The sequence below is a fragment of the Rosa chinensis genome, chromosome 2, assembly GCF_002994745.2.
Source record: "Rosa chinensis cultivar Old Blush chromosome 2, RchiOBHm-V2, whole genome shotgun sequence".
In the NCBI taxonomy this organism is placed as follows: domain Eukaryota; kingdom Viridiplantae; phylum Streptophyta; class Magnoliopsida; order Rosales; family Rosaceae; genus Rosa; species Rosa chinensis.
Window position 1 is genome coordinate 81,695,960 of NC_037089.1, and position 129,550 is coordinate 81,825,509.

The 129,550-nt window shown below is 38.6% G+C and overlaps 11 protein-coding genes, 1 long non-coding RNA gene and 1 pseudogene across 21 annotated transcripts; 8 read left to right on the top strand and 5 right to left on the bottom strand.

Moving 5' to 3' along the window:
• Positions 1-4,964: 4,964 nt before the first annotated feature.
• On the bottom strand, positions 4,965-9,742 carry LOC112186898. 2 transcript variants are annotated; one of them, XM_040514528.1, is made up of 10 exons: positions 9,265-9,742; positions 8,180-8,469; positions 7,987-8,070; positions 7,044-7,469; positions 6,699-6,834; positions 6,426-6,588; positions 6,213-6,341; positions 5,789-5,983; positions 5,548-5,670; positions 4,965-5,430 (listed from the first exon to the last, which is right to left on the bottom strand). In XM_040514528.1, exons 2-10 carry the CDS (start codon positions 8,442-8,444, stop codon positions 5,320-5,322), a joined length of 1,632 nt encoding a protein of 543 aa, XP_040370462.1. In that variant the 5' UTR covers positions 8,445-8,469; positions 9,265-9,742; the 3' UTR covers positions 4,965-5,319. The 2 variants fall into 2 exon arrangements, with proteins under 2 accessions (XP_040370462.1, XP_024181227.1); XM_024325459.2 differs by having other exon boundaries at positions 8,180-8,511; positions 9,265-9,741.
• Positions 9,743-15,714: 5,972 nt separating this feature from the next.
• On the top strand, positions 15,715-17,828 carry LOC112186906 (transmembrane protein 230). Of its 3 annotated transcripts, none has more exons than XM_040514530.1 (3): positions 15,715-15,965; positions 16,738-17,058; positions 17,480-17,828. In XM_040514530.1, exons 2-3 carry the CDS (start codon positions 16,791-16,793, stop codon positions 17,557-17,559), a joined length of 348 nt encoding a protein of 115 aa, XP_040370464.1. In that variant the 5' UTR covers positions 15,715-15,965; positions 16,738-16,790; the 3' UTR covers positions 17,560-17,828. The 3 variants fall into 3 exon arrangements, with proteins under 3 accessions (XP_040370464.1, XP_024181238.1, XP_024181237.1); XM_024325470.2 differs by having other exon boundaries at positions 15,717-15,965; positions 16,769-17,058; XM_024325469.2 differs by having other exon boundaries at positions 15,717-15,945; positions 16,769-17,058.
• A 798-nt stretch (positions 17,829-18,626) lies between these two features.
• Positions 18,627-23,626, top strand: LOC112186901 (SNF1-related protein kinase catalytic subunit alpha KIN10). The gene is made up of 11 exons (XM_040514529.1): positions 18,627-18,802; positions 19,755-19,948; positions 20,039-20,223; positions 20,310-20,492; positions 20,589-20,720; positions 20,890-21,075; positions 21,508-21,597; positions 21,676-21,759; positions 22,135-22,284; positions 22,570-22,812; positions 23,207-23,626. The coding sequence occupies exons 2-11, from the start codon at positions 19,759-19,761 to the stop codon at positions 23,318-23,320; spliced, it is 1,557 nt and encodes a 518-aa protein (XP_040370463.1). The 5' UTR covers positions 18,627-18,802; positions 19,755-19,758; the 3' UTR covers positions 23,321-23,626.
• Positions 23,627-25,052: 1,426 nt separating this feature from the next.
• Positions 25,053-27,380, top strand: LOC112186896 (probable endo-1,3(4)-beta-glucanase ARB_01444). The gene has a single exon (XM_024325456.2). The coding sequence runs from the start codon at positions 25,256-25,258 to the stop codon at positions 27,320-27,322; it is 2,067 nt and encodes a 688-aa protein (XP_024181224.1). The 5' UTR covers positions 25,053-25,255; the 3' UTR covers positions 27,323-27,380.
• A 1,950-nt stretch (positions 27,381-29,330) lies between these two features.
• LOC112186895 (putative endo-1,3(4)-beta-glucanase 2) lies at positions 29,331-31,703 on the top strand. Its single transcript, XM_024325454.2, has one exon. The coding sequence runs from the start codon at positions 29,396-29,398 to the stop codon at positions 31,481-31,483; it is 2,088 nt and encodes a 695-aa protein (XP_024181222.1). The 5' UTR covers positions 29,331-29,395; the 3' UTR covers positions 31,484-31,703.
• A 12,932-nt stretch (positions 31,704-44,635) lies between these two features.
• On the bottom strand, positions 44,636-46,379 carry LOC112186903 (ethylene-responsive transcription factor ERN1). The gene has a single exon (XM_024325466.2). It carries the CDS (start codon positions 46,059-46,061, stop codon positions 44,802-44,804), a length of 1,260 nt encoding a protein of 419 aa, XP_024181234.1. The 5' UTR covers positions 46,062-46,379; the 3' UTR covers positions 44,636-44,801.
• Positions 46,380-48,485: 2,106 nt separating this feature from the next.
• Positions 48,486-54,523, bottom strand: LOC112186892 (CSC1-like protein HYP1). 3 transcript variants are annotated; one of them, XM_024325451.2, is made up of 11 exons: positions 54,048-54,523; positions 53,809-53,961; positions 53,351-53,414; positions 53,039-53,248; positions 52,653-52,832; positions 51,920-52,218; positions 51,560-51,836; positions 50,828-51,103; positions 50,087-50,320; positions 49,501-49,660; positions 48,486-48,992 (listed from the first exon to the last, which is right to left on the bottom strand). In XM_024325451.2, exons 1-10 carry the CDS (start codon positions 54,329-54,331, stop codon positions 49,502-49,504), a joined length of 2,136 nt encoding a protein of 711 aa, XP_024181219.1. In that variant the 5' UTR covers positions 54,332-54,523; the 3' UTR covers positions 48,486-48,992; position 49,501. The 3 variants fall into 3 exon arrangements, with proteins under 3 accessions (XP_024181219.1, XP_024181218.1, XP_024181217.1); XM_024325450.2 differs by having other exon boundaries at positions 48,486-49,243; positions 54,048-54,522; XM_024325449.2 differs by lacking the exon at positions 48,486-48,992 and having other exon boundaries at positions 49,281-49,660; positions 54,048-54,522.
• LOC112186893 (CSC1-like protein HYP1) lies at positions 53,195-59,869 on the bottom strand. 2 transcript variants are annotated; one of them, XR_002930933.2, is made up of 12 exons: positions 59,514-59,869; positions 59,269-59,421; positions 58,672-58,735; positions 58,353-58,562; positions 57,974-58,153; positions 57,251-57,549; positions 56,891-57,167; positions 56,174-56,452; positions 55,459-55,692; positions 55,135-55,295; positions 53,351-53,414; positions 53,195-53,248 (listed from the first exon to the last, which is right to left on the bottom strand). XR_002930933.2 is itself a non-coding variant. In XM_024325452.2 (10 exons), the coding sequence occupies exons 1-10, from the start codon at positions 59,795-59,797 to the stop codon at positions 55,143-55,145; spliced, it is 2,133 nt and encodes a 710-aa protein (XP_024181220.1). In that variant the 5' UTR covers positions 59,798-59,868; the 3' UTR covers positions 54,876-55,142. The 2 variants fall into 2 exon arrangements, 1 of the variants encoding a protein (XP_024181220.1); XM_024325452.2 differs by lacking the exons at positions 53,195-53,248; positions 53,351-53,414 and having other exon boundaries at positions 54,876-55,295; positions 59,514-59,868.
• A 1,677-nt stretch (positions 59,870-61,546) lies between these two features.
• LOC112186905 (vesicle transport v-SNARE 13) lies at positions 61,547-64,246 on the top strand. Its single transcript, XM_024325468.2, has 6 exons — positions 61,547-61,707; positions 61,847-61,958; positions 62,773-62,831; positions 62,917-63,105; positions 63,487-63,657; positions 63,929-64,246. The coding sequence occupies exons 2-6, from the start codon at positions 61,865-61,867 to the stop codon at positions 64,076-64,078; spliced, it is 663 nt and encodes a 220-aa protein (XP_024181236.1). The 5' UTR covers positions 61,547-61,707; positions 61,847-61,864; the 3' UTR covers positions 64,079-64,246.
• A 114-nt stretch (positions 64,247-64,360) lies between these two features.
• Positions 64,361-66,736, top strand: LOC112186897 (pentatricopeptide repeat-containing protein At5g15340, mitochondrial). The gene has a single exon (XM_024325457.2). The coding sequence runs from the start codon at positions 64,542-64,544 to the stop codon at positions 66,444-66,446; it is 1,905 nt and encodes a 634-aa protein (XP_024181225.1). The 5' UTR covers positions 64,361-64,541; the 3' UTR covers positions 66,447-66,736.
• Positions 66,737-67,060: 324 nt separating this feature from the next.
• LOC112186902 (F-box/kelch-repeat protein At3g06240) lies at positions 67,061-70,615 on the top strand. Its single transcript, XM_024325465.2, has 2 exons — positions 67,061-68,684; positions 70,425-70,615. The coding sequence occupies exon 1, from the start codon at positions 67,226-67,228 to the stop codon at positions 68,672-68,674; it is 1,449 nt and encodes a 482-aa protein (XP_024181233.1). The 5' UTR covers positions 67,061-67,225; the 3' UTR covers positions 68,675-68,684; positions 70,425-70,615.
• Positions 70,616-80,622: 10,007 nt separating this feature from the next.
• LOC112185184 lies at positions 80,623-82,133 on the top strand (annotated as a pseudogene).
• A 728-nt stretch (positions 82,134-82,861) lies between these two features.
• On the bottom strand, positions 82,862-86,745 carry LOC112186907. Of its 4 annotated transcripts, XR_005806431.1 has the most exons (7): positions 85,838-86,745; positions 84,998-85,057; positions 84,916-84,917; positions 84,279-84,516; positions 83,962-84,025; positions 83,752-83,851; positions 82,862-83,455 (listed from the first exon to the last, which is right to left on the bottom strand). It is a non-coding gene; the product is annotated as an uncharacterized LOC112186907 (long non-coding RNA). The 4 variants fall into 4 exon arrangements; XR_002930937.2 differs by lacking the exon at positions 84,916-84,917 and having other exon boundaries at positions 82,865-83,455; positions 85,838-86,743; XR_002930936.2 differs by lacking the exons at positions 84,916-84,917; positions 84,998-85,057 and having other exon boundaries at positions 82,874-83,455; positions 85,838-86,738.
• Between the last annotated feature and the right edge of the window lie 42,805 nt (positions 86,746-129,550).

Below are 129,550 nucleotides of genomic sequence, written 5' to 3' on the forward strand. Positions count from 1 at the left end.
ATTTGTCACTGAGGTGTGAGGTGATCTATCTGATACATTAAGTGAGGTAGGAGAAAAAGACTTAGCTCCCAAGCCACTTCTGGTTGCATTTCGATGGCTAGCTTCTTTTTCTTCATAAATTTTTGCAAGTTCACAAGCTTCATATAATGTTCGAGGTTTCTGAGCCTTCACATCCGCTCTAATCTCACTCTTCAGTCCACCCAAGAAATAGGACAACAGTACCTGTTGAGAAAATCCTAGTGCTCTCCTTGAAAGTTTAGTGAATTCCTCCTTGTATTGTTTCACACTCCCAGTCTGAGACATTCGAGCTAAAGAAGCTTGATAATCTACCACATTGTGCCCACTGAATTCCCTCATTAACAGGTCATCTAAACCTTGCCAAGTAGGAGGAAATTCATGTTTGAACATGTACCATCTATCAGAAGCTTTATCTTTTAAGTGCATGGTTGCAATTGCTAGCTTTTTATCCTCAGGGATCTGGTAGAACTCAAAAAATTGCTCAGCCTTATTCAGCCATTCCATAAGATCACCAACTCCAAAAACAGTGAAGTCAAGTCTCATTCGCTTCATAGTCGGAAGCTAAGGATCTAAAGTGGGTGGAGGGTGAGCATTATAAGGCTGTGGCTGAAACAGTGAATGGGTAAGGGGTCTGGTGTGCATTAGGGTCGATTGAGGCATGTGAGGTTGAGGATATGGGATGGAACTATCAAATAGGGGCTTGAAAAAATATTGAAGAGGTTGTGATGTGTGCTGCTGGCTCATATACATTGGAACAGCAAAAGGTAGTATGGGTTGCGGCAGGGAATGAGGTGACCTACTGCAATAAGTATGTTCATAGGGGCCTGAGTACCGCAAAGCAAAGGGATTGGCATCACTATAGTGTGTGGTAGGTGCATAACCAAAAGAGGGTTGGCTTTATGTAGGGTAAAAAAATTGGAGTTGGTTCGGCCATATAATTGAAAGGTAAGGACCCAAAATTTGAGTGCTGATAATAGTGAGTTTGCATGTGAGGTGCAGAGGTTCCTGTTGCTTGACATAGACCCCATCAGTATTAACACCACTGCTAAGCACAGAAGAGACATTAGATTTGGCACTAGTGATTTGGGCTACCTCCTCAACATTGATCATCTGGGAATAGACCTCACTAGCAAAGCCTAAAATAACATCTTCATCACCCAAATTTAATGGAAATCCAGAGTGAGGTGATTTTGAAGTACTACCCAATCGTCCTTGTAAGCTATTTGATGGCGCCGTCGTGGGAGCTACCGACGCCGGAACTGAACCTACTTGAGGACTGCCTGTTGATGCAGGTAGAGAACCAAATCTAAGCTGAAGTGACCCATTTTGTGGTTAAGGTTTTGTGGCCTCCGGCCTCATTAGCTTCATTTCTACCAGAAGTTCAGCTCGCAGAGTCGCGACCGAGTCCTGCAAGCCTGCTACTGAAGCTTGCATAACCCCAATTTTAGTTGTTGTTTCATCCTTGTGGACTTAAAGATCGCATTCCACATGAGACAGCTCCCCGGAAATGTGTGCCGGCCCTCCAGCACCGCCACCGCCTTTGAGTTTCAGCATCCCCTCAGACTCGAGGGCTCCGATACCAGATTGTTAGGGTTTTGGCCCTAACTAGTAACTACTGGGATTTGAGATAAGGTTGAAATGTAAGGAAGGAAAAGAAGCAAAGGAAATTCTATTATCTTCGATGGGCCAAAAAAAGTACAAAGATAAACCAGCATATATAGGCTGGGTCGTCCACATGGGTACCACGTGTCAGCTCGACACTGGGCAATAGACATTCAGTAATAGCTAGAGAGATTCCTCAGCGAAGCTAAATCAAACAGTGCGCAACACCAAAGTAAAACGATAAGAAAAGTTTAAGTCAACCGAAGAATACGCTGGCTAAGTTGACCCTCCTAACACCTTGTTTCTTTGGGGATTCGATGGCCACTCTTTTCAAGAATACAAGGGAAATGGTGAAGCAACTATTTGTGCCGTTGGACTTTGCTAACCGAAAGCTGGAGTTTTCAACGAAGCTATTCGGTATGTTTTGGTATTAGCAATGCCTGATGAGTTGATTCTGGTAGGAGTGAGTTGTTATGATGATCCATGTATGGAAATTTCGCTACACACATTGGCACATTGTCGGGGTATACAGTATCGTCCGATGGGGTCAGCATGACTTGTGTTACATGTAGTGACAATGGTCGGATATTCATGGCGGGGAGGGATGGACACATTTATGAGCTGAAGTATACAAAGTGGCAGCGGCGGTGTTGGAAGGTTTGTGTGAGTAATGCTGGTTTGGGAGGTGTTATTTCAAGATGGGTAGTGCCGGCACATGTTTTTAAGTTTGGGGTTGTTGACCCAGGGCAGTGTTACAAGACTTCTTCAATCACTACGGAGCTGGTGAGGCGGCTGCGATGTGTTTAATGCCAGCAGCTGGGATAGTCCATCCAGAAGTTCATATCAGCAAAGTTGTTGCTCAGAATGCAGCTGAAGCTTTTGAGGACCAAAGACTGGTTCAAAAGGCGGAGATTGTTGAGGAGGCTGAGCCTGATTTTTCAGCTGCACATGAAGGGCTATGTTTGTGCTCGGCAAGGCTGCTTTTACCTCTATGGGAACTTCCTTTCGTGGTGGAAGAAGGCGGTTCAGTCATGTGCATACTATCTCTTGAGGCAATGCAGGTGCTACAAAAAAAGATTAGTTCTTTGGAGAATTTTCTGTGGTTGAGGAGGAAGCAAAGGAGGGGTCTTTATGGCCGTGTTTCTGGACTTGGGTACTTGACTGGTTATAGAGACGAATCAAAATATGATGGCAGCTGGTCTAATAACAGGAAGAGATTATTTAGTGATGCAGAGCTTACAGCCATGGAGGTTAGGGCAATGGAATGTATGAGACAGTTGCTAATTAGATTGAGTGAAGCTCAAGTCCTACTCCAACTTCTTTCGCAGCAAGGTCTAATCACTTGCTTGGCTAAGGACTTGGATGCTAATCTGCAGCAGGTATTAGTCCAATTGACTTTTCATCAGTTAGTTTGTTCCAAGGAGGGTAACCACCTTGCTACAAGGCTCATATCTGGTCTGACAAAGTATTATACTGATCAAGGCAAGGGGACAGTACATAAAATTAGTGCAGTACTGCAGGAAGGCTGTCCAAGCTATTACAAGGAGTCTGGTGGCAAGTATTATCTAGCTATGGATTGTCTTCAGAGAGCTGTTTTAAATAAAGATGCTGAGGAGATGGAGAAACTTGCCAGAGAAACCTACAGTTGTAAAGTTCCAAAATCTGCTAATTTACAGGTGGTTTGCAAATGGTTTGAGGGTTTGAGGTTTTATGAAGCAGTGGTCCACTTACCTTTGCAGAAGGCACAAGCTCTTGACCCCAAAGGTGATGCTTTTAATAACCAAATTGATGCAGCAGTTCGAGAAGATACAGTTGCTAAACGTGTTCAGTGTCATGACATTATCATCAGTGCACTGCGTTCTCTAAAAGGTGTACATATTGGTTCCTCTTCTCGGAACAGACATGTGTGCCAAATTGTTCAGCTTGGCATCCGATTTCCAGACAGGTTATTTCATGAGTACTTGTGCCGTGCTATGATTGATTTCGGCCTTGAAAATGAGCTGTTTGAGTTTGGAGGTCCTAATTTGGTGCCTTTACTACAAAGTGTAGCCGGTGAACCTATACAAGAGGTTCAAGCTATTTCTCCCATTGGTCATTCAGGAACACTTTTTCCAACTAAAAAAGCCAAATATTGTGACGTTTTGGCAAGTTACTATGCCTTGAAAGATCGGCTTGCAGCTCATGCATTGCAAAGACTGGCATAGAGGAGGTCAACTGATTCAGAGGATGTTCCTACTCTAGATCAAAGGCGTCAATACTTAACTAGGGCACTCCTACAAGCAAAATTTGCAAGTAACAGTACAGACTTAGTACAGCTGTTGGAAGGAACGCTTGGTGTTCTCCATTTTCAGATAAAGATCAAAGCGGAACTTGAGGCTTTACCTAGTGCATCTGAGTCTGTCAGTGTGGAAGTGACACCAACATTGCACGAGAAAGGCCAAAGAGGTATCACTAGACTTAAAGAGTCTAAGTGAGCTATACAATGACTATGCTGTTCCATTTCAACTTTGGGAGATATCTCTAGAAATGCTATACTATGCAAGCAATTCCGGTCCTAATGTTGCATATAGTAGCAGTATAAGAGAAGCTTGGACTAAAGTAGTTGATGAAGCACTTTCAAAAGGTGGCGTCGCTGAAGCTTGTTGGGTATTGAAGAGATTTAGTTCTTACGTTCATCATGGAGATATTGAAGCGGGTTTACCCTAACAGCCACTGTGCCTCCACCTTGACAAAGCTGCATTGGAAAGACTGGAATCAGGGGCTGAATCCATCGGAGATGAAGATGTGGCAAGGGCTCTTCTTGCTGCTTCTTCCAAGGGTGCAACTGAGCCTGCATTGTTAAACGCATATGATCACTTATTATCAAAGAATGGTGCTGTTTCGCAATCGCCAAAGCTCAGGCTACACCTTCTGCGATCAGTACTAGTGATACTTCATCAGTGGGCAATGTCTCTGTTTGCACACAGAATGAGTACTAGTGCTTATAGACCTTCGATTATTTTGGATGCAGCAAAAAGGTACATGTCTGAGGTGAGTGAGGTCCAAAGATTAGACCTTCCACAGATGCACCAGCAAACTGAAGCTGTTTACAGTGGCTTTCAAGAAATTGAAGAATCACTGAGACACAAGTCACCTTTAAGAGTCACTGATCAGGTACTCATATCCTGTTTTTGATTGTCAGTTGTACCAGAATCATGTAATCTTGTGCAAGACACCACTGTTCAGAAAAAATTGAATAAAATAAATTATGATTTTTTAGTCTTTGTTCCTCTTCTCAGATATATTTCATTTACTGAAATGAAAGGTAGAAGCCGGTAAGGGAGTAAAACAAATGACTCAGGAACTTAAGATTAAGCGTAATCATTAGTTAACTTTTAATAATTAACACAAGGAACTAGCGTAGAGCATGCTTGCAAAGACCTTGTTGCAATTACATACATGTGAAATTGTGAACCAATGCCAAACCCTAGTCCTAACTCCTAACTCCTAAGCAGCTTATGAAGGGTATACATACAAAGCTGCAGGAGGGTAGTAGAGTCACATCGACTCAAACTAGTGATTATTGCAATGATACAAAGGAAGACTTTCCTGGGTATAAATATTATCTTCTCTTCTTCTTGAATTTACAGAACGCTTGATCACGAATTTCATGATTATCTGCATTCTCTAAACTCCATTCCCTGCATCTAATCATCTATGTCATTCATCATTAGTGACCAGACTTGGCATTTGACCATGATCAACAAAATCAATCTTGTTCAGTCTCATACAGCACAGCACTTGCTCTGGCAACTCTTCCTGTTTCTGTGCCTAGAAAATGAGAGAGAAAATAGGGTTAGTGAAGATGTTAACAAGAGTTTGGTTATTTTCAGACAATGCAGAAAATTTCTAGTCAAAATGAATGAAAGCTACAAACAATCGGGCTACCTGGATAGTTAAACCCATATCTAGGATTCCATTTTGCAGACGTTCTCTAAAAGATTCAAGTCCCTTCCGAGGAAGGTAGCTGAACCGATGAATGTCCAGATCAATCTCAAAATAATTAGGACCCTGCATGTGAGAGAGAATGATGAAGTCAAAAAAAATTTATCCTAAAACAACATGGTAACTTTCATCATCTGTAACTCACAATATCAAAGTACAATTAATAAAATAAAATAGTCTTTACCCTATAAAATTCGTGCTGGGGGCGTGAAAGTACTGGTTTATCATTATATGCATGTAAAAGCTTCTTTTCGGCAGAACTCAGATTGAGTTCATCAGGATTAACCACCCCAGCCAAGATCTTTAGCCTTTCTCTAAAAGGTACAGTCGAATCCTTTGCAAATCCTTTGACCTTTTCTGTTTCATCTTCAACCATTTTCTGAAGCATTATTGAAATACATCATCAGAGTAAGTACACAATTATTGATGAATATTATATTCAGCAAGTGAAAGCTCATTGCGTCAGTAAAGGACCAAGTCACATCTAAGAAGAAATGTGAATACTACAACTTAATATCAGAATCAAACAGCAGTAAAATTGCTCATTGAACAATTAGATTCTTTCAATGTCCCGAGCAGTAAGTGTCTCAAGAGATCAGTAAAGTTACCTTGATGCTTTCCTGGAATTGGGGAGAGATGTCTCTATCAAAATTCTCAGAAACTTTAAAATACAGTACAAGACTCATTCCCTCTCCATCACTATCACCAAGGAACATGGCAGCTGGATAAGTAGGCAACTACAACAAGGCACAGAGCAACATCATGATAAACTGTTCAGGAATAAAAGCACATACCTACATGATCAGGTTCTGCAAAAATACCTGTATATTTACAATGAGGAGTGGAGGCACTTTTACATCTGCATTTACTTTTGGAAGCTCAAGATATTGAGCAATGTGATGTATCTTTTTGGGGCAGACAAATAGATCAACACCAATTGGAGTATATGGACTGTAGTTCGCAGCAGGTGCCTTCTTTTTATCTCTACATGGTAAAGCCATCAGAAATTTATAATGTGATCTGAGTAGTGCACTAGCTGCAAATCTCTAAATTCAGTGTAGTTGGTTTAAAGAAAGAAATTGCCAAAACTGTACTTGAAATAGTTTTCGCCACGGAGTTTGAAATTGGAGGGTGGAATCTCAGACCAACATCCTGGAGTCATCTTCTCTCCTTTACAACAGGGAATGACAAGTCCTGCTCTAGGCCGACTCAGAAACCTTTTTGATTGATCTGCAGATGTATCGTTTGTCAGCTGTGTAATAAAAGTAATGCAACCAAGACAACATATATTCTACAACCAAGAGTACCAAGTAATGTATAAAAATACATAAATTGGTCATGAAGATACTGAGTATAAAATGAGTGACCGTGTGACATTCCAAAAGAGCAGAAATGTAATTTCTTTCTACTCAGAAAAATTGAATTATGTGAACACTTACATTGTTCATTGTTTTCTTCTGCATCACAGGACCGCCTCTTAAAAGAAAGCCTGAAAACTGTTGATGGCTTTCTTTGAGAGTGTGTTTGTGCATGTAGATTCTTATCATTGAAACTTAGAGAATGTATTAATCGAGCTAAGCCAGATTTCTCATTAGAATCACGTCGATCCTCCCTCAGTCCTTTAAAGCTTCCACGAGCTTGGTCTAGCATCTTCTTCCTGTCTAAGCCCTGGATACTAGTACGGGGAAACCGATTTGAATCCCTGTGTTCATCTTTACCCATGAGTTTACCTCCATCTATTTTTGTATAGCTCTGGTATTCTTCATACTTGCACCCATTATCAACAAAGCATGAAGACCTTTCATACTGAAGTACTTGACCACCAGGGATATTCCCAATTGCATTGCCCGATAATGGAAAACTATCTGTAAAACAAGGGAAGATTGTTATAAAAAATAAACCCTTTTCCAATAAGTAGCTCAGAAAGAGAGAATTTGCTTCAAATTTCTAAAACAAATGTACAATATATACATTTCATAATCAAACAATAAAAGATATATGCAGAATACTGAATTTGTAGAGACTTCAATCCATTAAAACCATTAGGAACACTATGCAAAACACACGTGTGTGTGTGTGTTGTCATGAACTCATGCTCACAGATATGCTATATAAGCAGCATACTGAAATGTGTGGGCACCTCAATCAATTTAAAACCACTAAAAACACTCTACATATAGTATGTAGATGAAACTTGACATGATTACAGGTATGCTGCTCATGACCAAGGTATTCAGTAGACGCGGTAATTGTGAGCCATGGAAATCTTAGTGCATCTTGAGGTTAACCAACTTAAGTTTATCCACATTGTGCCATAAGCCATGTTAATACTCATTCTCTACATGAAAGAAAGATACCATTTAGTCAGTTAGAGGCCACTACCTCCATGTAAACTAACATATTCGTCATCTGATTCAGATTCCAGTACACTGACGGAGTCAAACCAAGATTCATCTTGGCAAATGGCTGCAAATGAATAAATTCCAAAATGTTAGATTCAACAGCAAACTAACTTTTCAGGCAGTATTTTTGGCCAAAATACAGTTCAATTTCAAAAGGAAAAGAGAGCACAAACCATTCGCATTAGATGGAGTGTGGTGCCATTGCAGCTCCGTGAGATGGAATTTTGAATTAGAAACCTTGGACCTTTTGCAAGTAGCTGTTGCACCATTCTCAAACCCCATATGGACAAACTCGCTGACAGAATAATCTGCTACTCGAGCTCCTCCATCACTATTCTTCTTCTTAGTACCATTTATCTTTCCATGGAATTTGCTGCCCCTACGGCTTTTTTTCTGTGATTTAATCGTTTTAGATGGGGTTGACACACAACCACCCATTGCAGCTTCTAAATCAGGCAATTCCCTACGACACAAATGTGTTCATAAAGTACTCCAACTTTTGTGCCTAACAAAATGAAACAACTGAGACAAATTACATCAATGAAGAACGAAAGATTGCTAAGAAAGCACAAGGATCATACATAGACATCTCTAATACTAATGAAAACAATGACTTTATCAAAGAATACTTGGTCAAAAGCTGACTTGTAAGTTGAAATACCACACTAGTGATTCAACCAGAGATTTATTTATGGATTGATAGTTCTGCAATGAACATGAAAATCAAGTGTCTGATCCAATATACCTTCTAAAACAAATCTCTGACTCTTTCCTAACCCCAAATCCTTAAGACCCTCACTAGTTTCAGAACTTGTGACTCCTCTTTCACACACTAAAAGTACACAATTCCACACCCACAAAAGCTCCTGACATCTTCCAAACTTCAAAAACAGATACATAAAGAGAGAAAGAGAGTGGTGGAGAGTCACCCACCCTCTGAGTTTCAAGGAAGCTCAAGCTTCTGTTTTTTACTATTAAAAATGGCGAAAGAAAGGTCATAGAAATTGCACAGGGCCCACATCCAACGAGAACCCAGAACTCCAGAAGACAAACAAATAAAGACTGGAGAAACAACCATGCATAAACCATTACTTTAATAAACAGCAAGACCAATGATTCATCATCATCACAACGACAATAGAAGAGTGAAGAATTCCACAGACATCAAAAACAGAAAAGCATCAAAATATAACCAAAACAGAGAACTTTGACAGAAACCCAGAAATCTAAAGCAACCACAGATGATTTAAAACCGTACCTGTATCTATAATAGATTATAGATTAGACTCCCTCTCTCTGAAACAACAAACAGAGCCAAAGCCAGAGAGAGAGAGAGAGCATGCAGCGGACGGGTCCGACAATGTCGGATCCGAGTCCGAATGCTAGCTAGTTGCTCTGTTTTATTTCCTTCTGAAGCTTTGGATTGGATGGAAAGGGATGGAAAGGAAAAGGAGGGGGATAGAGGAAGGTGATTTATATAAATGGTTGGTGGGTGTTGTTGTTGTTCTTCTTCATCTTAGGTCGCTCTGTTTGGTATTGGTTCAATCTGTGAACGTCACCTTGAGTTTAGCAATGCTGTCCGAGATTTCGCTGGCCATATCAGAGAGAGGGTTGAGCTTGTCAAACACTAGGCATTTGCTTTTGGTTCCACGTCTGTCTTTCTTCACAAAATTTCGGAAATATCAGATTTTTTGGCTTTGTTTTTCCCACTCTGTTTGTTCAATTCGCCAACCAACACTCGCTCTGTTTTAAATGTCAGGTTGTCCACTACTCTCTGTTCACTCTTTGCATGATTGAGGCGGTTTCTAAAGAAAAAAGTCTTGCTTCTTTTTTGGTTTGAGAGGAAGAATGTTAATTGTTGGTAACTTTTGCAATCTTATTCATTGGATAAAACTCAAATGAAAATAAATTTCTGTTTTTGTGAAAATTAATCTGAAAGCTGATAATAGTAACTTTAAGATTTTGTTGACAAGAATAAATTTTTTGGTTTGGAAAGATTATTTTCGACCGTCTATTTAGTTATGGTTTGCAAATCGAGGTCTCTTTAATTATTGAATTTTTAACTAGAGGTGTGTTTTCGTACAATTTCAATTTTTCCTATATGATTTGATTGTTTTCATTAGATTTTTTGAATGCCTTTAACATTAGTCAAATTAGTTCCAAATCATGTTAGATTCCGAGGCTCATGTGCGATTTTTGATGACAAATAACAAATTTCGAATTGGTGACAAAAATTGAGAAGTAATTAAAATGTAGGACCAAAGAAATTCAGATCAATAAATGCGTAGACTAAATCACTAAAATTAAAACTGTGGTGCAACTAAAAATTTGTTGACCAAATAATTACACGAAATTTTTGCAAGTAAAACCCAAACGTTAAGTCTATATGAGCGCAATTTTTAACTTTACTATCTATTTATTGTGAAACAAATGGTGTTGCCCATATATTGACACACATTCCTAATGTTTCTTATTTAGATGATTATTGGATATATGAGACTTATGTGATTATTCAGAATACACTATTTAAGGATTCTTGTACTAGTACTTGAGGTTTAGGTACTATCACTACTATATCTCCCTCGATGTACAATTATCTTTAAGCTATAATTACAAATAACGGGTGTGGGCCTAAACTTTTCATTTAGGTTAAATTCCAAACCTCTTTTCAAAATATGAAAAAAAAAAAAAAGTTAAGAAGGTAAAGTGATAAATGAGGGTCACAACCAACTCGACAACCCATTCCCACCGAGACCTAAAGACTCCCACGCCCAAGAGACACGAGACAACCTAGATGATCTAATGATCTATGCCTACATTTTGCCGTTGCCACCCAAAATGCAAGATAAGGCGGCCAAACTCTCCAATTAGAATACCAAAACATGAATTTGGGTCTATTCTGCTCGTAATGACTAAATTACCAATGAGCACACTAACATTTCAATAACTCTCAAGGGCAAAATTACACCCAAAAAAATGTTGCTCTTCATTATAAGAAAACGACGCAAAAGTTAGACTGAACGATAAGGTGCTATTTTGGAAGAACCTTGACGATGACCTGCCGCTAGGGTTTTCAAAAGAAAAGTTTTAAGGATCTCATTGTCTTCAATTAATTTAATTAGTATGTGACTGTGATCCAATGATGTTGACTTTGCAAGTTATTGAGTCAACTTTTCCATGTAATTTGATCATCTCAACCCCTGATCCTGCCCTAAGATTCCTTGAAAACTACAACATCACGTGTGTTAACATTAATTCATCATAAATTTCTCACTATATAAGTTTCATTTGCGACTTATCAAGGGATTTATAGTTTAGTTTAGACTTGTATAATTCCTTATTGCAACTAAGAATTGGCATTGAGCCACATGGTCACACATATAACTCATGCTATATTAATATGACAATTGGATTATGACCCCAACCAATGAAAGAGATTGTCTTCCTGTTCTAACATGACTTTATATGGTTTTGGTTTGATATGATTATATGGTTTACAGCTTCATACAGCTGCTTTTGTTTCTCTGCCTCCTAATGTCCCAATCCCAGCTATAATTTTGGTATAATTACTTTCTTTGGATGCAACTCTATAAACAAAAAGAAAAATTCTGAAAATGAGTGATGATGACAACCGAAAACCAAAAGCAGACCTATGATATTTATATGCGTAGGGATTATGAGGCTTTGTTCTCGATCTTTCTTGAGCACTAGGAGGCATCGAATTCAAACTTTAATTTATTCGTAGAACAACAATATTAATTAAGCTTAATGTTTTTGCTAACGTATGCAGAATGGGTACCTTTGTTATTTGAATATGGGAACGTAGATTAGTAGATGAATAAATACCTCGCTAAGGCTTTTTCGACGAGCACCAGAAATTATTTGTATTATGTGGGAGTTTTATTGAAAATTTTAAATTAAGAACTTTGTGGTAAATAAGTGTTTCAAATTTTAATTAAAATATTGTTCTTCACCATACAAAGCACTGAACTCTTAATAATTTGGAAATTTATACTACTGCATCCTTATTTTCAAAATTCTCATTAGAGAAAACTCATGTATTGAGACAAGAGCCGTGAGCTAGCTTGGAACCGCACTGAAAGATGCATATTGATGGAGAGAGGGATAGACGGAGATGGTTGTGGTCACTTTTTACTATGAGAGTAGTACCAAACGTGCAAAAAGACTATATATGTAGCTAGCTAACGAGATATTAAAGTAGTTTTGGGTAACAAGCAAAAGCAATTTTATGAAAATGATATAAAGCCTATGGTGATGAGTGTGATGCAAGATTCCAAAGTGGCGTAGAACTCAACTAACATAATAACATAACATTACGGTGCCCTCATGATCGATTTGCCCAAGAGTTTACTTTCCTCTTTGTATTGGCCTCTCGAAAGTGGAACATGCACTATGATATGTGTTTAGCTTTGGAGCTTTAATTTGGACCTAATAAAAGTTATCTTTTAGACGATTATGAACAATAAAGCACGTACTTTGGCTCAAGGGAGATAGTTTCATTTGTCTAACTATGGACCACAAAGACAAGAAGCTGTCGATGGTTTTGCATGGTTCTTCCCATCTTTGTTTGGATTGGCTTGTATGCATGTACAATTAAATTAATTGAGCATTTGTTTATCATCTCTGGTTAGAGAATTGTATGGTTTAGGAGGTAAGGTTATATGTCCCCCTCCTTCTTTGTACTATCTTTTCAATAAAAATAGTGGGCTGTTTTGCCCTCTCTTCAAAAAAAAAAAAAAAAAAGAAGAAGAAAGTTTCATTTGTCTAATCAGTAATATTAAGTAAGTTATTCGGTGAGAATAATGGGTGAATTGATGTTAAGGAAAGATATATGGTGTGTATGCGTGTGTGTTTATAGCGAGGTGTTCTGAAGTCCATGTTGCAACCGCATTAAGGCCGCGACGGGACGGCGAGGCTTGCGGGACGGAGGTCAGGCGTGGAGCCGGACCAGTCTGCAATTAGGTGGAGTTGTCGGTGACCGGTTTGCAACGCTGCCCAGAACCTTGCAGTTGCAGGTAAGGTCACTGCCCAGAACCTTCAACCTCGATCTCCTCTGACCTCGATCGCTGTCCAAAAACGGTTTGGGATGCCTCCAGTCTCCGTTCGACACGATTTGCTCAGCCGTCCCTGAAAAGTTGTAGAAGCATCGACGTCTGCACTTTAGAGCTAGAGTGCGGACGTCCGCTCCAGAAACCAGCCTCTATATATATATATTATATTGCTTGCAAGGAATGAAACAATGATGGCATAATATCTATTGTTTTGGTTTCGAATTGAAAAAGATTAGTTGCAATCTATGGCACACATATTTACTCTATTTCTGGAGATTAAAAAAAAAGATAAAAAAAAGATTAAAAAAAAAGAAAAAAAAAAAGGAAGAAGAAGTAGAAGACAACCTAGGGCATACATTAATTAAGTATATTAATACTTAATTATCTCAACGGGTCCAGGGCTTGACCTCTTTAATCACCGGAGAAGATTGCAAGTGACATAGTGCAAACCTATTAACATAACATTATGGTGCCCTATGATTGAACTATTAACTTTCGTCTTGGTCGGCCTCTCTAAAGTAGAACATGCATTATGATGTGTTTGAGATTGAGTTTTAGCACCAACAGTTAGCTTAGTAATAAAGCACTTTGGCTTCAGGAATATATGTACATCGTGTCTTTTTTTTTAATTTTTTATAAAAGATCATTGCTTTTTTCTTTTTCAAAGTGAAATGATTTTTGTTAACCAAAAACTGTTCAAATAATATATTACAAACAACAAAGCAAACCTAACAAATAAAAACTAAACAGTTACAAAATACAACCAAAGCCCAAGCAAGTCAAGGTTGTGCAAACCCTCCAAGGGAGGAAACAACAATAGCAGGACGCAGGACCACCGCTGCTACAGAGTACAAACCGAACCGCATCAAGACGCAGAGACATCATCGATTCGGCAAACCAATGCATGGCAAACCAATGCATAAAAGATCATTGCTCGAAAAGTTGAAATAAACGTTGGCTTACATACATTCAGAATCCTACGTATCAATACGATATAATAAATTAACACGCTACAAATAGGACCGTAAATCCTGATTTAAAGATATGATCATACATATATGAAGATTCCTTGCAGTGCAGTAGAAATTACTTTTGAGTAACGAGTGTTTAGTGTTCCATCGGCTCAATCGAGCTATTTTGGATCACTGATGAAAAATGTGGCTCCAAGCAGCAATTAAAAAAATGAAGTGGTGGCGATCTGTCCATGAAAAAGAGCAAAGATCACATGCCATGCACGCAAATGCAGGAGCATAATAGCAGAGAAAAGAAAGTGGCCAGATACACACATCGTAGGTTTAAAAAGCCTGCTGTTCTTCTGGATCGAAGTTCATATACAACTTTATATGCGTATTTATATATATCTGGGAACTACTTCGTGCAATATTAAAGTGTTGATCTTACTGATTATTGATCACCTGCACATGCATGTGTCCTGCATTATAATAAGAAGACAATATATTCAGTGGGTTGATTAGTTAAGATGTGCATGATCACTAGCTCTGAAATTAACAAGAACAATCCATATACCCAAAACCATAACAATAGATTATATCTATAACTAAGAAGATTTATATATTTCATATATGCTGGAGCTAGCAGAGCTTTTCTTTATTATCCAGGTTCAATGTGTTAGCAGTTCTAGCTTCTTGGAGCAGTGTCAGAATGCAAAGCAAGAGTCATACCGACCAGCACATGGGATTAGGAATTAGATTAGGGTTTTGAGGGAGCAGCAGCAGCAGCAAGCTTTTTCAGTTCCAAGTGATTAATATTTGCATGCGGACCAACTAGATTTCTCGACCCCGTTGCTGGAAGCTTCGAAAATACCGAGTGCGTACGCATAATTCAAATAGACGTACAGTTCATACTCCAGAGACCCATTATCAACAACTCATGCATGTAATTAAGTTAATTTGAAAACAAGAAAAAGGTACGTGTATTGTATATCATAAATCGGTCAAAATGGTATAAGAAATAGCTTTGCATTGTTACTATAGTATTTGTCCATCGACCTAATAGTATCTATATATGTCCATATTTTTGTTAACAGAACACATGCATGATGTGCACATAACTCTCCTTTTTTAGGCCATTTTAGAGAAAAGAAATTCTTTAGGTATTTTGGCAATTTCGTGATACCATAAGAATCATGTTAAGCTTTGGCCACATTAATTAACAAAGAAGATATATTCTGGAGTCTGAATCAGTAATTAGTGAAACTGAAACAAGAAAGAAATTAAGAAATTTTATGTAACTATCAACCGATTTATTAAACCATAATTGATCATACAATTACGATGAGCTTGCTGTCGATTTGCTCATTATAAATTTCAACAAAAATATGAGAACCCAAAATATGAACAAATGTACCATTTTAGTTTATTCATCACGATAGTACTAGCCCTCTAACTTTTTCACTAATGCAAAGTTAACGGAGACTTAAAGGGGGGCCAAGATGTTCATAAGCATTAAGTTTTTTTTTCTTCTTCTTCTTCTTTTCATTTGAAAGAAAAATCTGTGTGACAGTTCATGGCCTTTAATTTTATTTTTCATAATGCAAGTTGTAATAAAGGTTTTAAGTTGTAATCGTTTTTTCTCATCGAAAAATAAGAAAACCCTTTTAAGTGAAGATAACAAGGCCCATATCAGGGAAATCCAATAGAACCCAATTACCCGGCCCCCCTCTTCCTTCCCAGCACTCCATCTTCGAATCTTCAATCTTCTTCGATTCGCTCAACCCAATTTACCCAGTTGATCCCTTTCTCATTTCTATTAACTACCTGGAGACACTCATTGACTTGGGTTAATCTCCAAATTAGGGTTTACGCCATTTGCAGAGAAGAGTTTTGAGGCTTGCGATCGCTGTTCAGGTTGGAACCACTGGTCTCCTGTAAGTAGATTTCGTTAATTCTTCTCATTTAGTTTATGGGTTCGGTAATTTGGATTGGATTCTATACTAAAGTTTCAGTCTTGATTTCATTTGGGTACTATTGTTCTTTGATTTCTGCTAATTTTATTCAATTGGGTTATCTAGCATGAGAAGTTTAGGCATATTTGATTTAGTGAGCGATTGTGTATCAGTGGTTTCCTATTATAGTTTGCATAATCGTGACTTGGGTTTAGCTTCCCAAGCTTGCTAGTTTTTACAATGTTGGAGATAGGGTTGGCGTTTCAATTGAAGTATAAGAAATCTGACCCTTCACCTCCAAAAATGTAGTCGGAAATATGGAATTGAAGAGATAGGGTAAGAACATATATTCATTGTTCTCAAAATTTTTCTTAGTTGAACGTAACTCCAAATTCTACTGAATCTCTGTGCCGAGCTGCGCTTGTGTTAGAGTTCTGTATCCCTGTTCGATAAACTTTGTTTCATCTTTGATAGGTTGTCCTTAATTCATAGAAATGCAACATGCGTGTCCGTTATGGTGCGTTAGGGGTTTCGTATGTCAAGTATTTCTACTTGCCAATGCAATTTGGGTGTTTCTTTGTGTTGCGTTTCTATTTCTGGATGCTCTGCAGTTTAGCTTAAATGCAGTGGTTAGAGGAAGTCAGTGTTAATTTGTTTGTCTTTATTTAACCTTGTCACTGTCCTATCCAACTTGCATGCATGGCTGCATTTTTGATTGTTTGTTGAAACAAATTTAACTGTATTTATGTTTCAGGCAACTTAGTTAGCTTCATCATTGTTCTCAGGTCTTGTTGAACATCCTTTGCTATGGCATCTAGGCGCAATGTCCAGTATAGCCGTCTTGCTACTGATGAAGATGATGATTATAATGGGAGAGGCGATGACCGTCGGTTTGACTATACGCCAAAGTCCTTTGATAAAGTTCCGTGGAAATCCATAGGCCTTGCTCTTTTCCTGCTTTCTCTTGGATCATTGCTTCTCTTCCTTTCCTATTTCATTTTCACTGGTCACATGGGAGGGGATATGTCCCAAGCCTATGGCCTTCTAGCTCTAGGAATTCTCACCTTCCTCCCAGGTATGTCAAGATATAAAAGTATTTCATACTTATCGGTACCTGTTTTTCTGTCAACTTATAGTTCTACAACTCATTGGCTCTATAATGTATGATATCCTAAATGAGTTTAGAGTTTATGTCAATGGCTTTATTCCAAGCTTTGGAAAACTTTTTCTTGTAGATTACCTCACCACACATATATAGACTGCAGTTCCCCCAATTCCTATGTTGAATTCTCTGTTGATGTAACTAGATGAGCGTCGGAGTAAAGCATAAACCATATTTCTGATCATGACTACCATCTAGCTGGATGGATTTTCTTGTATTCTACATAAATATGCGCCTGACTGCTTTCAGATGATTCTTGAGCATTAACTTGTGGAACTTCTTGATACATGTTCAGAAGGTTGATTGACTTTACTAAATGATTTTATGACTGCAGGCTTTTATGAGACGCGGATTGCTTATTATGCATGGAGAGGTGCAAAAGGGTACCGTTTTGCATCCATTCCGGACTACTAGGCTTTTGTTGTCTTCAAACTTTTGCGAATAATGCTGTAATGGTGACACTTTCAGTTGACACGATCATGTACAATCCACATTGTAAAAAGCCACATGAATGGTATTTGTAGCCTGTTTGTTTCTTTATTGTCAAATGACTTGTTTGCAAAGGCCTAGAGGTTGTAAACTGCAATGAACGCCCCCTTAGTTCATACTATGATAAAGAGGTTGTACTACTGTTCCGTTTTTGTAGCCCGTTCTGAATCAAGCCTGTCTGAATTTCGGTTTCATATTCGTGCCGCTATATTATGTGCATTTAACGTATTCAGTGACGAAGCTTAAGGTAGCTAATCCAAGAAGTTCTAATGGTGAGATTAGTCAAATCTCAACAATGTGATTGGTATAATTTTATTCATATGTGTTTCATAGAATCCATCGTTTCCGAGTATGAGGTTCTTTGAAATCATCAAGCCGGTAAAGTTTGAAAGCAATATGCGAAGAAAATGAAAGAAAGATTTGCAGAATATCTTGTCATAAATGTCACATCTTTCTCTTAGTTGTAATTGACTCGGCAAAATAATTTTGAGCAAACTTATTCCGTCTTATCTCCACAAACAAATTGGTCACCTTCTTGAGGCTCAATTAATTTTCCAAAGAGAAGGAATCGATGTACTAAACGTCAATCCAAGCATCCTACCATATTATACCAAATCCAATTCCATTCTACACATCAATAAACGGTCTCTAAATTTTCACTAGTGAATGTGATGCATATTGTGTTACCTTTTACAAGTAAAGTAAACGGTGTAAAATTAAATTTTTACCATGTCAATAGAGTTTGACTGTAAAAAATAGAAGTGTAAAAGAAGCGAAACGGCAGCTATTTTGGCCACAGCCCCACAAACTGCCTTGAACTACTTGATTCCCATAATAACTCCCACGAAGTACCAATTCTACCCTCAAGCCAAAGCTAACGGAGCGGAACTCCCCCCCGTCATTACCTCCAAACCCGATGGGCGAATCAGTAACTTCACCAGTTTAATAATTAAGAAAGCGTAAATATAACAAGGTTGATGATGGTGATGATGACGGAGTCTCTCTGTAAGTCGGGGGGAAGTGAGAGAGAAAAAGTAAAATTTGCTGTGTGCTTCTTCGTCGTCTTCTTCTCCAAATTCGAGTTTGGGGTCTCTGCAACCTAATTTTCGCAATTAAATTACACAGAGACCCTTTGCATCCCCTACTTCGGTCTCGGATTCTAATTTCTGTAATTACTTTTCTCCCTCTCTCTCTCGTTTGATTCTGTTTTCTATGTGTTTTCATGCATGAATGCCTTGGTTGGTTGCTGCAGTGTTTTGGTTTGCTTTTTATGAGATCCCTTTTGCGGGTTGGGTTCTGGGTCTAATTGGAATTGTGTTTTCTTTTTTGGGTTTGGGAGAATTTTTGGGATTTGTTTCAAATTGGGTAGAGTGATTTGTGTTTCTGATTTGGAAGTTGGGTTTTTGTAATTGGTTGGGTATTTAGCTCAAAGGTGTTGGCTTTTTGTGATTTTGGTTTGTGATTTATGCTGGTTGAAGATGTGTGTGAATTGGGGATAGCAGAAGCATTCCCATGTGAGCTTAGATGAAATCAGATTTTTATCGTCCTGAACCATCAGAGAATAACTCGAATTGAAGTTTTGAGTATTCAAGCATAATGTAAACTTCATATCCACTTACACACTCTTGCAAACTTAAAGGAGATGGTTCCTTATGACTGATGTAGAAGTCATGAAGTCTGTAGCTCGTTGCTCGTTCCAAGCCTGGTGGGTTTTAAGTTACATATGCTTACATTAGAAGGGTAACAGGATGGGGGTTAGAGGGTTGAAGTAGAAAGACAGCAAATTAGTAACAAAAATTATGATACTGTTCCTGTTCCTCAAGTTTCATGAGGAAACATGTGGGGGATTTTCTATTTGTCCAAGTGAGTCCTTTTAATGATAGCATATTTATGAAAACACAATGGTTGGTTATCTTGACTATCAATTATATGCTGGCATATGCTTCATTGCATAAAGTGAGTGTGCCTCCAACATTGTTGATAACTTTAGCTTAAAGATGCAGTGTTGGTATTAACCTAATAATAACATCCCTGTATATAGCTATACAAGAGTTACAATTGTGTCTTTGTTTTCAGTTCTTGCATGTTTCATTGAAATTTTTATCTTGCCCCGTGATTAGGAAAATGGATGGACCGGTTGGCCGTGGAGGCAGCAGTGCAGATGCATATTTACCGAATTACAAGCTTGGAAAAACTCTTGGTATTGGTTCTTTTGGCAAGGTCAAAATTGCAGAGCATGCATTAACTGGCCACAAAGTTGCTATCAAGATCCTTAACCGGCGCAAGATAAAGAACATGGAAATGGAAGAGAAAGGTATGTCTTGCTCAGTTGATACTTTCCTCTAACTTTGTCAATCCGGTTAAAGTTTATTGTTTGAATTTGATCATTTTCCTTTTGATGCAGTGAGAAGAGAAATCAAAATATTAAGACTGTTTATGCACCCTCACATTATACGACTCTATGAGGTCATTGAAACACCATCGGACATTTATGTTGTGATGGAGTATGTAAAGTCTGGGGAGCTTTTTGATTATATAGTAGAGAAGGGTAGGCTACAGGAGGATGAAGCTCGTAACTTTTTTCAGCAGGTGTGAGACAATCTTTTTATCTTTACTGCAATTAGTTTTGCATCTTACATCAGTTAAGTAAGGTATCTGTGTTTCCTTTGCGGCAGATAATATCTGGCGTGGAGTACTGTCACAGGAATATGGTTGTTCATAGAGACCTGAAGCCAGAAAATTTGCTTTTGGATTCCAAATGCAATGTGAAGATTGCTGATTTTGGCCTAAGCAATATTATGCGTGATGGCCATTTTCTTAAGACAAGTTGTGGCAGCCCAAATTATGCTGCTCCAGAGGTATGGAGGCTGTGTACTGTGTTAGATGACTTATGGATTTGTTAAGTAGGGAACTTGAGTTTTCTTTTAACCTGTCTTTATTTGATCTTTTTGTAGGTTATTTCTGGTAAACTATATGCTGGACCCGAAGTAGATGTATGGAGTTGTGGAGTGATATTATATGCTCTTCTTTGTGGTACTCTTCCTTTTGACGATGAGAACATTCCCAACTTGTTCAAGAAAATTAAGGTAGTGTAAATTAACTTAATCCATTTATTTATTCAGGATCATATCTCATATACATACATATATATATATATATATATATATGTATATTATTTAGACCAAGCCCGTTTTTGGAAACATTCAAGTTGTTGATGGTTATATTTTTCGTTAAACGACATCATTTTGGCTGCAGGGCGGGATATACACTCTTCCAAGCCATTTATCACCTGGTGCAAGGGACTTAATCCCAAGAATGCTCGTGGTGGATCCAATGAAGCGAATGACCATCCCTGAGATTCGTCAGCATCCATGGTTCCAGGCTCATCTTCCTCGTTACTTAGCTGTGCCCCCACCAGATACAATGCAGCAAGCGAAGAAGGTTGGTTATTTTCTTCTGTTTGTTTGAGTTATATTGTCTGCTCTGCTTTGATTTTGTTTCAAATTATGGCTGTGAGCTTGGTTTGTTGAGAACTGTTTGTTTGTTTTTGTTTCTTTTTTTTTTTTGGGTCTGTACTTTTCGTAACAAGAAGTTACTATATCACCATACCATTTTTTTCCAATAGAATTTCCTACTGACATATCTATATCATACTTGCATTCCTTATTTTAATTTATGCTTCATAACGTCAGTCTGCAAGATTGCTGCCCGTATAGACTGTTTATCTTGACCTATGGTCCATACTTGGGCCTTTTTCTCTGTGATTATGAAAGAATTACTTTGTGACTCTTTGGACCTTTTCATTTGTGATTTTTTCTATTACATAAGTTGCGGGGACGTAAGTTGCTCAACTGTTTCCTTGCTTTTTTGCAGATTGATGAAGAAATCTTACAGGAAGTAGTGAAGATGGGATTTGACAGGAACCATCTGGTTGAATCTCTGCGTGGTAGATTACAAAATGAGGTGTGAACTTCAAAAACTCATTATCTCTATGCTTTATAGCTGGTGTCTTGATACTTACTATGTTGCAACACGCTTCAGGGAACCGTTGCATACTATTTATTATTGGACAACCGGTTTCGTGTATCCAGTGGCTATCTTGGGGCCGAGTTTCAGGAGACTGTGGTATGTGCTCTTTCGCTCTCTCTTCTTGATGTAGTAGCAACCACGTGGTTGGAAAATAAAATATTATCTCTTCCTGTCCAAGGCATTTAGCCACTAACTGACTATGGAGACATTCTGCTTAAAGTTGTTGAGGAAAATGATGATTTCTGAATATAAACAAAATTTGTATCAAGAGATACTCATGTTGTGGTAAACATCGAAGATTCTCCTCACATGATTGGGGTAAAATTCTTCGATGCTTGATTTGCTTGTTTCATCTTCGTTATGGTTTTTTCATTGCTGTGCAAGTTTGCATTCTCCTTCAATAGTTGGCCCTATTTGGATATAAATTTCAGTTTCCATTTTCTTTTCTAAATTATGTTTTATTTGGTCTAGGAATCTGGTTTCAACCGTATGCATCAAAGTGAGCCTGCTTCTTCACCTGTTGGGCACCGCCTTCCAGGATATATGGAGTATCAAGGAATGGGCTCTTCACCTTTTAGACAACAGTTTCCTGTTGAAAGGAAATGGGCTCTTGGACTTCAGGTTAATATTTCTTTGGCTTCATAACTGTTATGTGGGAATTGGACCAGCGTTGATAATTTATTCTGCTGTGTTATAAATTGATAGCGTGAACACTTTTAATTGATAAGTATGTTAGAACAGTCAATTCTATATGCTGTGTTGCTTGATTAGCAGATGTCTGGTATTATATTGAGCATGTATCTTGGTCATTCTGAGCATGTCGAATAGTGGCAGGTTGAGTTGTGTCAACTTTTGAAGCAATAATTTCTAGATTTTTGATCACATTTTTTGCCTGTGTACTTGCAGTCTCGGGCTCATCCTCGTGAAATAATGACCGAAGTCCTTAAAGCTTTACAAGAATTGCGGGTGTGTTGGAAGAAGATAGGACACTACAACATGAAGTGTAGGTGGGTTCCTGGCACTCCTGGTCAACATGAAGGCATGGTTGACAATCCTGTAAACAATAACCATTATTTTGGGGACGAATCCAGCATCATAGAAAATGATGGCGTTATGAAGACGCCCAATGTTGTCAAGTTTGAAGTGCAGGTAAAATTTTAAGATTGATGGCTCCTTAATGTCATATGTTATCCTCATAGGTTGGTCTGTACCCTGTTGACTTTGGCTTTAAGAAATACACTGCTCTTGATTCCTGCAAGAATGGTAAACCGATAAGCAATTTTTTAATGTATGGGAATATATATTTATTCCATCTTTTTTTTTTTTTTTTAAACGATCTATCAAAATAACTCAACCGTGATTTATTGGTTAAAAAGAACCTGATTTGATAGTGTGTCATCTGTACTGGAGTAATTACTATTTGTCCTATTGAAAAGAGTTGCCTTTCAATGATGTTTAAGTAGCACAGTGTGTATTGTTCAATTGTATATTTTTCCAACATACTGTGCTGATATATATTGATGCTCTTTTGGGACTCAAACAGCTTTTCAAAACTCGGGAGGAGAAGTATCTGCTTGATCTGCAGAGGGTCCAGGGTCCGCAGTTTCTCTTCCTGGATCTCTGTGCCGCTTTCCTTGCACAGCTTCGTGTTCTTTAATGCGAACAACTCCTTTGTGAATCTGTCTCGATGCTTGTGAAAAAGTAAACTCGCAGTTTGTACATAAACTCTCCCTTCAGTTTGGGTCGCTTGACTTTTTTCCTTGTTGATCCCAGTTTTATATGGGCAATAGTTCTGTTTGTGCCAATCTTAAACACTGGTATTGGCCAAGTCATTTCTATTTTGGGTTTTTGAAGTGGTCTGTCCTTATGGGGTTTCCTCCTATACAAACACAAATTAGTACGAAAGAACTAGCCTCTCTTCGGAGGATGCGTTAATGCAAATTATCTTTCCTGTTCTGTGTAATTAAAGCTTCTATGCACTAGTCTTCTCTCTGTAGTGCTATCCTCTATGCTCTGTTGAATCCAGGATGTTGTCTCGACTCATTTACGTTCATGGATGCCTTGGGATTGGTGATGGGCAGTGCTCATAGGACACATTTGCATTGTAATGTATTAACTCTTCTCCAAGAGCTTTACTTTCAGTTTTTACTCTATCCGAAAAAGGAAAAGAATTTTCGAGTGCCAAAATTTTAGACAATATGCAGGGAATTTGGCCATAACATAATCTTGGAGAAGGATAATACTGCCACCTATTTGAAGAAGAAAAAGGGAGGGTTTCGTTTTAGGATATTATCATATATTTGATTCAGTGTAACACTAATTATTTCACCAAGTCAATTTAGTTAACCACTAATTTAGTTTCTTCATTGTATAGCATAAAAAGGAAAATGATTTGTGGCCTCAATTTTAGGTGTCATGCCATGTTATTCACACACATCACCTATTTGTCAAATCATGCTATGTAATTCTTGAGAAAAAGACAATCTTATCATTCCAAAATCTAATGACTCTAAATTATTTTAGATTTTTTCTAAAGAAAAAAAAATTTGGCTTTCTTTCATTTTTTTTTTTGTTTCATTGCACTCATGCTTAGATTTAAACAACATCAATCGAGAGTACAAAAAAATTCATGAAATTCAGTTAATAGATTTGCACGTACGTTCGATTAATAGATTTGCATAACACATGTATATGAATTCAACCTTTGTTGGGTTCCTGCAAATTTTAGAAATATAATGTGAAAAATACATATTCATATGATTGTACATATTCTTTTGTTCATTGTTTTCTCTTTATGTAGGTAGAGTTTAATTTGAATTCATTATTTTTTGTTTGTTTTTCCATTATATCTAGATTGTAGATATTAATTCATGGCCGCTAATGTGGGAATTTTTTTTCTTACCTCTTAATTTAGACATAAGTATTTTTCAAATTCAATTTATTAATGCTATTTTTTTTGGATGAAATTAATCAATATTTGGAAAGAAAAGTTAAACATCTATTTCTTGGCACATAATTCAATATATTAATACCATTTGGAAAGAAAAATTAAATTTAACTAAATGAAGAAAAATATTGGTCAAAGAATCTAGACATATCTCTTAAATTACTACGTAATTAATAGCTGATATTTTTTTCGTCACCTAATTAAATTCATTAATATAATTGATTCACCCCCTAACATCTAAAAGGAAATGTAAAAGGGTAAAGTTGGTGTTGCAATAGTATGATGTGGCAAGATATATTATGTGGAATTGAAAATAAAATATGTATTTACTTACATGACATGACACCTAGGATTTGAGACCACAAATCTTAGGCCTTATTGAGGCCCCATATCATTGCCCAACATAAAAAAGGTAGTATATCACCAAAATAAAGGTCTTAAGTTTATCTACAGAGTAGATTCAGGAGAACGTAGACTGATACAGAGTCCTCAACGTTCCTTTTATCTCGTTTCCTTTTAGCTCTATGTACACTTGCCCAGTCTGTCTTTTACTTTCTATTCTCAGTCACTCTTCCAAATTCCTCTCTATAACAACAATGCTATATATAAACACAACCAATTCAGCATCACACCATCACGGCTCCAATGGCGTCGTCTAAGATGACTTTGTTCATGGTCATTTTGGCCCTCAGTTTCTCCTTCCTTCAAACCCAAGCTAGAGTATTACTATCCAAACCAGCTCCGGCTGGCTTTCCCTTCCCTCAAACCCAATCCACAGTTGTCCCTGACCCTTCACCTTTCTTTGCCTCAAACCTCCTCCAAACTCCACTCCCCACAAACTCTTTCTTCCAAAACTTTGTACTCAACAATGGCGACGTAGCCGAATATTTCCACCCCTACAGCTTCAGATTCTCCAACTCATCCCTCACTCTATCTTATCCAACCCGTATCGCAACCTCCGCTTCCGTACTCCAGAACTTCACAGCTGACCTTAGCATCTCCGCCACACAAAACAACCAGCAACAACATCAGGTAGTCTCCTCCTTCAGTGACCTCGGCGTCACTCTTGACATCCCCTCCTCCAATCTCCGCTTCTTCCTTGTCAAGGGAAGCCCCTATCTGACATGCAATGTGTCCAATCCCACCGCGCTTTCCATCTCCACCACTCATGCAATCACCACACTATCTCCAAATACAGACCGCAACAAGTACACAATCAGTCTCAACAACAACCAGACATGGCTTCTGTACTCGTCCTCCCCGATTGGTCTCACCAACAGCAACCCTTCACTGATCACATCTGATTCATTTTCCGGCGTTATAAGGGTTTCATTGTTGCCAGGTTCTGATTTTGAGGAGGTTCTAGACCAGCACAGTTCTTCTTACCCGGTTTCCGGTGAAGCCCTCTTCACAGAGGCGTTTACTTTGGAGTATACATGGGAGAAAGCAGGGAATGAGGACTTGCTTATGCTAGCTCATCCTCTTCATCTTCAGCTTCTTTCTGTTGAGGACAGAAATGTCACTGTTCTTGACCAATTCAAGTACAGAAGCATTGATGGTGACCTTGTTGGTATTATAGGCGACTCTTGGGTGTTGAAAACACAGCCTATTCCAGTCACTTGGCATTCCATTAATGGTATCAAAGACAATGCATCAATACCAGAGATCATTGCCGCTCTTTCGAAAGATGTTCAGGCTATAACTTCGACGCCAATATCAATAACGGCTTCATATTTCTATGGCAAGTTGATTGCCAAGGCGGCGAGGCTTGCTTTGATTGCTGAAGAGGTGGGTTCTAATGATGTGATTCCAACCATTAAAAAGTTCTTGGAGGATGCAGTTGAGCCATGGTTGAGTGGGACTTTCGCTGGGAATGGTTTCTTGTATGAAGGTAAATGGGGTGGACTTGTAACGAAAAATGGAGCAGTGGATAAAAATGCTGACTTTGGGTTTGGAATATATAATGATCACCATTACCACATTGGCTACTTTCTTTATGCAATCTCAGTGGTTGCAAAGCTTGACCAGGCTTGGGGCTTAAAATACAAGGAGCAAGCTTATTCTCTTGCAGGAGATTTCATGAACTTAAACAGGCAGCCAGATTCAAGTTATCCGCTGTTGAGGAACTTTGATCTCTACAATTTGCATTCATGGGCTGGAGGGTTAACTGAATTTGCAGATGGACGGGATCAAGAGAGCACAAGTGAGGCAGTGAATGCTTACTACTCGGCTGCATTGATGGGGTTAGCCTATGGAGACACTAATCTCACCGCCACCGCATCATTGCTTGCAGCACTTGAAATCCAAGCAGCTCAAAAGTGGTGGCATGTGCACCAAGGAGATAACATGTATGAGGACGTTTTCTCAAATGCAAATGCGATCACAGGAGTAGTGTGGTCTAATAAGAGAGACACTGGACTTTGGTTTGCTCCTCCAGAGTCTAAAGAAATCAGGCTTGGAATTCAGGTTCTTCCGATTTCGCCTATCACTGAGGTCTTGTTCTCTAATGTCAGCTATGTCAAGGAACTGGTAGAATGGACAGCACCGGCTTTGACTAGGGAGGGAGTTACAGATGCATGGAGAGGGTTTGATTATTCCTTGGAAGGGATATACAACAAAGAAGATGCTTTGCCGAAGATTGAAAATTTGGGTGGTTTTGATGATGGGAACTCACTTACCAATCTTCTGTGGTGGATCCACAGCAGAGGTTAGTAAGTAGAGGAATTTGGAGTTTGAAGTTAAATGCTTAGATGGCTGGTATTACTTTGCTAGAAATGTTATTTAGGGGTGTTACTAGCTTTTCTTCTTCTTCTTCTTCTTCTTCTTCTTCTTCAATTTGATGATTTGATCACAAGGGTAACACAGAAACAAGGTGTTATCTGTGTGTGCCTTAAATTTGGAGTTTCACATGATTCATGACTAATATTTCGAGTAAAAATGATGAGTCTTTAATACTGGAAAGATCAAAACATCATTTAAAAACTACTATTTCTGTGTTGATGGCATCTTAAAGTCTCCTGGATGTTTGTGAATCCAAGTAAAAGTGTTTGTATGAATTTAGGCTCACAACAATTCCTTCGTGATCTGGGTGAAAAGCTCATGGTATTAGGCTCTCTCTCTCGCTCTCACTTTGTTTTTTTTTTTTGGTGGAGTAAGTTCGTGTGCAGGTGTTTATTGTCCTTGACAATTAAAGTCAATTTATATTTTGGGGGTTTCTTCGATACAAAATTTTCTTTCCCAGTTCCGTGTAATTGAAGTTATATGCAATAGTCTTCTTGAGGAGATCAGTATTATAGGTGGTGTACCAGTACTACCAGATTGGAACCAATATTTTGCCTGAAGACAATAAGGTGGTCTACCATCCTACCATATTGCTAATAAAGCACTGTGAGTTTCTTCGATGATTATTTTCCCAAACAATGAGTAATCACCAAAGTTTGCTATTGCTGTTGTCACTAATCATCTACTTATGTTTACAAGTTCGATAGTTCCATATACTAAAAGATAAAGAATTTTATTGTTATTGAAACCAAGCTTAATAGATTAATCGAAGAAGCAACTTAAAGAAAATTCAAGTTTTTATGAGTATCATATAAGATGTACATGTAAGAGCATCTCTAGCCGAATCTAGATGTACGTACTCAATAGTAATGTTGGAGATATCCATTAGCTCTAATTGATTAAAAGTTGCTATGGAAAAAAAATGAAGGATTTTATTTATTTTTTTATATGTTAAATGTATGCATACTAGTCTGAAAATTTTCAATGTCGATTGTTATTTAGATAACTACTAACTAGCATCTATTTGATACGTGAAATGATTTGTGAGTAGTTTGGAAAAATTATTTGTCACACAACATCAAAATTTGGCATGACTTTGACACATTAAATGTTGTGGTCTGCCCCAAAATAATGTTTTGATCAAAAAAGGGGAAACATTTCATTTCATAATGGGCAACAAACCCAATAGGAGGCCTCTGCCCCAAAATGTGAGCACTAAATCCCATAATAGCTAGTTTGAGCATCTCCAATAAATGTGCAAGTCGGTATATATGTACCAAGTAATCATATGTCTATTGTAACAAAAAAAAAAGTAATCATATGTCTATGACAGTTGTACTACGCTGTGTACATTCATTGGAGATGCTCAAATTAGCTATTGATCTTATGGCACACCAATTTATATTTATGTTATTCACTTGTACGTACTGCATAACATACCTATTTACTGATGTTTATGGAAGTTTGGTAAAAAGATATCGCAAATCTTTATTCTAATGTAATTAAGGATCAACCATACTGATCTTTAGTCATTAACGTACCTTCAGATTTAATCAGGTAGGTACAATTCTTATGGAAGTTTAGTAAAAAGATATGGCAGCTAGAGATCTTTTGTTTCGAAGGTTTAACCTTTCTGATCTCTAATCATTATAACTCCAGAATTAATTAAGTATGTAATCACCTATAATTAACTTGTTTAATATAGAAAAAAAGAGGTTGTCGAACTACATTCCAAACTCAGAGCAGTGATCGGAACCTAGTCGAGATTTCAGACGAGCAACCCACCAAAACATTTCTACTTACCAAAAAAAGGTCACCGTTACCTCAAACGAGGTTTTACCGCCATTTTCTCCTATAAGCTCTCGGAATCCTAATTGATTTGCCCTAGCCTTCCTTCCTTTCTCTCCACAATCACCATAAGAGGCTAGCAAGCACCAACAACCTTGCTATATTATTTAAACGGCATTGGAGAACCATCATTCACAAACCACAAGCACATTATCAATGGCTTCCAATAATATGACCTTGATGACATGCTTCCTCATCATCTCCCTCGCTTTTTTCATCCTCCCTCAAACCCAAGCCAGAGTACTACTGTCCGAAACGCAAGCAACTCCGGCCACCGGCTTCCTCTATCCGAAAGCCGAGTCCACAGTTCTCCCTGACCCTTCACCGTTCTTTGCCCCAAGCCTCCTCCAAACCCCACTCCCCACAAACTCTTTCTTCCAAAACTTTGTACTCAACAATGGCGACCAGCCCGAATATTTCCACCCCTACCATTTCAGATCCTCCAACTCCTCCCTCTCTCTCTCCTACCCGACTCGCCTTGCCACCTCCGCTTCCATATCCCAGAACTTCACCCCTGAACTCACCATCTCCGCCACCCAAAACAACCAAGAACGCCATGTAGTCTCTTCCTTCAGTGACCTCGGCGTCACTCTAGACTTCCCCTCCTCCAATCTCCGCTTCTTCCTCGTCAAGGGAAGCCCCTACTTGACATGCAATGTGTCTAATCCCACCGCGCTTTCCATTTCCACCGCTAGTTCAATCACTTCTTTGTTTCCAAACGCTCAACGCAACAAGTACACATTAAAGCTCGACAACAGTCAGACAATGCTGGTGTACTCGTCCTCTCCGATTGGTCTCACCATCAGCAACCCATCACTGATCACTTCCGACGCATTCACCGGGGTTATGAGGGTTGCATTGTTGCCGCCAGGCTCTCAAGATCTCGAGGCAGTTCTAGACCAGTTCAGTTCTTCTTACCCGGTTTCGGGCGAGGCAGTGTTCACAGGGCCTTTTACATTGGAGTATAGATGGGTGAAAGAAGGAAATGGAGATTTGCTTATGCTAGCTCATCCTCTCCATCAACAACTTCTGTCTGTTCAGGACAGTAATGCCACTGTTCTTGACTATCTCAAGTACAGAAGCATTGATGGTGATCTCCTAGGCGTTGTGGGAAACTCTTGGGTGTTGAAAACACAGCCTATTCCAGTCTCTTGGCATTCGATTACAGGTGTCAAGGACCTAGTACAGGCATTACCTGAAATAAAAGCCGCTCTTTCTGGTGACGTTCAGGCTCTAATTTCGACACCAGTATCAACAACAGCTTCATATGAATATGGAAAATTGATTGCCAAGGCGGCAAGGCTGGCTTTGATTGGTGAAGAGGTGGGTGTTAAAGATATTCCAGCCATTACAAAGTTTATGAAGGATGCAATTGAGCCATGGTTGAGTGGGACTTTCAGTGGGAATGGTTTCTTGTATGAAGGTAAATGGGGTGGACTTGTAACGAAAAATGGAGCAGTTGATAAAGGTGCAGATTACGGGTTTGGAGTGTATAATGATCACCATTTCCATCTTGGCTATTTTCTCTATGCGATTTCAGTAGTTGCAAAGCTTGACGTGGATTGGGGGATGAAGTTTAAGGATCAAGCTTATGCTCTTGCTGGGGATTTCATGAACTTAAACAGGCAGCCAGATTCAAGTTACCCGCGGTTGAGGAACTTCGATCTCTACAATTTGCATTCGTGGGCCGGAGGGTTAACTGAATTTGCAGATGGACGAAATCAAGAGAGTACAAGTGAGGCAGTGAATGCTTACTACTCGGCTGCATTGATGGGGTTAGCCTATAGAGACACTAATCTCACTGACACAGCATCATTGCTTGCAGCACTGGAGATTCAGGCAGCTCAAAAGTGGTGGCATGTGCACCAAGGAGATAACATCTATGAGGATGTCTTCGCGAGTCAGAATAAGATCACTGGAATTGTGTGGTCTAATAAGAGGGATACCGGTCTTTGGTTTGCTTCAGCAGAGTCGAAAGAAATCAGGCTTGGAATTCAGGTGCTGCCGATTTCCCCTATCACTGAGGTCTTGTTCTCCAATGCCAGCTATGTTAGGGAGGTTGTAGATTGGACAATACCAGCTCTGAATAGGGAGGGAGTTACGGATGCATGGAGAGGGTTTGCTTATGCCTTGGAAGGGATATACAACAAGGAAGAGGCTTTGCAGAATGTTAAAAACTTGAAAGGTTTTGATGATGGGAACTCACTTTCGAATCTCTTATGGTGGATCCACAGCAGAGGCTAGGAAGTAGAAGATTGGAGTTAGAACTAGTTCTTAGATGGCTAGAAAGTAGTTTCTCAGGGCTTATGAACTTGTTTTAGGATTTGGCTAACTTAATGAAAAAGAGGTGGTAAGTTGATGACAACATAATAACCAGGGTGTTATCTGTATGTTTGTGCCGTAATATTGTAGCTTATCATGTCAAATAAATTATAAATTCAAGTGAAGCTTTTGTATGATTCATGCATGGAAATCATATGAATATTCCAAACATGACCCGGAAATAATTGATAAAAAGAAGCATAGTAAAAATGGAATTGCAGAGAGAATTATGTATTATTATTAATAATAGGAGCCCTTTATATACGGATTTACAGAGTACATGAAAGGTAATAGAATCCGAACATAACTAGGAAATCTAGAACCTTCTCCTATTACAACTCTAGGACTAAACCCTAGTTTGAAGAGGCACACATGATGTCGACTTCCTTCAACATTCCCCCTTGTGCCGCTCAAACTTGGTGATAACGCTTTGATCGTTGCCTCATTAAAAACCTTGCCAGGTAACAAAAATCATGTGGAACAAAAATAACAATGGTCGAACGACAAAAAGAGCACAACACGTCCTTCACTCTTCGAGATCAAACATGTAGACATCATACCTCCCTTTGATGTTAATATCTCCCCCTAATTGCTACAATCATGGGAGTTCGGATAACTTTCTCAACCCGATGCGCTTCACATGTTTCTCGAAGGTGGATTTAGGTAATGACTTAGTAAGTAAGTCCGCTACATTATCCTCATATCAGATTTGATTCACTTCAATATTTAGAAGTGCTTGTTGTTACTGATTGTAAAAGAACTTAGGCGATATATGATTGGTGTTATCGCCCTTTATAAAACCTAATTTCATTTGCTCAATACAAGCTGCATTATCTTCATAAATGCATGTAGGTTCATCTGTGGTAGACTTCAAACCACAAGTTCCTCGAATGTGTCTAATTACATACCTTAGCGGTTAGCCATGTGCATTCTCGCACAACTTCATGTAGAGTGATAATCTCTGCATGATTTGAGGAAGTAGCAATAAGGGTTTGCTTTGTAGACCTCCAAGATATTGCGGTGCTTCCCATGGTAAAGACATAACCCGTTTGAGAGAGACCTTTATGAGGGTCAGAGAGATACCCTGCGTCAGAAAACCCATCAAGACATCATTGTCATTTTGATGGAGGGGAGGAGGAGAACGTCGGCCACCACGGATGGCGACGTCGGCGTCTACATCATGGAAGCTGGCATTTTGCCTTATGGGGTCCAATCCCATACTTCCGTCATTTCTTTTCTCTCCGTAGGGATAAAACAAGCCCATATCAATCGTACCTCTCAAGTATTGAAAGATTGTTTTTACACCAATCCAATGACGGCGTGTTGGCTCAGAGCTATGTCGAGCTAACAAGTTCACTGCGAGCGAGATGTCTGATCTTATGCATTGAGCTAAGTACAATAATGAGCCTATTACACTTAGATAGGACACTTCAGCCTCTAATAAGTCTTCGTCCTCATCCCTTGGATGAAATGGATCGTTTTCGGGCTCAAGACTACGGCCGATCATGAGAGTACTCACAGGCTTCGCTTTACCTTCATTAAAGCGCCTCAGTAAGTTTTGAGTATATGCTGACTGATGGATCATAATCCCATCACTACGGTACTCGAGTTCTAGTCCAAGACAAAATCGTGTTTTCCCAAGATCTTTCATCTCAAATTTGGATTTCAAGTATTTAGCAGTTTCCTTTAACTCATCTAGAGTTCCAATTAGGTTCATGTCATCGACATAAACTGCTACAATTGCAAATCTGGAACTTGTCCTTTTTATAAACACGCATGGGCATATTTCATTGTTGACATATCCCTTCCCAATCAAGTAGTCACTTAGACGGTTATACCACATCCGTCCGGATTGTTTCAATCCATATAGTGAGCGTCTTAATCTTATTGAAAACGCGCTCTGTGGTTTAGAGCCACTTGATTTGGGTAATTGAAGTCCATCTGGAACCTTCATATATTTCTCTGAATCTAGATCCCCATAGAGATATGCTGTGACCATATCCACAAGCTGCATGTCAAGTTTTTCGGAAACTACCAAACTGACAAGGTAGCGGAATGTTATAACGTCCATTATAGGAGAATATGTCTCCTCGTAGTTGATTCTAGGGTGTACCCGTTGTGAGAAACCTTGAGTCACGAGGCGGGCTTTGTATCTAACAACCTCATTTTTCTCATTACGTTTTCTAACAAAGACTCATTTATGGCCAACAGTCTTTATACTTGGGGGTGTCAGTGTTATAGGCCCAAATACCTGTCTCTTTGTTAGTGAATCCAATTTAACCTGGTTCTCATCTTTCCAGTTTGGCCAATTAGCTCTTCGTTGACATTCTTCAACGGAGCGAGGTTCGATATCATCGTGTTCTATAATTCCTTGAGCGATAGAATATGCAAACACATCATCAAGGATAATAGAGTCTTGATTCAACGTTTCATGTACACTAGTGTAATACATGGAGATCTCTCTATTCTCTGAAATTGGTTATAACATTGGAGTGTCCCCCAATGATGTCTCTTGGATATAACCATAATTCAGAATATCTTCATGAGACGGGTTATTTATGTCGATGATTAATGGATCTTTTTGTGCCAAACTCGCTTTATTTCTTGGGTGAAAATCCATCGAACTTTTGGGCCTCCCACGTTTCCTTTTTGGAAGCCTGGCCTGAGCCACATTGCCATCATTAGTGGTGGTTGAACTGTGCCTAAGACCCCTAGGGGCGGCGCCGTGTACATGATTTTTAGGGACATCAATCCTTGCAGGGACGTTTGCAGCAGGTATATGTGATCTTGTCACTTTAACGATATCAGAAAATGCATCAGGCATAGAGTTTGCTACGTTTTGAAGATCGAGAATTCTCCAAACTTCAATTTCAGATTGTACAATTCGGGGATCAAGATGAGACAAAGTGGGGACAAACCACAATAATTCCTGTCATTCCTGTGGAATATTATTGTTCTTATCTCCCCCTAACGACAGGAAGTCTATCTCATCAAAGTGACAAATTTCAAATCCAGCGGTAAATAGATCGCCTGTCAAGGGTTCTAAGTAGCAGATAATGGTTGGAGAGTCATATCCAACATAAATGCCTAATTGTCTTTGAGGTCCCATTTTGGTGCGCTGTGGCGCGCGCAATTGACACATAAACTGCCACCCAAATATGCGTAAGTGTGAGACGTCAGGTTCATATCTAGTAACCATCTGGGACGCAGAAAAAGGTTGAGTGGCAGTAGGCCTCAGACGAATAAGCATAGATGCATACAATATTGCATAGCCCTAAGTAGAAACAGGGAGAATGGTGCGCATAACCAATGCTGTAGCAACCACTTGAAGTCTTTTAATGGCAGCTTCTGCGAGACCATTTTGGGTGTGAATATGAGGAACAGGGTGTTCAACCTCAATCCTAATGAACATGCAATAGTCGTCAAAAGTTTTTGATGTAAACTCTCTAGCATTGTCAAGACGAATTGACTTAATGGGATGATCAGGGTGGTGAGCCTTTAACTTAATGACTTGTGCTAGGAGTTTAGCAAATGCAGCATTTCTTGTGGACAAAAGCATGACATGTGACCAGCGTGTCGATGCATCAACCAACACCATAAAATATCTAAATGGTCCGCAAGTTGGTTGGATAGGTCCACAAATATCACCTTGGATCCTTTGTAAGAATGGGATGTTTTCTTTAGTGTCTTTTGCATAAGATGGTTTAGATCTTAACTTTGCTAAAGAGCATGCTTTGCAAAACTAAGAATAAGCTTTAGAAGTAGAAAATTGGGTCAAGGAAGCAGTGTTGGCGTCAAAACCAACGTGGGGCCGCATGGGGTAGGCGTTCCAGCCAATAATGGCCGGTTTTTCATAGAGACAGAGCCATGTGGCATCCGTGCTCTTCCTTGGACGGAATTTTGGGTTTAACTTCTTTTCGTTTTGAAAAATGGATGTCTGTGTGAAGTCTTTAGTATACGGATTATCATATCACGACCTGGGTATCCCAGACGGTCAGGCCAAAGCCTATATGTGTTAGAATCCCATAAGCTATCTCTCATGACATGGTTGGATTCAACGACTCGAATAGTGGTTGCATACAACCCACTCGAGAGACACATAAGTTTCTCTAATACTCGTTTATGTGCGTAGTCAATAGAGGTGATGCAAAGGAACTCTTGTCCATTCTCACAATGTGTTTCCACATGAAAACCATTGGCTCTTATATCTGTAAAACTCAATAGGGTTCTTCCAGCCCTAGGAGCATATAGAGCTTCGGTGACATTAATACTTGTGCCATTTGGCAACTTAAATTGATCTGGTCCTTAACCATGAATCAATTGTGATGGTCCAGCCATCGTAGTCACTAAAGATCGACTAGGCGTCATCCATAGAAATAGTTGCCTATGTCGCAATATAGTATGTGTGGTGCCACTATCAACAAGGCATTCCAACTCTCCAAGAAACATATTGATGATTTGGGGCTTGAGTCACGCGCGTGTTGATGCAGGCGTGATGGGGCAGAGCTTACAGCGATGTCGGATACTCGAGCCAGTAAGGACTGCAGTGGCAGCGTGTATGCAAGACAACAGTATTGCGGAGCTGCGAGGCTGCTGGGATGCAGTGCTGCGAGGATGTGGGGCTGCAGGTGAGTTGCGGGAGCGCTACTGCAGAGTGTTGCACAAGGGCGTGCGAGGTGTGCAGCAGGAGCACATGGGTGCTTAGCAAAAGTGCCACAGAAGGTGCGGGGTGCGAGCAGGCGGGCTGGCAGACGCTAGCTGTGTGCATTGGCTGCAGGGGCAGTGGGGGCTGGGTGTGCACCCGGGGTAGCAGGCAGCAGTGGGGAGGCTAGCTCGTGCTAGGGCTTGCGACAGTTTTGGTGAGGAGGGTTTTTAGGGTTTTCTTTTTCTTTTTCTTTTAGGCTAGGGTTAGGGCTCGTGCTGATAACGTGTTTTAGTAAAAATGGAATTGTAGAGTATTGAAGGATGTTGTATTCTAGTGTGCCTCTTCAAACTAGGGTTTAGTTCTAAAGTTATAATTGGAGAAAGTTCTAGATTTCCTAATTGTATTTAGATTCTATTACCTTATATGTACTCTGTAAATCTCTATATAAAGGGCTCCTATTATCAAGAATAGAACACACAATTTCTCTCACAATTCTCTCGAATCATATTTTCCTACAACACGTTATCAGCACGAGCCCTAACCCTGAAACAAATAACCAAAACCCTAAAACAAGTCGAAACCCTCAAACCCTAATTGCCTTCGCCTCCCAACTAGTATCTCCCGACCCAAGGAGTCCGGAACTGGCAGCAGCACAACCAAAACAGGCTAGAAACTTACCGAACCGGCCACCGGAGGCCCCAAACCATCCGCTGCTATCTCTTCACTGGTTCACCACCTTCCAAACACCCAATTGACACCAAATTTTGTCAGCAGTTGTCTCTATCTTAGGATTCAGGAACCAGAAGTGATACTCCAAGAACAGGTCCATATGCCCTTGAACTGGCTGTCACACCAACTGATCCTCCTATAGAAAAACGCGTAGAAACGATTTTTGCCCTGTTTTTCCTGTTTCAGCCAATACCAACTGCCGCAAGCTCCTAGCCCTAGCTAGCCATATTGTGCACTTCCCCTGTAGTCCCTACACACCCATGTACCCCCTACTACCCCTACAGCACCACCGCATGCCCATTGCATCCTCCTCCTCTCACCTTTCCTCTCATTCCTGTGCATATCAGTCTGCTTGCATGCCATGAAATGTCTAGTTCGGGATCTCTGATCAAAATTATTTCTTCATCAAAGTTGTTCGTCTCTGTCTCTTCTATCTAAAAATTTTAGCCCTATTGGAATTTTTTTTAGACTTGTACACCAATCCAAGTGGGAGCTATTCAGAAGTGAATCTGCTCCGATTTTCAACAAGTAAGTCTTTATGATTAAAGTTCCTGCGTTCTTGTCTTTTAAATTTCATTATTTTCTACAAGATTTACAATATACGAACGTGAGTTCGATTATTTAAATAAGTGAAATTGTGGGGATTCATGCTATATACGAACTAAGAGTGTTCATACGTGATTGTAGGACTAGGAGCGTCCTCAAACAACGATCTTTGACCATATTAAACATCATTGTTTAAGTCTAATCCAAATAAACTTGGAAATCAATTTCTTGGTAGCATAGCTCGGAAATCTTATTAATATTAGTTTTCGTGGAAGCATTCACTCCGAAACTAATTCATTCTTGTTTCACTTTTCAGGATGTCGAACTCGAACAGACTCAATTTTGTTCGATTTGATTATGCAGGCAAAGGATACCTATTGTGGGCTCAGGACGTTGAGCTCCATCTTATTTCCCGTGATCTATTGCACACAATCCAAGATCTTTGTTATGAAGGAACTACTCCAGACCCTCAAACTGAGATTGACAATTCCAGGGCACTTGCCCTAATGATGCGTCATATGGATAGAGACCTCCAGTTTGAGTTTATGAATGAGGATAGCACTATAAAGCTATGGCAAGCACTTCAGGAACGTTATGGTAAAGTTCCTCACTCCATCCTTCCAAATTTAGAAGCAGAATGGAATGATCTTCGCTTATCTGACTTTGTTACAATCACGCAATTTTATTCGAAAGCTTGCCGCATCAAAACAATGATGCGCATCTGTGGCAAGACGATCACAGAAGACCAATTGATTGAGAAAACCCTCAATACCTTCCCTGTCTATGCTATGAGGTCCTCTAATTTATTCCAGACTCATGTAAACGCAAGACGGATCACAAGTTTTCAACAGCTTATTGAAGCTATGGCCGCTGCTGAAAGACATGGCAACGAGCTTGTGAGAAGAGAAATTGATAGGCTTCGAGATGGCCACCAAGAGCATCGTTCCATGGCTAGAGAAAGTCGCCATAGACGTCCTGATCCATATGATCGAAATGCTCATGAAGGTAATCGCCAAAGGCGGCGATCATGCGACCGTAGGAGCTGTAACTTTGAGGGACGAAGGGTTGGAAACCATGAAGCCAACGTTGGCCATGGTTATAATTTTCCAACGCCTCAGGTCCTAGGAACCATGAACATTGTGCCAATGCGCCTCAATAAAGGGAGAATCCTCTTCATGGTGTCTATTTCAGATATGGAACAACTGATCAATAGACCTGAGTTTGCAATGTACCTAAAAAGGTAGCCACCTCATGGTGATCAAGACATTGAGTCAAAGAAGACTTCAAATCTGGCGATGAAGATAAAATGCCACAAATTTTTATAGTCTTTTATGTTCCAAGAATTATGTAAATTTTGGCTTAGATTTTTGGTTATGAAATGATGTAATCATTGGCTATTAATAAAGTGTCGATTCTTTTATTTCATGTCTTGGACATACTTTAATTCAAACTTTATTATTTCAAAGATATAAGAGCCAATGATTTTCATGTGGAAACACGTTGTGAGAATGGACAAGAGTTCCTTTGCATCACCTCTAAGTACTACGGACATAAACGAGTATTAGAAAAACTTATGTGTCGCTCTAGTGGGTTGTATACAACCACTATTCGCATCACTGAACCCAACCATGTCATGAGAGATGGCTTATGGGATTCTAACACATATAAGCTTTGGCATTACCGTTGGGGACACCCAGGTCATGATATGTGATCCGTATACTAAAGACTTCACACGAACATCCATTTTTCAAAACGAAAAGAAGTAAAAACTGAAATTCGGTCCAAGGAAGGGCACATGAGCCACACGGCGCCGTCCCTATGCACAACTGGCCATCAATGGCCGGTGCCGCCTACGCTCTGTGGCCCAAAGATGGCTTTGACGCCACCAATGCCTCCTTGGCCCATTTTTCTACTTCTAAAGTCCATTAAGACTTCGTGGTTCAACCAAATTCTTCCTTGGTTGCTTCTAAGGCCCATCGTTCGTTTTACAAAGCCTGCTCTTTAACAAAATAAGGATCGAGACCATCCTATGCAAAGGACCCAACGGAAATATTTCCATTCTTATAAAGAATCCAAAGGGATTCAGTGGACCGATTCAACCAACGTGCGGACTGTTTAGATGTTGGTTGATGTGCGGACACGCTGGTCACGTGTCGCTCTATTGCCCTGCTGCTTATGATAAACTCCTGGCCCAGATCATATGGCTACGGGCTCACTACCCGAATCATCTCATTCAGTCAATTCGACTTGATAATGCTAGAGAGTTTACATCAAAACAATTTTTGATGACTATTACTATCATTGGGGATTGATATTAGGCATCATATTCCCATGAACACACCCCTATGGTCTCACGGAAAAGCCACCATTAAACGACTACGATGGTAGCCCAGACATTGGTAATGCGCACTAATATTTTCACTTGGGGTTATGCAATATCGCATGCAGCTATGCTAATTCGTCTACAACTTATAGCCACTCAACTTTTATTTGCGTTACAGCTAGTGACTGGGTGAGAGTCTAAATATCTCATACTTATGCATATTTGAGTGTGCAGTTTATGTGCCAATTGCGCCACCACATCGCATCAAAATGGGTCATTGCAACGAATGCATATATATATATATATATATATATATGTATATATTTATGTTGGATATAAATCTCAAACTATCAGTCCGCTATGTAGAACCCTTGACAAGCGATCTCTTTACTGCTAGATTTGCAGATTGTCATTTTGATGAGACAGTCTTCCCGTCATTAGGGGGAGATTTGAAAGTCAACGTTCAACAGGAACGACAGGAATTGTCATGGTCTGTCCCCACTATGTCTCATCTCGATCCCCTAAAAGTGACGAGATCATATATACCTACTACAAACATGCCTACAAGGATAGACGTCCCCTTAAGAAGACATGGTGCCACCCAGAAGAGATGGGCACGGCACCACCACCATGGATGGTGGTATAGTGACCCCATAATGTGGCATAATGGCGTCATAGGCCATGAGTTCCTCTAGAGAGCGTAGGAGACCCATATGTTCGATGGATTCTCGCCCTAGGAAGAGAGCGAGTTTTGGCACAACTTGATCCATTGATCATTGATACTCAAAATCTGTCTCATGAGAATATTCTGGATTGTGGTTATGTCCAAGAGACATCGTTGGGGGACGCCTCAACGTTAGAACCAACTCCTGAGAATATAGAGATCTCTACAAATTACACTAGCGTACATGAGGACGTGAGATTATTGAGACCAATGACATCGAATCTTGCTCCGTTGAAAAATGCCAACGTAGAGAAAATTGGCCTAAATGGAAAGATGTGATCCATGTTGAAGTGGATTCACTAATGAAGATGAAGGATTTCGGGCCTGAGATGTCAACATCTCCTAACATAAAACCTGTTGACATTAATAGGTCTTCGTTAGATAGTGTGATGAGAAAAAGATATGGTAATCTCGCCTTATGGCGTAAGGCTTCTCACAAAAAGCCCTGGAATCGACTATGAGAAGACATATTCTCTCATAATGGATGTCATTGCACTCCACTACCTTGTCAGTTTGGTAGTTTCTGAATAACTGAACATGCAGCTTACGAATGTGGTCACTACATATCTTTATGGGAATCTAGATGCGGAACATAATGAAGGTTCTTGTGAACTTCATTTATCCAAGTCAAGTGGCTCTAGACCACGGAGTGCGTTTGCAACGAGGTTAAAACGCTCACTAAAGTGACAACTTAATTGGGAAGAGATATGATGAACTATGCCCACACATTTTCATGATAAGTTCCAGATTTACAATTGGAACCCATGAGAGTTAAGAGAAACTGCTGAACACCTGAAATCCGAGTTTGAGACGAAGGACCTTGGGAGAACTCGGTTTTGTCTAGATTCAGAACTTGTATGCCGTGTCAATGGATGCTTAGGCATTTTTATAAAGTCAAAGATGCACTCCTATGGTCGTTCGTAGTCTTGGCTCTAAGAGGGATCAGTTTCGTCCTAGGGATGATGATGAAACGTGTTAATGGCAAAAGTGCTTACCTGAGTACAATAGGCGCAATATTGTACTTATTACAATACAAGACCGGACACCTCAATTGTTACGAACTTGTTGGCTATATATAACCCCGCGCCAACGCAACATCATTGGACAGGTATAAAGACAATCTTTCATTACTTAAAATGTAAGATAGATATGGGCTTGTTCTATCCCTGCGAAGAGAAAAAAATTACTGAAGAATGAGAAATGATCTCATTACCCCTAGGCGCAGTCCAAATACTGTGACTGGCAATACCGCAGCCGCCAAGGGTGGCCGGCGTCATCCTCCTCCCCTCCATCAAAATGATAGTGAATGTTTTGATGAGATTTGCTGATACATGGTATCTCTTTGACCCTCACAAAGGTCGCTCCCAAACAGGTTATGTCTTTACCATGGGAAACACTACGATATCTTGGAAGTCTACAAAACTGACCCTTGTTGCTACTTCCCTGAATCATGCGGAGATTATTGCTCTACATGAAGCTGTGCATGAATGCATATGGTTAAGGTCTGTAATTAGACACATCCGAGGAACTTGTGGTTTGAAGTCTACCACAGATGAACCTACATGAATTTATGAGGATAATGCAGCTTGTATTGAGCAAATGAAATTAGGTTTCATCAAGGGCGACAACACCAAGCATATATTGCCTAAGTTTTTTTACAATCAGCAACAACAATCACTTCCAAATGTTGAAGTAAATCAAATCTGATAAGAGGATAATGTAGCAGACTTATTTATTAAGTCGTTACCTAAATCCACCTTCGAGAAATATGTGAAGAGCATTGGATTGAGAAAGTTATCCAAACTCCCATGATTGTTGCAATCAGGGGGAGATGTCGACATCAAGGGGAGGATGATGTCTACATGTTCGATCTAAAAGAGTGAAGGACGTGTTGTGCTATTTTTTTCCTTCGACTAGGGTTATTTTTGTCCCACTGAGTTTTTGTTACCTACCAAGATTTTTAGTGAGGAAACGATCAAAGCGTCATCACCAAGTTTGAACGGCACAAGGGGGAGTATTGAAGGATGTTGTATTCTAGTGTGCCTCTTCAAACTAGGGTTTAGTTCTAGAGTTATAATAGGACAAGGTTCTAGATTTCCTAATTATATTCAGATTCTATTACTTTGTATATACTCTGTAAATCCCTATATAAAGGGTTCCTATTATCAATAATAGAACACACAATTTCTCTCACAATTCTCTCGAATCATATTTTCCTACAACACAAAGAGAATTGTGTATTATTATTGATAATAGGAGCCCTTTATATATGGATTTACAGAGTACATGAAAGGTAATAAAGATGCTCGGCTCTATTAGTTGCGTCTTTGCCTTCTCCATAATAGAAGTCCTCCAAAAAAACTCTAATGCGACTCTAAAGCCGCTCCCAAACCCTAGTCCTTCTCCTTAGGGCGGTACACTTTGCGGCCCTGTTTACTGCAAAATGACGTCCATTAACGACGTTACAGAGAGTTTGGCTACATCCCTCGCCTTAGCAGGCTCTGATGTCGTTGACATCTCCCACTTGAATGTATCAGAGAGGTGCTCAAACTCTCAGGCTTTTCTCTTGGCCAAACCGCTGACAAAGAAACTATTTGGCACTCAAGATCTACTTCACCATTTCAGACACATCTGGGTCACTGATGGAGCCTTCAAGGTTTAGAATTGTACCCAAGATTGTTTTGCCTTCTCCTTTGATCTGAAACGTGACTGAAATAAGATTTTAAAGGGAGGGCCGTGGTATTTCAACAAAGCTCCGGTTCTGCTACAACAATATGATGGTCTGCAAGATCCACTCAGCATTCCCATGAATCTGCTCTTCTTCTGGGTCAAAATCATAGGTATCCCGCCAGCCCTAGAAGATAAGAAAACTATCATGAATGTTGCGTCTGTGGCGGGTAAGTATCTGGACTTCGACCAAAGACTATTTGACAATAAAGGTCAAATTAGGGTTCACGTTGCTCATGCCATATCTCATCCATTTTTTCTGAAGAGGACTCTCAAAATCATTCCTGAAGTAGTGAAAGAAATTACTTTTTTCTTCGAGAACTTACGAGGAAAATGCAGGGACTGCCATCTTTTGTTTCATGACCAGGGAGTATGCCCTAATGCTGATGCACAAATTGTGCATGAAATTGCTGCCAGTTCGAAGACATCGGGGAAATCTCTGACATCCCAATTTCCAGGTTTTTCTGATCTTCGTTTCCAGAGTGGAACGTTTCGGTTTTAGGGAATACAAACCCCTCTACTGCCCCCAGTTGCGCGCAACCTGTTTGGCACTCCTGTCATGAATAAGCTCCGCAAGCCTATTGTGGTGCGTAGTGAAGACTTGAGGCATAATGATGATGCTAATGCTTTAGCCTTGGTCCCTATTGAAGTGGAGTCCTCCAAGGCGAAAAGAGGCCGGCCTACATCGCCATATACATCCCCAAAAAAACTGAAACTTCTATTTAATGAAGGTGAGACTGTTGCTAGCTCATCTATGGTGCCCAAGAAATTGAAAGTACCAGAATTCCACACCAAATTTTCTGCTAAATCCCTGGGTCTCATTGAAGCTCGGGGAGGTGTCTTAATTCCTAAGGAAGGCTCACTCCTTAAGGAATCTATGCAGCTGATCAAGGTGGAACAAAAAAAGAAAAAAGGTCGGCCTCTGGGGCGAAAAACAAAAACCCTTCAAAGAAGAAAGTTGCAGCTGAAGAGGTGCTTAGCGTGCTCTGCCCTGGAAAACCTCCTAGCCCTAGTGTTAAGGGCAAGGAGACAAGTTAGTTTTAATTTTCTGTGCATTATACCTATTTACTTGTCATTGGTAACATAGTTTATAGGCTTTCTTTGAATAAGTGAGCATGGGTACCGTCAAATGATCGGACCTAATCTATGCATCGCTGTGGTTTCACCACAAACTCTTTATCTGCCCAGAGATGGTAGAGGGAGGATATGTAATGGTCCATTCTGGCCTGAGTAATATTAATATATCGACATGATATTCTTAAAAAAAAAAATGAAAGGTAATAGAATCCGAACATAACTAGGAAATCTAAAACATTCTCTTATTACAACTCTAGAACTAAACCTTAGTTTGAATAGGCACACATGATATCGACTTCCTTCAACACACAATTACTTCATTGCGTTGAATCAAAAGCTTAAATTACACTTCATTATTTCTTTGACATTCATTACAATTGCAAAGAATCAATAATGGTGAATTCCAGATGATGTGGAACATATTAATTAGAGCATGAATTTGTTAAAAACTAAAGGTAAAGGTTCTTAATCAATTAGTAGACAAAAAGCAGATAGGCTGAAGATCAAGTGAGCTCCAAAGTGACAACTCACCATCACCATTCACAGCACTCAGAGAAGAAAAAGAAGAAGAGGAAGAAGAAGACCCCATATCAGTTGATCTCTGCTGGTTCTCCTCTTCTTTCTTTCCTTCATATTCTTGTTTGGCTGGAGCTTCCTCTTTGTTCTTATTACTGCAGGCCCTCTGCAGGTCAGATATTCCCCTCATTCTCGTGTTTCCTGTTGTCGAAGATCCAATCTTTAACTTTAAGCATTCGGGTATGCCATTGAAGGCATAGAGAGAAGCAGAGAATTTCCTCTCATATTTCATTCTCTTCATGGCTGCTCTTAGCATAGAAGGCTCATCTGCATAGGTCTCCGGCTCCACTGCCTCTTCTATCTCTTCAGCAATCTCGAAAGGAGAAGGAGAGTAGTAGTCTGATGATCCAATATCATCCACAAATTGGAAGTCTATGGCACCCACTTGACCATTCACTTCTTCTTCTTCCGCATCTTCCTCTGATCCACCAACAAAATTTGCATCCCCGCCGCTATAAGTAATCTCTGCCACTTCACTCAAATTCCCATAGTCCATTTGTTGTTCAGCTTCTCTTGCAGTGGTGTACTCTTCCTTTTCAGTCAAGCAGGACTCAAAACTCGATGTCATGTAGTCGATGCTACTTGCACTAATCTCAGGGATGTTGTCATTGTTGCTTGTGATGTAATCTTCTGGATCATTAAGGAAATCAGTGTATTGGTTTTCCGAGAACTCTGCTGCAGCTTCTTCCTGATACTGCTTTTGTTGGTGGTTAACAGGCAAAGGAGCAGCAGATGGAGCAGAACAAGAGGTGTTGTTGTTCCTTGCTTTGAGCCTCTGGAGAAGAAGGTTTGTGATCTTTGAGGGAAGTGCTGGAGTTGAAGATGGTGATGGGGAGCAAGGCCAGAAATTTGTTCTAGTATTGGCACCGCGGAGCAAGCAAGCAGCCTCATCATAGGCCCTGGCTGCTTCCTCAGCTGTGTCAAATGTCCCCAACCACACCCTTATCTTCTGAATTGTGTCCTTAATCTCTGCCACCCATCTTCCGGAGGGTCTTTGGCGAACACCAACAAAACGCTTTCGAGCTCTTCTTGCTGCTCCTCCGAGTGCTGCAGCAGCTGAGGCTTCCTTCACCATCTCATCCCAAGCCATGGTTCCCTCAATGCAACTTTTGGTCTCTTCCACTCCTTCATTAACTTTTCTCTTCCTTGCCATATAGTCTACTGTTTTTTGTGATGTTATGTTTAGTTTCTAGGCTTTTGTGTACTTGCAAGTAATTTACTTGAAGCTGAAGGTTTGAGATGCTTTTGTGAGATCTGGCTTCTGTTGGCATGTGAATTTATATGTAGGGAATGGAAGATCTTGTCAAATGATTGGGGAGGTTGAACTGGTCTTACTTGTTCTTATGTCTTTGTTTCTGGTAGCTCCAGCCTCAATCTAAACCAGATGGAGGTTTCTTTCAGTTTTGGAAAAGAAAAGCATACTTAATGGCACATTTGACGTAGGCAAAGATGCCTTTATCTCTCTATTTTCTTCTATTACATTATTTAAACCTCATGTCACTTCATTATTGGGAATTGTAGGCTTGAATGGGTCATATCTCATTTTTCTGAATATATATCACTGAAATATCTTTAAGCAGTTAAGCACCAAGAAGATAGAAGCAGAGATGCAATCTTTGTAGAGAAAGGGACTAATTGTACCGTTCTACTGAAGCAAACATAATTGATTAGCAAAGCAACCAAAATGATCTCCAAGAAGAACAAGTGGAGGCTAATTAGCCAATACATGCTATATAATCATTTTCCATACCAGTACATAGTTTCTAATAAATGGGATATCTCAGAAATTTACTCATCACAATTCAACTGAGACAATTTACCAAGTTGGACACTTTTTCACTACATTGAAATAGCCCTAATCCAACTTTTTCAAATTGATTAGGATTAATATTTTTTACTGCTATTAGGCCTATTCTAATACTCAAAGACAATCATTCTTTACAATGAGACAAGTCACTCTCAGAAAAGGTACATTTGAACTTATGCTGATAATATATTCTCTAAAACAAAGGGATTCCATCAAATACCAACAGCACTACTTTTCTGAGTACTTGTTTTGGCGATAGTTTCAATTTTCTGTTCTATCTTAATCAAAACAAAACCAGAGGATCTATATTTTTCATCTGAGTTATAAGACAAATTATGCCAGTAGTTTCCACTTACAAAGACAAACACAGTAACACAGTCACAAGAATTATGGAATTTATGGAGCAAAATATTTTTCACCTGTGATGTGACTCGTGAAATACCGCGTGGTATGTCACTCTGATAGCCAAAATGATAACTAATAAGGTCAATTTGGTTGCTTTGGATTGTTAACCATACAATAATTAACTTAACTCCCCTAATAGCCTTATTAATTATTATCATTTTGATGACCAAAGTTAAAAAGACGGTTTCTCCAAAGCCTCCTCAACAATGAGCATGTCAAACATCATAGAAAATATTTAATTATATGATTTAGTTATGTATTATCATCTTATTTTATGGTGTGTAATAATTTATTTATTTCATTATCTTTAATACGGTTTAGGTCACTCATCATGCTTGTAACATGACATTGTTGGACTTTCCTCAACTAGTATCTATAAGATGGTAAATAGTGGAGATATCTTCTAATGAGGACAGCTAAAATGAGGATTTCGATCATGAGAACTTTATCTACTGTTAAATGTTTAAATATGCGTGTGTAGATCATTTATGTAAATTTTCAACCAAATTGAAAATCCCTACGGCGTTCATAATTGTGATTTATCATTTATAAACATGAACGATTCAGGTTTAGCAGGTTTGGTTCATCCATTAATTTCATTCAGTTAGGTACCTCACTGATTAGCAATTTGGAAGAAAATTTTTATAAGTGATCTACTCATACATGCATACAAAAACATCTAAAGGTTGATTTGTGATAATGTAATTGAAAAGTGATCGAGTCCTCTAAATCGTTGATTAGAAAGTTCTCATTAGAAGCTCTCTTGTAAAAAGTGATTTGTTATGTGATGGGATTTGTTGGTTGGTAATTACTTATATCTTAAACTTAGAGATGCAATGAGGGGATTTCTTTGCAGAATGAAGACTTCTAATTAGCCAATTTACTTTGATGCATTTACTTCGAGCCTTTTTGAGAAATTTATTCGAACATCTTTCTGTAATTTTATTTTATCAGTCTTTTTCAACATCGTAGCACACATTTTGCGCCTACACTTGCATAAAAGAAAACCAACTAAAGATTTTCTTGACTACATAACAAATTTAAAGGAAGAAGGTCGCGATCACCTCTACTGGAACACTGCCCCCAATGTTACATTAGGATGATTGATGTTTTCTATTTGATATCAAGATGAATACTATTGATTGATTATCAGATTTTTCTTACATTAAGATGATGATCACTTTGGATCAAACCAATTATTAACTATGTTAGGAAACGTCTGATAGTGACATCTTTTGAAGGACAACTTAGGTAGATCCGTAGAACACACCATTGATTGGACTTAAAAACGAAGTTAGATTGAACACACCATTGAAGAAGATTACAAAATCCACACAGAAAAAAACAAGAAGAAAAACCAAGATAAACGGGGTAGCAAATCTGGGGCTGCACGGTGCCATAAACAATAAAAGTCCTAGAACCGAATCTTTATCAGTTCACACGAGTTTAATCAATCTTTTGCCACTTTGGAGCTCACCATTAAACATTGATATGTAAATTATAAACTTTTAACCACAAAACTTATAATATGTACAACGGTCTGCCCAAGAAATAACAACGCTTCATCAATATGAACATTTTCTTCATTGCTCTGCATTTTTTTATGGAGAAGAAAAACAAAGACTAGACTTATGCACTTTTAGCTGATGCTGAAATCTGAGTGTGATGTTTGCATGGAAAGGGATCTCTGATTGCGTCAGGGTCAACCAGAATTTGATGATCCTAAGAGAAAATGTCAGAAGCCCTTTGTTGTTGCTCCACGTGGAGATCGAAAACTAAGCCAAAGTCTCTTTCTCTTACGAATTCCAATCAAACAACCGAGCCACATCGTGTCAGCATGAATCACACATTTGCTCAATTATTATATGTTGGCTGCTAGTCCCCAGGGAACGACACCCAGAAAAGAAGGAAATAATTGTGATATAAAAATAGGTATGGTTGACAAATATGTCAAGGTTTATTATTCTTGAAAACGAAAATAAAAAAGAAAGAAAGGGTCTAATTCAATTGAGATTCCTGTCGCCATAAGATAGAGATGGAATGGTTCCAAGAATTTTTGCAGAAGAGGTGTGCTATCAAAGACAGGTGTAGCTTCAGTATCAACATCTTTTTTAAAGTTTCGGCTGTTTGGAAACCAAAAGTTAGTTAGTTAGTTGCCTATGTGATTATAAGAGTATTTTATACGTTGTTAATAAAATTCATGTCTATAATACAGCAGTAAGAAACTAAGAATGAACAGATCAAAGACAAATGGTCACTGGAAAACAAGCCTAACACACAGATTACAGATCATATACTGATTTTACAAGAACACAGAGACACGGAGAGTTATTTATTGGTTTTTTGTTGTCAGTATGGTGAAAGAAGACAGATTGCTTACTTCAGACTACAGCAGGAAGAAGTGGAGAGTTGTGATCATCTGTGCTTCTTCGATGTCGGATTGGCATCAAAACTGGATCCTCATACGCAGTGCTTAATTTATCATAAAATGCATCCATTGAAGGATCACTCTGGTCTTCTTTATCTTTCCTTACCAAACACTGCATAAATACAGTAAAGAAACCCTTAGCCAATGAGATAGAACAGAAGATGAAGGGTCCATATGACGGTGCTTTTAGGAAGTGTTCTTTACTCGCTACCACATTGGTGGGAAGCACTTCACAAAGATGTGTCACGTTTTTGTGAAAAAAAAAAAGAAAAAAAGAAAAACAGAAAAAGTGCTTCTTAGAAATGCACTTGAAAGCATTTAGGTGCTTTTCAAAGAAGTGCTCCACTTATAACCATTTCTGACAAACGCGATAAAACCACTTTCAGAAAGTTTTCAAGCTTTAGAAGCGATTAGCACTGTCAAATGGGCCCCACATCTTCTTAGTGTAAGATATAACCTAAGCAGAGTTGTAATGTTAGCTAATTTAAATCTTTTGGAATCTAAAAGAATAAGTTGATTAGCAGTGGTTCAGACATACCTCAACAGGATATGATTTGAATATCGGTAGAAATCGTTTGCGGCAGTACTCATTGAAAAGAAGAGTGAGAATTGGAAGAGGAATCATCAAACTAGAAGCTAAGGGAAGCTTTTTAATCCCAAATAGTCCAATCGCAATGATGTGCATAAGTACCAGGGAAAATATTGTTGAATTGTGCACTATAGGCCAAAATTTTCCACCAGTTTCATACTTGGGTGCATATACATTCAATAGCTGTTCAAATTTGTTTACCAAAAAGTATCAGTAAATTTAATAACCAAAAATAGATGATAAAAATGAATTATACAAAAAAAAAAAAATCCACAAAACTATACAATTTAGATGGTATAGAGCATGAAATAAGGTGGTTGAACTCAAACCAGGTTAATGTTTAAGTCAAGCAGATCAATCAATATGAAAAGGTGGATATTAAATTTAAAATGAGATGATGCAAATTTGTGAAATAAGTTCAGACAATATAGGTGTGAGCATGGACTTGCTTCTTGTTAACCTTTAAAGAAGCAGTAATTCACCAAGGGAGATGATATTCACACAACCTTTTGTGTTAGAAACTACAAATCACATACCATTTTGTGAATTAATTAGAACACAAAAGGGTGTCAAATAGGTGATCTAATCTACAAAACTACGATTCTATAAACAGGCCATTTTATCCAATATGTTTTTAGATATGATACAATATATCAAGTAAAAGAGATAAGAGAAAAGTTTTCAACGGACCTGGTTGCGGTAGATTAGGTATCCCATACAACAGTAAACCAGAAGGAAAGGTAGAATTAATGGAGCCAGAAAGAAGTATGTTATTCCAAGGACTCCAAAAAATAGAATTCTAGGAATTTCACTGTGGTATGAAATTGAAGGAACCTCAAATTCATCACTATCTTTTCCTGAAAATAGTCTTTTTATCATACTGAAAATCAGGGGGGTCATGCGGAAGAGTTCTGATGATACACTGGTCCATCCAGATGTCACAACATATGCAATGAAGAATGATGCCTGCATCAAAAATAAAGAATCTATATGAAACCTTGGATCAAGGTTTATGATATAAACAAATGGTTTCAAAAGTTTGAATTCTAACATTTAAGCCAAATATCAGGTCCCTAAGATATGGACACAAGCAAACACAGTTAAACAGATGTTTTATTGACAACAAATGTCTTATGAGTTATGACATACATACACTCTTAAGAACATAAGTATTATCCAAAATCAGTATCGGAACAAGGTTTAGGTAGGAAGAAAATTTTACCAGAAGAATTTACCAACAAAATCACATCCTATTGACTGGGACCTTTAAAAAAATTGAATTGTCTTTATAGGGAATTAAATTTAAGAACAGGCAAAACAATGGTATACAGTGAGTTATGAAGTTTCAAAAGGCTTCTCAAACCTCCATATGATTATTTCAAAAAGATAAAGTACAAACTAATATTGTGTATGTATTTTCACCTGTGCTGGAACAGCATCAGCAAGTAGCCCAGGAATCTTTTTGGGCTCAAGAAGGATATCGACTCGATAGAGAGCTGTTCCTGATAATACATTTGCAAAGAAAATGTTCCATATAGTAAACCACAACATCTTCGTGCATGCACCTTTTTGTATCTGGCTGAAAGAGACGTATCCTTCCATGGATGACAACACTATCATGATGGGTGGCACAAAAGAAAGGAACAACTGAAGAATAAGACTTGGAAGATATCCAGTTATGACTTGACTGACAACTGTTCTGCAAATAAAGAAATTGTAAGATTCGGCATCATGGAATAAATCAGAGAGTCAATTTTTAAAAGTTGAAGATTCCGCACTTACAAACTCAGTATGCTTTTGAGAAAAGGAAACCAGGTTTCTAACTGTGCAAGATTAGCGAGGCCTTGCACGATTGCAACTGGAATGAGGAATAGAATCGTAAGAGCAGCACATGCAACCACCACCACCAGCTTGAAGACCCATCTTTTTATAAAAGATGAAGAAAAGAAGGGCCAATGAACGTCCTGAGGCTCAGGAGCACTCTCTGTGACCCACTCTGTGGGATTTGTTCCTTGTTGAATGTGTACAGCTATTGCAGCAGCAAGCCGGGACTTGAACGACACAAAGGCAGCTGAAACTTCCTGTTATTGTTTGTTTTCGCATCATGGAACAATTGACTACATCAATCCAAGGTCAGATCAATCAAACAACTAGACTTATCAATTGGAAGTAAACTTCTCTCTTCCTAAACTTGCTGATATAGTGATATGTCTCTTAGAAATCAGAAAATATCACATGTTTGCTCATACATTCATCTACTAAGAAGTATTAAACAACAAATATGAGGACGAGTGTGTCTGTGTGTGTTACTCATCTCTAATGATCTTTCCTAAATAATTTTATTTTACATCTATATGTCAATTTTGAAAAGTAAAAGAAAAGAAAACAAAACAAAAAACATCTACATCTAAGTTGATGCTAAAGAAATTATTAGGTGGAGGAAAATTTTATTTATACCATTTACTAATGATTATTGTCAAAATCTCCTTAATTAAGATCAAGAATAGCACCCAACCTTTCCTGCCAACGATGATTGCTCTAATCTAACAGTATCGTCTAAATCATCCAATTTCTTTCCATAGTGATCCAACACATCGACTTTGCGTCCAAAAAGCCCATCACGCTTGAATCTTTGCTGTGGATCCTTTTCTGACTTTAGACGGGCAAGCGTTCTGTATACCTTGTCTGCATCACTCTAGAAAGAAGGAAAAAGTTATGAGTCTTTGCCGAAGATGTTATATAACAGAAAGTCTTAACTGGAACAACTTTATTATAAATTACAAATTTACAAATTTGTTTGATGCCTTCCTTCTGATGGTAAGAAACTAACAACAAACACAGAAATTACAAAAATCCCCAAGCCTTCAAAAATAACTATGAAATTATCATGCTGAGGCTTACAGTGAGACGTTGGAGTTTGCTAGTTCGACGAACCAACAAGTGTGAAAGATAAGTAGAAGAGTAATATTCTGTAAAGAATTTTTCAACGGTTTCACTGCAGCTGCTTCCAGATAGGACAGGAATACCACGAACCAATACTGTGAACTGATTAGGCTGAGGTTTGGATGAATAGAAGTGAGCAATTCTTCTTGATGAGATATAACTGTACTCCTGCATAGTAATTAAGTTGAATACTGTTGATTCTATTGTTCTAAATGAACCACCAAAATCTGATGAAACAAAGCCATAGAAAAGAAACAAAATCTGACTTACATAGTAAAGAAGATAGCAGACGACTGCACTGAAAATATATGCTGCACAAAAATGAACCCATAACCTTGGGAAACCAAAATTAACAGTCAGGGTCTCCTCATAATAGGTTTACCATATGCCTACTATAAATATGATAAACATAAATGAACTTGGAAATATCTGGCCACAACTCCATTAAGAGGAACAGGCTGAAGTAAAGATTAAACTAATCAACCAACTCTAACTTAACCGAAGGACACACCGCGACTTATATGGCTTATAAATGCCATAAATTTGATAGAATTGAAAGCAATAGAATGGAAATTTAACACAATGGGAAACAACGCGTGGAAATATGATAGGTGTTATAAATGACCCTCAACCCAGTGTAGCTAATGCAACTATAAAAAACTATTACAACTTCATCTCAGTATTTCCCACAATTTTCAACCACCATCCCATAAGAACCACATACATACCAGTTCGAGCCATCATCCACATTCGAAATACTAAACGAGTCCAAAGACTTGTTGGGAAAATCCGAAAAATCCACGTCCAGCTGGGTGCCCAGAAAATTTATTGGCAGAAGAACAAAAACCCCAATAATCCCACCAAACCCAAACACCTTCAAACTGCACAAACAAAAAAAACCCAACTTCAAAAATCAAACTCAAATCCAATATACCCTTTTAACACTACTAGTCCGTCCATCCCTAACCTGAAGATGAAAATGCGCATAAACACCACGGCATCCAAACTGGTGGCAGCCAAGAGCTGATCTTCAGAGGGCTGCCATGCCCGCTTCACCCAACCCGCAGTGGGCAACAATCTATCGAAATCGAAGCCATTTGTTTCAGTTGGTGCTCCTTTTGCAGCAACAGAGCGCGGTGCATAAACCTTGGCGTTACTGGGTTGCTTCCTCAGAATAGAGTAGAGAGTGAAGAATAGCAAACATAGACCCAGATTAATTCCTACTGAGGTTAACAGCGCAGAGAGGATCATAGCTAAAACCCCCCCAAAAAAACCTTAAACCCCAAATGAAAAAGGCTGCAAATTTCTAGTGCAGAAATGGGATTATAATCCAAAGTCGGAAACTTTTGAGAGAGAGCATTATGATTTTGGCGAAGGTTCTCACTTACCTTTGGGCAGGGGCAACAAAGGGAATATTATGTTTTGGGGAGCAGGAAAGGGAAAGGCATTTGCTACCTTTGGGGATTTCTGAAAGTAACCGACTTTCTTTGCGCGAATGACGATAATGCCCTTCCAGCCGTTGCCTCCCGCCATGTGGCCTGTCATTGCGGATCGGGATACGGTTTAAGTTCCCTTCCTTTTCAAGTAACCCACTTGGCCCATGGCCCAAAATTTCTTCACCATTCATCTAGTGTGAAAATAGGGCTGGCCATCTGAGCCGTATGGGCCCGGCCGATTTTGGACCGAGCCAAACCGAGTTGGGCCAAAATAGCCGATAAGCCGAAGTTTCGGCTCGGCTACGGTACAAGAATGGTATATACCAAACCTCAGTATCAGCATGTTTGGCAACCAAAAGTTAGTTTCAGTTAGTTGCCTATGAGAATATAGAGTGTTGTATACATTGTTTATGAAAATCATGTCTATAATACAGCAGGAAGAATGAACAAAATACAGCAGTAAGAATGAACAAATCAAAGACAAATGGTAACTGGAAAACAAGCCTAACACACTGCAGATTACAGATCATATACTTATTTTACAGGAACACAGAGACACAAGGAGTTGTTTATTGGTTTTTTGCTTGCCAGTATGGCGAAAGAAGACAGATTGCTTACTTCAGACTTCAGCGGGGAAGGAGTGGAGAGTTGTAGCCGTCTCTGCTTCTTCGACGTTGGATTGGCAGCAAAACCGGATCCTCATACGCAGTGCGTAATTTATCATAAAATGCATCCATTGAAGGATCACTCTGGTCTTCGATATCTTTCTTTACCAAACACTGCATGAATACAGTAAAGAAACCCTTAGCCAATGAGATAGAACAGAAGATGAAGAGTCCAACTTCTTAGTTTAAGATATAACCAAAGCAGAGTTGTAATGTTTGCGAATTTAAATATTTTGGAATCTAAAAGAATAAGTTGATAGCATTGGTTCAGACATACCTCAACAGGATATGATTTGAATATCGGTAGAAATCGTTTGCGGCAGTACTCATTGAAAAGAAGAGTGAGAATTGGAAGAGGAATCATCAAACTAGCAGCTAAGGGAAGCGTCTTAATCCCAAATATTCCAATCGCAATGATGTGCATAAGTACCAAGGAAAATATTGTTGAATTGTGCACTATAGGCCAAAGTTTTCCACCAGTTTCATACTTGGGTGCATATACATTCAATAGCTGTTCAAAATTGTTTACCAAAAAGTATCAGTGAATTTAATAATCAAAAATAGGTGATAAAAATGATATATATATATATATATATATATATATATATATATAATCCACAAAACTACAAAATTTAGATCGTATAGAGCATGAAATAAGGTGGTTGAACTCAAACCAGGTTAATGTTTAAGTATCAATATGGAAAAGTAGATATTAAATTTAAAATGAGATGATGCAAATTTGTGAAATAATTTCAGACAATATATATAGATGTGAGCATGGACTTGCTTCTTTTTAACCTTTAGAGGCATTAATTCACCAAGGGATTTGATATTCACACAACCTTTTTGTTAGAAACTACTAATCACACACCCTTTTGTGCATTAATTAGAACACAAAAGATTGTAATCAACAGGCCTTTTTACCCAATATGGTTTTAGATATGATACAATATATCAAGCAAAAGAGATAAGATAAAAGTTTTTGAACGTACCTGATTGCGAAAGATTAGGTATCCCATACAGCAGTAAACCAGAAGGAACGGTAGAATTAATGGAGCCAGCAAGAAGTATGTGATTCCAAGGACTCCAAATAATAGAATTTTAGGAATTTCTTTGTGGTATGGAATTGAAGGAGCCTCAAATTCATCACCATCGTTTCCTGAAAATAGTCTTTTTATCATACTGAAAATCAGGGGTTTCAAGCGGAAGAGTTCTGATGATACAGTACTGGTCCATCCAGATGTCACAACATATGCAATGAAGAATGATGCCTGCATCAATGACAAAGAATCTATATGAAACCTTGGATCATTGTTTATGATATAAACAAATGGTTTCAAAGTTTCAATTCTAACATTTAAGCCAAATATCAAGTTCCTCAGTTATGGACACAAAGCAAACACAGATGTTTAAATGACAACATAATATCTTATGACATACACTCTTAAGAACATAAGTATTATCCAAATCAGTATCTGAACAAGTTTTAGGTAGGAAGAAAATTTTACCAGCAAGTAGTTTGTAACAAAATCACATGCTATTGACTGGGACCTTTAAAAAACTTGAATTGCCATTGTAGGTAATTAAATTTAAGAACAGGCAAAACAATGGTATACAGTGAGTCAAGAAGTTTCAAAAGGCTTCTCAAACCTCCATATGATTATTTCAGAAAGATAAAGTACAAACTAATATTGCGGATGTATTTTCACCTGTGCTGGAACACCATCAGCAAGTAGCCCAGGAATCTCTTTGGGCTCAAGAAGGATATCGAGTTCAGAGAGAGCTGTTCCTGATAGTACATTTGCAAAGAAAATGTTCCATATGGTAAACCACAACATCTTCGTGCATGCACCTTTTTGTATCTGACTGAAAGAGATGTATCCTTCCATGGATGACAACAATATCATGATGGGTGGCACCAAAGAAAGAAACAACTGAAGAATAAGACTTGGAAGATATCCAGTTATGACTTCACTGACGACTGTTCTGCAAATAAAGAAATTGTATGATTCAGCATCATGGAATAAATCAGAGAGTCAATTTTTAAAAGTTGTTGATTCTGCACTTACAAATTCAGTATGCTTGTGAGAAAAGGAAACCAGGTTTCTAACTGTTCAAGATTAGTGAGGCCCTGTACGATTGCAACTGGAATGAGGAATAGAATTATAACAGCAGCATATGCAACCACCACCACCAGCTTGGAGACCCATCTTTTTATAAAAGATGAAGAAAAGAAGGGCCAATGAACGTCCTGAGGCTCAGGAGCGCCCTCTGTGACCCACTCTGTGGGATTTGTTCCTTGTTGAATGTTTACAGCTATTGCAGCAGCAAGTCGGGACTTGAATGACACAAAGGCTGCTGAAACTTCCTGTAATTGTTTTTTTTGGCATCATGGAACAATTGACTACATCAATTCAAGGTCAGATCAATCAAACAACTAGACTTATCAATTGAAAGTATACTTCTCTCTTCCTAAACTTGATGATACGTCTTTTGGAAATCAGAAAATGTCATATGTTTGCTCATACATTCACCTACTAAGAAGTATTAAACAACAAAAATGAGGATGACTGTGTCTGTGTTGCTCATCTCTAATGTTTCCTAAATGATATAGCTTTACATCTATAACTCTATAAGTCAATTTTTGAAAATAAAAAATAAAAGTGAAAGAAAAGAAAAGAAATCTAAGTTGATGCTACAGAAATTATTAGGTGGTGGAGAATTTTATTTATACCATTTACTAATGATTATTGTCAAGCTCTCCTTACTTAAGAACAAGAATAGCACCCAACCTTTCCTGCCAACGATGATTGCTCTAATCTAACAGTATCTTCTAAATCATCCAATTTCTTTCCATAGTGATCCAAACCATCTACTTTGCTTCCAAAAAGCCCATCACGCTTGAATCTTTTCTGTGGATCCTTTTCTGACTTTAGACGGGCAAGCGTTCTGTAAACCTTATCTGCGGCACTCTAGAAAGAAGGAAAAAGTTATGAGTCTTTGTCAAAGATGTCATATAACAGGAAGTCTTAACTGGAACAACTTTATTATAAATTACAAATGTGTTTGATGCCTTCCTTCTGATGTGTAAGAAACTAATGACAAACATAGCAATTACACAACTCCCCAAGCCTTCAAAAATAACTATGAAATTGTCATGCTGAGGCTTACAGTGAGACGTTGGAGTTTGCTAGTTCGACGAATCACCGAGTGTGAAAGATAAGTAGAAGAGTAATATTCTGTAAAAAATCTGTCAACGGTTTCACTGCCGCTGCTCCCAGATAGGACAGGAATACCACGAACCAATACTGTGAACTGATTAGGCTGAGGTTTGGATGAATAGAAGTGAGCCATTCTTCTTGATGAGATATAACTGTACTCCTGCATAGTAATCAAGTTCAATACTGTTGATGCTATTGTTCTAAAATCTAAATGAACCACCAAAATCCGATGGAACAAAGCCATATAAAAGAAACAAAATCTGACTTACATCGTAAAGAAGATAGCAGACGGCTGCACTGAAAATATATGCTGCACAAAAATGAACCCATAACCTTGGGAAACCAAAAGTAACAGTCAGGGTCTCCTCATACTAGGTTTACCATATGCCTACTATAAATATGATAAACATAAATGAACTTGGAAGTTGGAAATAGCCAGCCACAACTCCACTAAAAGGAACATGCTGAAGTAAAGATTAAACAAATCTGCAAGCAGGTAATTCAAAATCCTTCCGAGTCTATGAATGTTCAGACTCAATAGGTAAGTGAAAACTCTAAGTCGGGTGCCAAACACAGAGGAAGATATCCTATTTATATTAGCTATCATAATTTGCCAGGGGGAAGTGGAAGGTTCACCACAGACCTGAACCCAAATCTCAACCTAAGCTCAAGCAGCCCTCACCTCTCATTAATCAACCAGCTCTTATAAATGCCATAGATTGGATACAATTCAAAGCACTAGAATGACAATTAACACATTGGGAAACAATGTGCGGAAATATGTAGCTAATGAAACTATCAAAGACTACAACAGCAAGTATTTCCCACAATTTTCAATTACCATGTCATAAGAACCAAATACATACCACTTTGAGCCATCATTCACATTTGAAATACTAAACGAGTCCAAAGACATGTAGGAAGAATCCGAATAATCCTCCTCCAGCTGGGTCCCCTGGAAGTTTATTGGCAGAAGAACAAAAACCCCAATAATCCCACCAAACCCAAACACCTTCAAACTGCACCAAAAAAAAAAAAAAAAACCAACTTCAATAATCAAACTCAAATTCAATATATACCCTTTAACACTACCAGTCCCTCCATCACTAACCTGAAGATGAAAATGCGAATGAACACCACGGCGTCGAAACTGGTGACAGACAAGAGCTGATCTTCAGAGGGCTGCCACGCCCGTCTGACCCAACCCGCAGTGGGCAACAATCTTTCGAAATCGAAGCCATTTGTTTCTGCTGGCGCTTCTTTCGCAGCAACAGAGCGTGATGCATAAACCTTGGCGTTACTGGGCTGCTTGCTCAGAATAGAGTAGAGAGTGCAGTACAGCAAACATAGACCCAGATTAATCCCTACTGACGTTAAAAGCGCAGAGAGGAGCATATCTTAAAACCCCAAAATGAAAAAAAAGCTGCAAAATTCTAGTGGAGGAATGGGGTAATAGTACCAGTGTTTCCAACTTTAAAGAGGAAGCCTTATGATTTGAATAGAATAGTGACAACCTTTGGGCAGGGCCAGAAAAGGCAATTTAATGTTTTGGGGAGCAGGAAAGGTTGTTTCTTTTTGGTAGAAAACAGGAAAAGGTTGCTTGGTATCTTGGAAATGTAGCCGACATTCTTTGTGAAATGACGCATTAGCCCATTCGAGCCGTTGGCTCCCGCCAGGTGGCCCTGTCACTGCGGCATTCAAGTGCCGTAACCCAGTTGACCCATTGCCCAAAATATCATTAAAGTATCCATCCAACAGTCCAACACTCGGCCGTGGCCCAAAATCATTTATCTAACAGTCCAACTTTCCCGAGCCTCTTCATGTGTTAATTACATATTTCATTGCTTTGTGACTTTGTCCATCAGTTTTGTTGGAACTTGATGATCAAATGCAGAATTCTCAATTCATGCTCTTCTTCTTTCTTCATATTCCTTCCTCTCCTTCCATTTTCTCTACTTCTCCATCATCTCATTATCTGCATCACCAAATCTACATCATCTCCATCATCACATTTGCATACTCCAGAATGGGCTATTTCCTTAGATCTACAACTTCGTTGCTATGACCAAAATTCTAGCCGAACCGAGTAGCCATTTCGGTATACCGATTTGTCGGTAACCACGGCTACGGTTTCAGATTTTAGAATATCGACCAGTATCGATCGGTAGACGATTGATCGATTGAAATTACTAGTAAAAAAGTGTTCAAAAACATTTTCGGTATTAAATTTCCTTGAATAAAAGTAAGTGAAAAAATTACCAATAGTCATTAAGTGGTGACTCGTTCGACACTTAACTTATTGACTTTTTTAAAAAAAATCACTTAACCCACTCACTCTAATATCTGTCTTTTACATAATTCATTTTTGTCTGTTGTGTCATTATAATTTGTACGGATAGAGTTATTTTCATCAAATTACATATAAATATTTGAAAAAGAAATATTAAAATTTTAAAAAAATTTTGAAGAAAGTTATTAGATTTCTTTTTCAAATTTTTTTCTAACAAGAAAAAAAATTGAATTTTAATTTGAAAACATAAAAAATCTGTCATTTTTTTATTTAGAAAAAATATTTTTCATGTTAGAAATGTATATATACTCTAGTGTTTAGACAAATATATTCTCAAATTTAACGGCTTTTAAATGGAGATTTAATGACAATGTGTTAAGTATAAGATAATGATAAACAGATTATAACTCAATGATAATTAGTAATTTTTTTATCTAAAAATAAAAGATTACACATGCTGACATGCATCGACTCAGACAAATCATTAGGAAAAACTTTGAAATAAATTAGGCCAACTAGATTTAGCATTGTGGCCGTAACCACAACACAAAATTCACTAGAGTCGTCATCACAACCAATATTATGGTAACATGACAAACTAAAAACCCGAAATTGACTAGTTTGTAAGATTAAAACAACTTTTGTTCTCATCTTAATAGTAACAAAAATAAATGAATAAATAAAATATACTATGGAGATGGAAAAAAAAAACGAAAAAAAACCCTTATGAATTCCAATAAGAATTCGAAGCCTATGGGAAAGCCTTGTACCTGAAGGGTGCAAACAGAATCAATACACCTTTCCCGCGACACCCACAGTTGTCAAAAGCTAAGAGCTAAAGTATAAAACGGAGCGTACCACGTGGGGTTATGTTATCTCAAGGCGGACACATATTTGTGGCCACGTCTCTCTCCCCACGCGCATTGTCGTTTTGATCGTCTACAAAACATTCAAACACCGCCCCCGGCCTCCGGCGACGATTCTGGCGATCCATCCGACTCTCCGATCTTCCCAGGTTCGTACAATCGATCGTATCGATCTCAGATCGATGTAATTACTCTCATAATTCCCGATTCAACATCCAAATTGTGATCGATTTGGGGCTTTGTTTTTGCTGATGAGGTTTCGATTTGGGGGATTTAAAATGAATGCAGGGATAGATTTAGGGCAAGATGACTGAGGTATTCGAAGGATACGAGCGCCAATACAGCGAGCTCTCCGCCAATCTCACCAAGAAGTGTACAATAGCTGGTGGAATTCATGGAGGTTAAGTCTATTTCTCTCTTTTTTATGAATTCAATTTCATGTGATTGTACTGGTTAGATTGTTTTTATGCATAAAGCTTCAATCTTTTTTGTTGATTATGGGGGTGGCAAAAGGTGGTGGAAAATCTTAGTTTTGTGTATTGTCTATGGTATGATTAGGTTTTAGATGAGGCTAATCGGTGTGATTATTTTCCGAAAACGGTGTGTTGCATTGTGCTAGTGCTCGTTTGTTTAAGGTGAAAAGGAGCAATAGCTGTAGGTTTAGTGATCGCTAACTATGTTGCACAACTGTTAGGCTGATCATGTGCCACTGGTTTGAATAACCTCATGTGTATCGGTATTATAGAGTTTGCCTACGGTTTCTTTTACTGAGAGGAAGAAATAAGAAAGAAAAAGGACTAAAGTGACTTCTGACAATTGGATGGGATCCAATGTTGTGCATGTCTTGTATGCCTTAATTCAAATCAGCTGGAGTTATACCATTGAAATGTTCAATATGTTGGATGGTATTGATATGAAGGGGAAATGAATCCCCATTCTACTTGCGCTCAAAAGTTTCTGAGGTACAGGCTTGCAGTTGCAAAGCTACATAGATTAGAGTTTTTAACTCATTTGAAATTATGTACCTTTACTTTAAGTACCTATTACCTACAAGTTTGTATCTGTATGAAATAAAGGGATTGAGAAAATAGTAAGGGAACCTTTCATGGAATTTTGATTTGGTTACAGTTCTTGTTGTGAAGGATTGTTTTCCCACTTTTTGAGCAAAAAGGTACTTACTTTGAATATACACAATTGTCAATTTTGATTTGCAGAGCAAAAGAAGCAAAAGATTTCTGAAATAAAGGCTGGAATAGATGAAGCAGAATCTTTGGTAATTAATCGCTTTATTCTCTTTACAGAGATTGGTTATGGTTCCATTGGCTTGGTACTAAATGAAATGTTTTTCGAAATTTCAGATCCGGAAAATGGACCTTGACGCAAGAAGTTTGCAGCCAAATGTTAAGGCTGTGCTTCTTGCTAAGTTGAGGGAATATAAATCAGATCTGAATAATCTGAAAAGCGAAGTTAAAAGACTTGTATCTGGCAACTTAAATGCATCTGCCCGGGATGAGTTGTTGGAATCAGGCATGGCTGATGCTTTGACGGTATGACTCAATCTTTATAACTTCTTCTCAAGTTTTGAATGGTATATGTGAGGGTGGTTCAATACTTGGCAGTGAGTTTCTGATGGATGTTGTATTTGCAACTTTTCTTCAATTTTAGTTATGGTCATCTAATATACCTACTCCAGAAAAATATTCTGAACACTAACCAGTATCCAAAGAAGCATCTTTGTGGATTATTGTGTGACTACTTTTTAGTACTCATAAGCAGCACCTAAATGATAACAGATACAGTTCCTATGTAAATTTGTTCTTCACCACGCTCCTTTTCTTTTTTTTCTGCTATTGCTACATTTGATGCTACTATGCTTTCTTGCATTTGTCGATAATACTTGACACCAATACTCGATGCAAATGCACTAGGCATCAGCAGATCAAAGATCAAGGTTGATGGCGACGACAGAGAGATTAGACAAGACCAGTGATAGAGTTAAGAACAGTAGAAGAACCATGCTGGAAACAGAAGAGCTTGGTGTTTCAATCCTTCAAGATTTGCATTCACAGCGACAGTCTCTCTTACATGCTCATAGCACGGTAATTATCTCTCTAGGCTTTATATCATTTAGACTTCTTTTTGCTCTGTGTTTTTGAACATCCCACCTTTTGGATACAGTTTTTCCTATCACCGTTAGAATTAGTTTCAGGAGCACTGATTTTTTTTTTCATCGGACTTTTGTTAACAATAAGTGTTCTTTTCAAAGAAAATTATAGAAAAAGTTGGTATACTATTTTGCCATCTATACAAAGGTCAACGATCGTCACCACATCTATTTCAGTATTTTGACTATTTTCTCTTCTATTGCAGGTTCATGGAGTGGATGACAACATAGGTAAGAGCAAGAAAATTTTGACTTCCATGACAAGGAGGATGAGCAGGAACAAGTGGATAATTGGCTCAATTATTGCAGTTCTTGTCATTGCTATTGCCTTGATCTTGTACCTCAAACTTAAATAGACAACAGATCTTCTCTTGTTCAGCTTGCCGGTGTTCTCAAATTGACAGATTTCTTCATTTTCTTGTTTCTCCCTACTTTTCGAGTGTGCAAATTGAGTTCTTGTAATGGAGATCCTTGAGTGTATTAATATCGATTTGTTCTTTTGTTGGACGTATTCCACTATTTTACGGAATGCTTGCTTTTGTCATGAGACAAAATTTTGGCCAGTGTTGCTAAATTTCGTCAAATTGCATTTGATTTCCAGTTTTATCTAGCTCAGCCGGGCCACTACCTGTCTTAAACTCGCATTCTAATTTCACAATTAAATTCAGATCAAAATAAAAAATAAAACAAAATTAATATAAGTCGATACACTGATGGATTGACATTTATATCGTTGACGACCCATAAAAGGTTCTTCAAGTTCATCAATATAACTAGTCTTCTCGTCATCAGCACCCTCAGCTCCTCTTTTATGACTTTATGAGATGGTCAGCACACACTGCCTTGACATTACTCTCCACGCGCCACCTCCGTTCTCTCATCCGAGATTGCACTCGCCGATCCTCCATCGAAGCGGGCAAGAAGCTCCACGCTGCCATCATCACCAGCGGGCTCGCCGCCTCGGCAGACTCGTTCCTCTACAATGCCCTGCTCCATCTCCACGCAGCTTGTGGCAGTGCAATTCATGCACGCAAGGTGTTCGACGAAATTCCCAATTCGCACAAAGACACTGTGGACTGGACCGTCCTCATGGGAAGCTTTGCTCGCCACGGCATGCATCAAACTGGGCTTCGTTTGTTTGTGGAAATGAGCAGAGAGGGAGTGAGGGTGGACGACGTTGCCATGGTTTGCTTGTTCAGTGGGTGTGCTCGGTTGGGCAACGTTGAGGTTGGGTTGCAAGGACATGGGTTCGTGGTGAAGGTGGGGTTGAGTTCTAGTGTCAGGTCGTGCAATGCGGCTATGGATATGTATGTCAAGTGTGGCCAGTTGAGTATGGCGAAGAGGGTTTTCGACGAAATGGTGGAGCGGAGTGTTGTGTCTTGGACTGTGATTTTGGATGGGGTGGTTAGATGGGAAGGTGTGGGAAGTGGGAGAGTGGTGTTTGATATAATGCCTGAGAGGAATGAGGTTGCTTGGACGATTATGATTGTTGGGTATGTGAGTGTTGGGCTTGTCCGGGAAGGTTTCTCTCTTCTGCAAGAAATGGTTTTTGGTTGTGGTTTGGGATTGAACTATGTCACACTTTGTTCGTTTTTATCGGCTTGTGCACAATCAGGAGATATGGTGACGGGCAGTTGGGTTCATGCCTATGCTTATAAGACAATGGGGAATGAGATGGATATTATGGTTGGCACAGCTCTTGTTGACATGTATGCAAAATGTGGTAGAGTTGACACAGCGTTGAAAGTTTTTGAGCACATGAAGTACAGGAATGTAGTGACATGGAATGCTTTGCTTAGTGGGTTGGCAATGCATGGAAGAGGCAGAGTTGTTTTGAAGGTGTTTCCTCAAATACTAAAAGAGGCCAAGCCAGACGATTTAACCTTCACTGCTTTGTTGTGTGCTTGCAGCCACTCAGGACTTGTTGAACAGGGTCGGCATTACTTTCGGAATCTTGAAGCATTGTATGGCGTAACACCTAAGATAGAGCATTATGCTTGCATGGTGGATCTTCTGGGCAGGGCTGGCCATTTAGAAGAGGCTGGGATTTTAATAAAGAGAATGCCAATGCCTCCGAATGAGGTTGTTTTGGGTTCGCTTATTGGTTCTTGCAGTGTCCATGGAAAACTACAACTAGGTGAAGGCATTCTGCAAGACCTGGTTCAAATAGATCCCCAAAACACAGAGTATCATGTCCTTCTCTCAAACATGTATGCTTTGGGTGGAAACCAGGACAAGGCTAATTTGTTGAGGCAGGGCCTTAAGAATAGGGGTATAAGAAAGATGCCTGGAATGAGCTCGCTTTATGTTGGTGGCCAAATTCATCAGTTCAGTGCTGGAGACAAGTCACACCCAAAGGCAATGGAGATTTACATGAAGTTGGATGAGATGATACAAAAGTTGAGAATGGCCGGTTATGTCCCAAATGCTGCTACTCAAGTTTTCTCTGGTTTTGACAACACAGACGAGATTAATGTGGATAAGTTGGAGGAGATAGAACAGGCATTGTTCTCCCACAGTGAAAAGTTGGCAGTTTGTTATGGACTTATAAGCACAAGAGCAGGTTCGCCGCTTCACATATTCAAAAATCTACGCATCTGCCAAGACTGTCATTCTGCGATGAAACTAGTTTCTCATGTTTATAATCGAGAAATTGTCATCAGGGATCGCAACCGATTTCATTGTTTCAAGCAAGGTTCTTGTTCTTGCTCTGATTATTGGTGATAGCAGGCTCTTAAACTATCAGCCATAAAATCTAGTACTACTTGAAGCCTTTTTTGTTTTTGCCAACAATGAGCCTGATCAACTTTCGCAATGTGCCAAGGAGTCATTCTTTTGGGAATGAGGAACAAAGTTATCTGTTGTCTTCATTGCTTAGAGGGGCAAATAAATATTAAAAAGAAATGAAAATAAAACAGAATGCTCGTAGTCAAGTTAAATCCTTGGTTTGTGACAAAAAAGAAGTTAAATTTTGAATCGGTAGTTAAGGCAAGGACTCATCATTGTTAGACTAGTTGGCTTGGCTATACATGCGTAGATCGGTAGATGTATGCCAACCTACGTGCAAAATGCAATTCATCTAAGAGAAAGACTTGCGTGGAGCACCCGCACTGTCACGTGATGCGGAAAAGAGAAAAAAAAATTTCTAATTTTTTATTGGAGGGCCGCACCTCCATTTGGTGCGGCAGACTCTATGCAAGAATTTCTCTTCATCTAAATATCTAGCTACTTTTTTTGTTGTTGAAAGGGGTAACCCAACCTAGCTGGGAGGCTCAGCCTCACGACCGGTTCTATTTATTATATTATAATTATAATTTTGCATCAGGGGACATAACCCCGAACTACAGAGAAACAATTACAACGATTCTTATATAGAACATCCTGAATAATAGCAGGAGTCTCATCTATCCAAACATCATTAAAGTAAAACAAAGAGAAGCTGACCACTATATAAGAAGAATGTCCTCTACAGTAGTACAGCCTACCCTAGCCGTTCAGAAAACATGGCGGAGGACCGCGGTAGTGGTGGTGTGGTTAAGCGAATTCGGAGTGACTACTTCGATGAAGATATAGTTTCGGAGATACTGGCAAGGCTTCCGGTCAGATCTTTACTTCGATTCCGCTGTGTGTGCAAATCATGGCGTGCTCTGATTGCGGATTCGCACTTTGTGAAGAAACACTTACACTCGAGCTACGCAGAGAGAGGATTCGGCGACAACAACTCCAGGCTTCTGTTTCTAATGAATCCTCCGCTATCAATAGACTACGAAGCATTGAAGGATCTGAAGGAGGGTGGTGATGGTTGGTTTGCAAGAAGAGAGCTCCACTTTCCGGTGAAGCTTGCTGCTTACCAAAGAAATAGGATTTTGGGTTCTTGCAATGGGTTGATTTGTGTTGAATGCCAAGCGGTGGGGATTGTCGTATGGAACCCTTGCACCGGAGAATACAAGGTGCTACCAAATCCTCCTACAGATTGCCATCCTTCAGATTTTTATGGGTTTGGCTATGACTCCACAACTGATGATTACAAGATCATAAGGGGGCGTAGGTCTTCGGAGGAGACCCTGATTCACGTGTTTACGCTGAAAACCGGCTCATGGAGAACCATTCGGGATCAGGATTATGCCGAATTTAGGGGTAAAGGGTGCTTATTCAATGGAGCTCTACATTGGCTTGTGTCTACTTACCCAGGATCAAGAATTATGTCCTTTGGTGTGGCGGAGGAGAAGTTTGAGGAGACAGTTCCGTTACTAGATGATTATCATGTTTTTCATGGCGTATTAGTATATAAAGATCATCTGTGTGTATATCAGATCTTAGATGGCATCCCTGCTGTTTTATCAGTATGGTTGATGGAGGAATATGGGGCCAAGGATTCCTGGACTCAAGTTATAAAGTTTTCTTTCAAGAAATTACGTGGAGAGGAGTTGAAGCCCCTGTGCATTTTGCAGAATGGTGAAATTCTGATGCATAGGGTTATGTCTGATGATCCTTTTGCATTTAATGATCCTGATGTGTTTGATGAGGATCTTGATGAGTTGTATAATGAACAACTTATGCAGGATGATCCTGATGTGTTTGATGATGAGCCTGGTGTGTTTGATGAGGATCTTGATGATTTGTATTATGAACAACTTATGCAGGATGATCCTGATGTGTTTGATGATGATCCTGGTGTGTTTGATGAGGATCCTGATGAGTTGTATTATGAACAACTTATGCAGGATGATCCTGATGTGTTTGATGATGATCCTGGTGTGTCTAATGAGGATCTTGAGGAGTTGTATTATGAACAACTTATGCAGGATTATAATCAACACTGTATGTGGAATGCAGAAAGCCTATTGGTATTAACTAATCAAAAGACATCAAAGGCTGTTTTTGAAGTTGACTTGGGTTTTGGAGCTGCCACTTTCAGGCAGACTTTAGTTTCACCGGTAACTGGCATATGACATCAACATTGTGAGTCTTTCCTTCTTCTCCTGTTTGATGTGATTTTACTTGTGTGCAAGTTTTTGTTTAGAGCATCAACAGCACAATGATCACTCTTTTAATAATAGACTTGAGAAATTAGTCAAATTACATAGCTAGCTGCCTAGCTGGGGTATAACTCTTTTACTTTTATGTAATAAGAAGTTCAGTACAATGATCACTTACTATACTGAAGATGGCTTCCCTGCCTGTTCTAATTTTTCTTTAGATCAGTCTATAGTAGCTTTTGACATTTGTTGATTCAAACTGTCTATGCCTTTACCTTACCCTCTTAGTGTGACTATTCTACTGGAATTTTTCAAACTTCTGTCCACAACAATAATACTACTCGAACAGTAATCATTCAGTCTTTTGTCTATTAGTTGGTTTAAATGTACAGATTTTGGGAATCTGGCATGCTAAATATCATTCATTGCTACAAGTGTGATTCAGTTAGTTGTATATGCAATTTTTTGTTTGGGAGCATTGGCAGCATAGTTGTAGATTATATTAGCAAGTAATGGTAATGAAAAGTAATTTTTGACAATAAACAATTTTGATGTTATAAATAATTGTTTTTAACTTATTTGCTGGAGATGGGATCACATAAATGCTGTGTGATTTCTCCAACAGAGCTGTAACTGTTGTTTGCTTCTCTTCTTAACCACATAATGATGAGATAATACTATGCTTTACGCGGGCCATTTCGCAATGAATTTTTTTTTTTTTTTATAAGTTTGTGGTCTGTAGCCGCAGAATTAAGAAGCAACTAGACCCTGGCTTTTTCAAAGCTGCATTTTCTCATATCAAGTAAGGAACCGGTGCAATATAATCAATTTTCTTGTATGCTTAAAATATCCTTACTCAATTTGGATTTTACACCTCATGACCATTCTATCTTCAGCGCTTTCTTTCCTCTATATTTTTTCTTCCCCTCCTATGCTCCTCTTTGATTATAGGCTTTTAGAGAGTTTGATTCTTTCATCGAGCAATTACTATGAGTTCAGGACACAGGTACATTTAACCCTGTGCTTCTTGCTTATAATTCTTCCCAATTTTCTTTCTTCTTCTGTTTCTCAAGTTCTAAGGTTTTCTGTTAATTCTCTTGAACTCTTTAAATGTTTCTTATTTTGTTACAGTTTAGTCTTCACAAACTCGGAGAAATTCGTCACCCTTTTTAACATGTATCTGTTTGATTCTTTAGGTTGTATTGCTATGCCATATCTATAAGAATTATGAATTTTTAATTTCTTTTTTTTGATTCGTTGGGTACTTACTGGCATATGCAACTATGTATTCCAAAATAATATGAGGATATAAGTCTATCTTGGGTTTTGAGGGGTACATCAAACCTTAAATTTGTATTTATTCTATGCAAGGACCTAAGATGAATAAAGAGGAACTCTGGTACTTCTACTCATTAGAGAAGAAAAATGTGCTATTTCTAGTTTTTCTTTGTATAAAAATTTAGGTAACATCATGAAGGTGGAATTCAAGTATCATAAATTAAAGAGAAACAAGACACTTATTGATCAGGAGCACCATGTGAAGTGAAAATCCTTTGGGAAGTTCTTTCTGTTACTCTTCCTTTGGTGTATGGTGCTTATACAGTGTGTGTAACTAATGATGTTCAATGCAGGGTGTTCCTTTCCTATATTTATAATTTTATATCATGTAGTTTCTTATTCCGTTATCATGTAGTTTCTTATTCCGTTTACGTTTATTTTTCAGATAAATCTTGTCGGCCATGTGGAAATCCGAAATGGTACTTAAATCGATGGCATTTTGCAGTCGCTCTTAGCATGTCTATGTCATGTGCTCATGGTTCCAAAATGCTTTGTTGTTACGAAGATGCTATCTTATATGTATATTACTTGTATGTATATTATATGTTCTAACGACATTATTTTTGGTTGTGTAAATATGTAAGGCTTTTAACCTAGAAGCAAAGCCTCCAGAACAGTAAGCAAAATCTATCCTTGAGTATGAAAATAGGGTTTTTGTTTGGGATGTGTTGGTACATTAAACAGGTCAATCAGCGTGCCTTCTTTTCATTAGTTAGGACGGTACTGCAATGCAAAATCTGAAAAATTAGGGAACATTCCACGTTTTCAGTTCTAATAAGAATGCACTAAATTTAGTAATCTTTAGCATAGTAGGACATGAAGATGCAGTGCGGCGGAGATTATGTTAAAATTCTTCAGAGTAGAAAACAACCACACAACCAAATGGGTAATTGAATCCCGATTATATAATTGGTTTTCAAATTAACTCGGCAGAAACTATTTGGGATAGGAGAAATTGGGCTCCGGTTCAGTCCAGTAAAGAAAATGTCCAACTTAGTTCTTGCCCAAATTCTTTTATGATCTTCGTAATGATAAAAGAAAACGAAGAAGAAGATGGTGAAAGTATTTGGGCTCGAACTAAGTTGTCTCTGGCCCAACTTGCGCTGCCACCTGGACATATAATGATATCCATATTCAAATAGCGGAGATTCTCGAAGAAGTACTGCGCTATTTATCAGTGAGTGGTATTATTTAAGGACGGAGCCGCAAAACCCTACTGTAACCAGCGTTCGGAGCAAAATTAGACTTACTGATCAGAATGGCCGACGAGGAAGAAAAGATCGACGACGTCGTTTAAGAGTTTGGGTCTATGCGATGAACTGGTGAAGGCTGTTGACAAACTGAAACTGAAATGGACATCCCCTAGATTCAAGTGGAGACCATTCCTCACGCCCTTGCAGGCAGGTGTTCCTCACGCTGGCTCATTCATCTCGTTGCTTTTTCTCACGACTCGAATTAACTCTGATGTCTTTGTCAGGAAAAGACTGTTGTGAAACTAGGTCTTAACAAAGCAACACAGCACACAAAATCTGAGAATGACTTATTTTGAAATCAATCAACTCTGGCTATTATATAGCCTTACAATTCCTAAACAAAAGCAGAAATACAGCCCACGTTTACTCTAACAGAAAAACGTGGTAAACAACAAGGAAAGAGTCAAAAGACTAACAACCTATCCCTAGTCAATAGGGATTATTCAAAACTGAAGATAAATCCTAACAGAAACACCTACAAACCTGACATTCCCTCCCTTAAACTAATTATTACTAATTAGTTTACCCCTGGCATCTGACGAACTCCTAGCAAACATCGAAGCCTTTGAAATGCATCTAGTTTTAAAGGCTTTGTCATCACATCAGCAACCTGCTCCTGACTTCCACAGTGAACTAATTTCACAGTTCCATCCTTTGCAAGATCTCGTAAGAAGTGGAAACGAACGTCTATATGTTTGCAGCGACCATGTAGTACTGGATTCTTGGAGAGCTTGATCGTCGAACTGTTGTCACAAAACATGATAGTACTGCCACATTGTGGATGACCAAGTTTCTCTAAGATCCTTCTCATCCAAATGATTTGACAAGCACAATAAGCAGCTGATACAAACTCAGCTTCGGTTGTTGAGAGAGTGACTATTGGCTGCTTCTTAGATGACCAAGCAACAGCTCCTGAGCTCATTAAGAAAACGTACCTTGAAGTACTCTTACTGTCTTCTAAATCACCGGCGTAATCACTATCAGCATAAGCCACCAAACTTTCATTCCCTCCCTTCTTGTAAAAAATCCCAAAATCAGTTGTTCCTCTTAAGTATCTCAACGCCCTCTTTGCTGCTTGTAAATGCAGCTCAGTTGGCTGCCCCATGAACCGACTAATGAGACTAACCACAAACATTAGATCAGGTCTAGTAGCCGTTAGGTACATTAAGCTACCTACCACTTGTCTGAAGAAGGTTGAGTCCACTTTAACTCCATCTGTGTCACTACTGATTTTGACTCCTGGGACAATTGGGTTTAGCACCGAGTTGCTTTTTTCCATACCAAATCTTCTTAACACCTCCATGGCATACTTCTTTTGACAAATAAAGATCCCATCTTCTCTTTGCAGTACCTCAATGCCAAGAAAGTATCTCATCCTTCCAAGATCGGACATGTCAAATTCATTCATCATTGAACACTTAAAGTCTTCAAACATAATCTCATCATTCCCAGTAAAAATTAGATCATCAACATAGACACTGACAATCAAAATTTTACCTTTCTGACTCACCTTGACAAACAAAGTGTGCTCGCTATGGCATTTTTCAAATCCCTCTTTCACAAAGTAAGCCTCTAGCCGACTGAACCAGGCTCTTGGGAGCTTGCTTTAGCCCATACAGGGCCTTTTTCAACTTATACACTTTGTTTGGACTGTCCTTCCTCTCATAACCCCTTGGTTGTTCCACAAACACGTCCTCATTCAGCTCACCATGGAGAAATGCAGACTTTACATCCAATTGGTATACTGTCCAGCCCTTTTGTGCAGCAAGAGCGATGATCATACGTACCGTATCCATCCTAGCAACGGGAGCATAAACTTCGGTGTAGTCGACTCCATATTGTTGTGCATAGCCTTTAGCTACAAGGCGTGCTTTGTGCTTGTCCAATTCACCATTCTCATTCAGTTTGGTCTTATAGACCCACTTAACTCCTATCTTCTTAGCACCAGTTGGCAAATCAGTCAACACCCAAGTTTCGTTTCTCTCAATGGCCTTCATCTCCAGGTCCATGGCTGATCCCACTTCTCATGCTTCACTGCTTCTTCAAAAAACATAGGATCAGTCGATGCAAAGAATGCCAAATTAGTCACATCTTCCTCTTCTGACAAACCTTCACCGCTTTCATAGTCATTCATCCAAGCTGGTGTCCTTCTATCTCTTTTTTCATGCACTTCTTCAATAGGACCAGAAGAGCTTTCTTCATTTCCAAAAACAGTCCCCATTTCTTCAACATCACCTTCTTCTTCACTGTTTTCTTCGCTACCACCATTAGGAACTCCATCTTCTTCATTTTCTCCCCACTCCAGATCAGCTACAATTAACTCCTTAAAGCTCACGTCCCAATCCCAACTCTTATTCTCTTCAAATCTTACATCTCGGCTCACCACAATCTTCTTCGTCACTGGATTGTAAAGTCTGTAGGCCTTGGACTCCTCACTGACCCCCAACAATACACAACAAAGGCTCTTGTCTTCCAACTTGGTTCTTTTAGCATTTGGTATGTGCACGTGTGAGACACAACCAAACACTCGAAAGTGTTCAACTGAAGGCTTGATTCCACTCCAAGCCTCCTCTGGGGTCATATTCTTCACAATCAATGTAGGGCTTCGGTTTAGAACATGCACTGCCCAGTTTACAGCTTCTGGCCAAAAACTTTTGGGATCCCCTTTTCTGATAACATACACCGAACCATGTTCATGATTGTTCGGTTCTTCCTTTCTACCACCCCATTTTGTTGTGGGGTATATGCCGCTGTCAACTGCCTCTTAATCCCATTCTCTTTACAAAACTGGTTAAACTCTTGTGAAACAAATTCTCCACCCCGGTCGGTCCGTAAACACTTAATGTAAGCCCCTAATTCCTTTTCAACAAGATTCTTAAAGTATTTGAACATACTAAAAGCTTCTGATTTCTCAACTAAATAATAGACCCATGTTTTTCGACTAAAATCGTCAATGAAACAAATTGTGTACCTCTTGTTGCTATTCGAAGATGGCGTGATTGGACCACATAAGTCTGCATGAACCAGTTGGAGTTTCTCTGTTGCTCTCCAGGTGCTTTTCTTTGGAATAGGATCACGGTGTTGTTTTCCTATCATGCATTCTCTACACACTGCTGTGGATGCAGCAAACTGTGGCAGTCCATGTACCATCCTTTTGAATTGAAGTGTTCTCAGGCCCTTGTAACTCAGATGGCCATACCTACGATGCCATAACTGAGATTCATCTGGAGTAGTTGCATGAAAACAGGCTGTCTTGCTGCTACTGCTTGGTAGAGACACAACCAATAGGAAGAACATACGATTAGCTGACATTTCAGTTTGAACAATCAGTCCCCTCTGTGGATGATAGATCCGACATTTCCCATGCTGAATGAGGATTGCCAGTCCTCTCTCCTGCAACTGTCCAACACTAAGTAGGTTATTCCTCAATTCCGGCACATAGAACACCTCCGTAACCACATGCACAGAGCCATTCACTTGCATCCTCACACTTCCTTTCCCCAGGACTGACATCTTTAAATTGTTTCCAAGCTTAACCTTATGTCTGAAGCTTTCATCTAGATCAGTGAACCAAGCTCTATCTCCACTCATATGGTTGCTGCAGCCCGAGTCTAAGAACCAAATTTCTTCTCTTTTGGCTCCAAGTCCCTCTACATATGCCATCAGCAGCATTTCATCCTTCTCATCAAACTCAGCAAAATTAGCTTCTTTGCCCCAGCTTGGACACTCATATGCAAAGTGTCCGAGCTTGTGACAGCTATAACACTCAACAAGAGATTTGTCGAATGCTTGACGTCCTCTTCCCCTGCCTCTTCCTCTATATGATCCTCTGCCACGTCCTCTTCCTACCGGCTTGTCTTCATGAGTTATCTTTAAGGCCTGCTCTTCCCCGTCATTCTTGTGAATTTTCTGCTCGTGAACAATCAGAGAGCTCTGTAGTTCATCAATGGACAACTTATCAACATCTTTTGACTCCTCAATAGAACAAACAATATAATTAAATTTGTCTGTTAAGGAGCGTAGTATTTTTTCCACAATTGTGACGTCTGTCATACTCTCACCATGCACCCTCATCTTATTTGCAATGGACATTACACGAGAAAAATAATCACAGACTTTCTCACCAGATTTCATCTCTAGGATTTCAAACTCTTTACGAAGAGCTTGCAGGATCGACCTCTTTACCCTTGCATTCCCCTCATATTTCTTCTTCATCGAATCCCATATTTGCTTCGAAGTATCTTTCTGCAATATGGTCTCCAAGATGGTTCGGTCGATCGCTTGAAACAGGTAGTTCTTCACTTTTAAATCCTTCAACTTCAATTCGTCGAGCTTCTTTTGCTGTGCCTCTGTCATAGCCGCTCCAGCCTCCGATTCTGTGTAGCCAACCTCCACTAGGTTCCAATATTCTTTGGACCTAAGGAAATTCTCCATCAGCATACTCCAATGGTCATAATGACCATCGAAGCGGGGAATTGATGGCTGCACGAAAGATCCTCCTTCACTCGACATGCTGCTCTCTCTCACTACTTGCAAGTCACTCAAAAGTCTAAAGTCTGCGACTTTTTTTTCTTCAGGCCCAGTGGGGGCTCTGATACCAGAATGTTGTGAAACTAGGTCTTAACAAAGCAACACAGCACACAAAATCTGAGAATGACTTATTTTGAAATCAATCAACTCTGGCTATTATATAGCCTTACAATTCCTAAACAAAAGCAGAAATACAGCCCACGTTTACTCTAACAGAAAAACGTGGTAAACAACAAGGAAAGAGTCAAAAGACTAACAACCTATCCCTAGTCAATAGGGATTATTCAAAACTGAAGATAAATCCTAACAGAAACACCTACAAACCTGACAAAGACTTGATCGCACTTGCCCAAACGGGTAGGGGTAAAACCGGAGCCTTTGCTCTTCCGATACCGCAAGCTCTGATAGATTCTCCCCAAAAAGCCTTTTTTTGCTTTGGTTCTCTCCCCAACAAAGGAGCTTGCCGTTCAGATCAGAGACCACTTTGACGCCCTCGGGAAAGACATTGGTGCCAAGTCTACTGCGGTGAGTGGCTGAGTGCACTTGAGCTTTTCTACCAGGCATTGTATTAAACTATATATTAATTAGCAACCTTCTATCTAGGGTTTTTTTTTTTTTTTTTGAAAGGAAGCTTCTATCTAGGTTGTGGCATATTAGTTTATCCGAAAATGAAACCTTAAGTTATTGTTGTTTAGTTGAGTCTCAATAACTAGCTTTCTTTGTTGGTATACTTATGTATCTAATCATCTGTTCTGCTCAGCTTATTGGAGGACTGAACATGGGGCAAGAATCTAGGGTTCTTGCAAAACTAAATGACAAAACCTTAAGAACAAGTCAAAACCCTTCAATTCCCTCCCTTAAGCTAATGCAGTAAGCAATTTAGCTTATATCAGTGAGTTCACACATTCCTAACTTGCTCCTGAGCCTTTGAAAGGTGTCGAACTTCAATGGTTTTGTCATGATATCAGCCAACTGATCACTACTTCCATAATGAACAAGGGAAATTGTACCTTCTTTAGTGAGATCTCTGAGGAAATGGTACCTTACACGGATGTGTTTGCTTCGACCATGAAACACTGGGTTCTTGGAAAGTTTGATGGTGGAGCTGTTGTCACAGTTTATGCTAATGCAACCTTCCTCATGTTCGAGCTCCTTCAAGATTTTCTTTAACCATATCACCTGACACGCACACATAGTTGCTGCAACAAACTCGGCTTCGGTTGTTGACAAGGTCACAATCAGCTGCTTTTTAGAACTCCATGAAATAGTTCCAGAACTTAACAAGAAAACATAACCACTTGTGCTTTTGCTATCCTCCATGTCCCCAGTGTAGTCACTGTCAGTGAATGCCGTGAACCTGTCATCTCCACCATTCTTGTAATAAATGCCATAGTTCACAGTCCCTTTCAAGTATCTAAGAGCTCTCTTTGCTGCCTACAAATGCAGCTCGGTAGGTTTTGCCATAAATCTGCTCATAAGACTGGTAACAAACATTAAATCCGGCCTAGTTGCCGTCAATTACATCAAGCTGCCTACAAGCTGCTTGTAATAGGTCTCATCGATCACAACTCCATCTTTGTCTCTTCCAATTTTGAACCCTGGTACCATAGGACTGTTAACTTCATTGCTTTTTATCATTCCGAATCTTCTTAGAATCTCCTGCGCATATCTCCTCTGATAGATAAAAATACCTTCTTTCTTTTGTAAGACTTCAATACCAAGGAAATAACTCATACTTCCCAAGTCAGTCATATCAAATTCTCTCATCATAGAATTCTTAAACTCAAGCATCAAATCAGTATCATTACCAGTATAAATTAAATCATCAACGTACAGACTTACAATGATGATTTTACCTTCACCTCCTTGCTTTGTGAAAAAGGTTTGTTCACTCTCACATCTTTGGAATCCTTCCTTGACGAAATGGGTCTCTATACGGCTGAACCAAGCTCGAGGAGCTTGTTTCAGACCGTACAAAGCTTTGTGCAGTTGATACACCATGTGCTCCTTCCCCTTCTTCTCATATCCTTTTGGCTGCTCAACAAACACATTCTCATTCAAATCTCCGTGCAAGAAAGCAGATTTGACATCTAGTTGAGAGATCCTCCATCCCTTCTGAGCAACTAACGCAATGATTGTCCTTACTGTGTCTAGTCTTGCTACAGGTGCAAAGACTTCTGAATAATCAATTCCCTCCTTTTGTGAGTAACCCTTTGCTACCAAGCTCGCTTTGTGCTTGATCACTGCTCCTTGCTCATCAGGCTTGGTTTTATAAACCCATTTTACCCCAATTTTCTTGGCCCCTTCTGGTAAATCTGTGAGAGTCCAAGTCTTGTTCTTTTCAATTGAGTTGATTTCAGAATCCATAGCTTGTCGCCACTTTTCTTCTTGCACTGCATCTTCAAAGAAAGTAGGGTCTTCACCTGTGACATCTTGCACCATATAAGATTCATCCTCACTCAACCCTTCACTACTCTCATAATCCTCCATCCATGCAGGCCTTCTTCTCACCCTCCCTTCATCTATGCCGCTTGCTGCAGGCCCATATATTTCTCTGCTAACCTCGTTAGGGTTACATCTCCCTTCATCCTCATTTTCTTCTCCTGTTTCTTCACCTTCACTCACTTCATCCTCATCACTCCATTTTAAATCTACTGAAATTTGCTGCTCATATGTGTTACCCCACTCCCACATCTTTTCTTCTTCGAAAACAACATCCTTGCTTACTACTATTCTTTTTGCACTAAGATCAAACAACCTGTACCCTTTAGACTCCTCACTCACCCCCAATAGAATACAGGTAAAGCTTTTGTTATCTAACTTACCTCTTCTTGCATCCGGAATCTGCACATGGGCAATGCTCCCCCAAACTCGGAAGTGATCCACAGAAGGTTTGATTCCACTCCATGCCTCTTGGGGTGCGACATCTTTTACTGCCAAGGTAGGACACCTATTCAGTACATAGAAGGTCCACATTACAGCTTCAGGCCAAAAAGTTTTTGGGACTTTCTTGGCTGATAACATTGATCGAACCATGTTCATGACAGTTCGATTTTTCCTCTCACCCACACCATTTTGGTGTGGCGTATAAGCTGTGGTGAGCTGCCTCTTAATTCCTTGCTCTTTACAGAAGTTGTTGAACTCATGAGATGTAAATTCTCCTCCCCTATCTGTCCTTAAGCACTTGATAAACATTTATGCTTCTTTCTCAATCATCTTCTTGAAGTTTTTGAAGCTGTTTAGTGCCTCAGACTTTTCACACAAGAGATACACCCATGCCTTACGACTAAAATCATCAATAAAGCATAAGATATACCTCTTGCCACTGTTGGATGTTGGAGAAATGGGCCCACATATATCTGCATGGATCAACTCGAGAACTTGACTTGCCCTCCAGGTGCTTTGTTTTGGTATGGCGTTCCTATGTTGCTTTCCATTTAGGCAATCCGTGCAGGTAGTCTTTGAATCTTCAAACTGGGGTAGTCCATGAACCATCTTCTTGGATTGCAAAGTTCTTAACCCTTTATAACTCAGATGTCCATACCTCTGGTGCCATAAGTGAGTTAAGTCTGAGCTGCTTGTGTGAAGGCATTCTTCGGGCTGAGCATTTGAGGCTTGAGTTTCAGCTACCAGGATAAACATGCGATTCAAACTCATTTTGCTTTGAGCAATCAGTCCTCGGTGTGGATGATAAATGTTACAGATGCCATTTTGAATCAAAATTGATAGGCCTCTCTCTTGAAGTTGCCCTATGCTCAAGAGGTTGTTCCTAAGGTCTGGAACAAAATATACTTCTCCAAAAATATACGTAGCACCATTTAAAACAAGTTTCACACTTCCCTTTCCAGTAACATGCATTCTAGAGTTATTTCCAAGTTTTACTGAATGTTTAAAGTTTACATCCAAACTTGAAAACATACCTTTATCTCCACACATGTGATTAGAGCATCCGGAATCTAAGAACCAAGCATTCTTTCTTTTTGCATTATGCATCTCCACGTATGCCATCAAGAGCAAGTCATCTTCTTCTTCTAGTTGGGAGTAATTTGCCTCCTTGTTCCATTTTGGGCACTCGTATTGAAAGTGACCAAGGTTGTGGCATTTGAAACATTCCACTGTTGCCTTATTAAACGTCTGCCTTCCTCGCCCTCGACCTCTTCCTCTAAGAGCTGCTCTTCCTCTGCCTCTCATGTTTACTCTATCTTCCACTTTTAAGACTTGATCGTAGTCTTCTCTGTTCAACCTTTGGAACTTCTGCTCGTGAACCACTAACGAGCTTTGCAGTTCATCAATGGAGATGGATTCAATGTCTCTTGATTCCTCGATGGACACCACCACATAAGTGAACTTCTCAGTTAGGGTTCGTAAAATCTTCTCCACTATCTTCGAATCCGGCATGTCTTCACCGTTGCTCCTCATTTTGTTAGAGACAGTCATCACCCTAGTAAAATACTCCGTGATGGTTTCACCATTCTTCATCTCAAGCACTTCAAATTCTCTTCTTAGTGACTGACGAAGGGACTTCTTCACTTTTTCATTCCCTCCGAATTTCCTCTTCATGGAGTCCCAAACAATCTTGGTTGTGCGTCGATCCAGGATCTGTTCGAAGGTTGTTCTATCAATGGCTTGATAGAGATAGTGTTTAACCTGATGATCCTTGGTTCTGGCATCTTCTAGCTGTGCTCGCTGTGCCTCAGTCAGCGGGACTCCAGCTCTTGGCTCCTCGAAGCCACTCTCCACCAAACTCCATAGGCCCTTTGCTCTGAGCAAATTCTCCATCAGCTCACTCCAATGATCATAATGACCGTCGAAGTAAGGGATCCTAATCAAGTTCTTCTCCATCTCTCTCTCAAAGCTGCTGCTTATCACACTTTTTCTCAGGCCCAGTGGGGGCTCTGATACCAGTTTGTAGAGACTGGAAACGTAGTTGCAAAGAAACCAAACTCAAACTGGACTGAAAATACTTGATTTATTCAATCAGTTCAGGCTTCATATATAGCCTCAAACACTAACAACTTAAGCTAAAAATACGATCACGTTTTAGCTACATACAGCCACGTGCAAAATAGAACAAATACGAATTCAAACTAAAACTGAATCCTGGAAACTAGGACATTATTCAACTGAATGACAAAACCTTAAGAACAAGTCAAAACCCTTCAGTCACACTTTGTTCGTTTTTATCGGTTTGTGCACAATCGGGAGGTGTAGTAATCAGCAGTTGGGTTCATGCCTATGCTTATAAGACAATGGGGAATGAGATGGATATTATGGTTGGCACAGCTCTTGTTGACATGTATGCAAAATGTGGTAGAGTTGACACAGCGTTGAAAGTTTTTGAGCACATGAAGTACAGGAATGTAGTGACATGGAATGCTTTGTTTAGTGGGTTAGCAATGCGTGGAAGAGGCAGAGTTGTTTTGATGGTGTTTCCTCAAATGCTGAAAGAGGCCAAGCCGGACGATTTAACCTTCACTGCTTTGTTGTGTGCTTGCAGCCACTCAGGACTTGTTGAACAGGGTCGGCATTACTTTCAGAATCTTGAAGCATTGTATGGCGTAACACCTAAGATAGAGCATTATGCTTGCATGGTGGATCTTCTGGGCAGGGCTGGCAATTTAGAAGAGGCAGGGATTTTAATAAAGAGAATGCCAATGCCTCCGAATGAGGTTGTTTTGGGTTCTCTTATTGGTTCATGCATTGTCCATGGAAAGCTACAGCTAGGTGAATGCATTCTGCAAGACCTGGTTCAAATAGATCCCCAAAACACAGAGTATCATGTCCTTCTCTCAAACATGTAGGCTTTGGGTGGAAACCAGGACACGGCTAATTTGTTGAGGTAGGGTCTAGAGTATATGGGTATAAGAAAGATGCCTGGAATGAGCTCGCTTTATGTTGGTGGCCAAATTCATCAGTACAGTGCTGGAGACAAGTCACACCCACAGACAATGGAGATTTACATGAAGTTGGATGAGATGATACAAAAGTTGAGAATGGCCGGTTATGTCCCAAATGCTGCTACTCAAGTTTTCTCTGGTTTTGACAGCACAGACAAGAGTAATGCGGGTAAATTAGAGGAGATAGAACAGGCATTGTTCTCCCACGTTGAAAAGTTGGCAGTTTGTTATGGACTTATAAGCACAAGAGCAGGTTCTCCGCTTCATATATTCAAAAATCTACGCATCTGTCAAGACTGCCATTCTGCGATGAAACTAGTTTCTCATGTCTATAATCGAGAAATTGTCATTAGGGATCGCAACCGATTTCATTGTTTCAAGCAAGGTTCTTGTTCGTGCTCTGATTATTGGTGATAGCAGGCTCCTAAACTTTCAGCCTTGAAATCTTGTGCTACTTGAAGCCTTTTCGGGAACATTCTACGTATTCACTTCTACTCAAACAGGTTATATTTGGTTAATGGAAGTGTTAGAAGGCATTGAAAGTAGGTGTTATAACCAATTTAGGATGGATAAGTACTGCTTCTTAATGCTATTGAATGATGTTGAAAAGGTGTTGAAGGGTTCAAAAAACATAAGTACCGCTGAAATTTTAGCTATGTTTCTCTATATTTTAGGACAAGGTCAAACCAATAGGAATACACAAGAACGTTTTCAACGTTCCAGTGAGACGGTTAGTAGATATTTTGATATAATGCTCAACAAATTAAATTAAATATTTTGTATTGTTCTCCCTCTCTTGCTATGCATGTTTGAAATATGACTCATGAGTGCAATATAACATATTACCTGACTCATATCCCATACAGATATTATAAAATATTGTATATGTGTTTATCAATCCATTAGTAAAATCCTTAAAACTTTGTACAAAAATTCGCACTGGTATATACAAATATATCTAACTTGAATGTTTGGATCCCAGTAGCAATATAGGTCATCCCGCCTTTAAGTCTACTTATTATTGGAATTGGTTAACTACCACAAAATATAAAAATATTTAAAAGAAAAAAAAACAGAGCTTAAGAGTACATACTGTGCATGCTTAATTTTGTTCCACTCTTTAAAAATAAGCTCACTGAGATAAACAGTGTTCATTTTTATTGATTTTCTCATGCACTAACCACATGATATGATTCATTGATTTATATTACCTTGCAATACTGATGAAACTAATCATATCTAAATAGGTTGCAATAAAAATGTCTTTCTCAAATTCATGCTTTCTTGCGGAATGAAATAATAAATCATTCTGAACAACATAACCCTGTCCCTATTTAGATATATGATTACTTTACCTATGCCCAAAGACAGAGTACTGGTCCATTGTCATCAACACCTTATTTGCTTTCAAACAATTAAATGGTCATGTAGTAACAGTGTGTTACGGTAACAGCGTAGCAGAACTTATTGGAAATAGTGCATGCTTTAACCTGGCTATAGTTCCTCTTATATTTTTATGGTAGTTTCAGTATTAGCCTAGTACGTACTTGAAGCATCCATAGTCTAGGTTGCCCCTGATTCGTCTCTGTGGACCTGAATCGGTCTAGTATGTGAATCTGACTCAGACATAGAGGTATGTGAACCCAACCGGACTTGAGTTGACTGTCGAGTTGCCCAGTCTTTTGGTGTACCATCAAAGTATCAATATAATCCGGTCGATGCAGAAAGATTTTCTGCTGCACGAAAAGGCATACACTATAAATCAACAACACGACAAAAATTGAAAAATCAACACGCAACAAAAATTGAGCAAGGGATCTTAATAATATCAGGATTCTGAAAATGACATGGGGCACAATTAAACAATTGAGAGACCTCGAGTATAGATCAACAGGTCCCTATGCTTCAGCTATCAGTTTTGCTTGCCATTCATATATACATGTTGCAAGTGAAGTGAATGCTGAAGCATCAGAGAAAGAGAGAAACACAAACATATATGGATCTGCAAACCCCAAAAAGATCAAAAGCATACCTTGAATATAGACCAACAGGTCCTTATCGATTTGCTTTCAGTTTTGCTTGTTGATCATAATTTTATATCTAGTGTCCAATCTGCCATTCATATATACATGCTGCAAGTAACTCATGATTATTGAAGCATCAGAAAAAGAAAAGAAAAGGAAAAAAAAAACACACACACAAACATATATACAGATCCACAAACCCCAAAACAAAAGCATACCTTGAATATGGATCAACAGGTCCTTATCGATCTGCTTTCAGTTCTACCTCTATGAGTTCTCTTTCTACACAAACCAAAACTAAATATAATCAAAAGAAGAATTTTAATACACAGAAGTATAGGTACCATAACCCCAAAGAGAGATGGGTCTGAAAGTACTGATAATATCTTCTCAAAGCCAAAAAAAAAAAAAAAAATTGAGTTAAGATTGAAAACCAATTGTTCTTATATTCACGGATCATTAATTACAACACAAACACCTAACTTCACAAATTAAAACACTATGCATAAAAGTTTTATAGTAGAAAGGTCATTACTTGAAACAAAGACGCCGCTCTCTTCTTTGTTGTAAAAAATTGCAGCTTTGAACTCAAGCTTTTGAGCTCTTCTAACTTTATCCTCAAAAATCAAAACTGCACCCTCCTCTTATAATCAACACAAAAGGGGAGCTATAATTCTTGCCATGTCTGGCTTCATTAGTCAATGTCGAGCATGCATCAATAGGCTCAGCCAAATACTATTGTCCACACTTTCCACAACCTCTAACTACCGCAGCTGAAAAAATCAAGAAATGTATAAACATCAAACCAAAAGAAATGGGCACACACCCTTCAAGCACTTAACTCAGGTATAGCATCATCGAAGAATTTATCCATCTACAGAAACTAAAGTATGGAAAGCAACTCATGATTCATAGTCAATGTAAAAAGACACACAATTTCCTACACTAAAGCTTTCGATGCGATTTGCAGCAATAAAATTGGACAGGATTTATATGTATATACACACAATCAACACTGAAATGCGACACAGAACCTTCTTAAACCCCCAATGCAGTAATCCACTAACCCAAAAGAGTGGATCCAAGCTTTGGGGATAGCATAACTAAAGCAAAATTCAGAATTCAAACATAAATATTCCGTAAAAGAGTGCAAAAGTGGCTTCGCCTAATACTTCTGCAAAACAAAACCCAAAGATAAAAGAATTAGTTCATTTAAATTGACTATAAACAAAAGAACCAAAATTGTAAATATACCTAAGGATCACAAAAAACTTCTCCATCACCCAAGGATCACAGCAAACTTCTTAGCATAGTCTTGAAAAAAAAACCGGAAAGAAAAAAAACCGAGTGATCGACAATGATTACCATTGAATAAAGATAAACTAAACTAACCCTTCAAGTATTAAACGTCCAATGTCAGGCTTCACCCATGCCAACATACATACTTTGATATACAGACTTTGATATTATAACTGAACCCCATGGATTGGATTAGAAAACCCGGGTGTGTTTATATATATTTCTATATAATATCTCTATTGCTTGGCAGGCCCACCTCCTCTTGAAGCAATTTACTCAGTAAATCTTTATTAATTATGCCAAAACACCAATATCTCTTGATATAATCAGTCAATGAGTTCCTAAACCACATATAACCATCGAACATTAGTATGACAGGAAAGAAACAATAAAGACCATTTTGTTGGAGTAAAACTAACAAATTTCTTTTGCCTGATTACATAACACATACTGACATGTATAGCACTGGACATTAGATAACAGAAATTGAAGCACTACTTGAGCAAAACAAAACCGAAAGATTAACAACACGGAGTGCTAATGTTCCATAAAACAATTAATTCATTTGAAAAAGCGAATGAAACCGAAATAACTAAAATTCTGAACAATTCAACGCTTTTGATATAAAATCAATCACCCAAGGATAAAATCAATGCACTTAACGGTTTGATATAAAATAAAAGACCGAAGGATCACACCGGACTTCTTAGCATACCACTGAAAAATTCAAACAGCTAAGAAAAGCAAAAACCAACTGAATCTGAAATTCAATGGAAAACAAAATTTGAAACTTACCCAATGATAATTATCAAGTCTGACCTAAGCCGATTTGATAAGAATTTTCTCCTCCTTTTTGGTTTGATTCTGCGCTGCTCTTCTTTCTTTATTTGTTTCCTATTTTCGTGTGAACTGGGAATTGGAAGACGGATGAGTGTTGATGTATACATTTGAATTCCCACGTCGTCCTGAGTCTCTGCCTCCATTGAGATCATGGGCGACGGCGACCGTTTTTCTTCTTCTTTTCTTGTTTTTTTTTTTTCTTTTCATCTCTGCCGTGGACTTGTTTTGGTTTTGCCTTTTATTTCCAAAATTACCATCATATCCATCGTATAGCATTTTTTTATATGTGGAGTTTTAATAAACCGTGGGCATTATAGGCACTTCAAACATCGTATAGCATTTTTTTATATGTGGAGTTTTAATAAACCGTGGGCATTATAGGCGCTTCAAAAATTTAACCATTCGGCCAGAAATTAGCTTAATTAATAAAGATATTAACTAGCAAATTATCCATTAGGTTAAACTTTATTTTAGTAGCTTGAGATATTATTGTTGTTTAGTTAAATTATCCATTAGGCCACCGTCGGTTTACTTGCACCAGCAGTGTGCAAGTCACGTGCACTAACAGTTGAATAACGACGTTAGTTGTTCTCCTCTCTCACATTGCACGTGGGAATCTGAATTGGGAAGCTAGAAGGGTCTTCTGTCTTCACAGATGAACGCAGGCGAGATCAGAAGGATCTCTAAGGCAGACAAACAGAGATTTAGTTTTATCTGGTTACTTGGATCGAGTTGTGTAACCTGGATCTCTCTGTTTCTTCAAAACTCTTTTTCAGTTTGAACTCAAGAGTTTAGCCGGGATTTGATCGACTGAATCATTCAGATCTTGAATATACACAGGAAATCGAATTCAAATACTTGGCCTGCAAATCAAATATGGAACAAGCACAATTAAAGAACTGGAGACGAAATTGGGTGCGACTTATATCCTAACCAGGAATTTGGTGGAAAAGATTATCGAATTAGGAAGAGAACATGTTGGGTTTCTTGCATGCAGTTGATGAATACCGAAATTTTGCAAAATCTCATCAGTCTTATTCAAATTCTGCAATACCCAAATTCGTACTTGCCTTTTGACCCAAAAATGAAGGTGAACTTGTTCTGTTCTTTCCCTATTTAAGACGGAGAAAGATTGGACTCTTCTATACTTCTCAGCAAGAGGAGCGACGTGGAAAGAACAGCTACTTGCAGTTTACGGAGGAAGAAGAATTTTGCAGAGGAAGAAGAACTTAAAGTCAGATCATATGATTATAAGATAAAAAGTAGCTCACTCACACTAGACGGCAACTTGGCATGGCGGTGAAGCCAATTATTAGTTAATGTTTTTTATTTTTTTGGTTCTTTTTCCGAAAGCTGCTTTTAGCTGTCCAATCAAATTTTTTTTATAGAAAAATTTCAGAAAAAGGAAGGCAATTCAGGTTCGTGCATAAATTTTATTTATACTAAACACTAAAATGTGTAGCAAGTTAATTTCAATGGCGGACTATTCTTACGAATTAAACATCGACACATATTGATTTTAGTGCGAAGGGAGGATATCAAATTGTTTCCAAAGCCACTGAACCGCAAAACTCCCACCCCAAAACACAAATTGGTCACATTTTATTCATGAAATGGGTTGGATTGGTATTAGGCAACAAATCCTAAACCCCAAACTCAATTTTTTTTTTTTTTACACAGTATTTACTGACACACTATAAATATAATTTTTTTTATTTCAAATTTTGATTATTTATATTGCACAAAATCCTTACATCTGTACTAATGTGATCCCAACTTATTTATTGAAATGTATACCTTCTATGAGTAACAATGTGGAAGAAATAGACTTTAGCAAAATCGACTGTTGGATGCTATCATGATAAGAAGAAATTATTATAGTCAAAATTTCAGCTATTTTTGTCGTCATTTGGGTCTTGATTTACTAAGTCAACTCTAAACCCTAAACAGTACAGAAAACTAATATGCTCATAACCACTCATTCGCACATTCTTTTTTCGATCTGTCAGTCCTGATACTCTCGTGGGTACGTATGAGCTATTTCAATTAATGTAAAAATTTCAGGAAGTTTATCTCCTCGTGATTTAGCTCCCCTTGGAGAAGTATAAATATATGAAGGGTTGACCGCTTATTTGATGTCAAAATGACGGCAGATCGGGTTAATATTTTTAGGCAATATCTATTAATACGCTATAAATAGATCGATTTCCAATTTTGATTATTTGGATAGCACAAAATCTTAATATGTCTACTAATGTGGTCTAATTTGTTTATTAGTTATATCGAAAAGTATACATTCCATGAGCAACAGTGTGGAGGAAACATACTTTATCAAAATTGATCTTTTGATGTTATCATGATAAGAAGAAATGGTTATGCTCAAAATTTTAGCTATTTCTGTCGTCATTTTGGTCTTGTTCAATTGGTTCAATCCTAAACCCTAAATAAAACTAATACGCTCATAATCGTTCATTCATAACTTCTTTTTTCAATTTGTCAGCTCTCACACTCTCATCGATATGAGCTATATCAATTAATGTAAAAATTTAGGAAAATTTATCTTCTCATGGTTTAGCTTCTCTTAGGAAAGTATAAGCATATAAAGGATTGACTGTTTTATTTGATGTCGAAATGACCGCGAACCGGGTTAATTTTTTCACACATTACCTATTAATACACTATAAATATATGACTAATGTTAAATTTATCTATTTTTAATTTCAATTATTTGGATCGCACAAAATGCTTATATGTCTACTAATGTGGTATAACTTGTTTATTAGTAGTATAAAAAAGTATATCTTTCATGAGCAACAACGTGAAGGGAATAGACTTTATCAAAATCGACCGTTAGATGTTATCATGATAAGAAAATATTGTTACGGTTAAAAGTTCAGATATTTTCTTCATCGTTTGGGTCTCGATCTATTAGGTCAACCTTAAATATCACATAAAATGAATCTGCTCATAACCGCTCATGTGTAACTTCTTTTTTCGATCTGTCAGCCCTTGCACTCTTGTGGATATGAGCTATATCAATTAATGTAAAAATTTAGAGAAGTGTATCTCCTCATGGTTCAGCTTCTCTTAGGAAAGTATAAGCGTATAAATGATAGACTGTTTTATTTGATGTCGAGATGACCGCGGACCAAGTTAATTTTTCTACACATGACCTATTATTATGCTATAAATATATTGCTAATGTCAAAATTATCTATTTTCAATTTCAATTATTTGGATCGCACAAAATGCATATATGTCTACTAATGTGGTATAATTTGTTTATTAGTTCTACAAAAAAGTATACATTCCGTGAGCAACAACGCGAAGGCAATAGACTTTATCAAAATCGATAGTTGGATGTTATCATGATAAGAAAATATTGTTACGGTCAAAATTTCAACTATTTTTGTTGTCGTTTGGGTCTTGATCAATTAGGTCAACCCTAAATACCATATAACACTAATATGCTCATAACCACTAATTTGTAACTTTTTTTTTTTTTTTCAATTTGTCAGCTCTCATACTCTCGTTTGTATGAGCTATATCAACTAATGTAAAAATTTGAGGAAGTTTATCTCCTAGTGGTTCAACTCCCGTTAGAGAAGTATAAGCGTATAAACGGTTGACCTTATTTGATGTCATAATCGAAACTATGATCAAATTGTCTAAATTTTTTACAACATGCATAAAGTATTCAAATATTCTTATCCAGTGGTTAGTTTTTCTATTTTCGTGTGTCTCGATGGGGTTGTTATTTGAGGAATTTGATTTAAAGATAGGATTATAAAGGAAACTATGGTTGACCAAGTAGATCAAAATAAAAACGAATACGAAATTGACATAATTTTTTCCACCAACATTAAAAATATTCCTAATTTCATATGTCGCGATGGGGTTGCTTTTTGATAAATCTAATTAATAAATTTAAGACCATGAAGGCAACTTGGGTTGACCGAAGGAATCAAAGTCGAAATATAAACAAAATTGAATGCATTTTGCACTAGAAGTCTAAAACATTATAATTTGCGTAAGTGTGATGCAAAATAGATATGCCAAATTTATTATCCACTTTTTTTATTCAACTTTATCCAAGTAATGCAATTATTTTTTAATTTAAAAGACAAAATAGGCTGAAAAAAATAATTATGTGTTATAAATATTATATAAATATGGTTGTCCACTGTAAATACTCATTAGTTATGTCCTTATGATGTAAACATTACTCCTATATAAAGGGGTCTAATGAGAATAAAATTGACACTTCTACTTCCTCCATACTCTGTTTATCTCTTCTATCTCTATATTTTTCTCTAGTTTATAACACGTTATCAGCACGAATTTGTTCTTATTTTTCTTCTTCTTCTTCTTTGAACTTCATGATGATCCGCAAGCCTTATGGTGCAACATAGTTGCATATGATCAAGGTTAATGATCTATGAGTTTTTCTTCTTTCTCTCCTAGATGAATATCAATTTTCTTTATGCGATCATTTACATATATTTGTATGTATCTTTTATATAATATAATTGTTGAAAATTTATATTTCATATGCGACAATGAGAACTACATGTTCCATTGCTCAAGACTCGAGTCCTCTGACCGAGTAGTCTTAGAACCTATGGTTCTATATACATTACACGAATGTTTTTCTCGTGTATTCCCTATGGGATCCATTGTTCATATTTATGAACTCTGCGAAACCTTTGTTTCGTATATGAATTTTTCATAGAACATATTGTTCTAAAAATTATGGATCCTAATATATCTCATCTTTTCTCTTTGTAGAAAGATGACGCATCTAACAAAATTGGATTTTGATCCTTTTAAAATTTCTGGCAAGAACTATTTGATGCTGAAATTCACCTTATGGCTAAAAACCTTGGAAATGCCATCAAAGTTGACAATAAGTCATCTGTCCAAGATCCCGCCAAACCTATGATTTTCTTGCGTTATCATCTTGATAAAATCCTAAAAGATGATTACCTTCTGGTGAAAGGTCCACTTGAGATTTGGCAAGCATTGGCTGATCGATTTGCACACCAAAAAATCATTGTTCTATCTAGAGCACGATATGAATGGACGCATTTTGCGCCTTCAGAACTTTAAATCTGTCACTGATTTTCAATTCCGCTAAACAGATGATTACCTGCCAACTAAAATTATGTGGAGAATCTTTCAGTGAAGATAACAAGCTCAAAGTCTCTGATTTTTTTGTGGACAATGGAAAACATATTGATTACATGATCAGCGGCGGTTTTTTTGATACCGATAAAGTTTAAGCCTATGTTTAGGCGTTTTTTTTGTCTCTATTTATTTTGTTTAGTCATTTTAAGCTTATGTTTTGGCACCGATTAAACATAATTATGTTTCATTATCTTTATCTGTTTAATCACATTTATTATGATTAAATTACCTTTATTACAATTCTTTCATAACTGAATTTATCATGAGTATTTGTTGCAAGAGCTACAATTATCATGATAATATTTTTAATTGCCATTATCTTGTAGCTATTGTTATTACTAACTCATTTTATTATCATTCTATTACTATTATTCGATACTCACCATAGTTATTTATTTTATGCGATCATAATGAACATTTATTACTTATAATTATATCTACCTCATATGATTATGTAGTTTGTGAAAAATAACAAAATTTATTTTGCATCGCTGGGACTTGAAACCAGGTTTTTTTGGATGCGAACCAAATATCCTAACCAATTAGACTACAACAGTTTTATTGATTATTTTGTTATAATGTTATATTAATGCATATTTCAATTACTGACTCTAAATGAATCTGCCTCTATTTTGGCATATGGTACTCACATATTGGTATCAAAAATATCAATTATATTTTCAACAAAATCGAGGTATGTATTTTCATGAGTTTGACAACTTTAATTTAATTTCTTCTTATTATCTTATCTGATAATTTGATATAGAATTCTCACTCATGTTTCTTGTTTCAATTATATGAGGACTTAAAATTTCTCCACTGATTGTTATACAATCAAATAGATTGAAACCTCTTGTTTCTTGATCTCCAATTATGTCAGGACCTTTGTCCCTTCTCTTTATGAGTACATGTGAACCTCTGTTCACTCCACTTTTAGAACATGCTTCTAATCTAGAACATGCTTCTACTTGTGAAGACTCAAACCAAATGTTTTGAATATGAGGGCTATGGTCCCTAAATCTATTATTATTGGAGTATATACTTATACCCATATGGACTACTATCCCAAACTCGAAATTTGAGTATATCATTTTGACATTTTTCAGTGTCAAACAATAATATGAACCACGTGTTCATTAATAAATTCAATTTGAACCATGAATGTTCATGATAAATATAATGACAAACATAGTTGTCTTACATGCATATAATGCAACTATGGACATGATCCATTGCAATTGTTGATAATTTTTCACAATTGATGCTTCCAAAAGCTAAGGTAACAATCATCTCAAGAGCTGCAGATCTTGATTGATGGCCGACTCCAACTGAGCTCATATTATGTTACATATATGGAATTAACACTACATATATTGGTGATGAAATTTCCACCGACTTTATGTTGTATTAATCAACTATGAGTATACTACTGTATACTATATCATGAATTAAAATTTTCATTGAGCCAAATAAATTTATTTTGGAGTGACTAATGTGTCATTACTATGTCATGTAGACTCATCTACATACATACTCTACATTATTGTTTAATACAACAATAATTGCAAACTTTCCTAACAAGGAAATTATAATTTATCGCATAGTTGCGAGTTGTCACTATAATGAGACAATTCTCCCGTCATTAGGGGGAAAAATATTATGAAAAACGATATGAATTGGTGTGTGATATTTATCCACCATGTCTTATTATTATCTTAAGAAAAAGTCTCAATCAATTATGAGAAATTGAGAAAGTGACACTTATTAAAGACAAGTTTTTGTTCTAAAAATTGGTTTGGGCTCGCCACCCACCAATGGATTTCCAATCCAAATTTTTTGCACGCATATTTTGCGAATGGTCAAACTAGATGGTCTTCCCGCCGTTAGGGGGAGGAAACACTATTATAACGGCGTGCATTATGTGGGATATATCCACCAAGTCCAATGTTTTAATCTCCCTTTAAGGGAATATTATACAAGCCCTATAACACTCGTTATGAGGTTATACAAAGATCCACATTGTTTAATTAATTTGTCCTTGAGAGACAACAAATGCCCTAAAAGAGGTTTTAGGGCATGGGTAGTACCGGATATGAATAAGCTTATTATAGCTAATGTGTGATGCCCCGGAAATTCATAATTATTTTCTGAGGATTTTCCGGAATTAATTTTATGACTATTGGACAGTTTCGTGGCTCGTGGATGGAGCGGAAGTGTTTCGGGCGAATAATTAATTGAAGAATATGGTTTTAGGGGGGGTTGTCAAAGGTTTTAGTGAGACTTAAGATATGGTAGCTTGTATAGGAGTATCTGTGTGATGAATCGATGACATCAATATGATGAATCTTTGTGATGATTGACATGTAAAGCTTGTGTAGAATTATATGTGTAACTTGTGTAGGAATATCTGTGTGATGATTTCTATCTGTGTGATGACTAGCAATGAATCTATGTGATGATCGCTATCTACGTGATGACCGGCGATATCTGTGTGATGAATATGTGTGAGGATCGCTATCTGTGTGATGACTGGCGATATATGTGTGATGATTAGTTAGATGATCGCTATCTTTGTGATGACTGGCGAGATCTGTGTGATGATTAGTAGGATGATTTCCATCTACGTGATGACCGGCAAAATCTATGTGATGATTCTTGAAATCTATGTGATGATCAGTAGGATGATGAATATCTAGGTGAAGACCGGTGGAATCTATGTGATGATCAGTGTGATGACTGCTCGTTAGCGGAGCTGAATTGTTATTAAGTTAACAAAGATCGAGAGGACTGCTGTGATGGTCGGGGCTACCCACAGACGTCAGAGTGAGGGATTACGATGACTACTTTGATTTGAATTGCTTGACTTAGTGTGACCTCCTGAACTAAATTATATGCAGGGGTTACCATGACTTGGTTTGCTTGTTTTGAATTGTGATTGCCTTGTTTTCTTCTTGATTTGATTGATTGATTGTTTGATTTATTTTGGAGACCATAGTGGTGATGATTGTGCTCTGTGTGAGGATAGGAAGGTGATTCATTGTTTTCACCTTGATGTCATGTTGATGACAAGGTTTCCGGCGGGAAGGAAATGAGTGTGATCCTTATGACTCACTGTTGTGCGTCTAGGGATTTTCAAACATTATCTAAGGAGATTTTGTTTGACAGGGACATTTGTGTAATGAGATGCTAGGTTGGGAATCTGGGCATGTAGTTTAGTCACCAGTTGACTTATGTAGGCACGATATGGAAAATTATGGAATCGATGGTTGTAGGAGTGAGCTTTGTGTGTATCGTGTTTAGGTTGTGGTGACTTAAGAAATGTGTTTTGCTTTGTGGTTTTGAGTTTACTCATACGAGCTTCATAAGCTTACCGGGTTTGTTGTGTGGCAACTGATTCACACGCAATGTACGTGTGTTTCTAGCCCTAATTACCTTGAAATTAGCGAATACTCAAGCATTATTTCGTAGTATTACTTTGTTTTCTTCATTTGTAGGAAATTATGGTCAAGAGAGGAAAAATACGAAAGAAGTAGCGAATTTGAGCAAAATATCAACTTCCGACTAAAGGACAAAAAGTCAAATGGTTGACCATCGGGTCAACCAAGTCAACTTGGCCCGATAGCATGAAGTCCGGGCCCAAGACCAAAGAAGCACACAAGTGAAGACCCAAGCCCATTTGTATTACATCTTTGTATTTAAATTTCAAATTCAAAATTGATGTAATGACAATAATAATTAGTGGATCACACACCTCACACACATCACACATGTGGATGAAGATATTTATTTGTGTTCACACTAGGCACACACTCACTTACACTTTTACCCTCCGGTTTTCTTTTTATTTTCCAAAATGTTTTCTAATCTCATAATTCTCTACATTTTTATTAGGTTATTTTAGTCTTTTCATTTTACCCTTTTTCTACTTGTTTTTGAGCCCTTGGATCTAGGGTACAAGTCTAATCTTGACCCTTGAACCCAATGGGGTATTTAAACACCTTTGCACACACATTGCAAGGGGGGAAGACTCATTTTTCAGCACCCTAGGCCTTTTGGCCGAATTTGGGATTTCTCTCCCTTCTCACCTCTTCTTCTCTTCTTCATCCCCTATTCTTCACATGTAAGCTTGCACAAGGAGGGGGCACACATATTTCCGGTATCTAGGCCACCATCTCTACACCATGGCTTCATAAGGGTAGCAAGAGAAGCCATGAAGTTATGGCAATAGCTAGTGACAAGCTTTGCCTTAAATTTCATGGATTTCTCCTCTCTTTCCCTCTTCTTTCTCTCTCTTATTTCTTGCTTATGGTGTTGTTTGATGTGTATTGATATATACTTGTGTGTGACCTCTCATGGTTTTAGGGTTTTGAAACTCAAGTTTAGTTTTATATGATTTTGTTGAGGAATTAATAAAATTGATGTTTATTCATATGATTTGTGTACTCTTGCTTTAATTTCTTCACTCTAGATGTATGGTTTAGGTTTTCCCCTCCTTAATCTATGTTTGGTGTGTTGGAATTGGAATATTAAATTGGGGAATTTATATTTCAATTTAAATTTTGGCATGAGTATGGTGGAATTAATTTGCCCATTGCATATCTCTATTTCCATTTGGATTTCTTAGATTGTGGTTCTCAAGTCACCCAATTTTGAGTATTATTACCCTTGATTGTCGGAATAGTATTCGGAATTGTTGGGTAGGGTAATTGTTATCACAAATACTCTTTTCGACCTTATTATTTGTGGTGATGGTTGCTAGAGTGTGTTACAATCGATTGTCGAAACATAAAGCATTTAGTTTTGAGCACTTATGGCCCTAACAAGGCATAAGGTTTGAGACTAGCATAGGGTAGCCAAAAACCAAGTATTCTTTCTTCTTCTTGTTTTTGCTTAGAGTTTGACTACTATTTTATGACAATCAATTTAGCTTTCTTTTCGACCTCTTAATGCTAAATGGAAATCCGACAAAACATTTGAAGCATCATTTGAATTAATCACATCATTCCATATGATTTTAGATTTGTGTGGTGAACCTTGAATTCCATGGGGACCCTTGGTGCGATGCATCCCATCCTTCTATCTATCTTATTTTTATGTCGTAGTTAGTTAGTTTATTTATCATTTATGAAAATCCAAAAAACATTGTGACTTTCCCACTACCATTCATTTGTAAATCCATGTGGGCGTGAGCATTACAAGCACTTTTGTGTGTTTCACGGCCCTATCTAGGCCTTGTTTGGTGCAAGGCCGTCTATGTGACTTTGTGTGATGCAAAGTCATGCTTGAATGAGGCTCGGTGCCTTGTTTAGCATTTTTTCTATTTTTATTTGTGATTTTCGGTGACCTAGAACCAAAGGATTCTTAGCTAGCTCGTAATCCCCGAGGTACGATAAACCGGGACGTAAATACTTCCCATCTTTGATGACCGTGTTGATTGTTACGCGATAGGCGAATGAAAAACGCTCAAATCAAATGGCGCCGTTGCCGGGGATTAGAGTTTAATAGCTCTAATTCTTTGGTTTATGGTCGTTTAGTCACTTGCATGCTTTGTGGTAGTTTGTTCTTTGCTTATTTGTTTAATGTGTGAAATCATGAAAAATGTTTGGCAACTAGTTGTTCCATAAAAAAAAATGTGACCATTTGTTTGTTTATCTTTCTTGTGTTGTGTCGGAATTAAGTGGGGAACACCTCTTTGTGTTCCAAGGCCATGGTGTACCTATTTAGGTAGCTTTGGGCCACTTTTCTACTTCTTTTCCTTTCTCATGTTTACTTTGGTTATTTTGTTTGTGTTGTTTGAAGACCGGCTTGATGTCTCTAATCTCAAGCGCTTCTAGGGAGGCAACCCTAGGTAGTTTGATGTTTTGAGTTTCATCTTGTAGGTAATAAGGTCCTTTGACCATTTTTGGGTGGTAGGGAGGTGTGCGAAGTGATGGCATAGAGGAAATTCACTTTGTGTGAAGTGCAGTCTCTGCCCAGTTTTTCACAGTGATTTTGGGAGCCTATATTTCACATCTAAGGAAGATTTTGGTCATGAAAATTTCCAGAAATGTAGCCCCTTATGTTGACTATGTGCCTACAAAACAGTTTTCAGTTTGAAGCCATGGAACTCTATTTATTTAGTAGTTACTGCATGAAGGTCAGAATCCGAGCAGCTTCTGTACAATGATTTTGGGAAGCTACAACTCCTTCACCTGAACTAATTTTGAGCTGAAATTTTTAAGAGTTGTACCTTGTCATGTCTATTGTATCCCAGAGAAACAGTTTTCATGTTGATAATTCCTAGCTTCATATTTGGTGTTCCAAGTAGGCAAGGGTCAGATCCAGAGTAGGCAGAAACTGGCAGTGCAGAACAGTCAAATTTGAAGGAGAACTATTCCCAGATGAGGAAGAGTTTAAAAGTGAAATTTTATGAGAAAACAGTAGTATGTGTTAGCTTTCATTTCCAAGTGGTCTCACCCCCTTTGCATCTCTGGAGCTTCAGTTATTGCAGTTTTGGTGACTGGGGGTCAGCAGAAATTGTCAGAAACAGTGTGTCAAATTTGCCTAGCTGCTGTGAGCAATCTACAATGAATATTGGGGATTTTCATACATGAAACTTCAAGCTCCAGATCTCTACTTTTTTATCATTTAATCAGATTTCCAAATAGAGGAAGGGTGAAGTTTCAGTTCCCATTCAAAGAGGCAAGGATCAGAACCATAGAATGCAAAACTGGGACTGCAGCTCAGTCATCTTTGAAAATCCATATCTCTTGACTCACAATGACTCGAAAGGAGAAATTTACATGAATTTAAGCTCAGGGAGTCTAGTTTCTGATAGAATTAGCCACACTTGATTTGAAGCAACATTGAGCCCTAGAGAGTAGTTTTCATGTGCAGAGGTCAAGCTGCAAGTTACTGTTTTCATGGTGTTGTGTGAGGTGCACTTTTATGGTGGTATTTGGACTATTTGCACAACCTTGGAGCATAATAGGAAGTCAAGGCCTTGAAGCCTTGAGGTTGGTGTCTATAGTATCTTCACCGAAGGTCGTGTGCATTGGGAGATCTACAAAGGGAGTACTCTTTAACTTTCTTGACCATAGTTGTTAGTTGTTTTGGGCCTTCGCCAAACCTTTCTTAACACTTGAATTTTTCATTGCTGTGATTACAAAATTTTATCATTTTAACATTGAGGACAATGTTGGTTTTAAGTGTGGGGGTGAGGACTCGAGCGCCCTTAAAAAAAAAAAAATTAGATTAGCTTTATGTAATTATATTTTAGTGGTTAATGCCTTTTCCAACCCCAATGACGAGCCATGGACTTAACTTGTTGTGATTGTGGATAGATTGAGCATGATCTAGGACTTTGAATTTGTTTTGTGATTAAGTGTATATGTGATCTATGCTTGACTATATGTGTGCACATAGCCTATGGTTAGGTTGGTTCATCATAATTAGAGAAGCATATAGAGGATTTGATTGACTTGCATGCCCTTATTTGTGAGCTTTTGTGCCTATATCTATAGTGTATGCATTGTTCATTCACTTATTCTTTCATGTGTGTACAATTTCATGACATGGCGTATCTAGAACTTGCTTGAGACCTCTCGAGGCTATATGTTAGCTTATGATGGGATAGAAAGGATGGAGGCATTAGCTTAATACCACCATGGCCAAAGAAGCATGTGCCCAAAAATATTTACCACTAGATTGCCACTTTGAGCCTATTTATATAGTTAGCCTTTTTGTTCATTAGCACCACAAATCCCTACCTAGCCTAAACACTTTTATCTTACCCTTCCGTGGTAGTTAGTGAAGCAATTCGAGAGAATGACTTTATGTTTGAGTGCTTCCAAAGAAAAGAAAAGTCAAAAGTGTGAGGTTATAAAAGAATATGTGTGGAGTGAGTGATTTGTATAGAAAAGAAAGTTCTCAAAAAAAAAAAAAAGAAGAAGAAGAAGAAGTAGGGAAAATAAAAAGAAAGTTCAAGGAAAAGGAAAGTAGAAAAGGAGAGAAAAGAAAAAAAAAGTGTTGAAAAAAAAAATAGCTACTATTATTTTTGTTTATAGTATAGTGTAGTGTGGGTTGTACATTGGGTTTAGAGTAAGTGAGTTAGCATTCGAAAGCAAAAGTCTTATATCTCTACAAGAGAGAGTTGCTTCACGGACTTCTATGGATTTTGTATTTTCCTATCCTTAATTTCTTATAGCCACTTGCCCTTAGCCCCATTACAACCAAATAAAAGACCTCTTAATCTTGAATGTTGTGAGCTACCTAGCGGAGATGAGATCGAAGAGCAAGCATATGGCAGCGCGTGTTGTGAAATTGCTTTTGAGTGAAACACATATAGCCCCTAAACACTTGAGCGGTAATATTTAGTGAACCTATGTGAGTTTAGTGGGTTTTATCAGGTCTTTTATATACCTATTTGATTATGGTGGATTGATTTGACACATGGTCAACACATGCATATACTTGAGCATTTCTCACATGTGCTACTTAATTGCCTTAGAAATTCATAAATCCTATGTTGTGCTTTGTCAACCTCATGATCAAATACATAATTAGTTCTCCGAGGATTATGGTTGGAAAGGCTAATACCACACTTTCTTTAGGTTGAGCATATGTGTTTTAATTAATAGATTTTTCGATATTATTTTACATTTAGTTTGCTTGAGGACAAGCAAACTTCAAGTGTGGGGGTGTGATTCACACGCAATGTACGTGTGTTTCTAGCCCTAATTACCTTGAAATTAGCGAATACTCAAGCATTATTTCGTAGTATTACTTTGTTTTCTTCATTTGTAGGAAATTATGGTCAAGAGAGGAAAAATACGAAAGAAGTAGCGAATTTGAGCAAAATATCAACTTCCGACTAAAGGACAAAAAGTCAAATGGTTGACCATCGGGTCAACCAAGTCAACTTGGCCCGATAGCATGAAGTCCGGGCCCAAGACCAAAGAAGCACACAAGTGAAGACCCAAGCCCATTTGTATTACATCTTTGTATTTAAATTTCAAATTCAAAATTGATGTAATGACAATAATAATTAGTGGATCACACACCTCACACACATCACACATGTGGATGAAGATATTTATTTGTGTTCACACTAGGCACACACTCACTTACACTTTTACCCTCCGGTTTTCTTTTTATTTTCCAAAATGTTTTCTAATCTCATAATTCTCTACATTTTTATTAGGTTATTTTAGTCTTTTCATTTTACCCTTTTTCTACTTGTTTTTGAGCCCTTGGATCTAGGGTACAAGTCTAATCTTGACCCTTGAACCCAATGGGGTATTTAAACACCTTTGCACACACATTGCAAGGGGGGAAGACTCATTTTTCAGCACCCTAGGCCTTTTGGCCGAATTTGGGATTTCTCTCCCTTCTCACCTCTTCTTCTCTTCTTCATCCCCTATTCTTCACATGTAAGCTTGCACAAGGAGGGGGCACACATATTTCCGGTATCTAGGCCACCATCTCTACACCATGGCTTCATAAGGGTAGCAAGAGAAGCCATGAAGTTATGGCAATAGCTAGTGACAAGCTTTGCCTTAAATTTCATGGATTTCTCCTCTCTTTCCCTCTTCTTTCTCTCTCTTATTTCTTGCTTATGGTGTTGTTTGATGTGTATTGATATATACTTGTGTGTGACCTCTCATGGTTTTAGGGTTTTGAAACTCAAGTTTAGTTTTATATGATTTTGTTGAGGAATTAATAAAATTGATGTTTATTCATATGATTTGTGTACTCTTGCTTTAATTTCTTCACTCTAGATGTATGGTTTAGGTTTTCCCCTCCTTAATCTATGTTTGGTGTGTTGGAATTGGAATATTAAATTGGGGAATTTATATTTCAATTTAAATTTTGGCATGAGTATGGTGGAATTAATTTGCCCATTGCATATCTCTATTTCCATTTGGATTTCTTAGATTGTGGTTCTCAAGTCACCCAATTTTGAGTATTATTACCCTTGATTGTCGGAATAGTATTCGGAATTGTTGGGTAGGGTAATTGTTATCACAAATACTCTTTTCGACCTTATTATTTGTGGTGATGGTTGCTAGAGTGTGTTACAATCGATTGTCGAAACATAAAGCATTTAGTTTTGAGCACTTATGGCCCTAACAAGGCATAAGGTTTGAGACTAGCATAGGGTAGCCAAAAACCAAGTATTCTTTCTTCTTCTTGTTTTTGCTTAGAGTTTGACTACTATTTTATGACAATCAATTTAGCTTTCTTTTCGACCTCTTAATGCTAAATGGAAATCCGACAAAACATTTGAAGCATCATTTGAATTAATCACATCATTCCATATGATTTTAGATTTGTGTGGTGAACCTTGAATTCCATGGGGACCCTTGGTGCGATGCATCCCATCCTTCTATCTATCTTATTTTTATGTCGTAGTTAGTTAGTTTATTTATCATTTATGAAAATCCAAAAAACATTGTGACTTTCCCACTACCATTCATTTGTAAATCCATGTGGGCGTGAGCATTACAAGCACTTTTGTGTGTTTCACGGCCCTATCTAGGCCTTGTTTGGTGCAAGGCCGTCTATGTGACTTTGTGTGATGCAAAGTCATGCTTGAATGAGGCTCGGTGCCTTGTTTAGCATTTTTTCTATTTTTATTTGTGATTTTCGGTGACCTAGAACCAAAGGATTCTTAGCTAGCTCGTAATCCCCGAGGTACGATAAACCGGGACGTAAATACTTCCCATCTTTGATGACCGTGTTGATTGTTACGCGATAGGCGAATGAAAAACGCTCAAATCAAATGGCGCCGTTGCCGGGGATTAGAGTTTAATAGCTCTAATTCTTTGGTTTATGGTCGTTTAGTCACTTGCATGCTTTGTGGTAGTTTGTTCTTTGCTTATTTGTTTAATGTGTGAAATCATGAAAAATGTTTGGCAACTAGTTGTTCCATAAAAAAAATGTGACCATTTGTTTGTTTATCTTTCTTGTGTTGTGTCGGAATTAAGTGGGGAACACCTCTTTGTGTTCCAAGGCCATGGTGTACCTATTTAGGTAGCTTTGGGCCACTTTTCTACTTCTTTTCCTTTCTCATGTTTACTTTGGTTATTTTGTTTGTGTTGTTTGAAGACCGGCTTGATGTCTCTAATCTCAAGCGCTTCTAGGGAGGCAACCCTAGGTAGTTTGATGTTTTGAGTTTCATCTTGTAGGTAATAAGGTCCTTTGACCATTTTTGGGTGGTAGGGAGGTGTGCGAAGTGATGGCATAGAGGAAATTCACTTTGTGTGAAGTGCAGTCTCTGCCCAGTTTTTCACAGTGATTTTGGGAGCCTATATTTCACATCTAAGGAAGATTTTGGTCATGAAAATTTCCAGAAATGTAGCCCCTTATGTTGACTATGTGCCTACAAAACAGTTTTCAGTTTGAAGCCATGGAACTCTATTTATTTAGTAGTTACTGCATGAAGGTCAGAATCCGAGCAGCTTCTGTACAATGATTTTGGGAAGCTACAACTCCTTCACCTGAACTAATTTTGAGCTGAAATTTTTAAGAGTTGTACCTTGTCATGTCTATTGTATCCCAGAGAAACAGTTTTCATGTTGATAATTCCTAGCTTCATATTTGGTGTTCCAAGTAGGCAAGGGTCAGATCCAGAGTAGGCAGAAACTGGCAGTGCAGAACAGTCAAATTTGAAGGAGAACTATTCCCAGATGAGGAAGAGTTTAAAAGTGAAATTTTATGAGAAAACAGTAGTATGTGTTAGCTTTCATTTCCAAGTGGTCTCACCCCCTTTGCATCTCTGGAGCTTCAGTTATTGCAGTTTTGGTGACTGGGGGTCAGCAGAAATTGTCAGAAACAGTGTGTCAAATTTGCCTAGCTGCTGTGAGCAATCTACAATGAATATTGGGGATTTTCATACATGAAACTTCAAGCTCCAGATCTCTACTTTTTTATCATTTAATCAGATTTCCAAATAGAGGAAGGGTGAAGTTTCAGTTCCCATTCAAAGAGGCAAGGATCAGAACCATAGAATGCAAAACTGGGACTGCAGCTCAGTCATCTTTGAAAATCCATATCTCTTGACTCACAATGACTCGAAAGGAGAAATTTACATGAATTTAAGCTCAGGGAGTCTAGTTTCTGATAGAATTAGCCACACTTGATTTGAAGCAACATTGAGCCCTAGAGAGTAGTTTTCATGTGCAGAGGTCAAGCTGCAAGTTACTGTTTTCATGGTGTTGTGTGAGGTGCACTTTTATGGTGGTATTTGGACTATTTGCACAACCTTGGAGCATAATAGGAAGTCAAGGCCTTGAAGCCTTGAGGTTGGTGTCTATAGTATCTTCACCGAAGGTCGTGTGCATTGGGAGATCTACAAAGGGAGTACTCTTTAACTTTCTTGACCATAGTTGTTAGTTGTTTTGGGCCTTCGCCAAACCTTTCTTAACACTTGAATTTTTCATTGCTGTGATTACAAAATTTTATCATTTTAACATTGAGGACAATGTTGGTTTTAAGTGTGGGGGTGAGGACTCGAGCGCCCTTAAAAAAAAAAAATTAGATTAGCTTTATGTAATTATATTTTAGTGGTTAATGCCTTTTCCAACCCCAATGACGAGCCATGGACTTAACTTGTTGTGATTGTGGATAGATTGAGCATGATCTAGGACTTTGAATTTGTTTTGTGATTAAGTGTATATGTGATCTATGCTTGACTATATGTGTGCACATAGCCTATGGTTAGGTTGGTTCATCATAATTAGAGAAGCATATAGAGGATTTGATTGACTTGCATGCCCTTATTTGTGAGCTTTTGTGCCTATATCTATAGTGTATGCATTGTTCATTCACTTATTCTTTCATGTGTGTACAATTTCATGACATGGCGTATCTAGAACTTGCTTGAGACCTCTCGAGGCTATATGTTAGCTTATGATGGGATAGAAAGGATGGAGGCATTAGCTTAATACCACCATGGCCAAAGAAGCATGTGCCCAAAAATATTTACCACTAGATTGCCACTTTGAGCCTATTTATATAGTTAGCCTTTTTGTTCATTAGCACCACAAATCCCTACCTAGCCTAAACACTTTTATCTTACCCTTCCGTGGTAGTTAGTGAAGCAATTCGAGAGAATGACTTTATGTTTGAGTGCTTCCAAAGAAAAGAAAAGTCAAAAGTGTGAGGTTATAAAAGAATATGTGTGGAGTGAGTGATTTGTATAGAAAAGAAAGTTCTCAAAAAAAAAAAAAAGAAGAAGAAGAAGAAGTAGGGAAAATAAAAAGAAAGTTCAAGGAAAAGGAAAGTAGAAAAGGAGAGAAAAGAAAAAAAAAGTGTTGAAAAAAAAAATAGCTACTATTATTTTTGTTTATAGTATAGTGTAGTGTGGGTTGTACATTGGGTTTAGAGTAAGTGAGTTAGCATTCGAAAGCAAAAGTCTTATATCTCTACAAGAGAGAGTTGCTTCACGGACTTCTATGGATTTTGTATTTTCCTATCCTTCATTTCTTATAGCCACTTGCCCTTAGCCCCATTACAACCAAATAAAAGACCTCTTAATCTTGAATGTTGTGAGCTACCTAGCGGAGATGAGATCGAAGAGCAAGCATATGGCAGCGCGTGTTGTGAAATTGCTTTTGAGTGAAACACATATAGCCCCTAAACACTTGAGCGGTAATATTTAGTGAACCTATGTGAGTTTAGTGGGTTTTATCAGGTCTTTTATATACCTATTTGATTATGGTGGATTGATTTGACACATGGTCAACACATGCATATACTTGAGCATTTCTCACATGTGCTACTTAATTGCCTTAGAAATTCATAAATCCTATGTTGTGCTTTGTCAACCTCATGATCAAATACATAATTAGTTCTCCGAGGATTATGGTTGGAAAGGCTAATACCACACTTTCTTTAGGTTGAGCATATGTGTTTTAATTAATAGATTTTTCGATATTATTTTACATTTAGTTTGCTTGAGGACAAGCAAACTTCAAGTGTGGGGGTGTGATTCACACGCAATGTACGTGTGTTTCTAGCCCTAATTACCTTGAAATTAGCGAATACTCAAGCATTATTTCGTAGTATTACTTTGTTTTCTTCATTTGTAGGAAATTATGGTCAAGAGAGGAAAAATACGAAAGAAGTAGCGAATTTGAGCAAAATATCAACTTCCGACTAAAGGACAAAAAGTCAAATGGTTGACCATCGGGTCAACCAAGTCAACTTGGCCCGATAGCATGAAGTCCGGGCCCAAGACCAAAGAAGCACACAAGTGAAGACCCAAGCCCATTTGTATTACATCTTTGTATTTAAATTTCAAATTCAAAATTGATGTAATGACAATAATAATTAGTGGATCACACACCTCACACACATCACACATGTGGATGAAGATATTTATTTGTGTTCACACTAGGCACACACTCACTTACACTTTTACCCTCCGGTTTCTTTTTATTTTCCAAAATGTTTTCTAATCTCATAATTCTCTACATTTTTATTAGGTTATTTTAGTCTTTTCATTTTACCCTTTTTCTACTTGTTTTTGAGCCCTTGGATCTAGGGTACAAGTCTAATCTTGACCCTTGAACCCAATGGGGTATTTAAACACCTTTGCACACACATTGCAAGGGGGGAAGACTCATTTTTCAGCACCCTAGGCCTTTTGGCCGAATTTGGGATTTCTCTCCCTTCTCACCTCTTCTTCTCTTCTTCATCCCCTATTCTTCACATGTAAGCTTGCACAAGGAGGGGGCACACATATTTCCGGTATCTAGGCCACCATCTCTACACCATGGCTTCATAAGGGTAGCAAGAGAAGCCATGAAGTTATGGCAATAGCTAGTGACAAGCTTTGCCTTAAATTTCATGGATTTCTCCTCTCTTTCCCTCTTCTTTCTCTCTCTTATTTCTTGCTTATGGTGTTGTTTGATGTGTATTGATATATACTTGTGTGTGACCTCTCATGGTTTTAGGGTTTTGAAACTCAAGTTTAGTTTTATATGATTTTGTTGAGGAATTAATAAAATTGATGTTTATTCATATGATTTGTGTACTCTTGCTTTAATTTCTTCACTCTAGATGTATGGTTTAGGTTTTCCCCTCCTTAATCTATGTTTGGTGTGTTGGAATTGGAATATTAAATTGGGGAATTTATATTTCAATTTAAATTTTGGCATGAGTATGGTGGAATTAATTTGCCCATTGCATATCTCTATTTCCATTTGGATTTCTTAGATTGTGGTTCTCAAGTCACCCAATTTTGAGTATTATTACCCTTGATTGTCGGAATAGTATTCGGAATTGTTGGGTAGGGTAATTGTTATCACAAATACTCTTTTCGACCTTATTATTTGTGGTGATGGTTGCTAGAGTGTGTTACAATCGATTGTCGAAACATAAAGCATTTAGTTTTGAGCACTTATGGCCCTAACAAGGCATAAGGTTTGAGACTAGCATAGGGTAGCCAAAAACCAAGTATTCTTTCTTCTTCTTGTTTTTGCTTAGAGTTTGACTACTATTTTATGACAATCAATTTAGCTTTCTTTTCGACCTCTTAATGCTAAATGGAAATCCGACAAAACATTTGAAGCATCATTTGAATTAATCACATCATTCCATATGATTTTAGATTTGTGTGGTGAACCTTGAATTCCATGGGGACCCTTGGTGCGATGCATCCCATCCTTCTATCTATCTTATTTTTATGTCGTAGTTAGTTAGTTTATTTATCATTTATGAAAATCCAAAAAACATTGTGACTTTCCCACTACCATTCATTTGTAAATCCATGTGGGCGTGAGCATTACAAGCACTTTTGTGTGTTTCACGGCCCTATCTAGGCCTTGTTTGGTGCAAGGCCGTCTATGTGACTTTGTGTGATGCAAAGTCATGCTTGAATGAGGCTCGGTGCCTTGTTTAGCATTTTTTCTATTTTTATTTGTGATTTTCGGTGACCTAGAACCAAAGGATTCTTAGCTAGCTCGTAATCCCCGAGGTACGATAAACCGGGACGTAAATACTTCCCATCTTTGATGACCGTGTTGATTGTTACGCGATAGGCGAATGAAAAACGCTCAAATCAAATGGCGCCGTTGCCGGGGATTAGAGTTTAATAGCTCTAATTCTTTGGTTTATGGTCGTTTAGTCACTTGCATGCTTTGTGGTAGTTTGTTCTTTGCTTATTTGTTTAATGTGTGAAATCATGAAAAATGTTTGGCAACTAGTTGTTCCATAAAAAAAATGTGACCATTTGTTTGTTTATCTTTCTTGTGTTGTGTCGGAATTAAGTGGGGAACACCTCTTTGTGTTCCAAGGCCATGGTGTACCTATTTAGGTAGCTTTGGGCCACTTTTCTACTTCTTTTCCTTTCTCATGTTTACTTTGGTTATTTTGTTTGTGTTGTTTGAAGACCGGCTTGATGTCTCTAATCTCAAGCGCTTCTAGGGAGGCAACCCTAGGTAGTTTGATGTTTTGAGTTTCATCTTGTAGGTAATAAGGTCCTTTGACCATTTTTGGGTGGTAGGGAGGTGTGCGAAGTGATGGCATAGAGGAAATTCACTTTGTGTGAAGTGCAGTCTCTGCCCAGTTTTTCACAGTGATTTTGGGAGCCTATATTTCACATCTAAGGAAGATTTTGGTCATGAAAATTTCCAGAAATGTAGCCCCTTATGTTGACTATGTGCCTACAAAACAGTTTTCAGTTTGAAGCCATGGAACTCTATTTATTTAGTAGTTACTGCATGAAGGTCAGAATCCGAGCAGCTTCTGTACAATGATTTTGGGAAGCTACAACTCCTTCACCTGAACTAATTTTGAGCTGAAATTTTTAAGAGTTGTACCTTGTCATGTCTATTGTATCCCAGAGAAACAGTTTTCATGTTGATAATTCCTAGCTTCATATTTGGTGTTCCAAGTAGGCAAGGGTCAGATCCAGAGTAGGCAGAAACTGGCAGTGCAGAACAGTCAAATTTGAAGGAGAACTATTCCCAGATGAGGAAGAGTTTAAAAGTGAAATTTTATGAGAAAACAGTAGTATGTGTTAGCTTTCATTTCCAAGTGGTCTCACCCCCTTTGCATCTCTGGAGCTTCAGTTATTGCAGTTTTGGTGACTGGGGGTCAGCAGAAATTGTCAGAAACAGTGTGTCAAATTTGCCTAGCTGCTGTGAGCAATCTACAATGAATATTGGGGATTTTCATACATGAAACTTCAAGCTCCAGATCTCTACTTTTTTATCATTTAATCAGATTTCCAAATAGAGGAAGGGTGAAGTTTCAGTTCCCATTCAAAGAGGCAAGGATCAGAACCATAGAATGCAAAACTGGGACTGCAGCTCAGTCATCTTTGAAAATCCATATCTCTTGACTCACAATGACTCGAAAGGAGAAATTTACATGAATTTAAGCTCAGGGAGTCTAGTTTCTGATAGAATTAGCCACACTTGATTTGAAGCAACATTGAGCCCTAGAGAGTAGTTTTCATGTGCAGAGGTCAAGCTGCAAGTTACTGTTTTCATGGTGTTGTGTGAGGTGCACTTTTATGGTGGTATTTGGACTATTTGCACAACCTTGGAGCATAATAGGAAGTCAAGGCCTTGAAGCCTTGAGGTTGGTGTCTATAGTATCTTCACCGAAGGTCGTGTGCATTGGGAGATCTACAAAGGGAGTACTCTTTAACTTTCTTGACCATAGTTGTTAGTTGTTTTGGGCCTTCGCCAAACCTTTCTTAACACTTGAATTTTTCATTGCTGTGATTACAAAATTTTATCATTTTAACATTGAGGACAATGTTGGTTTTAAGTGTGGGGGTGAGGACTCGAGCGCCCTTAAAAAAAAAAAAATTAGATTAGCTTTATGTAATTATATTTTAGTGGTTAATGCCTTTTCCAACCCCAATGACGAGCCATGGACTTAACTTGTTGTGATTGTGGATAGATTGAGCATGATCTAGGACTTTGAATTTGTTTTGTGATTAAGTGTATATGTGATCTATGCTTGACTATATGTGTGCACATAGCCTATGGTTAGGTTGGTTCATCATAATTAGAGAAGCATATAGAGGATTTGATTGACTTGCATGCCCTTATTTGTGAGCTTTTGTGCCTATATCTATAGTGTATGCATTGTTCATTCACTTATTCTTTCATGTGTGTACAATTTCATGACATGGCGTATCTAGAACTTGCTTGAGACCTCTCGAGGCTATATGTTAGCTTATGATGGGATAGAAAGGATGGAGGCATTAGCTTAATACCACCATGGCCAAAGAAGCATGTGCCCAAAAATATTTACCACTAGATTGCCACTTTGAGCCTATTTATATAGTTAGCCTTTTTGTTCATTAGCACCACAAATCCCTACCTAGCCTAAACACTTTTATCTTACCCTTCCGTGGTAGTTAGTGAAGCAATTCGAGAGAATGACTTTATGTTTGAGTGCTTCCAAAGAAAAGAAAAGTCAAAAGTGTGAGGTTATAAAAGAATATGTGTGGAGTGAGTGATTTGTATAGAAAAGAAAGTTCTCAAAAAAAAAAAAAAAGAAGAAGAAGAAGAAGTAGGGAAAATAAAAAGAAAGTTCAAGGAAAAGGAAAGTAGAAAAGGAGAGAAAAGAAAAAAAAAAGTGTTGAAAAAAAAAAATAGCTACTATTATTTTTGTTTATAGTATAGTGTAGTGTGGGTTGTACATTGGGTTTAGAGTAAGTGAGTTAGCATTCGAAAGCAAAAGTCTTATATCTCTACAAGAGAGAGTTGCTTCACGGACTTCTATGGATTTTGTATTTTCCTATCCTTAATTTCTTATAGCCACTTGCCCTTAGCCCCATTACAACCAAATAAAAGACCTCTTAATCTTGAATGTTGTGAGCTACCTAGCGGAGATGAGATCGAAGAGCAAGCATATGGCAGCGCGTGTTGTGAAATTGCTTTTGAGTGAAACACATATAGCCCCTAAACACTTGAGCGGTAATATTTAGTGAACCTATGTGAGTTTAGTGGGTTTTATCAGGTCTTTTATATACCTATTTGATTATGGTGGATTGATTTGACACATGGTCAACACATGCATATACTTGAGCATTTCTCACATGTGCTACTTAATTGCCTTAGAAATTCATAAATCCTATGTTGTGCTTTGTCAACCTCATGATCAAATACATAATTAGTTCTCCGAGGATTATGGTTGGAAAGGCTAATACCACACTTTCTTTAGGTTGAGCATATGTGTTTTAATTAATAGATTTTTCGATATTATTTTACATTTAGTTTGCTTGAGGACAAGCAAACTTCAAGTGTGGGGGTGTGATTCACACGCAATGTACGTGTGTTTCTAGCCCTAATTACCTTGAAATTAGCGAATACTCAAGCATTATTTCGTAGTATTACTTTGTTTTCTTCATTTGTAGGAAATTATGGTCAAGAGAGGAAAAATACGAAAGAAGTAGCGAATTTGAGCAAAATATCAACTTCCGACTAAAGGACAAAAAGTCAAATGGTTGACCATCGGGTCAACCAAGTCAACTTGGCCCGATAGCATGAAGTCCGGGCCCAAGACCAAAGAAGCACACAAGTGAAGACCCAAGCCCATTTGTATTACATCTTTGTATTTAAATTTCAAATTCAAAATTGATGTAATGACAATAATAATTAGTGGATCACACACCTCACACACATCACACATGTGGATGAAGATATTTATTTGTGTTCACACTAGGCACACACTCACTTACACTTTTACCCTCCGGTTTTCTTTTTATTTTCCAAAATGTTTTCTAATCTCATAATTCTCTACATTTTTATTAGGTTATTTTAGTCTTTTCATTTTACCCTTTTTCTACTTGTTTTTGAGCCCTTGGATCTAGGGTACAAGTCTAATCTTGACCCTTGAACCCAATGGGGTATTTAAACACCTTTGCACACACATTGCAAGGGGGGAAGACTCATTTTTCAGCACCCTAGGCCTTTTGGCCGAATTTGGGATTTCTCTCCCTTCTCACCTCTTCTTCTCTTCTTCATCCCCTATTCTTCACATGTAAGCTTGCACAAGGAGGGGGCACACATATTTCCGGTATCTAGGCCACCATCTCTACACCATGGCTTCATAAGGGTAGCAAGAGAAGCCATGAAGTTATGGCAATAGCTAGTGACAAGCTTTGCCTTAAATTTCATGGATTTCTCCTCTCTTTCCCTCTTCTTTCTCTCTCTTATTTCTTGCTTATGGTGTTGTTTGATGTGTATTGATATATACTTGTGTGTGACCTCTCATGGTTTTAGGGTTTTGAAACTCAAGTTTAGTTTTATATGATTTTGTTGAGGAATTAATAAAATTGATGTTTATTCATATGATTTGTGTACTCTTGCTTTAATTTCTTCACTCTAGATGTATGGTTTAGGTTTTCCCCTCCTTAATCTATGTTTGGTGTGTTGGAATTGGAATATTAAATTGGGGAATTTATATTTCAATTTAAATTTTGGCATGAGTATGGTGGAATTAATTTGCCCATTGCATATCTCTATTTCCATTTGGATTTCTTAGATTGTGGTTCTCAAGTCACCCAATTTTGAGTATTATTACCCTTGATTGTCGGAATAGTATTCGGAATTGTTGGGTAGGGTAATTGTTATCACAAATACTCTTTTCGACCTTATTATTTGTGGTGATGGTTGCTAGAGTGTGTTACAATCGATTGTCGAAACATAAAGCATTTAGTTTTGAGCACTTATGGCCCTAACAAGGCATAAGGTTTGAGACTAGCATAGGGTAGCCAAAAACCAAGTATTCTTTCTTCTTCTTGTTTTTGCTTAGAGTTTGACTACTATTTTATGACAATCAATTTAGCTTTCTTTTCGACCTCTTAATGCTAAATGGAAATCCGACAAAACATTTGAAGCATCATTTGAATTAATCACATCATTCCATATGATTTTAGATTTGTGTGGTGAACCTTGAATTCCATGGGGACCCTTGGTGCGATGCATCCCATCCTTCTATCTATCTTATTTTTATGTCGTAGTTAGTTAGTTTATTTATCATTTATGAAAATCCAAAAAACATTGTGACTTTCCCACTACCATTCATTTGTAAATCCATGTGGGCGTGAGCATTACAAGCACTTTTGTGTGTTTCACGGCCCTATCTAGGCCTTGTTTGGTGCAAGGCCGTCTATGTGACTTTGTGTGATGCAAAGTCATGCTTGAATGAGGCTCGGTGCCTTGTTTAGCATTTTTTCTATTTTTATTTGTGATTTTCGGTGACCTAGAACCAAAGGATTCTTAGCTAGCTCGTAATCCCCGAGGTACGATAAACCGGGACGTAAATACTTCCCATCTTTGATGACCGTGTTGATTGTTACGCGATAGGCGAATGAAAAACGCTCAAATCAGCAACCCGGTGCACTATTCGATGGAATTGTGTAGGGGTTATTTCTGCAGGTCAGGTTGATCGTGGCTGAAGCTGAAGTGGCGTGCTGGCAGCATTTTGGGTAGGAAGCAAATTTTGTTGGCCTTGTCATTGTTATGACTTCCGCTGTGTGGCAAAACTCTGTGGTGCATTTATGTTTTATTTTGTATTGTTGGCTGAACGTTTCACGCATATATAATTATGGGGTTATATATATCGATTTTTATTTGTGTTAAAAATCAGGGGCGTGACATAATGCATGCATATATCTTGAATGTGTGATAGATCTCTAATTGATGATCATTGATGATATCTTATATGTTGTAGCTACTAAATATCATCAAGGGCTATATACTACCACGTTTCATTGTGTCGACAAATCATACTATTGGCCAAATTAGAAAGAGGCAATTCCAATGAATTTGAATATTGTAAACGTGATGATATATTTGGACTTTATAACCCCTAAAATACAAGAGGGTGTTCATTCTAGTGAATTAAAATCACTATGACACAAATCACTTTATAGAGACATGGGACTTATCATTCTTCTCCAAGCGACAACTTTTCTATAAGTACAGTGTTATATTGACGAGAGACTTATGGCATGTTGTCTTGGCTAATATGAAGATCTTAAAGGAAATTGCTAAAAGCAAATTCCCAAATCCTATGTGTCATTATAAGCATATTGCTTAATCAAATCCTTGACCGATTCATATTGCCAAAGGCAAGTCCATGAATGAATGAGCTTAAAGCTCATTCATGGAATCAAAAGTCTAAAGCTCATACATACTCATTCAATTATGGTCAAAGTGACTTATTGCCTCAATGAGTACTATGACCAGACTAAGAAATCGAATTCGAATCATACTCATAATGTTGCAACATATTCTAACTTTCGCGAAGTTATGAATTTATCTAGAGCTCATATTGAAACTATATGAAATTATCAATTACACTAATTGATATTTATGGTTAAGTATGCCATCCTTGAATTTCAAGGCTCGGATAAAGGTAAATGTGTCAATTGTTGTTCATTTATATTGTTATTCTTTAACTAATATCTTTATCTATAATTTGAGCAAATGAAAATGGTTCTACTCTTATCATGTCAGGTAAGATTCATTAAGAATATCATAGTTTTATTGGTAATTCCCTAACATTTGCAGGAATTGCAATTCATGATGAGTCCCCTTTATGCAAAGCACACATAATCTCACCTATGTGATCGACACACCATATCTAATATACATGGTGCATGTATTTTATTATATACATGATTGAAGCTTGCAACAATCATGGGGAGATTCTCATCAGGGGGAGCATTCAAAATTATGCTACCTAGGACATATGCGCATTGTACTCTTTTTCTCCTTCGACCAGGGTTGTTTTTATCCCACTGGGTTTTTGTTACCTGGCAAGATTTTTGACGAGGCAACATTAAGCGCGTCCAACACCATATCATTTAGTGGTGGACATCCAAGGGGGAGTGTTATAAATATTATATAAATGTGGTTGTCCACTGTAAATACTCATTAGTTATGTCCTTATGATGTAAACATTACTCCTATATAAAGGGGTCTAATGAGAATAAAATAGACAGTTCTACCTCCTCCTACACTTTGTTTCTCTATTCTATCTCTCTCTAATTCTCTAGTTTATAACATTATGGGATTAAATAAATGAAAAACATTGAAAGTGAGGAGGTCGAGCCTTCCCTAAAAATGCAGTTTCTTTTAATAATTCATATTAATTTTATTTTAGTAATGTAGTGGAAGGGCAAAAAAAAAGACATAGAAAGAAATAATTAAAATAAGAAAAACAAAACAAAAACGATGTTGGGCTAGATGCCTAGATCGAACCCAGACAGCCAAGAAATCCTTGAGTTAGCTTGATCCACTGAGCCATTCTGTTAAGACCCTCCTCTCAACCTAGACAGATTACTCTCTACACCCATCTAGTCTAGACTTTTGCCCATTAGTAGCAGTCCACGTAGCTAGCCCAACACATGGTTGTGGCCCATGACCCATGTATCTCCTCTAGCTTATATGCTGTACTGAAGACTATTGTTGGTCATGTTTTGAATGATGAATGAATTCTAGTCTTTTCCTCCTTATTAATCTATTATCCTTTGAGTGACCTCAACATCTGGAATCCAGAGCCAGCAACGATGCCTTCTAGGGGCCTGCAACAAAGCCAGCCCTCCGAACCAATCTCCGGCCAAGTAGTCCCAGCACTCCCACCCACTCCACCCAACCCAACCACACACATAGCTTCATCCTCCTTACAACCAGATGACCCTTCTCAGCTTCAAATGGCAGAGTTCCAAAACTCGGTAGAGCTGCTCCAACATCAAACTGAGGAACTACACCACTCCTTAGACTCGCTCACCCAAAATTTGACTCAAAACCAAACAGCCTTCCAAGATCATATTTCGGCACAGCTCGCAGCTCTCCAAAGCACCATCCTACAATCCCTTATCCCACAGCCACGTCCCACTTCCTCCACCACTTCTGCGGTACCTCCATCACCAGCCATCACTTTTGGGTCGCTCGGCCCCATCACCACCACATGGACAGGTTTGGGTCTTTCTAATCCACCTCCCCTCTTGCCTCAACCGCCACAACAACATGGGCTGTCCACTCCCACCCACACTCTGTCTTCCCCTCCACCAGCATCCAATAGTCTCATTCCCTTCTCCACACCACCACCCATTTTCTCCACCATTACATCCATCCCTCAAACATCACTCACCCCGCCAACTTCCGGCACCCCGGCCTCCTCATCTCCCTTCACCCCCAACCGCTTCCACCACCACAATCCCCGCCCGTCAGATTCTCACCCATTCCGACCCCCAAAAATTGACTTACCTCGATTCGAAGGGTACGATGTGGTGGGGTGGCTGGCCATGGCCGAACGCTACCTCCGCGCACTCCAAGTTCCACCACATGAACGGGTTACTGCTATGGCCTCCCACTTTGGCCCCGGCCCTTCGATGTGGATGAACGCGTTCGAGCAGCGGAATCCGACCACTACCTGGGAGCTCTTCATTCCGGAATTCCTTGAGCATTTCGGATCCAGCAGCATTGCTGACCTCAAAGCCCGACTCTCCCACCTGCAACACACTGGGTCAGTAGAGGATTTCATCTCAGATTTCACGAAGCTCTCATGCCGGACACCGGAATGGAACGACAATGAACTCCTACCCATCTTTTGCGGTGGCCTGAAATCAGAAATCCAGCATGACGTCATGGCGTTAGATCCGAAGTCGCTGACACAAGCCCAACGTCTAGCACGACGTTTCGAGGCCAAGCTCAATGACATCAGAGCTTCTGCACCTCGACTACCGCGACCGTACCATGGGTCGCATTCACAAAGGTATCCTGCTGGCACCAATTTGTTTTCTTCCTCCACTCCAAACCAAAACACACTTTCCCACCCCACTACCTATCTGTCTCCCCATAACCCAACTCCTAACACCCTGCACCACAATCAGAGAGCCCCACCCTCTACACCTTTCAAACGTTTATCTCCTATGGAGCAAAAAGAACGTCGTGCCAAAAATCTATGTTTCAACTGCGATGAGCAATACTCTGCATCCCATGTCTGCAAGAAACCTTTTATGGCCATACTTGAGGCCCCGTCCACATCCGTCCTAGAAGAACCCATCGAGTTTCACGACTGTTCTCCCAATCTCGAAGACCAAACCACCGAAACCACTGATTTCCTCCCACTACATGCCATCACCAACTCCAACATAGGAGAGGTGATGCGACTCACGGGGTCTATCCACCACATACCCATTCGGGTCTTCATCGATTGCGGTTCGGCAACCAATTTCCTCAATCCAGTCATCGCCCATCAGTTGGGTCTTCCGATTTCAAGCGCCACTTCCTTGAAATTCACTGCGGCCGAAGGCCATTCCCTGACTCCTGTTGGCGAGGTCAAAGATGTGACTGTGCAGATCCAAGGCTACAAGTTCACTAGCAACTTCCTTCTCCTTCCGGTTGTGGGTTGCGATTTGGTACTCGGCGCCCAATGGCTCGATACTTTAGGTTTCATTGGTTGGCATTTTGCCGAGAAAGTGATGATGTTTTTGGCAGACGGTCACTGCCATCTTCTTAAGGGAATCACCAAGCACACCAGTGCCTTGGATACCCAGACCATGTTTACCCTCTTATCCTCTGAGCAGATAGCGGCACAACCTCACACAAGCGTGGGTCCATCTGAGCAACGACCCACTTGTATCCAACATCTCCTTCACCAATACAGTGACTTGTTCGAAAGCCCAGTGGGCCTACCACCCAAGCGCCGCATTGATCATCGGATTACTCTCTTACCCAGCACCGAACCCATCAATGTACGGCCATATCGTTACGCCCATTCTCAGAAGGATGAACTTGAGGCCCATGTCCGTGAGATGCTACAGGCAGGCCTCATTCGACCCAGCTGCAGTCCCTACTCTTCACCGGTGCTGTTAGTGAAGAAGAAGGAAGGGACATGGCGCTTTTGCGTCGATTATAGGTCCCTTAATGCAGCCACGGTAAAAGACCGGTTTCCCATTCCGGTGGTCGACGAATTGTTAGATGAACTCCATGGTGCTAGGTACTTCTCAAAACTCGATCTTCGTTCCGGGTATCACCAGATCCGGATGCATGAAGACGACATTGCCAAGACCGCATTTCGGACTCATGAGGGCCATTTTGAGTTTGTCGTCATGCCATTCGGCCTCACCAATGCACCATCCACCTTTCAGGCACTCATGAATGAGGTATTCCAACCCTTACTCCGCAAAAGTGTACTTGTATTTTTCGATGACATCTTGATCTACAGTGCATCACTCTCGGCACACGTATTGCACCTTGAGGAAGTGTTCAAGCTGTTACAAACCCATCAGTTGAAAGTCAAACTTTCCAAGTGTTCCTTTGCCCAGGCTCAAGTCCATTATCTCGGCCACGTCATTAATGCCAATGGCGTCTCCATGGACCCAGAAAAGGTCCAAGCAATTGTGGACTGGCCCAAGCCCACCACCGCCAAAGGGCTACGCGGATTCCTCGGTTTGGCCGGTTACTACCGCCGTTTCGTCCGTTACTTTGGGGTGATCGCTCAGCCTCTCAATGAGATGTTAAAGAAGGATGGGTTCTATTGGTCTCCTGCATCCGAGCTCGCTTTCCAGAAGCTCAAGCAAGCCATCATCTCCTCGTCGGTCCTTGCACTGCCGGACTTTCATCAACCGTTTACGGTAGAGACGGATGCCAGCGGCAAAGGCATTGGTGCGGTGTTAACTCAGAACAAACACCCAATTGCCTTTCTCAGCAAATCCTTATCTCCCACCCATCAGGCCTTGTCCACCTATGATCGAGAGATGCTCGCAGTAATGTTCGCCATAGACAAGTGGAGGCCGTACTTAATTGGCAGCAGCTTCACCATTCTCACTGATCACCAGACTCTCAAGTATCTATTGGATCAGAGGATATCTACTCCAGCTCAGCATAAATGGGTTGCTAAACTTCTAGGCTACAACTACCGGATCGAACACAAAGCGGGTCATCTCAACACAGTCCCCGATTTGCTATCCCGCAAACATGAGCTAATGGCCATTCAGGCGGTCTCGGCCCCGCTCTTCGATAGTGTCACTTTGATTGAGCAGGCATGTCTTGCTGACCCAGAAGCTCAGGCCATCACTCAAGCTCTCACCCAAGGTACTTCCACCAAAAAGGGCTTTACCTTGGCTAATGGCAGGCTCATGTTCAAAGGTCGCATCTTCGTGCCCACCACCTCCGAATGGCGTGCCAAATTACTTCATGAGTTTCATTCTTCCCTTCTCGCCGGCCACTCCGGTTACTTGAGGACCTTGAATCGTCTTTCTCGCAGCTTTGCCTGCCCGGGCATGCGCCGAGATGTCAAGACATTTGTGAAAGCGTGCGACCAATGCCAGCGACAAAATTACGAATCAATTCATCCTCCTGGTTTGTTGCAGCCCCTTCCCGTTCCAGATGATACTTGGTTCGATATATCTATGGATTTTGTCGAAGGGTTGCCCAATTCTCACGGGTATAATGCTATTATGGTGGTTGTTGATCGACTGTCCAAATTGGCACATTTTATTCCTGTTTCACATCCCTTCACCGCAACTCAGATTGCCGACACATTCATGAAACAGATTTTTTGACTTCATGGCATGCCACGGTCTATTGTCAGTGACCGGGATCCGATATTCATCAGTCATTTTTGGACTGCCTTCTTCAAGCTCCAAGGCTCCGCCCTCTGTCTCACGTCGGCCTACCATCCCCAATCTGATGGCCAAACGGAGGTTGTCAACCGCACACTTGAGCATTATTTGAGATGTTTCATTGTTGACAAACCATCCAATTGGAGTGAACTACTGCATTGGGCCGAGTGGTGGTACAACACCATGTACCATGCCACCATCAAGATGACCCCTTTTGAAGCATTGTACGACCATCCCCCTCCTTCGGTCTCTAAGTACTTGCCCGGCACCACCCCGATTCATGCTGTGGATCTTGCTCTCCTTCATAGAGATGAACTCCTCTGCACCCTCAAGGACCACCTATCCTTGGCTCAGAATAGAATGAAGCAACACTCCGATAAGAACCGCACGGACCGTCACTTTCAAGTGGGTGATTGGGTGTTTCTCAAACTCCACCCGTACCGACAGAAATCGTTGGTGAAGCGGCCTGCACACAAACTCTCTCCCCGTTATTACGGGCCTTTCCAAGTTGCAGCCAAAATCGGCTCTGTTGCCTACCGTCTCCTGCTACCTCCTAACTCCAAACTCCATCCGGTGTTCCATGTTTCTTTGTTAAAGAAACGCATTGGAGAGGGCGTTCCCATTTCCTCCACTCTTCCACAGTTTGATGCCCACGGAGAGGTTTATTGGCAACCCCTTAAAGTTCTAGACATGGGAGTGCGTCGCAAGAAGAAGCAAACCATCACCACTTGGCTGGTGCAATGGGAAGGGCTGCCACTTGAAGATGCTACCTGGGAAGATGCTCGGACCATTGCTGCACGGTTCCCTGCCTTTTGCGCCTGAGGACAGGCTCATTCTCAAGGGGGGGGCACTTGTTAAGACCCTCCTCTCAACCTAGATAGATTACTCTCTACACACATCTAGTCTAGACTTTTGCCCATTAGTAGCAGTCCACGTAGCTAGCCCAACACATGGTTGTGGCCCATGACCCATGTATCTCCTCTAGCTTATATGCTGTACTGAAGACTATTGTTGGTCATGTTTTGAATGATGAATGAATTCTAGTCTTTTCCTCCTTATTAATCTATTATCCTTTGAGTGACCTCAACACATTCCTAGTTTTTGGTTGAACTGTTCTTCGAACTCGTATAAGAATGGTCGAAAAGAGATAATAAACAAAATATGAATCTGATGAACTGTATACCCAGAATCCCACAAAGCCAGACATCTAATCAATTTCTTCGACCTCCTCACCAATACAGTAGAGATCTGAGCGGCGAACAACGATGAGGCCATGTTCGATAAATCAAGAAATACTTGAATAAATCCATGCAATTCCCTCGATTTCTCGGCTTCTCATCGCTTCCATGAGAGACGAGTAAAGATTCTGTTCTTTGATAAGAAGAACCTATACGCGCTCTATCCTTCCGCCTCAAACCCAGTTGGGACCGAAGGCCCGACGTTTCGTTTCCCGGCGGCCATGGAAGCAACGGTGCCGGCGGGAGTCGCTGCGATTGGAGCCACGAAGATGAGGATGAAGACTGGAAACCCTCAATTCCCTCTCCTTTCATTTTCGATCCAAGCAGATTTTGCCTATAATCAGATAACCTCCTCTTCGATTGCTGCGTCCTACTTCCAGATAAATTAGACAAATTGAATATATGTCGGGCACTTGATTGGCTTTTTGGGGGTTCAATTCCGTTAACGGCGTTAATATGGTTGTTAGTGGCACATGGACGGCTAGATCAAATGAATGGCTGAGATTGTATATTAATTATCGGATCAGTTACACCGTCGGTACGTAGAATAATTTTCGTAGTTGAAGCTAAATAACTCGCTTTTGTTTACTTTCGTCTCTCATCATCGGTTCTGCTCAGCTTATTGAAGGACTGAACATGGCGCAAGAATCTAGGGTTCTTGCAACGCGGCCACACGTCATTGTAAGTTTTCATTTTTCAACCACAAGAGACTAGAGATTTCATTCCCGCTTTGTCTTTTAAGTACTGCATTGGTTACTTCAGCACTGTACGTGGTGCCTGTACTGAAACACTGCCTCTTGTTGTGCTCAAAGGCTATACTACTTAATTTCCATGGCTTTACTTGGTTGCCTCCTTTTTTTTTTCTCTTCCTTGAAGTAAATATTTGTTTCTCCATATATCTATGCCAACATAATGTGTAGATACAGAGTTGTCTAAGAATTTAGAAATTTACTGCACGAAGTTGTCTAACTTTGTTGGATAAGATTTTTTATTTTTTTTGGACGTTTCTGAATGTTATTTTTTTTTTACTTTTAATTCTTTCCCTTTAGGTTGCGATGCCCGGATGCCTCCTACATCATTTGCGTGACACAAAAGGATTTTCTCTTCGCATGTTAAAATATCTGGTACTTTTTCAACGTCATCTTTTTCAGTTTTCTCTTTGGTTATCCAACTTACAAATGCCAATATACAACATACACCAGTAGATGCACCTTTAGCCAGAGAAGTAGAACGTAAAATATCAAGAGATGAATCAGGGAAATAAAAATGAAAAGATCTTATCTGAAAATTAGTTCCAATAAGAGACTCTCACTCTCCATATAAATAATTTTCATTTAGCATTAGTGGATACTTTAATTGTTGTAAATTCAATCATTGGCTGTTATACTTTTTTGGTCATCGATCCAATGTGCTATCCAATGGACTTGTCCAAAAAGTGGATTTTCCCATCACACATTGAAATATTTGGTACTTTTTAATGCCATTTGTACAGTTTTTTCTTTTGTTTTGCATAAGGTTTGCAACTAAATGTGAATATAAGCTGAAGGCCACCAGAAAGGTTACTAAAATTAGAATGTAAAATGTCACAAGATCAATCAAGACCAATTTGGCAAGAAAAATGGAAAGATCCAATAAGAGGCTTTCGATTAAGTATTTTACTTATTGGTTGTCATACATTTCTGTAGACTGTATCTTGCATCTGCTTTCCCATCCAATGAGAATGGTAACACTTTCCAAAAGACTTGCCCAGAAAGTCTTAGGAAACCTCTATTTTTTTTTAATTGAGCAGGTTTTAGACGAGGCAGACAGGCTGCTTGGTGATGAATTTCAAAAATCGACAGTTGAAATTCTGAAATCCCTCCCTCGTGGTGGTGAACGGATCACATATTTATTTTCTGCTACAATGACAAAAAAGTTAAGTCCAACGATTTCAATGTGGTTGTATTGCTTACACTATTTTTATTATGTACGAATGCTGCAAATTGGATACAGTAAAGTGATGTGTTGATTGGACCTGTGTGTCTTAGTTTCTCTTTCTGTTATTCAGACGAAGAGATCTCTTTCTACCAACATTTTAAACTACAGGACATTAGTAGAAATTCACTAATAAATCTATTCTTTTGAATTCCATTTTTCTTTCATGAAAGAAAAAAGATTGAGGAAGCAGCCCTGATCTTTCTTGCTTGTGATGCGAATGCATTTATGCAAAGAAGCTATGGAATATACTATTACCCTCTTATTTAAGGTTGCATTACCTACTTCAGGTGCTTTTTAAAAAAGCATCCCATCAGAGTTTACATTACATAATTGGTTATGGCCAGAAATGCCAAATTCTTGTTAGAGCAAGTTCACCCGTTGGGTCACCAGGTCACTCAATATTTATTACTTTTTAGTGTTAATTTCACCATTTGGGTCACGAGCACAGTGTATTTCGTGCCCTAGGTCACCCTATACAGTGTTTTGGGTCACCATGGTGACCTGCACAATATATTTCGTGCCCTAGGTCACGGGCACAGTGTATTTCGTGACCCAGAGAATGAAAATATACACTTAAAACAGTGAATAATAGGTGACTCGGTGACCCAACGGGTGAACTTGCTCTTATAGTGGGATCTTGAGTTGAGTCACCCTTATTTAGTTATTTTTGTAGCAATGTTTGAATAGTGAGAAGTCCAAGATTACAGGCTGGAACTTTTTCTATGCTCTAGCGCCTTAACCCTCGAGGCGTAAAAGCATAAAGTTTCTGTGCAGTCACTACTACAAAAACTGCATCACACAACACCCATCAGACAAGAGATTACAAGTTTACCGTCGTCTGATAACGTGAACTCCATTGTACAACGGTGTTAATGAAGTTCTGTTGTGGGAATGCTACCAAATTGATAACTTTTTCTTCAGAGTTCTATCACACGACACAATTATGCATGTTACACAAAATTTAGCGGCAGATATCCCGCCATCACTGAACTCAAAATTCCCTCCCAAGACAAGTTCACCAATTTAATCACACAACATAATTATGTTTCATCTGTTGTAAGAATTTTGCATGCTACAACGGTGTAGTTGTTTCTGTTGTATGACTAGAACAGGGAGCCAAATTCTGTGCCAAATTTTGAGTAGGCGGCAATGTTGTAAAAATTTGACACCTTCTACTAGGTATACCGAGTGTGTGATATAAAAAATGACACAACAGATTGTGGGCATTCTGTTGTGTGAAGGCTCAAATCTATTTGAGTTGCTTCCCCCAAACCTAGCTAGGCAGCCAAATTTCCTTCCTTGCTTTGACATTGTATACTCTCCTACGACAGTTGTTTAATTATCTGTTGTATGATGAACTTAACTCTTCTATGACAAATTTGTTGAAGTATTCAAGTCTCACCAAACCTAGACAAATATTCTCATCAATCCTAGCTATCTGTCGAGAGAAAGAAAAAAAAATAACCCAGAAACCTTCTTTCCCTCTCACTATCAGAACTCAAAATCAATATCAAAATTTTCTAACCCGAGTCAAAACACTCTCAATCACTCTCAATTGCTCTCAAAACCTAGATATCGGGTTCTAGCTCTCAAAACACTCTCAATCACTCTTACCAAATCGCCGTCGAAAATCTCGAGAAAATAATCCACACCCTCGCCGCCGACGGCCTCTTGGTCCTTCTCAACTGCCTCTACGATGCCTTCGCCGATCCCAAACCCGCCATCGAGAAAGAGTCTTTTGAGTCCACGCTGATTTCACATCCATCCATCTCACCAAAGGCTCAAGAACGCCGACTCCGGCGTCTGGAAGGGTGTCGCGACGCCATTGGGTTAGTTTACTGTCTTTATTGAATTTGATCCCTCTATCAATTCATTAATCTGAAATTTTGTTTACTAGGGTTGTTGATTATAGGGAAATCTCAAAGCTTTACATACAAAAGAGAGATTGGATTGTAGGAGCTGACGATTGACAAGTCTAGGCGACTGAATTTCTGTTTGTTTGAGTGTTTGATTTCTGGTATGCCGGTGATCCCAGAGTAATTCTCTCTCTAATTTGTTTATCAGGATTTTCGTGTGTTTGTTTCTTGTTTAAATTCAATTTATTTATTTCGGTGAAGTGATTTTGTTTTTGAGTCAATGTTGTATCAAAATTTTTTACTTTCCCAATCCTAATTCCCTACTACCTATGACAAAGAACCCCAAAGCAGCAATCTCAGCTCCAAAGCCTTCCTGGTTCTCCCCGAAAAGGTACGTCTTCTCAATTGAATTTTCTGGTTTCCTGAAATCAATTAATTATGTATCTTTCATCATCAGCATTGATGATGGAGCTGGAAAGAGATCGAAAATTTTAAACTTTTGCCAGGTTGCTGTTAATCATGTGTCTGGATAACTTGATAAAGAGGTGAGTACTTGAGGTATTCTCACAGATAACGTTTATCTAAGCTATTATGTTGGTGTAGGATGGTTTTGCATCTTACTACATGTTAAGAGGATTATTGTGATGTTAGAGTATTCACATCAAGTTGATTAAACATGATTTCTTGTATTTATTGGCTGTATTTGGCTTAAGATGGCTTGTTTGTTACATGGGGGATTTTAAACTGAACAACTTTCAAGATGGTGTTATCATATGTGTTTATGGTTTGGCTTCTCGTGGCCTCACCCATCTTTGCATCCTTGGGAAAGAGGTGAGTACTTGTGTAATTGGATGAGCTGTGAATTTATTAGAGATGTGATTTAGCCGATTTGATTTTTAAGTTCATGTGCACTGCAACCATAATCCTTTTAGGTTGATTGGACTTGGGTTATCTATTTGGACATTTGCCACAGCCGGGTGTGGTAGTACATGAGTGTGATTATCTTTACACTATTTTTGCTTTTAGTTGGCTTTGTATTGCATCATTAGTATCTCTCTGTACTAGATACTGAGTTATCACTGGGTTTTGCCATTGTAGGCTGGTTGGAGTCGGTGAGGCATCTTTGATAAGTCTTGCAGCTCCGTTCATTGATGACCATGCCCTTGCAGATCAAGTTTGACTCCTCCCCCTACATCTTTATCATTTCGTATTGGTATTCATAATTAGGAATTAGGATTGGGAAGTCAGAAATATGAGTTATGTGGTAGGGAATTAATTCTTTGTAATGTGAGTTGTTGCCTGCCACATTCTTGATTGGATATACAGAGAATGACTTCTGGAGAAGAAACCCACCTTATGTGTCAGCTAGGAAGATATTGAGGCATAAACAGGTTGTTAATTGAATGAGTGGTTCAACCACTTTTTGGGTTTGTCAATTATTATATGGAATAATAATTGTCTGTATGCCTTACTAAAATTATTTCTCTGTTGAAGAGAGATGTTCAGGCTAAGTCCTTGAATATTTAGTCTTACTTTTTATCTTTCTCTCACAGTTTTTGTCAAATATGAAATTGTTTGCTTTAATATTAGTATTTATGAAGAGATAAGTTTGCAGTCTCTAATATGAATCATTTCATTATGTAGGAGGAAGAGAAAGTAGAAGAAGTACCTAAAATAACCCATAGAGTATACCTGGATATTGATATTGAGGAACAACGCTTAGGTACAGTTTCATGCCAATACTTTCATGTGAACTACCTTCTGCTGATTGCCTATTAATTTCTTATTCACTGATAATTTCCTATTACCTTTCATTTGCAGGTAGAATTGTGATTGGATTATACGGTCAGGTTGTACAAAAAAATGTTGGTATGTATTGATCTTATATCTTAATAATGTCCTTTCATCAGAATCTTAGAAACCTATTTTATTTCGACTTTCAACTTGTCACAAACTTGTTGGCTGAAGATAATCTACCTCTGTTAACGCATGCAAATTTGATAGTTTCTAGTCCTTTACTTCATTTGATATGATTATGAGCTTTTCTTTTCTTATCAAAGTTTGTTGAAAGTTATTGAGACAATACTTTTTAATGCCTGATTACTTACAACCTCAATTACAAACCATTGCATTGGCAAACTCTGATAGTTGCAGTTTCTTGTCAAATGATCAAGGTTATCTCATACCAGTTAACTGCCTAATACCTGTATCTTTTTTCTCCTTTTGCAGAAAATTTCAGGGCATTGTGCACATGTACTTGGACCTGCGATATTTGATTACCAACAGAACCTGTTCATGTTGTCATTATGCTTATTGAAACTTGCTTTAAATGCAGGAGAAAAAGGTAAAGGTGTTAATGGAAAACTACTCCACTATAAGGGAATGTCATTTCATCGTATCGTATCTGGGTTCATGATTCAAGGTGGAGACATCATTCATGGTGATGGGAAGGGATATGAATCGATATATGGTGGCACTTTTGCTTATGAGAATTTCAAAGTGAAACATTCACATGCAGGTGTTTAACGTCAATGTTTTTGGCTGTCATTTTTTATTCCTGAATGATCTACAGTTTTGCACTAGATTTTTTATTATTATTATTAAAACTCTGAAACTCTATCTTCTGTGCAGGTACTATTTCTATGGTGAATACAGGACCTGATTCCAATGGCTCACAGTTCTTTATCACCACAATCAAGGCTAGTTCGTAAGCTATTCTTCATGTTGAAATTCTGACTCCACAACTTCAACTCATAATGTTTTCTGTTTGATAGCTCTAGCCAACATTATAGACTAGTTGCAGGTGTTTTTTAGTGCCTTGTGGATCTGTTACTTTTCTTTTGCCTCTATATTATCTGGAAAGTGATAAAATGAACAAAACAAAGTGGGGATGAGATTATCTTTAAAAGTATGTATCAACTATGCTCTTGAATTACTTCAGATTGATTGAGAACAATCTGAAATGTTCTGGAGCACGTTGATACTAATCAAAATAATTGTAGTACTGATAAATTGGCAGGCTTCCTATGTTTTGTTTTCATCTACGTCCTATGTTGATATTCTACTGCACTCATTGATTAGTTTTAGTGAATAGCAGGAGACATGCCCTGTGTAATCTCAATCTGGTTATTGTTGATCATGAGAGCTGAATCTTGCTTGTATGATAATAATGCATTCTACACTGATTTATCTGTCATGTATCAGTCTATAGAACTATAACTAAAGTTGTTTTTTTTTTTTTTTTGGTTAACAAGAAGTTATCTGCACATATTAGTTGTATATGGTATGGTGCTTCCAATGAACTTAAATATTATTAAATATTTAGGGTATTAATTGTACAGGTATATGATATATCATTTTCCCCAGTTTCATCAGATATTAATCAGACAAGCAAATAAGAGATGCTGTGGAAAATAAAGTTTGGGCATCTATGTTTAAAGAAGATCACATTGGCCAATCGTTGGGTCCCAAGTGAAGGCTTTCTTCTATCTCCCCCCTAGGGAAGCCAACATGAATCTAAAATACTAACTGGTGGTCTTCCTCATTGTTATGTTTTTTCATTGGAGTAGAGATATGTTGAGCTAGTTAATAGTATTAACTTTCTTTTTGCAGGTTGAGGCTGAAGTGTAAAAGTTGCAGCAGCTCAAGTCAAGTAAGCTTAAACAGATCATTTTGAAAAAGAAGTTGGAACTGGAGCATCCACCGGACACACTAGGTGTAGCTCCCTTAGCACTACACTATGCAAGTATGAGAGAACTTTAGTCGCAAATATTTCTCTCGCAAAGTTTTGTTTGTATCAGCTTTTGCTATTTTTCGATGTTATCTAGAATGCAGCAGCTATCAAGCTAGCTAGAATGCCTTCTTTTTTGGTTTTATGGTGTGGATACATAGATGTATAGATGATGGACAAAGGCTGCTAGCTCTTTTGGTACACTAGACGCTTGAATTTGAGTACTTCATTACGTAATATATATTGAGCATTATATTTGTGCAAATATTCCAGGTACAATATCCATAATGCATGAACAATAGTGAATTAAATTACATGGTATGAATACATATATGTCGTTAATCACACAACAAATAACTTGTAATCACACAACGGTCCCTATAAAATTTTGTTGTCTTATTAGTACTCACACAACAGAACAAATACGTATCAGTTGTCCAATGCTAAATCACCCAACAGTATAGAAACAATGTGTTGTATGGCTTGTGAAGAATTCAACATTGAGCCTCACACATACAACAGTTACTTAAGATACCTGTTGTGTGAAGGAACAACCAACAACAGTTGCCATATTTTTCTGTTGTATGATAAGTTAACCAACAATAACATGTACTTACTTCTGTTGTTTGATTGTTATTTTTCTGTTGTGTGAGAAGTTAACCAACAACAGCGTGTACTTACTTCTGTTGTCTGATCACCATCGAAAATGCACCGCATCCAATTTCTGGCATTGACATGCGCAGAATTGGTGTAACGGTAATAAGCAGTGCGTTGTGTCTATGATATTCACACAACGGTGTTTCACCGTTGTGTGAGTCTGCTCATCACACAACATCGAGATAGACGACAGACATGGTACACATCACACAACAGATTTCCACCATTGTGTGATGCAATTTTTGTAGTAGTGAGTAATCATAATCTTAAAGATTATTCATCCTAGATGATGGGCACGTACATTATCTAAGGCTCGATTGGAACTCATATATATATATAACTCTGTTCATTTTTGTTAACAGAGTTATGCTCTTAATGTTGCAGGTTAAGAAGGTTGAAAGAGCTTGTCTATGCAACCCTGTGAAGGTATGATGATAGAGTCTCTTGCACCATATTCATTATGCACATATTTGTTTCTAAAGTAATAATGTCATTCTTCATTCTATCTCAGATTGAATAAGCATCTAAGTACTCTACAGTTGACACACTAAAGCAGCAAGTATTGATGGTGCCGTACAAGCACAAGGTTTCTTCATATCTTCTTATTGTTTTTGTTTCTGATTTTAATGCTATAGGTTATGACTCTACGGACTCAGATTTTATACTTGTGTTAAAAAAAGCATTTTGTAATTTGAGGACATCTTAGGAATGGATCATATTTAGTTGATGCTCTGTATTTTGGGTTATTATAAGAAAGGGCCTGATAGTCCATTCATCATTTCAATGCGTATATCTGTTTGTTTGAGTGTAGTGCAAATCAAAGAGTTGTAGTTTAAATATTTCCATGGAGTTTCTGCCATTTTGATGTTGTTTAATGTCTTGTTACCTACAGGATTGTTATCTTGTACATATTCTTAACAAGCGCCCCTGCCCAACAATGGTTTTTACTGAGCAATGCGCCACAACACCCTTTTTGGCTTATATGCTTCAAAATCTTGGAATCAGGGCCATCCCTCTTCATGGTGATATGAGCCAGGTATATTACATCTAGTTTACTTGAAGTACTTGTGGCCTTGTGGGTATGCTTTATTTATTTGAAGGGGAAATGGTCCGTACGGTACTCCGTGTTTGGCTCCTTATAACTTTTGGTACCTGACAAAAAAAAAAATATCAATACGGTACCTGAAGTTCTCTGCCCGACCGAGGATTGGTACATATGACTGTTAGCTCCGTTACTTCGTCTGCCTGTTGGCAATTTTGATCATAAAATGACCAATTTACCCTTTATTTTTTTTAATTTTTTTTTTGAAATAACCCTTTATCCTTTTTTTTGTTTTTTTTTTTCCTCAATTCTTTTTTGAACGTTTTTTCCTCAGTTCTCCTCCATTTTTGTAATTTTCAAGCTTCTTTTCATGGAATTACAAACCAAATTGA

Coding starts and splice junctions, on each gene's coding strand:
- LOC112186898 (XM_040514528.1), bottom strand. CDS start 8,444: ATGGGTGGTTGTGTGTCAACCCCATCTAAAACGATTAAATCACAGAAA. Junction 8,071..8,179: donor CACTCCATCTAATGCGAATG/GTTTGTGCTCTC, acceptor ATTCATTTGCAG/CCATTTGCCAAGATGAATCT. Junction 6,342..6,425: donor TCCTCATTGTAAATATACAG/GTATTTTTGCAG, acceptor GCCTTGTTGTAG/TTGCCTACTTATCCAGCTGC.
- LOC112186902 (XM_024325465.2), top strand. CDS start 67,226: ATGGCGGAGGACCGCGGTAGTGGTGGTGTGGTTAAGCGAATTCGGAGT.
- LOC112186906 (XM_040514530.1), top strand. CDS start 16,791: ATGGCATCTAGGCGCAATGTCCAGTATAGCCGTCTTGCTACTGATGAA. Junction 17,059..17,479: donor AATTCTCACCTTCCTCCCAG/GTATGTCAAGAT, acceptor TTATGACTGCAG/GCTTTTATGAGACGCGGATT.
- LOC112186893 (XM_024325452.2), bottom strand. CDS start 59,797: ATGCTCCTCTCTGCGCTTTTAACGTCAGTAGGGATTAATCTGGGTCTA. Junction 56,453..56,890: donor CTGATGGTGTTCCAGCACAG/GTGAAAATACAT, acceptor TCATTGATGCAG/GCATCATTCTTCATTGCATA. Junction 55,296..55,458: donor TCAAATCATATCCTGTTGAG/GTATGTCTGAAC, acceptor GTATTCATGCAG/TGTTTGGTAAAGAAAGATAT.
- LOC112186896 (XM_024325456.2), top strand. CDS start 25,256: ATGGCGTCGTCTAAGATGACTTTGTTCATGGTCATTTTGGCCCTCAGT.
- LOC112186903 (XM_024325466.2), bottom strand. CDS start 46,061: ATGGCAAGGAAGAGAAAAGTTAATGAAGGAGTGGAAGAGACCAAAAGT.
- LOC112186905 (XM_024325468.2), top strand. CDS start 61,865: ATGACTGAGGTATTCGAAGGATACGAGCGCCAATACAGCGAGCTCTCC. Junction 61,959..62,772: donor AGCTGGTGGAATTCATGGAG/GTTAAGTCTATT, acceptor TTTGATTTGCAG/AGCAAAAGAAGCAAAAGATT. Junction 62,832..62,916: donor TAGATGAAGCAGAATCTTTG/GTAATTAATCGC, acceptor TCGAAATTTCAG/ATCCGGAAAATGGACCTTGA.
- LOC112186897 (XM_024325457.2), top strand. CDS start 64,542: ATGAGATGGTCAGCACACACTGCCTTGACATTACTCTCCACGCGCCAC.
- LOC112186895 (XM_024325454.2), top strand. CDS start 29,396: ATGGCTTCCAATAATATGACCTTGATGACATGCTTCCTCATCATCTCC.
- LOC112186892 (XM_024325451.2), bottom strand. CDS start 54,331: ATGATCCTCTCTGCGCTGTTAACCTCAGTAGGAATTAATCTGGGTCTA. Junction 53,415..53,808: donor GTGGATGATGGCTCGAACTG/GTATGTATGTGG, acceptor TGGTTTCCCAAG/GTTATGGGTTCATTTTTGTG. Junction 53,249..53,350: donor TCTGCTATCTTCTTTACTAT/GTAAGTCAGATT, acceptor ATTACTATGCAG/GAGTACAGTTATATCTCATC.
- LOC112186901 (XM_040514529.1), top strand. CDS start 19,759: ATGGATGGACCGGTTGGCCGTGGAGGCAGCAGTGCAGATGCATATTTA. Junction 21,076..21,507: donor CAATGCAGCAAGCGAAGAAG/GTTGGTTATTTT, acceptor GCTTTTTTGCAG/ATTGATGAAGAAATCTTACA. Junction 22,813..23,206: donor TTGTCAAGTTTGAAGTGCAG/GTAAAATTTTAA, acceptor GGACTCAAACAG/CTTTTCAAAACTCGGGAGGA.